This window comes from Muntiacus reevesi, chromosome 2, assembly GCF_963930625.1.
Source record: "Muntiacus reevesi chromosome 2, mMunRee1.1, whole genome shotgun sequence".
In the NCBI taxonomy this organism is placed as follows: Eukaryota; Metazoa; Chordata; class Mammalia; order Artiodactyla; family Cervidae; genus Muntiacus; species Muntiacus reevesi.
The window spans coordinates 189,593,342-189,721,815 of NC_089250.1; the positions used below are offsets into that span (position 1 = coordinate 189,593,342).

The 128,474-nt window shown below is 42.4% G+C and overlaps 3 protein-coding genes, 1 non-coding gene and 1 pseudogene across 6 annotated transcripts in view; 3 read left to right on the forward strand and 2 right to left on the reverse strand.

The window, feature by feature from the left end:
- Positions 1 to 1,725: 1,725 nt before the first annotated feature.
- On the reverse strand, positions 1,726 to 28,403 carry GSPT1 (G1 to S phase transition 1). 2 transcript variants are annotated; one of them, XM_065924347.1, is made up of 15 exons: positions 27,905 to 28,403; positions 16,157 to 16,201; positions 15,997 to 16,038; positions 15,028 to 15,252; positions 14,219 to 14,252; positions 12,488 to 12,565; positions 11,294 to 11,474; positions 10,365 to 10,519; positions 10,117 to 10,257; positions 8,752 to 8,845; positions 7,895 to 7,975; positions 5,065 to 5,238; positions 4,142 to 4,231; positions 3,867 to 4,035; positions 1,726 to 2,217 (listed from the first exon to the last, which is right to left on the reverse strand). In XM_065924347.1, the coding sequence occupies exons 1-15, from the start codon at positions 28,260 to 28,262 to the stop codon at positions 2,165 to 2,167; spliced, it is 1,920 nt and encodes a 639-aa protein (XP_065780419.1). In that variant the 5' UTR covers positions 28,263 to 28,403; the 3' UTR covers positions 1,726 to 2,164. The 2 variants fall into 2 exon arrangements, with proteins under 2 accessions (XP_065780419.1, XP_065780418.1); XM_065924346.1 differs by having other exon boundaries at positions 15,028 to 15,255.
- Positions 28,404 to 38,701: 10,298 nt separating this feature from the next.
- On the forward strand, positions 38,702 to 107,256 carry TNFRSF17 (TNF receptor superfamily member 17). Its single transcript, XM_065919283.1, has 4 exons — positions 38,702 to 38,745; positions 104,315 to 104,394; positions 105,005 to 105,136; positions 106,970 to 107,256. The coding sequence occupies exons 1-4, from the start codon at positions 38,738 to 38,740 to the stop codon at positions 107,254 to 107,256; spliced, it is 507 nt and encodes a 168-aa protein (XP_065775355.1). The 5' UTR covers positions 38,702 to 38,737.
- Positions 72,333 to 75,217, forward strand: LOC136159039 (small ribosomal subunit protein eS1-like; annotated as a pseudogene).
- TRNAR-CCU (transfer RNA arginine (anticodon CCU)) lies at positions 99,301 to 99,373 on the reverse strand. The gene has a single exon. It is a non-coding gene; the product is annotated as a tRNA-Arg (tRNA).
- Positions 107,257 to 111,268: 4,012 nt separating the features above from the next.
- Positions 111,269 to 128,474, forward strand: part of SNX29 (sorting nexin 29) — a 576,513-nt gene continuing 559,307 nt past the window's right edge. For both annotated transcript variants that reach the window (XM_065924349.1, XM_065924350.1), the window contains exon 1: positions 111,269 to 111,356. In XM_065924349.1, coding sequence (XP_065780421.1) covers positions 111,350 to 111,356 — 7 coding nt within the window. In that variant the 5' untranslated portion in view covers positions 111,269 to 111,349. The remainder of the gene's footprint in view (positions 111,357 to 128,474) is intronic.

Consider the following 128,474-nt stretch of genomic DNA (forward strand, 5'->3'; position numbering starts at 1 on the left):
CCTGTCCAAGTAACCAGGCAGTGTAGTGAAGATTTTAAAATGCATCAAGTAAGCATTCTTCCCACAGAACTTCAAAGCCCACAAAAATGTATGGTGTTGGTCAATTTAACAGTGAGGTTTCTTCTAAATAATCTTACTTGCATAAATGTGCAAGAATCCATCAAAAGTTTTATTTCATAATTATATTTATTCTATTTTTTTAGAGGTAGGCCCTTCACAGTTGATATCCAAGTCATTTTGAGTCTTGGCAACATGCACATAATATTCTAAAAGTAACTGTTTTAATAGCAAACATAACTTTTTAAAAAAAATGTGTTCAATTTAAAAATGGAAATATATCTCTGGAAATATTTCAGTGACTCTTGAGCTTTTAAAGATTCATTAAAATCCAAGCAATTGCTAGTATTTTGTTCTTATTAACTTAGTAGTATAAAAAGTTATAATGTACTGATTAAAGCTCCACATACTCCAGAAAACTAAAGCCCAGATTTGCAAACATACTATAACTTAAATTTCATGCAACTTTAATAGCCATGAGTATAGTTATAGGAAACTGCAGGACAGTAACTGTGCTCTGTCCATAAGATGTAGCCTCATTCATGAAATGAATGGGAATTTTACAGTTAAGAAAACATGATTAGATTTAATTTTTATGTTTTGTGGCTGGAAATAGAGGAGGCTTTTCTTTTCTGAGGCAGGAATATTACAGGGAAGGGACATATCATTAGATACACAATTACAACATATCTTATTTAGAGATTAAGCCAATCTAAAAAAGGCTAAGTCTTCCATAAACGGCAACACTCAAAATCAAGGTGGGGCTTCCAATAAACCCAGAAAGAATCCCTGAAAGTATCCCTTCCATTTCCCATTTACTCTCATTAAAAATTTCAAAATCATGGCAGTTGTAGCAGAAGGTCAGGATTCAACCTAAAAACCACCACAATGCTGCACTCTGGGCCATCCAAATCATAATTTAGCAAATTTCAGCATATACTTAAGAAAACAATTTTGAGTAATTGAGAAAAACATACTGTGCTTGATTCTACTTGTCACTGTTAACTTTAGTCTGTGCAGGTTCTGATGGCTCTAAATATGTGTTCATCTAGTTACTGGGTGAGACTTAGCTTTAGCCAGCAAGGGTCATCCAGTCTTTAAAATTACTGATAGAAACAATAAATAAGCTGAGTAATTTGTAGAACCGGCACTTGCAATTGATACGGTTTTCATACTAGTTGCATGCAGCTCTTATAAATACTAAAGGAGGCATTTTTGCCAGGTCTCAACATGCTGTCTTTATTGTAAATTCCACTAATTTAACAAGTTAATGGAATTTTTTGTAGGGGTAAAATTTCATTATGCTTTATACTTCTAAAAACTACAATATGCTGTTCCTGTTTTAAAACCACTTACTTTAAGAAACCATGTTAAAATATCAATTGGCAGAAAATAACTGAGTGACCTAATAAAGCAGTGTCATAGTTGCATAAAGATATTATATGTATGCATTAACCATCAAAAGAAGGGGTCCATCTAATTCTTTCTTTTAATACAAACTTGAACATGGTTTGTAAGTGCCTCATTTAAGTAGTGGAGAGGGAGTTTAGAAAAGTCCAAGTAATAAAATGTACTGGATTACTTGGTAAAGTTAAAAAGCTAATAATGCAACAATGTTACATCCAGATAAAAAACAGTATTCAAAAGCAATTCAAATACCAAAAAGGGTTTCAAATTGAATATTTTATTAACATGGTAGTTGTCTTTGTAACATGTGCACACACACTCGCACACTCAGAATGATCTGCCTGGGGGGAAAAAAGACTAGGTATGCCTAAGGGGAAATGAAAAATAAAAAAATTCCTGGTAGGTTTTTCATTATTGTAGGCGATTATGTCCACATCACTTACAAAGCTATTGCCAAATCTGTCCAAGGAAGCAGAGTTTGAGAGGGGAAGAAAAAAAATCTTGGGAAAAATTCAACAGTGGCATAGCAGAGCTCTCAATATGAGAAAGCTGACATAATGTGGACTTTTGCTGTGAATTTTGTCTTTGCAAAATATGGGGAGAGGTTTGTCAATGGGCAGAAAATAAGAGAAGGCGGTGTGAAGTAGGCTTTTGCAGTCAATTTTCCTCACAGTATTGTGCAGGGTCATCAAGAAAATGCTTAGTCTTTCTCTGGAACCAGTTTCAGAACTTTTCCAATTGCAATGGTCTTACCTAGAAATGAAATTTTTAAGAAACCTTTTCAGTAGTTAACAGCAAGGCTATGTTAGATATTAAAACTTTATCATTATTTTACAATGTAAATTACTAATTAATACCTATGCTGAAAAGTAAAGTGTGGACATATTCATACAGTGGAATTATTATTTGGCAATAAAAAGGAATGAATTATATACATATCACAGCATGGTTGAACCTCAAAAACATGCTGAAATAAACTACACACTAAAGGCCACAAACTATGATTCTATTTATAAGTCATGTCCAAAAAAGGCAGGCAGAGAAAAAGTAGACATATGGTTGCCTACAATGGCCAGAGGTATGTAGAATAATAGAATAATAGATGGTAACTTTGTAAACAGGTATTTGGGTTCCTTTTTCAGATGTTATAAATGTTACAAAATTAGGATTTAGTGATGACTATACAACTCTGAACATACTAATTCACTGAACTATATACTCTAAACAGGTCAATTTCATGGTATATAGATTATCTCAATAAAAGCTGTTAAAAAGGGCTCTCAGACCCTATTATTAGAAATACAAAATCCATTTGGTCTTGTGAAAAACCTAAAAGCCAAGCTATTCTTTGGGGGAAAAAAAAATTCTTTAGTTAAAAATTCTTGCTACATTAATTTCTAATTGGTAAATAAAATTCTAATTTTGTTATATTAATAGGAAAGCCCCAATAGCCAGTTTCACCATCATCAAGAAGACTTTTAAGATAATGATTTTACATGTATACCATCTTTATATAGCTTCCTCTGAAATAAAGCTCAGGGACCATATCCATTATTTTCCCGGTGCTTGGCACAACTCCTGACATTCAGCAGATATACAGTAAAGTTTTTGCTGAATCAAATTGGAACTAGTATGTGAACTGACTATTCCGTATTTCAAGTGAACCATAAAGTGTTATGTAAAGTCTTCCACAGTCTTAAAATAGTAACCTAAATTAATAATCTATAAGAGAAATGTTCTATTAAACACAAAGTCATTTTGTTTCTGATACCAAAGTTTCATAGCTGTTTGAAATAGCAAAATTACAGCTATTCCAATTCACTCAGGCAGAAGTGGACATAAACACAAAAGAACATGAATATTAAACCTTGGAATAAATAAATAATAAATATTTAAAAATATAATAAAAATATTTTATTTTTACTTATAAAAATATAATAAATATTAAACCTTGAAAATATTAGGCATTAAGACTATTAATCTATGTACTCCTTTATCTCCCCCCATTTCAGTGCAGTTAAAGTTTATCATATTGTATTTTAAAATTATTTTTTTCTGAAAAATAAGATGTCTACCTCAGAGGTTTGCTTATTAGCAAAAATTTGCTCTACTGAATAAAGTCCTTCAAGATGAGTTTCACAGAAATGTCTTATTTAGCAATAAATAAAAGGACTCTTAAAACCCACTGCCTGCAAAATATCAAGATTAAGGTTCTTCATCTAGGGCATTACTACTAAATGTATGGTCAAGTCTGTTTAATTCATTCAACTCATAAAACATGACATATATTATAAACAGGTATCAAAGTTTCCTATGAACTTCTAATCTGCACTGTACTCAGATGAAAACTACCAAAGCTAAGCACCTTAGATAGACCTCTGGACATCAATTTAAAGGCTTACCCTCATCTCTTAAAGTAAAGCGACCCATCTGAGGGAAGTCTTTAAAGGTCTCAAGGCAGATGGTTCCTGCTGTCCTCAAGCGGGCAATGCACACTTGATCCTGTTTCACGAAACGGGGTCGAGTCTTACTCTTTTCTCCTGATTTCTTGTCTACCAAGCAGATTAAGGCCTATCCAAAAAAAAAGGATGAGATTAGAATATTGCCTAATAAAAGAATCTTTAAGACCAGGAGTGTGAATAATGGTCTTAAAAACCCCAATTATCTTAAAACTCACTGTTATTTCGACTTCTTCAATACAGGTATGGATATGCAGCACCGCATTATAACCTGGGCAGATGATGGACTTGTGCTCTATAATCACTATCTGTCAAACAGAAAAAAATTATCATCTTTATCCCTAGGTAAAAAAAGAACTGAATGTGTAACTCACAATTTCAGTAGGGCACCAACTTATTTTTGTGTTAGAAGTGATAGGTCAGATTGGGTTACCTCAAAGCATGAATTTTTAATATCCTTATCCTACTGATCTTGGCAAGTGCCCAAACTTTAAAAACATAGGCATACAAGATTTCTTCTCTGGGAAGCCTTTGCTCTATGCTCCCCCACCAAAGCATTCACTGCTGCTCACATGCTAGAATTTTCCCTCCTGATACAAACTTAGTTTTATCCATTTCCCAGTATCCAAGCTCCAAAGTTAACAACCTTGTATCTGACAGAAAAATCTAACTTGATTAATCATCATATAACAACTCAAAAAATTCTGTGAGTTGTACCAATTACTTACTCTGTCATCCTCCTGGGGAAGTCAGGTTGCTAACAATGTAGAGAAATTAATTGTGTTTTCCTATCTGGAAATTTGCTTGCTTTCAATGAGCAGACAAACCATGACTTCCAAGGCAACTATGCTCTACTTAAAGTGAAAGACACTTTGAGCAAAATATTAAGTATCAATATATATTATCAACAGAAAATAAAAACTAAAAATGCATACTCTCTACACATGACTTGTACCATCAAAGACCGTATGGGTGTGAGATGTACATCACAGCTGTTGTGATCTCTATATATGGTTTATCCTATTTTAGTTCCCCTTCTGCACACAAAGGCATATCGCCAATAATCTGGACAAATGGCATTTAAATCCTAGTCTCATTGTGACAGTGAAGGTCATCATGATAACTACAATATCTGGTTTACCTGGGCATCAAACGTGCGACCAGAATGACAAAGATTATTAGGATCACAAAGTATGAATCCTGGAAGAATCTCCTCCTCTTCAATTCCCTTCAGCCTGATTTTGAGGTTTTCGCCTGGGGCTACAGAATCGGTTTCCACATCATCGGAAAGGATTCCAAGGACTTCCACATTGTGCTTAAAGAAACCAAGATGGGAAAACTGGTTACGTTCACTACATCATAGATGGAAAAACGATCTGTTTGCTGAAGACCTGCAAGCCACATTTTTCTGTGGTTGTTGATTAGCCAAAATAATTCTTTTGAGTTTATTAAAACTTTGTAACATTTGTATAACACGAACTTAATGAAAATCATATTGTAGAATTACAAACTGCCAATTAAAAGATTTATCTGTCATCTTTTTAATATCACATCCTAATAATTTCCAAACAGAACATCTGCCTTTTTTATTTTTAAAATAAAACATAAATCATTTTAGTTTTATAGATATAACTTTTATTATTCTTAAATTTCAGGAGTTAAGAGACATAGCTTCTATTATCTATCAATCCCCAAACATCTGAAGAATGTTATTTTTCTAAGGTTATTTGAACAACTAAGCTTTAAAAGCACACTGACTGTTTAATAGGTGGAGGGTTTCCTTCTAGGGTGATGAAAATGTTTTGGAACTAGACGTGGTGATGGTTGCACAATACTGTGAATGTACAAAATGTCAATAGTGTAAAATTTGTCTTTTACTACAATAATTTTTTTTTTAAGCATATAGATGGGGACATATAGAGACATTACTTTGCCAACAAAGGTCCGTCTAGTCAAGGCTATGGTTTTTCCAGTGGTCATGTATGGATGTGAGAGTTGGACTATAAAGAAAGCTGAGCGCTGAAGAATTGATGCTTTTGAACTGTGGTGTTGGAGAGACTCTTGAGAGTCCCTTGAACTGCAAGGAGATCCAACCAGTCCATCCTAAAGGAGCTCAGTCCTGGGTGTTCATTGGAGGGACTGATGTTGAAGCTGAAACTCCAATACTTTGGCCACCTGATGCAAAGAGCTGACTCACTGGAAAAGACCTTGATGCTGGGAAAGATTGAGGGCAGGAGGAGAAGGGGATGACAGAGGATGAGATGACTGGATGGCATCACTGACTCAATGGACATGGGGTTGGGAGGACATGGGTGGACCCCGGGAGTTGGTGATGGACAGGGAGGCCTGGGGTGTTGCGGTTCATGGGGTTGCAAAGAGTCGGACACAACTGAGTGACTGAACTGATACTGATAGACGGGGGAAAATGTTAAAACAATACCCACAAAGTAGTCCCTTATTTTACTCCATTTCCTCCCTTGGAGATAATTCATATTTTTAAAACACATGCCAGAAAACAAAACAACAACCTTCCAGACAAAATTAACTTTCTCATTGGATGGTAGATAAACAGTAGAGAATCCAGAATCATTGTATTCCATACCAGAATTCTACAAACTGTCATTTGCTAAACTCCAGTAGTTTCTCACCCATACACATACACAAATAATGGCTTTCTTTCCCAAAAGGTAGCTTATACCTTACTGATACCTGTCTTGAAATTCATTTCCAAAACTGGTAGTACAGCCATATTTGCTAGCAAATTCTTTAGAGTAATGGAATAAAGAGGTAGAAACTGGCAATTCCATCATATATAACCAAACAAGTATGTTTACTACTTTTTGCCCAAATAATCCAGTGTAACAATTCCTTTCCCTAAATGAAGACTTTTATAACTAAACAAAATGGAGTAAGTCAAATCTATGATCCATACTTATAAAAAATTAAGATTAATTTTTTAATTACTTTCTGAGTGGTAGTAAAGATTTTACCTACTCAAAGTACTTCACAATAATGGAGAGTCACACATGACTTCTGTATGTCTGACTGGCTGGCTTGTTTCACTTAGTAAAATGCCCCCAGGCCCACCCATGCTGCAGCCCGCGTTGGAACACCCTCCTTTCTAAGCTGAGTGACGTGCCCTTTTATGTACACACCCTGTTTGTCTGCTCCTGCTTCCACGTGTCGGGTGTAAGTTTTCCACAGCAGCTGCACAGTTTTACGTTCCTACCAACAATGCAGAAACAGTTCCAAATCTCTACATCCTCACCAGCATTTGTTATTTTCTGTTTTTTTCTTTTTTTAAAACAGCCATCCGGATGGCTGTGAAGTATTATCTCACTGTAACTTTGATTTGCATTTCCCTAATGATTAGTGATGTTGAGCTTCTTTTCATGTGTTTGTTGGCCATTTGTTCATCTTTGGAGAAATGCCTGCTTTAAGTTCTTTGCTAATTTTTTAGTCAGGTTCTTTCTGTTTATTGTTGAGTTGTAGGAGTTCTTGATATATTATGGATAATAACCCCTTTATCAGATTTATGATATACAATTTCTTACCCCCAATCTGTAGGTTGCCTACCTATAGTTTTTTAATGTAAAATAGTCTTACATCTGGGCTTCCCTGGTTGCTCAGACAGTAAAGAATCAGCCTGCAATGCAGGAGACCTGGGTTCGATCCCTGGGTTGGCAAGATACCGTGGAGAAGGAAATGGCAACCCACTCCAGTATTCTTGCCTGGAGAATCCCACGGAGAGAGGAGCCCGGCGGGCTACAGTCCACAGGGTCACAAGAGTAGGACACAACTTAGCGACTAAACCACCACAACCACCAGTGCTGGATTTAAAAAGTGGTTTCAAAAACAACAACAACAAAGTGGTTTCTTTTAGTGACATCCCTAAGACTGAAAAGTTCTGATTCCTTACTAATACTTTTCAAGAGAAAATTTAAATGAACAAGAGCATTGTGAATTCTTACCTTGTTTGGCATCATCACAAGCTGCTGGCCTTTACAAATAGATCCTGATTCCAGCTTTCCCAGGACCACAGTGCCCATATCCTATTTAAATTGAAAGTAAAAAACCAAATGTCAGACTTCTGTTACTACTATATAGGAGTTCAACAACCCAAAGTGAAATCTTGCAAGGCTTATTCAGAAAAGAAAATCTTTAGCTCAAGTGGTAGAATGCTTAGGATTAATCTTAAGACACAAACAATAAATACTCTGTGTCAAAAGCACACACACATATATAATACTAATAAGTAAGTATGCCTAGGATTTAAAAAGAAAACACACTGCAGGAGACAGAATTTTATATCTGAAGATCTAAATTTCTTGTTCAAATTGAGGTTCTCTCAAAACTGTCTGAGATGTTCCCTATTTAAAAACTACATGTTCAAGAACTTTAGCGTGAAGCTAATGAAATAATGATGTATTTGAAAAAAAGCAAAATACTACATATTGATAGTGCAGTACTTAAAAAAGTGAAGCTGAAAACATAGTTAAAAATAGTGAAGCTTATTATTTTTTTCTTTATTTGAAGCTTAGTTTTTAAAGACTAATATCCAGTGTTGGTTAGGCTATGGTAAACACGTTCATATATTTCTGGTGGTCATGTCAATTAGCACTGTATTTTGGAAGGGTATTTGTCAGTATCTATCAACTTTAATGTACAAACTCTTTCAGCAGTTTTATGTATAAGAATCTCTCACCAAAAAATGATCACTGGCTCAGAGAAAAACAGCCAAAATAAACTGATTTATTTCAGTTTGAAACAGAACACAAAATAATTTGTCACCTCCCATAAAACCCAATTTCTTGAACACTTTGGGTACCTTGTACTTATCCACAATTGGCAGCCTGATTGGTCCATCAACTGATCTATTGAAGTTTGGCAAATTATCCAGATATGGAATAAATGGTAATCCACTGAGAATATAATAAAATTAAAGAATCAGTATAAATGTTAAAATTTTAAGAAATTACACGGCTCTAACTTTATCTAGTTCATCTCACTTATTCCTCAGAAACGTTTTCTAAAAAAATAAAATAGATCAATATAATGAAAAAGCTTCCCTATAAAGTTATAAAAATATTTAATGGCAGATAACCCAAATGTTGTAATAAACTGAAACCACTCTATATAACTTAATTTTTTATGGACTTTTTCCAGCTCTGAAATCAAGATTCTATAATTTCCCCTTTAAAACTACAGTATGTGAATTGGGAGGTTTAATATTGCCAAGATCGCAATGTTCCCCCCAAACTGATCTACAAATTCAGTGCAGTTCTTATTAAAGTCCCACTGCCTTTCTGCAGAAATTTGACCAGTTGATCCTAATGTTCATATGGAAATTCAAGGGACCCAAAAAGGCAAAATATTCTTGGGGGGCAGGGAGGGGGAATAAAAGTCAAAGACTCACATTTCCCAATTTAAAGACTCACAAAGCTGAAGTATTCAAGACTTTACCTTATAAAAAATTAATCCAAAAATGAAACACACACCTAAGAGCTTCAATAGGCTTAAATGAAAATAATAGGTCTAACTCTTTCTGACTGGATTGGGCAACAATTCCCTAGGCATGACACCAAAAGCACAATTATGAGAAAAAATAAACAAGACTTCATCAAAATTAAGACCTTTTTGTACTTCAAAGGATACTATGAAGAAGGTAAAAGGACAGCCCACAGAATGGGAGAAAATGCTTCCAAATCATGTCTCTGATAAAACTGTACCCAGTGCATAAAGTACCCTAACAACTCAGTAACAAAAAGAAAACCCAGTTAAAAGACAAAGGTCATGGCATTTTTAAAGCCAAGGTTACACTCAATATTTTCTTAAATTACTGGGCTTCCTGGGTAGCTCAGCCCATGAAGAATCTGCCTGCAATGCGAGACCCTGGTTTGGTCCCTGGGTGGGGAAGATCCCCTGAAGAAGGGAAAGGTTACCCGCTCCAGTACTCTTGCCTGGAGAATCCCATGGACAGAGGAGCCTGGTGGGCTATGGTCCACGGGGTCGTAAAGAGTCAGACATGACTGAGCGACTAACACACATAAACACACTGGGCCTTCCCTCGAGATCCAGAGGGCGTGGATTCGATCCCTAGGCAGGGAAATAAGATCCCGCGTGCTGTGTGGCCAAAAACTTAATTAAAGAAAAGTTACTTAAAAAGACACAAAATTTTAAAAAGGTTACTTACATGTACCAAGGGCAGAAATCTGATTGCTCCTTAAGATTTGCTCCTGTCAGCCCTGAGCATGGCATGAAGTGGATGTCCTTTCTGGGATTAAAGCCAACTTTTTTCAAAAACGGCACCAGTTTCTCTTTACATTCTTCATATCTATTAATATTTATAAATAACTCAATTATAATGTAAAGCAACTGAACTCTATAGTTTCAACATTAAACAAAGTATCTACGAAAAAGCAGTAAGACATCCAAACTTACCTCTCATTGCTCCAATTTACTGTTGGATCATCCATCTTATTAATAAGCACAATTAAGTGTTTTACACCTGCTGTCTTTGCCAACATTGCATGTTCTCTTGTCTGTCCTCCTTTTTCAAATCCAGTTTCAAACTCTCCTTTCCTGGCAGAGATTACCTGTTCCGAGAAATCAATAGTTTATTCTTACACATTCAAGTACACTCTTCTAGCAATACAACATTTTTCTTTTCAGTTTTATCAGAAGCATCTTGCAAGAAAATAGAAGTGAGTGAGTCAGTCATTCAGTATGTCCAACTCTTTGTGACCCCATAGCCTGACAGGCTCCTCTGTCCATGGGAATCTGTAGGCAAAAATACTGGAGTGGGCTGCCTTCTCCAGGGGATCTTCCTGACCCAGGGATTGAACCTGCAGGTAGATTCTTTTATCGTCTGAGCATTTATATACTTTTGAATGTCACAATGTCTAAATACTTTAAAATTTTGGTATATGTTTCTTCTCATTCCCAATTCTCCAAAATCTAGTATGCCTTTATATTTAACATTTCAAACATATATGTGATTTAGTGCTAGTACAATAACTACCCCCAAGTTGCAAAATGACTGAAGATCTTAAGCAGATAATTTCTTACTCTTTTTTGTACTCACAGGATTGAGTACAAAATGGATTAGGTTTAGCAGTCAGTGGACACTAATTTCTGACACAGTAACAGACAATAGCAATGGTAGAGAAAAGCAGAAACATTTTCATAAGTAAATCAAATTATGAAGATTTCTTGGGTAGATTATTGAAACAAAGTGAAAATTGTGACTTTGTATATCTTACAGTTCACTATAATCTAAATTCTAGCTTTTAGAAGGTAAATCCAAGTGTTTGCATTTCAAGTTGGGCTGCTAACAAATACAGGGATGAATTGGAAACATCTTTCCTTACCAGTACAGCCAAATCAGCTTGAGAAGCACCACCAATCATATTTGGGACAAAACTCTTGTGGCCAGGGGCATCTAGAATTGTAAAATGCTTCTTATCCGTTTCAAAATAGGCACGACCCACTTCTACTGTTTTACCCTTGTCTCTTTCTTCCTGATTTGTGTCTAACGCCCAAGATAAGTACCTGAAATAATTTTAAAATAACAATACTGGTAAGAACATGAGTTTTAAAAATATTCTTCTACCATTAAATGTGTAATTAATGGTAGAAGAATTTTATGTTCAACATACATTTAAATCATGAACAGGACTGGGTAGAAATAAAAGTTAAATGACTAAAACTTATATTCTTCTGATTCAAACACTCAAGAGCTTTTATATATATCCAGTGTCAATTATACATTCTGTAAGCAAATATTATGTATAATAACAAGATGACAACATACAAAGAAAGACTGTTTAGTACCAGTGCCAATATCACTATGAGTTAAGTAATGAATTCCTTTATATTTCATTTTAAAAATCATCTAGCACAAAGTATAATACAAATAAGGCTGTCTAAGGGTACCTTTCAAAAGTGAAGGCCACTAACCCACCATTTGGGAACAATGGTTACTTGCTAAAAATTATTTTGCTATTTCTTTGCCATATAAAAATTACATATATAAATTCGAACCATCCTTAACAGTGTTTGCTGTTTACCTACCTCATCACATCATCTGTATTTCATAGTAAGTAATCTATTTTTTAGTATTATATTGATTAGAAACTTTTCCCCTTAACACAGAAATACAATTAAAAGAAAAAAAAAAGAAAAAGACCACCAATGTCCTATTGAGATAAAGCTTGTTAACTTAAGGAAAGATAAGGTTAGAAAGAAGAAAAGAGCTGACCCTCTCTCCATGCAAAGGCAACCACTGTCAATATATTATTCCATCTATTCTTTTTTTCTTTCAAGTGTTTACTCACATAATGATCATACCCTTAAGTACTATTATGTTATCTGCTTTCTCCCCAAATTCCACTGTAACAGCTGTTCCTGATTATTATAAATTCTGTGAATGAAATTGTGTGGCCAGGTAATGTCTTAATTAAATAGATGCTTTATAATTTATCCCACAAGTCTCCTCTCATGAATTTACAAAGAGCATTAAATAAGTAGTTTCCTGAAAAGTAACTAGTGTCATAAAAGTTTACCAAGTTTCTCTGTTTTTTTCTTTAGCTTCTCTTTCATATTTCTCAAGTGTCCTTTTGTCAACCATTCCAGTCAAATACCTGGAAACGTTGAAAGAAAAGAGAAACAAACATTTAATTACTCATGAATTGCTCAGTTGTGAAGTTAGGAAATCTTTAAAGCTCTCAAAGGGAATCTGAACTCCATAAAAAAGCTACTTTAAAGTACAAGTGCCACTGGGGTAGATGCTGAAATCATGGAAAATTTCAGTGGAAAAGACATTTACAGTCTCAGATTACCTCCCCCAAGATAATGGGAAAAAAAATAACTTTACAGTGCTGAATTCTGGCAGCAGACACCTTAACCAAGTAATCATGGCTATTATCACCAGTAATAGATAAAACATACTGAATATTGCGATCATCTGCGTTCTCATAAGAGCACAACATACCTTCTGAGATAGTCTTTTCCAAAACGCATACCCTCAATCTAATTATTAACATCGTCAAACCCAAATTGAAGAACATCCGATAAAATAACCAAACAGCACTCTTCAAATTATGAAGGTCATGAAAGACAAGACTGAGGAAATGTCACACCTTGGAGGAGACTAAAGAGACATAACAACTAAGTGTAATGTGAAATTCTAGAACAGAAAAAATGATACTGGTTGAAAAACTGGTGAAATTCAAATGAGATCTGTAGTTTAGTTAGTTTGTACCAGTGATAACTCACTAGTTGGGATGATTATACAATGGTTATTTATTATGTTAACATTAAGGTAGGCTGCATAAATTGTCTAACAATTCCACTACTGTTTTTGGAACCTTTCCATAAGTCTAAAATTATTTCAAAATAAATGTTTTTTTAAAAAAGCAAATGTAAATACTAACATAAAAGAAAGGAATTCTAAGTGCTATCCAAGAAGTCTTACTATTTAATATTTAAAACATACTAGTCAAAATGAGATTGTAATTTTAAAATAATTCCTTAGTAATACCTAACTGCTTCCCTTGACTCTATCCAAATTAAATCCTGTTCTAAGTTTCTGTCTTTGGATGTTCTCAATAGTCATTTATAGTGCATGTTTCTAACCATTCTGATATAGAATCTTTGTGAAACGTCAATGAAAATTCCAGCCCATAATAAAAAAACATACACTCTCCTAAAACACATCATCAAATGGGCCTGCCACTTCTTTCCATAGAGTCTTAGGTAGGAATTCCTGTATAATAGCCTGCTTTAGGGTCTGTTGTAGAAATTTTCAGCAGTAACTGGCAAATTTACTGATTAAGATTACTTAACAAAGCAAGACAATGAAGATATGCCCTCTAGACCCTCTGTTATCCTTTAAGATAACAGCTTAAAGAAATGAGTCTACTTTAGGAGAGATTTAAAAGATGTTTTAATTAAAATATTTTTCAATTCTAGAACACATCACTAAACATCAACCATGGCATTTTCATTCCTAGATATATTCTATATATGATGAAAAAAAAAATCATGTTAACCAGACACTCTGATTAAATCCACATATATTCAAGGAGTTGATGAATGAGGAAACACCAGTTCCCCCTGATTCATTATTCCCAAGAAAATTATATTTAAAACAAAGTAAAATTTCTTATAATCTAGGATTCTTTATTACTTTTTATTAACAAATCTAAAAGACAGTTTTTAGAAATACATTTAATTAAGGTTTCATGAGAGTCTTATAGTGATAACAAAAGGTATTTAACAAAAAATATACTTACATTATTTGTCCTCCGATGGTTGACTTGCCAGCATCTAAAAATAACAACATGATTAACAACAGGCAAACCACAGGTGTAATCAAACCAAAACACAAGGCCTATATAGGAACACAACCAAAAGCCCATTTAACATACCTAATTACAGCTTGCAAAAGTGACTGCAAAGAATAGAATCTGGGTTCGAAGTTCTTGTTAGTTACCTCTGTCCTTGAATCTAAGAACCCCCTGCAGCTTTATAGAGACTTAGGACTATTTTACTGATAATATGAATTACCCAAGGGGAGCCTCAGAAGAACAAAAGTAGCCAAGACCCCTGAACTACATTTAGGCAGTCTGCTTTGCACTTTTAGCCAATATAGGTGTTCCTTTACACATTTCAAAGGAGTTCTTGCTACTAAAAAAAGCAGAATGGTATATCATCAAATTCAAGAGAAGGCAGAGATAAGAGAAAGGAAAGACAAAGGGGCACATAATTCTTATTATTTTCTTCTCACACAAAAAAATAGACTTTAAAAAAAAAATTAACAGATGTTATAACATGCTGAGCCATCATCAATGGCCTACAGACCAATTATGTATCACATACAAATATACTTATTTTCTTCCAGCTACCATGCCACCACAACTTCCAAGAATACACTGCTGGCAATGTTCTGCCAGCTAAAAAAATCTACTGAGTTAAAAATCAAGACATTTTAGATAAATTTAGTTCAGTTTCACTAAATACTTCAAGTAGCTAAATAAGATGTTCTCTGTCTGATGGATTCAATAACTGGTCATTTCTTATCAGTGCTACAAGTACCACTTACCTACATGTCCAATGAATACTACATTTACGTGTTCTTTCTTAGGAGCACCTGGCGGTGCAACCACAGATTTAGGTTTTGGTATTTCCTCTTCCTCCTCCATCATTTCCTGGGCACTTTCCTCTGTGGGCCTTCCATCTCCCAAGGAACCACCATCTGGCTCTACTTCACTTATTTCTTCTTTGTGCTCCCATGATTCTTCTGGGGACATCTCTGTCTCTCCATTTTCTACTGAAATAAAACATTTTAGTTTAGTACTCTGAAAAAGGTTTATCATCTGTCTATACATTAAAACACAGATGCTTCTAAACAACAAACAGAACTTAACATATTCAGTTCCCTATCCCAATATCTAGTGGCACACTAGCAAGAAAGTCTCCTTCAACAGAAACAGACAAGCTGGCCTCACAGGCGACATCAGAGCTCTGACTCAGATTAGGAGAGACTATTTTAATGGAGCTTCATCTTCATAAGGACGAACAAAATACGAACAGGACATCTAACACTCCTAGCAGCCCGATTATTCTGGCATCAAGATGTCCTAACAGTAGAAAAGGGGAAGTTCAAAATCAGAATACAGAAAAGTGCGAAAAGATTTAGATTTCTGTTTTTCCTTTGAAAGTAGTAGAACTTCACTATCAATGTTATTAAACACCTTGGGAAAATGAAACCCTTAAGAAAGTTACAAAAAGGAAGACAATTTTCACAAATGTAAATTAAGTACACCTATTCAAACTGATTTAGCATTTCCTCCATTTGATTCTTTTATATTTGCCATCACTAAATTTATCATGGCAGTGTTAATGCCCCATTAGCTCTGTTTGCTAAATCCTAATGGCAAAGACTCAGTTTTCAATGTAGTTTTTAAAAATGCAGGCATTATAATAATCATAACACTTACATTTGTACCTTAAATCTTGAGACTGAAAGAGTTTCATATTACTGTATTAATATGGTCAGAAATTTTCTTACCAATAGGTTCTGAAAGTTCCATGCTAACAGCTGAATTTGAACCTAGACAAGAAATTGAGATATAATATATATTTACAAAACACTATCTAGATTTACACACCATAGACAATTTAATGCTTTCTCAATTAGTTGTTCAAAGAGTCACATCATAGAAAATTACCTTCACACAACAATGACTGTTCCTCTTGAGAAGACTCCACAGGTGCTGTTTAACAGAAATAAGGTCTATTAAAAATTGAGACCTATACATCCATTTTACTTATCTTTTAAGAAACGGGATAACAAAAAAAAAAAAAGAAAGAAAGAAACAGGAAAAACAGAAGTTCAATAACAAAGCAAAAACTTCAATAATTCAGAACAATGACAACTAACACAAGCTTTCAAATTACAAATCTGTTTAATCTAAAAAAAAATCTACCAATTACAGCTAATTTTAAAACATTTTCAGTAATTGAAATGTATTCACAAAAGCATGTTTATTCTGACTCTACTTCCTAAACTTTTCCTTTACAGATACTGTAAAAGTAACCTGCAGCCCAGCACAGATCAAGTTAGATTTTACTCAACAAATACACATTACTACTCTAGATTCTCTAGCCCAAGAAGCAATGATTAGTCCTTGTTAAGATTCTATAATACATGTTATCATCAAGATCCTTAAATAAATTCTACTCAATGCCAATAAAATGAAAAGGATATTCATGTATAGTGTCTGGAATGCATCCGGGCCCCTTACATCATCTCAGAAAAAGTGGTTGTAATGATGCTAGTTTTGTCCTAGAATTAGAATTCTAAGGTCAAGCAATAACCCAGTTTCCACAGCTATCACATTACAAACTTTATGACACCACTGGAAGAGGTGTATGTGGAATATACACTAATACCCCAATCCATACGTTTACTTTTTATACTAAATACTCCATCCAGTACCTAAGTACTCTTGCTTTAAAGAATCTACAAGAGGCAAAAAGACATCAGAGAATTTGAAGTCACATGAATCCTGCACGCCAATAAAGAACAGTGAATTCTTAACCTGCAAGACTCACATTTAAAATCAGTGTCCAATCTGCCTCCTTAGCACAGTAGGCAGCACATCAGTCTCATAAAATCAGTGCCCAGGAAGTATTAACACCCATAAGTCAACAAAAAGCTTGGGGCCCGCACTCCAGTAACATGAAGTGCTGAAGAAAGCAATTCCTGAGAGTTCCCTGGTGGCCTATTAGGATTCCAGGCTTTCACTGACACAGCCCTGGGTTCAGTCTCTGCTCAGGGAACTGAGACTACATAAGCCACATGGCATGGCCAAAAAAAGAAAAGAAGGAAAGAAAGAAAGTCCTGTCCCTGAAAGGTCACAGGCAACCGAATTTTTCTGAGGAAGGAAGTGACATGCCAAGTGTGACTCAGGGAGATCATTCTATGGTAGTATACAGATGAACCAGAGAGGTAAAGACACTACAGGTCAGAAGGACCCACACCACCACTTACAGAAGGCATGCCGTCAGGACACACGAGCGGTGCAAGCAGAGGAGCTCAGTGCGAAGGTGAAGGAGGCAGAGATCTGACAAGCAGGGAAGAGGAATGGCAAGTCTAAGGTGACCCCGCCCTATGTGCTTAGCAGGGTATTTTCACAGGAACTGGGGGGGGGATCCTTTGAACTCAGTCCCCAAAGTAAAAGGAATTGTACTTGAGGTACAATATAGATTAATTTTTTTGTTTGTTTTCCTATTAAGAAAAGTTTATAGGTAAGATAAGGAAAAATCACTCAATTTTCAGAAAAAGTCAAGTTCATACACCGCCCTAGGGATGGAAGAGGCGGCAGAGGGTAGTAGCAAAAGGACAGAACTGAGCTGATTCCTGGCTTGAAATCCTGGCTTGTCATTTGTTAGTTTTCAGATACAATTATTTCACTGGAGTCATGAAGATGACATGCCATCTGCCAGACAGGATTAAAGAATAATTTGTTTAGTTATCAAATAACTTGTGGCGCCTCGATATTCAACAAACGAGTCTCCACCTCCTAACATGGACCAGTATCAATAACATGTACTGAGTGTCTATTATGGTCTAGACAGGGATTAAGAAGCACTCCCCAATCCATACAGTGCTGGAGGTAGGGAGGGAGTTGGTGGCAAATTACCCTAATTCCAATTAACCTTTATTGAGCCCTTATGTGCTAACTGCTGTCTCCTCTAATTCCCCTGAAAACCCTATGAAATAGACAACCACCATCTAACATTCAGATGGTATCAGACTCAAGTAGGCTCTTTCAAGTTATAGAAGTACCATCCTGCCCTTCCTCAGATGGCCCCTGTTGAAAATCACTCAGAAAAAGTGAACTGAGTAAATGATGATGTACGTTATGTTCTAAGGCAGAAAAAGACTAAGATAACTGGTATAGTAGACTCTCCTGCCACTTAGTAAAATAACCCAAACTGCAACTGAGCTTTATAAAATGAAATAGTACATACACCCGACCACCTAGTTCTAGAACCAACTGTTAAACTTACAAATAAACAACATATGCATTAGGCTGTAAGGCACTTCTCCTGACAGTGACATCAGTCATGAGTTCACCCCCATGGGTGCATAATGCAAAATCTGTTCATGGTTTTATTTTTTAAGGTATCTTACTTTTACTGAATGTTTGTCTTAAGTTTATAAAGCTTAGACTTTATAAGTTTATAAAGTACCAAAAGCAATCAAGTGCTTAATATACACCTAATGATATGCATTCAGACCACAGAAGACGTTATAAACTTATTGGTAATGCTAGTGACATTTGCAAACTGATGTTTTTGGAATTAACGAAGCAGAAAAATCACATATAACAAGATATTCCTTAAACTTAAGCTTCTCAATATTGTTGTACCCAGGCTTTACACATTCATGCAAGCCCTTCTTGTTCATTTTACTCTGGTCTGATTCACAATGCACATCACATCAGATTTTACTGCTACTATTAATCCTGGGCTTAGAATTCTAGTAGACCTAAAGTCATTTGTTCATGGTTAGCAAACAGGATTATTAGCACTTGATTTCTCAAGTCTTGCACAGTTCATACCTATCAGTGAAAGAAGAAAAACCTCCCAAGGAATGAAATTATGGTTTCATATATTCCAATGGTATCTCCATGTTCAGACACACATTCTTATCGAGTATTCGAAGGGATAATTCTAGCAAAGTAGGAAAGTTATCAGAGTGTACAAGTGATTAAAACTGCCACACCCTAAGTTAAAAGGAGAAACTAATAATTGTGGTGAAATTATTACAGTTTTTAAAACAAGCTTTTACCAAAAGGCAGCCAGGCAACAATACTGCCTATTGTTTTAACACAGATGATAATCTGGGTCTTAAAAAACTGCTAGTTAAATATGATCATGGTGAAATAAGCCAATCATGAAAGGTTACATGTTATACCATTCCACTTCCATGAAATATTCACAATAGGTAAATCTAGAGAGGCAGAAAGCAGATTGGTGGTTACCAGAAGCTGGAAGGAAAGGGGAATGACTGGAAGCGGGGGCGAAAATGCTTTGGAACTAGGCAGAAGTGACAGTTTTTATAACAATGAGAATGTTTTAAATTGGTCACTCTAAAATGGTTAATTTTATGTTATACAGATTTTTTTTTAATATAAAAAAGATTTAAAGATACAATCATGGATCAAAGGACTTCAACATGGCAACTCCTATTTTGCCAGCTGATAGTAAGGACAGTACAAGTTAGTCAAGACCATACATGTGGCAGGTAATGAAAGCCATGTTTTAATTTAAGCTACATATTTTAAACATAAACGATGACCAATTCTTGAAAAGAGCTTAATCCATCTATTTCATAAGTCAGTAAGTTAAATTTGCACTGCTTTAACTATAAAACCAGTCTCTAATCCCCTTGACAAACTAAAACAGCTATTTATAATGCCATCTTAACTAAAATATCTTATTCCTGTTAGCTAAATGGTGTGTTCATTAAAGAAAAATAAAAACAACTTCAGTGCTGTCACAGAAGTAACAAGTGTCCTACACTGCATGGATCTGAGAAATAGTGTGACGATTCTGTCTGAATTTCTACAATGATAGAAATATCTGTGCTGTGATGATAGTCACTAGCCACATGTGGCTATTAAGCACTTGAGGGTAGCTACTGTGACTGAGGAACTGGATTTTGGATTTTAGTTTTAAAATGAAACACCGCCATGTGCACGGTTCTGGCTCCGCTGAAGGAGTCACCTCAGGTGCCCTATGGACTTGCCGTATCTGGTTTTCTACTTTGCCCTACTCTCCAACCACTCTCCACCTGAAGGGCTAAAGAGCTGGCTTCTTGATTCCTCTCAGATATGACCCTCTTTCAATTATAGATCCACCCACACACACAGCTCAGTTCTTGTTCCTTAGGAGATTATGGACTTCTAGAATGACTGGTTTTCTGAAACATGGAGACTTTTTTCTCTACTTTGTCTCCACAGGTTGGCACAGTGTACTGTGTAGAATAAATACACACTTAATTTTTACTGAATTAACTTCAGCAGTAGGGTTCAGAACAATTTTATATGTGCCAATTTTCTAAGGGAGTTAGAGAAACAATATCCAAGAGATGTTAAAGAACAGTTTGAGAAAGGAACTAAAATTCTCTGGCACACAGGTGACCACATAGTCTCACAAAAGCTGAGGCATTTTCTCCCAGACGACACTGGAAAATAGTAAAGGCAGACATCAGAAAGAAAAGCCTGCAGAACATGTACAAAGGTCCATGGCTTTGCCTTAACTACCTGACTCTCTAAAAATAAAAAGGCACAATGTTACAGATAGTGGTGATCACAGCTGTTTATTTTACATCATTTCCTAAAATGTACTAAGAAATAATTTCAAATGTTACTTTAAATTAGAGCACTGCAGGGCTTCACTGGTGGCTCAGTGGTAAAGAATTCGCCTGTCAATGCAGGAGACACAGGTTTGCTCGCTGGTCTTGGGAACTAAGCCCACGCACTCCACAACTACTGAGCCTCTTTGCTGCAGCTGCTGAAGCTCGTGAGCCGGGAGAAGCCACTGCAATCAGAAGCCTGAACCGCAACTAGGGAGTAGCCTCCACTCACAACTAGACAAAAGCCTGCACAGCAACAAAGCCAGCACAGCCAAAAAATAAACTAATAAAATTTTTAAAATTAGAGCACTGCCTACTTAGGACATGTACCCAGCTACTGCCGAGGAAGAACAGGGAGACAGTGCCGTGGTGCACAAACTCACAAGCCCGGTTTTTGAAAAAGGGTCTCGGCCAAGACTGTTTAACTTCCAATTACAAGAACAACTAATGGAGCTACTATTACTAGAATAAGCTTTGAAATCAGATCTAGGTTCTAACTCCTCCATTTATTCATGGATGTCACGTTCCCTATTTATTTAGCTTCTCTGAAACTTAATTTTCTTATCTGTAAAAATAGGTCATCAGTATCTATACCTCAAGAGATTGTTGTGAAGGGCATTTTAACCAAGTGGTAACTGCTCAATAAATTTATTATCACAATAAGCGTTTCAATGTCCCATAATGATCATAAAAACTTTTAGGAATGAAATATAAGAAAGGCAAATTCCAGGGCCACTCTCTCAGAAGATCCATGCTGGTTGTAGTAATTAGCTCTGGGCATGCTCTTTTTTTTTTTTTTGCCATTATTAAACAGCATGGCAAGAGCACTAAATTAGCAACTGGCAAATTTGGATTCGAGACTCAACTGTGTCCTTAAATCTGTGAGTGACCTTAGGCATTCACTCAGCATCTCTTATTAGTACTGCCAGGTCATCTCTGGTCGTAACATTCTAAAGAACCTATTTACTCAGTCACTAAAGCAATATCAACCTGATCAGGCTTTTCCATAGAGTAAAGTTCTACTCTATTTTTCAAACAATGCTAAAAGATAAGTCTTTATAATTTATATACTATCTGCTGCAAAACCAATGAGATATTTAATTTCAGATAACATGCATGAGAAACCAAACACCACAAAGGAGATGGGCACAGACTGCTTAGTAGTACTGTAAGAACTCCTACTGGAGTTCTACAGAAACAGTCAACCTGACGACATTCTAAGGTATGTACTATTTTAAATAAATTGAGGGACAGCTGATACACAATATTGTATAAGTTGTGGATGTACAACACAGTGATTCACAATTTTTTTTTAAAAATTTATCTTTTTGTGATTCCAATTTTTAAAGGTTATACTCTATAATTATTATAAAACACTGGCTGAATTCTCTATGCTACACAATATATCCTTGTAGTTTATTTTATACATAGTAGTTTGCTAAGGTATGCTTTTTTTATTTCAAGTGAAGAGAAATACAATTACTTAGAATGTGGTCTGGAATTTGGTTTGACCACTCTCAGACAAGGCTAGCTCAAAAAATCCTTGCTAAGTGTTCTTCTCACCTAGGAAAGAGAGTATGATGGGGATTGGTTTAACTTGGAGGAGTAATATAACAACTACCTTTCCTTAGAACAAAGTCATTTATGAAAAAACCAACAACACATCTGTGGCCCAGCCACACTTTGTTAAAATCTACAGAAAGCAGGAATAAAATTCTTAAGAAGCTTCAGTATAAACCATCAACTGACAGCTAAAAAGGAGCCTGAGGACCTCAGAACAACCAAGTAGCCAAAGTCTGCCTTCTCTCAAAATTTTAAGAACTGAATTGAATGATGAAATTCTAAATAAGGAGCCAGAATCAAAGTAACTCACCGATGTTTAATATGAAATAAACAAATCTTTACTTACAAGTGGGCTTCCCTGGTAAAGCGTCTGCCTGCAACACAGGAAACCCAGGTCTGATCCCTGGGTCTGGAAGATCCCCTGGAGAAGGAACTGGCAACCCACTCCAGTATTCTTGCCTGGAAAATCCCAGGGATGGAAGAGCCTGGCAGGCTACGGTCAATGGAGTCGAAAAGAGTCGGACATGACTGAGTGACTAACACTTACAAGTAAAGATGACTGGTATTCTGGCAAATTCCTAGGAAACTTCAAGTTCAGAAACACAAAAAAGGTGAATTTTATGTTAATTATACCTCGGATATTCACAGAGAACACTCAGTAGAAAACAGATCTGTGGTTTTATGATTAGGGTGACACAAGTGAAATTATTTACACAAGGGGACCTGTGAACAGTGCTTCTCAGCTTTGAAAGCCCTCTCTCTGTACTCTGTGTATGGCCCTCTAACCATGAAGGGTCTTCCATTAGAGTAGACTGGGTCTCTGATCCCTTTCTGGACTCCTTGAGAATCAGTTATCCATCTTGGTGGTATCACTTTGAGTGCCTAGCACAGCATCCTGCCTTCTGCAGGCAGGCAATGTCTGTTCATTAACTGCCATTCACATACCTGAGCAAAACCAGAGATTCACATCTCCAAAAATTCCATTCCAATACAGCTAACTCACCAGGAAAGATAATAAAATCTTTTTTTCATTCCTTCCTCTCTAATCAGAAAGACAACACTATTTTAACACTTTAAGACATTTCCTCCCCAGCAAACAAAACAAGGCTTAAAATGTTCTCTACAATATTTCCCAACACTCCATGATATGTTTTCATCATCTTTTCATGCAGTACAATTCCAGAAAAAAAACAAAAAATAAACAAAAAAGAAAGCAGCGAATAAAACCTGCTCTAAAATTCCCATGGGAATTCCCTAGCAGTGCAGTAGTCAGGACTCCATGCTTCCACTGCAGGGAGAACTAAGATCCCACATGCGGCAACGTGGCCAAATAAACACAAAATCAAATTTATTCCCAAAGTTTCTAACAGTTGAAACAGCTGCTCAACATGGTGCAGCCCTAGTGGATGCCCTCACTTGTTCCCTGAACCCCCACATCTGAGCCACTCCACATGTAAAATCATGAAACAAGAGCCAAAATGGAATGATCTCTAATAATCAGTATGACAAGGTAGGAAAAGAAATTACTCCAGGAACAATACTTTCCCTGATCTCCTCAGCCCACTTCTCCCATTCACTGTCTCATCTGAAAAGTCTTTTCTATTAGAATTGTTACTGCAGGCATTCAGTCAGAAGAAAAACAAATGCCTCGGGGCAACCATATCTACCATCTCTTTAAACTTAACTATCAGTCAACTGGTATTCTTTAACATAAAAAAGTGTAAGAGCCCATCAGGACAAAACGACTATTACTTTGAGTCTGTATCTTCTCTACTCTGGTGGCCCAGAAGAGGTCAGTCACCTTTGGGAAAATTCAGCGAATAGCAGCATCCACCAAGCGACTTAATCCCCTTCTAAGGACTGACTAGCTTCCCTGGTGGATCAGCGGTAAAGAATCCGCCTGCCAATGCAGGAGACATGGATTTGATATTGGATTCCCTGCAGAAGGAAATGGTAACCCACTCCAGTATTCTTGCCTGGGAAATCCCATGGATAGAGGAGCCTGGCAGATTATACAGTCCACAGGGTCGCAGAGTTGGACATGACTTAGTGACTAAACAACAAGGATTTACTGAGGACTGCTGGTTTTATTCCATATCCATTTCACAATGGCAGTTTTGAGAGACAATGAGGGAGGGATGATAGAACTCTATACCATTACTTTAGAAGCTCTGGCCAAGTTCTATGGCCTAGTTTGTGTTCCTCCCCAAATTCCTATGTTGAAATCCTAATGCCCAAAGTAATGGTATCAGGTGGGGTCTTTGGGTGGCCTTAGACCATGAGGGCAGAGCCTTCATGAATGGGATTAGTGCCTTTATGAAAGAGGCCCCCAGAGAACTCCCTTGCCTCTTCAGCCCTGGGAGGACACAGAAAGCAGTCAGTCAGCAGTCTGTTACCCAGAAGAGGAAAGAGAGTCCTCACCCAACCAGGCTGGCACCCTGATCTCAGACTTCCAGGCTCCAAACTGTGGGCAATAAACTTCTGTTGTTTACAAGCTACCACGTCTACAGTATTTTGTTATAGCAGCCCAAACAGACCAAGACACCAAGCAATCCTGATGAACACTGCTGAACTTGCTTCTCATTTAACAATAAAAAAGCCTGAACTTGGTGCAAAGTGGAACTGAAAATAAGTACATTCGATTATAGAAAATGTTTGTTCTGGCACATACAACACTTGTCTACATTTTCATTCATCTGAAGGACTCTAAATGACCATTACTTAGCCATTTTACTTGGATATGGAGAGAACTGTACTTAAACGAATTACATGTAATTACACTTACATGGGTTCTACTTAATCATTTCTTTGGAAACTTATGTTAAAAACTTTCAGAGATCCAAGGTCAACACTGAATCCCAAGCTGTGACTCAGGATATCCTATAGCTGGATATAAGGATTAACCAGCAGCCTACCAGTGAAAGTGGATGACTTTTTGTGATCTCCCCTTACCAGTTGCTCCAAGTACCACTGGGGGAAAAAAAAAAAAGGAAGAGAGAAAAAGAGAAAACTAGCCTTCTTTCAGGAGAATGACAGATATTCATCCTACACACATTTTAAAAGCTGTTAATTCTAGGGCTTCCCTGGTGGTCCTGTGCTTAAGAATCTGCCTGCCAATGCAGATGACCTGGGTTCAATCCCTGGTCCAGGAAGACCCCACAAGGGGTGGAGCAAGTAAGCCCCTGCATCAGAACTACTGAGCCTGAGGGCCTAGAGGCCCTGCTCCACAAAAAGAGAAGGCCCGTATGCAGGAGAAAAGACCCAGCGCAGCCATAAATAACGAAATACAGTCGTTCCTGACAATGCTCTGTCGCTAGACTCCTTCAAGAGCTCTCCTGCTATCCAGTTTAAAAACACATCCACCACCAGTTTTAGCTATGACTTAATAACAGAAGAAAACATGCTAGCCCTACAGTTGATTTCCTCACTAAAAAATACCTGCAAAAAAAAAAAAAAAAAAAAAACCTGCACACTTTATGCGCTTCCCCTTCACAAATTTCAACCTAAGTGCCATTTTAGTGTTCTCCCTGCTTCTTCCAAACACAGTTCTTTGCTCTTATGCTGGTATAATCTATGGGCCTGAATATATGCTGGAACATGCAATCCAACAGTGCCACATTAACTCTGGACCATCCATTCTTTCCCAAATAGACATCCTACAGAGGATGGACGAGTTGTTGTTCTTTTAATATTAACTGGCATTTTGTAGAAACAGCTAGTAAGAGTCAATAACACCAAAATAGGTTTCTGATTTAAAAAAAAGGAAAGAAAAAACTGACCATAATGTAAGGATCCCTAAGGTAGGGACAACTACTTCCCTACACATTCTACATCCCAACTTCTGTCAGTGTCACAGAGGAAAGGATTAAGAGTAAAACTTCAAACCAGCAAATAAATATCAGGAAGAGAAAAGACAGTCCTTCATAAGAGGCAATGCCTACTCATTCAAGAATGACCACCCTTCCAGACCACTGCTCTAAGGATTGTCATCCCTTGATGACTGGCTGATGGCTACATAGGCTGGAATTGGAGTCTGAGGTCTAGTCACAGTGATACTAGTAACTCCTGATTTACAAGGGAGGGTCAAAAAAGAAACTGGCCGGATAAGAGCAAACTGCATGAGAAGGTTTGGGAAACAGGCACTTTTAGGAGTTGGTAAGTGAACGAGGTTATGTAGACCAAAGGAGTAAGCGAAGTTAAGCTTCTGTTTAAAGGGAAAACATCTGTTTAAAGGGAAAACATCAATGGCTTCACACAAGTAAAAGAAATACCAGTCAATAAAATAACTAAGTCCAACTGTGTGCCCAAAAGCATTTTCCCAAACTCTCTTTTTGCCTTGAGAGAGAAAACTGCAGTCCTAGAGCACTTTTACAATGTCTACCTATCCAAGAAATAGGACAACAAAGAACTTCAGACAGGAATCAAGTTCACCCACTTGACATTCCTACAAAATCAGTATCTGAAAGCGTGCTATCACTTAAGCATCCCCTAAGTACAGGGAGATTTTTGAAGACTTAACTTGAAGTCACAGAAAGTCACTCGACTAGCCATGGTCAAAACTGCATATGACTCCTAAGAAGTTTTAACAAATGCTCAGGTGTCTGAACAGACTAACTCCTGACACAAGAACACAGAGAATGAGTTACACCAAGCAACCTGAATGAGACAAACGATTTTTAACGCAATAAAAATTCTAAACGTGTCTCATCAACTAAGGGGAAGAATCCAAGGCCCACTTTAAAAAGGGCACACAGATCAACGTCATTTCCTACACAATTGAATGTTAAGTGAAGTGCTCTAACTTTGGGACACTCTGGTAACTTCAGAACCTTACAAAATGCTAAGGATCTATTGACAGCCAACAGTTTCGGCCCGGTGTCAGGGCTGCAATGCATCCTGGGATTCCTTCGGGACTGTTCGGGTCCGTGGACATTTAAAACGTAATTACACTTTCGATAACAGGCATTGCAGCGGGGGAAGCTCTCTCGCCTAGGCCCAAGGTGAAGGGAAAACGCGAGCTTTCGTCCGCCCCAACTCCTCAGCGCTCTCAACGCCCATCCGGCCGACTCCTGGCTCCATCTGTCCTGGCTTCTAGGCCTCGTGGCACTGACCCCCTCTCCGTCCCATACGGTTCCCACTTCCCAGCGGGGAACTGCGCCCCTGCGGGGGGCGGTGAGAGGCGAACCCCAGGCCCCACCGGTGCGCCCCGCACCCTGCTCCCCCCCCACCCCCCCCCCGCCACGGTCGCCCCACGCAGGCCGCCTCCCCGGCCCCGGGTGGCCCCACCCAGGACAGCCGGCGCCGCTGTCAGCGCCCCACGTGCTTCCCGGCCCCACGGCCACGCGTCCCCCGCCGGGTGAGGCGCGCCCCCGGCCCCACCCCGGGCCCCGTCCCAGGTGGGTTCCGGCCCCCAGGCCAGCTGCCCCAGCCCTCGCAGCACGGCTTCCTCCCGTCCCGGGGGCTGATCCGCGTCCCGGCCCTTTACCCGAAGGGCCTCCCGCGCCGCTGCCGGCTCCGTGGTTGTTGGCGGCGGCGCCAGCTGGGGATGCCGGCGACTGAGCCGGGCCCCGCAGGAAGGACGGCACGAACTCGGCGGCGTGGACGTTGGGCACGAAGGGCTTGGCGTTGACGTTGAGTTGCCGGCTGAAGGCCGCGCTGAGGTGCTCACGCTGGGCCTCGGCCGCCGCCGCCGCCGCCAAGGGGCCGCCGGCGCCGCCGCACGGGCCTGGCCCGGGGGCTTCCATGTCCGCCTGGTCCCAGCAGTCGGGCGCCGAGTCGCTGCTGCTGCTGCTCCCGCCGCCGCCGCCGCCGCCGCCACCACCGCCACCACTGCCGGGATCCATGATCGGGGGGGCCGTGTGTGTGGTGAAGAGAGGGCGGGAAATGGAGGCGGGGGCGACGGGTTGGGGAGGAGCAGGCCTCGCTGACCCAGGAAAGCGGCAAGGCAGAAGAGTCGGGGGCTAGCGGCACAATTCCCGGCGTCGTCGCGGGGGCAGCTCAAGTCCCGACTCCGCACTCGCGACGACGACGACAGCAGCGGCGGCGGCGGCGGCGACTCAACCCTCCTCGTGTGTGCGCGCTGATCTCCCAGCCAGCCCCAACCACCTCCGACCGTCTCAGCGCCAACCCCACGCCCGGCGCTGATTGACCCCTCGCCGCCACCCGTACCTTCGCCTCGGTAGTTCTCCGCCCCGGGCGACCCCGTTTCCGCTTATGAAGCGCGGCAGAAGGCGGAACTACGAGTTCCGGCAGCGCCCGCGCGACCCCGCTGCGGTTTTCCCGGGGGCCGACGGGAGTCGGAGTTCGGGGCCGAGAGCAACCGGAAGCGGCGCCGGCTCCCGGCAGGCAGCGCGAGGAGGCGGCGGTCTGATTGCCGCACGGCTGCCCCACCTGTCACCGAGTGGGGGCGGGGCTGGGAGCGAGCCCTGGCGCGACTGGGGTGGCGGACCGCGAGCCTCTCAGGTCGCGGGGGTGGCCAGTTCCGTCCTGTTCTGCACAGAACGCAGGAAAATGAACAGCAGTTCCAAGGTGGAGAGAAAAGCCATCAACTCCTGAAAATCGTTCCCTTCTCGTTTCACCAGCCATCTGCGTTCCCTGCCTCACAGATAATCCTACCTCGTTCTCTTTCTTTCCACCCTCCTCCTCCCTGCCCCCAGTCAGAATTTGCCCTACATTTCAAAGACGACTCAGGGCGTCTTTCATTTTCTGTATTCATTTGGTAGAAGATACCATAAAACTGTGAGCCATTACCACTTAAACTGCTTTGTGGCTCATAAAGCCCAGCCCGGCAGAGGGGATTATTAACTGGAAACTTACAGTGACTCACTGTCTGTATGACTAGTCATTTAAAGCCTTCACTCAAACTTTTCCAACCCTTCCTCCTCTCGGCCAAGGGCTTTGTAAATTAAATAGAGGATTACCATATTGCATGATGTAACCAGCTAGTCCCACCTAACAGGATTATTTTTGTGCTTCATTATACACCTTCCGGTGAAGTGGTTTTATTTTGAATGGCCGAAGTTTTTTTTCCCGAAGTACTTTATTGACTGCTGCCAGTTGCCGTTTGGTAAACATGGGAAAAGGCAGAAAAAGCAAAAGATAAATATATAGATCCAACTGCTTGAAGTAGGAAGGTACCTGTTAAGTTTTCCTGTAATTCACCCTTGCGGAGCCCAAGACCGAGAAAAACATATTGTTGATGTTTTTCTCCAAGAAGTCTAGACAGAGTGCAACTAACCAGCTCAATACAAATTACCGTGTACAAGCGGGAACACAGAATGTTTCTTAAGAACCTTATGTGAAGATCCCAAATCTAGATTTTAATTTTAACTTTAAATGTCTGTTTTAAAGATAAAAGAGAACCCAGCCTAATGAGACAAACCAAAAGCAAAGCTGTCAGTTACCTTTGAGAAGGAATCCTACTCTAAAGTGGTTTGAAATTGTGTTTAATATGAAATTAGCAAATTTGCTGGTTGCTTTGTTTCTTTAACATATAACACTTGGGAAATTGAGCCCTCTAAATGTAAAGAAACCAGAAACCTCAATTATCAAGAGGCTGGATTTAAACTTCTGGACAGGTCTGTGGTTCATGTTCCCTGAAATTTTCTGAACCTTAATTCCCTACCCCCCTCCCCCCATAACAGAGGATTTATTCCTCTCATTAATACAAAGTTCTGGTTACAGCCTATTAATATAGTTCTCTGAAGACCCCACTGAATCTTATATGTTCCGCTTTACTCTTGGTGTTAAGTGGGTTGTCCTCAGGTTTACAGAGAATTTATCAATGATTGATATAAAAACCAGACCTTCTTTTATATATAGGAGGCCACCTTTGCTGTTGAATCAGAGTCACAAGAAGAAGAAAATACAATGTATGTATCCAAAATAAAGTGCCTGAAGTGCCCTCATAGTCAAGATTTGCTCTCCCCAACCTGCTCCTAAGAAAATGTCAACACAAGCAGCTGACTAAAATAGTGAACCACAGTGTGCTTCTCCAACCCCATGTCAGCGGATAGCGCACTTCAAGAAGAATCACCCTGAGGGCACTGGGTGATCACTCTGATAGGTTAGTTCTTCACATCTAATTAAGTCAGCAGTTTCTTTGGTGTATTTTTCCTGGGGATGGAGAAACTACTAAGACTGCAGCTTAGAAAAGTTAATGTCATTAACTGTCCCTGAATAGGATAATTATTCAGGAAAGAATCCACTCTATTGGTTTTCAAAAGCCTTAACCTGCCTGGGTAGAGATACTGCTCCAAGCAGAAAAGGGAGAAGCTTTTTTTTTTTATTTTCCTTTTTTTAAATTGAGGAATAATTGATTTACAATGTCTTGATAATTATCGTTGTGCTAAGACTGAGCAACTTGAGGTTAGACTCTTTTGTTCATCTTCTTTATATTTATAATGCTGAGTATAATGCCTGGCATAGAAAATGTGCTTAATAAATGTTAGATGAATGAATAGGGAAATTAGTAGGCAATCTGGGACAATACTGCCCTTTTACACTCATTGGGGCTATTGAGGCACAGAATTCTCAACTCTAAGAGTTGGTTTTCCAAGGACATCCTGGCAGTCCCTGAGACGCACACACAAAGTTAGTTGACAACAAGAGGAATCACCCTGAGGGCCCTGGAATTGGAATATAGAGTATGTTGTGGAATAACAACAGCTCCAAACTGGAGACAACCTAAATGTCCATGAAGAGAGAAATGGTTAAGTAAGTGATGTATGTAGCACGTACTAAGTCACCTCACTCATGTCCGACTCTTTGCAACCCTATGGACTGTAGCCCACCAGGCTCTTCTGCCTATGGGATTCTCCAGACAAGAATACTAGAGTGGAGCTGCCATTTCCTTCTCTAGGGGATCTTCCTGACCCAGGGATCGAACCCAGATCTCCTGTGTCTCCTGCATTGGCAGGCAGGTTCTTTACCACCAGCGCCACTTGGGAAGCCCATAAGTGATGGTGTCTCAATATTATGAGATAACATTTAGCTATGAGGCCAACTTGGAAATACATGTGTAATAAATGGTAAAGAAGGGGGAAAGCAAGATTTCTAATATGTGTATAAATATGTAATGGATCACCGTTCTTAGTATACAGTCTTATTTATGTAAAGATATCTAGCTTCTTAAAATATTTATTTTTATTTATTTATTTGGTTGTGCCAGGTCTGAGTTGCAACATTTGGAATCTTTAGTTGTGTCATGTGAACTCTACGCTGCAGCATGTGGGATCCAGTTCCCTTACCAGGGATAGAACCTAGGCCCTCTGCATTGGGAGGGTGGAGCCTTAGCCATTGGATCGCCAGAGAAATCCCAAGTTATCTAGCTTTATTTCCTCTGTCTTGAATTCTCTTTCCCTAGATCTTCACCTCCCTAGCTGTTGTCATTCACTTCAGAGACCTCTCCTAGACACCTTGGCCCTCCACCAACCCACATCACTCTCTACCATCTTACCTACTTTTATTTTTTCACAGCGTTTACCACAACTGAAAATCGCATTCATTCCCAAGCTTACTGCCCATCCCTTACTAGAAAATTAATTCCTCCAGCCTGTCTTATTCACCATTGAGTTTCCCATCACCTAACCATTGGCTCACGTGCGTATAAAGTCCTCAGTAAACCTCCAGGCGAGAAGGAAACATAGATATCTCTCTGGGTGCTATAAAGCTTTTTAGTTTGGAGAGTTTATATATATATATATATAAAGAGAGTTATATAAACAGTTAAGGGAGGGTTTCCTTGGTGGCTCAGTATAAAGAATCCACCTGTTGTTGCAGGAAACATGGGTTCGATCCCTGATCCAGAAAGATCCCACATACTCCGAAGCAACTAAGCCTATGTGCTCCAACTACTGAGCCTGTGCTCGAGAGCACCTGAGAACTGCAGCTAATGAGCCCATATGCCACAATTACGAAGCCTGTGCGCTCCAAAGCCCGTGTTCCACAACAAGAGAAATCACTGCAATGAGAAGCCTGGGCGCAGCAACTAGAGAGTAGCCCAAGTCTCTGCTGCTAGAGAAAGTATAAGTGCAGGAGCGAAGACCCAGGACACCCAAAAATAAATAAAATGCAATTATAAAAAAATAAAAATAAAAGACCTCCTCCCTATAAGACATCCCTCGTTAACTTAAAAAAAAAATTAAAAAAATAAACAGTTAAGGGAAGGTATATTTGTGGGATGGGATTGGACATGGAGACGAGCAGCTGGGAAAAGAAATTATAATTTTGTACTTATACCTTTATGTTTAGATTTTCCTACAACAAGCAAATTGCTTTAAAAAAATTTTTTTTAGTAAGATGAAATTCACGTAGCATAAAATTGACCATTTAAAATAAGTAAGCAATTCAGCGGTAATTAGTGAGCTTACAGTGTTGTGCAACCATCACCTCTATCTAGTTCCAAAACATTTTCATCATGGCATAAGGAAACCCATAACTGTTGTGGGAACAATCCCCATTCCCATAGGATCCTGCTCCTCATCTCCTCTCCCCACTGCCCCTGAAACTCACCAATCTCCTTTCTACCTCTAGGATTTGCCTTGTCTGGTCATTTCATATAAATGGAATCATACAATATATAACCTTTTGTGTCCGACTTCTTTCACTTAGCAAACTATTTTCAAAAATTCATCCATGTTGTAGTATGTTGTTTAGTCCCTCAGTTGTGTCTGACTTTTTGGGACTGTGTAGACTGCAGCATACCAGGCTTGTCTGTCCTTCACTGTCTCCCAGAGTTTGCTCAGATTCAGGTCTGTTGAGTTGGTGATGCTACCTAACGATCTCATCCTCTGCTTTTGCCTTTAATCTTTCCCAGAGTCGGTGCCTTTTCTGATGAGTCAGCTCTTCACATCAGGTAGCCGAAGTATTGGAGCTCCAGCTTCAGCATAAGTCCTTCCTTGAGTATTCAGGGTTGTTTTCCTTTAGGGTTGACTGGTTTGATCTCCTTGTTGTAGTATGTATTGGTGTTTTATCCCTTTTTATGATGGAGTACTATTCAATTACATGGATGTGCCACTTCTTGTTTATCCATTAATTTGTCAATGAGCAAATTACTTTTGTAACTTAAAGACATTAAAAATAAAAGAAAGGTTAAACAGCGGACGTCCCAGTAAGGTGTCAAGGCTGCTTAATTGTACTGTGGCCATGACAAGTTTCCTGGTTTTGATAGTGTGTTATAGTTATGTTAAGGGGTTGCCATGGTGGAGAACTGGGTAATGGGTACATTGGACCTTTTGTGATGTTTTTGCAAATTCTTATGAGCGTATGGTTACTTCAAAATAAAAAGTTAAAAGGTGAACGACTAACATACTGGGACATCCCTGACATTCCAGTGGCTGAGACTCCACGCTCGACGTGCAGGGGCCACAGGTTCCATCCCTGGTTGGGGAACTAAGATTCTGAATGCTGTGTGGCACCACCAAAAACCAATGAAAAACCTCTTATATAACAAACAAGCAAACAAAAAACATTTTCTGAACTCAAGCTAATACAGACATTAGTTTAAGTTCCGTAGTCTTTACCAAAAGATTTTTTTTTCTGTCCTTAATTAATTTTGTTTGGGCCAGGGGTAGCATTAGGGAAGCATTTTTTTTTTTCTTTTTGAGAATTTTGTAAGTATAGAATAGTACAAAGAATCGTAAGCACTCACGTACCTACGTACAATCCCAGTATTGTCAATTTTTAGCATATCATCTTGTTTCATGTTTTAAAATCAGAAGTAGAACAATTCCAGTGCACGCACCACCTATTTACTCCCACCTCTGTCCCATTCTATCCCCTCCAAAAAGGCAACCACTATTATATATTTGAAAGTGAAAGTCGCTCAGTCGTGTCCAACTCTTTGTGACATATACATATACATGTGACTGTATAGTCCATGGAATTCTCCAGGCCAGCATACTTGAGTGGATAGCCTTTCCCTTCTCCAGGGCATCTTCCCAACCCAGGGATCGAACCCAGGTCTCCCACATTGCAGGTGGATTCTTTACCAGCTGAGCCACAAGGGAAGCCCAAGAACTCTGGAGTGGGTAGCCTATCCCTTCTCCAGTGGATCTTCCCAACCTAGGAATCAAACCGGGGTCTCTTGCTTTGCAGGCAGATTCTTTACCTACTGAGCTATCAGGGAACCCCTATGAGATCCATCTATTTAAAGACATATATACATATAAGTCAATGAAAAATACACTGTATTTAAATTTTACATATAATATGCAAAATCTGTCTTTTACTTCATGTGTTTATCTTTTAACTACTATGTAATAACTCCATCTATGTTTATACATCTTTTTTTAATTCACCCATTCCCTAAACTTTTAGGTTATTTCCAATTTCTTGTTATACCAACAATAATTATACAAGTGTTGGATCCTTTCAGAACCAAGTTATAGAAATTTCAACTCAAAGTATATTTAACTTTAAGAAATGTATTTTCTTACTTAACTGTAGACCCTAAGATAGGACTGACTTCTTAGTCCATTGGTTTGGGAGCTTGATGACATCACCAGTGGCCTACATCTTTCCATCTGTCTGCTGCCTTGGGTGTTGACTTCATTCTCAGGCCGGCCCCAAGATGGCTGCAGGGTTCCAGATAAGAGCAAGTTCCAGATGTCACTCCCAGAGAAGTAAGAGAGAGCATCTTGCCCTTCAGCCCTCTTCTAGGAATGAGGAAACTTTTTTCAGAAGCTGTCTATGAGATATCTCCTCCCATGTCACTGGCCAGAACTTGGATCACCTTCCCATTCTTGAAAAGGAGATCTCTCTCTTTTTATTGTAAAATAGAGATAACATAAAAAATGTACCACTTCAGCCATTTGTAAGTGTACATTTCAGTGCCATTAAGTACGTTCATACTGTTGTGCAGTCAACACCACCATCCATCTTCAGAACTTTTTCGTCTTTCCAATCTGAGACTCTGTATTCATTAAACAGTAAGTCCCCATCCTCCCCTCCCCCAGCCCTTGGCAACCACCATTCTGCTTTCTGGGTCTATGATTTTGAACACTCTAGATGTCTCATAGGTCTTCCCTGGTGGCTCAGAAGGGAAAGAATCTGCGTGTAATGCAGGAGACCCCGGTCCTATTCCTGGGTCGGGGAGATCCCCTACAGAAGGAAATGGCAACCCACTCCAGTATTCTTGTCTGGAGAATTCCATGGACAGAGGAGCCTGGAGGGCTATAGTGCATTGGGTCGCAAAGAGTCAGACTTGGCTGAGCAACTAACACACATGCATACACACACACACACAGATGCCTCATAGAAACCTATAGTGACAAATACTGTACTTAAGTTAACATAATGTCTTCCAGTTTCATTCATGTTTATATTAAAATTTATTTCCTTTTTTCCTTTCAGAATTTCCTCTTTAAGGTAGAATAATATTTCATTGTCTCCATATACTACATTTTGTTTATCCATCAGTCAGTAGGTACTGGGTTGCTTCCATCTGTGGGCTATTGTGAATAATGCTGTTTTGGATATGAGTGTGCAAATATCTGCTCAAGTTCCTGCTTTCAGTTCTTTTATGTATATACGTAGAGGTAGAATTGCAGAATCATATGGTAATTCTATGTTTAATTTTTTGAACTGCTATGCTTTTTTTCCGCAGTGGCTGTACCATTTTACATTTTCACCAGTAATGCACAAGGGCTCCTGTTTTTCCATAGCCTCACCAACACTTGTAGTTTTCTGTTTTTGCTTTGTTATTTCCTTTTTATTTATTGGCTGTGCTGGGTTTTCGTTTCTGCTTGTGGGGCTGTCTCTAGTTGCAGAGAGTGGAGGCTACTCTCTAGTTGCGGTGTGTGGGCTTCTCATTGTGGTGACTTCTCCTGCTGCAGAATGTGGGCTCTTAGGCACATAGGCTTCAGTAGTTGCAGCTTTGGGGCTCTAGAGCACAGACTCAATAGTTGTGGGACACAGACTTAGCTGCTCCTGAGCCTGTGGAATCTTCCTGGATCAGGAATCAAACCCGTTTCTCCTGCATTGACAGGTGGATTCTTTACCACTGAATCACCAGGGAAGCCCTGGTTTTGTTATTTTAAATAATACTTATCCTCATGAGTGTGAAGTGGTATCTCACTGTGGAAAGTGGATCTCTTAAACTAGTGGTTTGCATTGTTGGTTGCATATGAAAATTACCTGGGGAAACTTTAAACCCAACCCATATCTAGATTCTCATATACTTGGTCTGGGGTAGGACCATGGACACTGATGCATTTTAAGTACATTCCGCGCAAGGCTTCCTTGTGAGGCCAGGCTTGAGAACCACTGGTCTAGTTGTTTTCGTTCTTTAAAAAAAAATTTATTTTTTGGCGGCACCTGGCGGCATGTGGGATCTTAGGTCTCCAACCAGGGATTGAACTCATGCCACCTGCAGTGGAACCTCGGAGTCCTGACCACTGGAAGGCCAGGGAATTCTCCTCCTAAAAAGTTTTTTTAAATTGAAGTATAGTTGATTTACAAATAAGTGTCAGTTTCAAGTGTGTGAGTGTGTATATCTATATCTACATATATATATATATATATTTGTATTATTTTCCCTTTGGGTTATTACAAAATACTGAGTATAGTTAGTTCCCTGTGCAGTAGATCCTTTATTATCTATTTTATATATAGTAGTGTGTATATGTTAATCCCCAACTCCTAATTTATCCCTGCCTCCACCCCCACCAGCATTTTGGTTTTGCTAAGTACAGTCAACTCTGACTTATTGATAGAAATTTGGAACCAGATAGCAATAATGAACAGAAACTACATGGCTTGTTTTAATTTCCTCACCCAGCAAACATTTTGTCAAAACTGGCAACAAACACTGTGATAAATTTACTGGTTCTGCACTCTGGCTAGACTTTCTCATTTTATGTGTTGTGTTTGTTGTTAAGAGCTTATTGAGATTTAATTCACATGCCATACCGTTTGCCCATTTAAAGGGTCCTGTTCAAAAAATAAAATTAAGGGTCCTGTTCAGTGGTTTTTAGTCTGTTCTCAGTTGTGACATACTGTCACCAAATTTAATAGTATTTCTGTTTTTTAAAGTCTAGATTAATGAAAATGCCCCTTGGAATGAAATTACCTAAGAGTTGACATCAAGCAGAAAAGAAGCAGAGAAAAGGGGTCTCAATGAGTCACAGATACATAAACAAAGACTGCACTGTGCACAATATAAAGGTAAGGAAAGACAGAATTACTACAAATGATGATGATGGTGGTGACATTATTACCTGAAAAACTAGGTTCACCTCTGGGTAGGTGTCAAGTCAAAAGATTTATTACCTGCCACAAGTAAAGAAGACACCGGGGATCTTTCCCTAAGCAATGTCTCCCTGAACAACAAAATTGGGAAAGTTTTATGGTAAGGGTTTATGCATATTCATTAAGGGTTTGAGCAGAGGAGGATTCAGGATGGAATTGGAGCCACGGTCGACAGAGTCCAAGCTTTAGTTGATCAAAGTCACAAGGGTCCACATCACCATTCTGTTCTCCACCCAAATTACTGCAGAACTCAGTTTGTTATCAGAGTGTTCCTCCCTTGAGGAAGAACTAGGACTCTGTCTTATCGCTGAACTATGGTTTCCTGACTGCTTATCCTTTATTCCTGTGCTCCCCCATTTCCGAGAGCCCTGTTCAAAGGCAAGCCTGGTGGCCAGGCTTACTTCACAACACGGCTTAGGCCAAAAATGTCTTCATGTCAAGAAACTGTGAAATGTCTTCTGCTCTGTGCTCTACTGGTAAACAAGCAACTGGGATGTGAACAATCAAGAAAGCAACTTTGGCCCCAGATAGCTAGATGCATATGGAGGAAATGATTTCAGCAAGACTGGACGCTTTCATATTCCTATACTAATTAGAAGATCACTAATTCTCTTCAGTTTTGTTAATCTTTTGATATTCAGATTTCCTGCCCCTTACTGCAAACTTGTATGTAGTCTGGCTCCTACCCCACCTCCTCAGAGTCAGCTCTCTCAGGGGTCACCTGAGACTCTCACAGACTCGAGTCCTTAACATTCCCACCAAAGAAATTAACTCTCTATTTAGTCACAGGTTATGACTAATTTTTTTTTTTTTTTTTTTTTTAGTCTACAAAAGCCATGCCTGGTCCTCTTTCTCCAGGGTCTCCCTGCCCTACCTGCTTACAATATTGTTAAAACTTGGTGATGCCAAGGAGATTACGACTTTGAGCCTGAGAACTCCGTCTTAATCAATCAACCTGAAATCGGTTCTTGTCGTGAAACTGGCTTCCTCTCTGCTCCTGTGTATTATCCGCCTTTCCGATGAATTGCTACAAAAACCTGTTGCTCTGGTTTCTCCAGAATTCAGAGAGATGCTTCTGTGAGTAAACCTTGTATGTCACTTTTCCCATTCATCTGAAGCAAATGCTTGTTTTCAGAGCTCTTAGTTAAATCCTGGTGCCTACCATATCCAATCCAGGAAGTTTAATGATTGCTGAACGCCTGGGGTCCCTTTAAATGGGTTTGTCTCCCTGAAGTAGAATGAAGCCCCCAGGACCACCCTAGAAGCTCTTGCCTGTTTCCTCAGCCGGCAGAGCCCAACTGTCCCTGTGTTACCAGAGTGGGGCCATTAAAAGGTATCTCCATAACAGCAGTCCCCAGGTTCCACTGGCTTATTGATTTACATTTGAAATAGCTGTCTCAGTGCTAATGATTATCTCATCACATCCCCTTTGTGAATGTAAAAGACTTGTGTTGCAGAGCTGAGAGAAAGTCTGATAGTAATCCGCTGACTCAGGTGAAAAGTTGATTCATTCTGCAGAAATAAGGGTTCATGATTCCTGAGGTATGAACGTAGTGCTGGTGAGGTCTGACACCGAAGAGCCCCGAACCTTTCATTCCAGGGTCCCCACTCCCCCGCCCCCTCCCAACATTTCTACAGACCTCTTGCTGGGAAAGGTATGTTGTAGGTGGAAAGAGGAAAACTCCACTTGGTTCAGTAGTTTTTTGTTTTGTTTTTTTTTGGTTCAGTAGTTTTAAGCTGCACAGCTAGCCTATGAAATCATGTATATACTATACAAATATGTAATAATAGCAATGATATTTTATTAACAAAAATAACTAGCTTTATATGTCTATTTTTTAAAGAATTGGGGTAAAATATATGTAACACAATTTACCATTTTAGTCACTTTAATATTTATTTATTTGGCTGTTCCAGGCCTTGGTTGTGGCACTCAGGATTTTTAGCTGCAGCATGAGAACTCTTAGTTGCAGCATGTGGGATCTAGTTCCCTGGCCAGAGTTTAAACCCGCAACCCCTGATTGGGAGCTCAGAATCTTAGTCACTGGACCACCAGAGAAATCCCTTAGTCACTTTTAGTTCCATGGCATTAAGTATATCTACATTTTTCTGCAACCATCACCACCATCCATCCCTATAACTTTTCCATCATCCCTGACAGAAACTTTGTAAACAATAACTCCCTTCTCCTAGCCCCTGGTAACCTCTATTTTATTTTCTATCTCTATTAATTTGCCTGTACTAAGTACCTCATGTGTGGAATCATACAGCAATTGTCCTTTTGTTTCTGGCTAATTTTTCACTTAGCACATTTTCAAGGTTTATCCATGTTGTATCAGAATCTGATTCCTTTGTGAGTCTGAATAATATTCCGTCATAGGTTTATACCATATTATGTTTATCCATTTATCCATTGATGGCCTCTTGGTGGTTTCCACTTTTTGGCTGTTGTGAATAATGCTGCTATGAACATTGGAATACAAGAATTTTTTAGTCCTGGCTTTCAGTTCTTTTGGGTATATACCCATAAGTGAAATTGCTGGATCTTATGATTATTATTAATGCAAGAAACATGCTCACTGGCCTCAACTCAAAGAATGGACTTGGAGAAACAAGCTGCAGCCAGAAGCGATTCTTTAGTATTGGTCTTGCAAGATCAGGTGTCTGGTGGACAGGCACACCCAGAGTTGTTACACTGAGCACCTTATCCCTAGCACACAGGTCCCTCTCCCAGTTCCTCATTGGCTGAGCACTATGGGTGAACAATCTTCCTGGATATTGCCTAGGTCTGTTCCCTCCCTTTTTATGGGCTGGCCCCTGCCTTATATCTTGTTTTCTCCTTTCCTGTACACCTACTCCTGTTCTTACATTTTGAACTCACCAATAGAATGAACCCGCACAAAACCCTAATCCCATTCTTAATGTTTTGAATTCACCAATAGAATGAACCCGCGTGAAAATCCTAGGCATCCCACCCTCCCTTTGTTTGCCCGGACTTTCTAGTTTTCTTAGGACTATCAGCTATTATTACATCAGCCAGCTGTCACCCAGAGTTAGCTTTTCTTGAAAATGGACCACTTTAAGTTTTTTTATTTCTTATATTGATGTCTTTAACGTAACTTAAAAATTTACTTTAGTGTCAAAACGGCCACAAAGAGCCATGTGTTTTTGTTGTTGTTGTTGTTGTTTTAGAGCCATGTGTTTTATCTCCTTTGTCAAAAGGAGAAAATTCAAGTTCAGAGAAATTAAATGACTTGAACTCGGATCTGTCAGACTGCAAGGCTGGGGCTCATCCTCTACCTCTTCACACATAATCCTAATGTCACTGATATGTCTTGCATAGAAACTCAATCAGAAACTGCACAGCAGCTTCCCTGGTGCTCCAGTGCCCAAGACTCCGTGCTCCCAATGCAGAGGGGCTGGGGTTCGATCCCTGGTCAGGGAACTGGATCCCACATGCCACAACTAAAAGATCCTGCATGCTGCAACATAAATCTGAGATCCCGCGTGCCACAACTGAGAACCTTGTCAACTTCCAGAGAAGATTGTATAATAAAACTGTAAGGACAGTAATATCAAAAAGCATGAAAAAGAGGAAAATCAGAAGCTAAAATATAAAAATAGGAGAAGAAGGGAGAAAGTTTATCAAGATTTATTGATTGAGGATGGGTACATGGACTTAGCTCCAGTTCCTCAGCAGAGGGTAAAGAGAGACAGTGAGCGACGTCCTTCTCTTTGGTAGTTGAGTACACAACAGTTCATTCACTCATTCATTGGTTCATTTTTTTAAAAAAAAATATATATATTTTTGGCTGCTCTGTGTCTTCGTTGCTACATGCAGGCTTTCTCTGGTTGCAGCATGCAGGCTTCTCATTGCAGTGGCTTCTTGTGTTTTAGAGCATGGCCTCTAGAGTGTGCAGGGCATTTAGTTCATTTTATTTCAGTTCATTGTGAGTCTACTGAGAGCCAACAAACTTCCTTCTGATCCTGGTGTCATCCCCTGGAAACTGACATTAGCACAACCTACAATGTTGGGTTCTCCTTTTCTTCCTGTGTGCATGTGGGCTAAGTTGCTTCAGTCATCCGACTTTTTGTGATCCTATGGACCATAGCCTGGCAGACTCCTCTGTCCATGGGATTCTCCAGGCAAGAATACTGAAGTGGGTTGCCATTTCCTCCTCCAGAGGATCTTCCCCACCCAAGGATCAAGCCTGCATCTCCAACACCTCTTGCATTGCTGAAGAATTTTTTACCGCTGAGCCACCAGAGAAGCCCCCTTCCCTTCCCAATGTCTAACATTCCTAAATTTGATTGGCTTTGATTATTTCCACTTTGTTGAGGCCATGACAAGCATGTTCAAAAAGGTAGATTAGACATTTACCAGTGTATAATTCAACATGAGCTTAATATGTAGCTTTCAGAACATGAGAAACTTCAAAGACCATCTCTACCCTCAGGTCTTCAAAGATGGTCCCTACCGTCAGTCACTGTCATTATTCTTGCCTCGTTGATTCATCAGCAGTCATCTAGTTCTCTGACACCTTTTGTAATGGGGTTTCTTCCTCTAGATGGCATCAGGATTCTGAGAACTAGCAAAAGATGCACCAAGAAATGCTGATTGCTTTTCTGAGCTTGATTCAACCTTGTTTTTTTCTTATTCTTTACTCTCAAAGAGGGAGGGAAAGAAATGGAGTGAGGACATAGTTTTAGCCATATTTGTAACTAGATAGTTAGTTGTTTCAAAAAGATATCTGATACAAATATTGCAAAATGTTTTTATTTAACTCTAAATGATGGGTATGCAGGTGTCTGCGAAGTTATTTCTCTGTAACTTTTTGTGTTTGAAACACTTTGTAATTTTTAAACATCTAATTTGTACAACAATAGAAATCTATGCAGCCCTTCCCTGGTGGCACAGAATAAAGAATCTACCTGCAATGCAGGAGACATAGGAGAAGCAGGTTCGATTCCTGAGTGGGGAAGTTCCCCTAGAGAAGGGCATGGTAACCCATTCCAGTATTCTTGCCTGGAGAATCCCAAGGACAGAGGAGCTTGGCAGACTACAATCCATGGGGTGGCAAACTGTGGGACACGGCTGGAGTGACTGAGCAACAGCAGCAGCAGAGATCTCTGCAAAGTGATTTTCTAGCTGTTTATCGGGATTTTATTTTTTTCATCTGTATTGAAATATAATTGACAAATAAAACTGGAATATATTTAAAGTAACAATATGATGATTTGATATGCATTGTGAAATGATCGCCACAAGCAATTTAACATTTATTACCTCATATGGTTAGTTTTGTTTTAATGAACAGGTTCTCCACAAGGTTTAAGGGGAAGGCAGAGCAGGGAATAAGTACCTTCATTAGGAGAATACCCAGAAGGCTTCTGTGAGAAGGTGACCCCTTAGCTGAGTTCTGACAGGTAGATAGGAGTTCACCAGAGGAAATGATCCTCAACATAAACTCAGCATGACATGCATAATTCAGTTACAAGAGGCTTTGGGAAGGGAAGTATATGGTCCAATAATAAGCAGAATAAGTTTCTATTTATTTAGAGTGATCTAATTATTGACGGGTAGCAGAATACGTCCACCCAACATCGATACAGCATGACAAACACAGGTTATGGCTACCGCCTGACAAATGCCAGGACATTTGTCCCCTCAGTCAAACTAACAGAATGTGATCCTTCCTGGCTAACCATTCATTTAGCAAATGTTATTTCACACCTACAACTTTCAAATTTTAAATATTATTAATGTGTCATTGATTGCACACTGAACCTACTCTTGCTGACTGCAGATTTTGCAAATAAGAATAAGCCATAGAAAGACCTTCCTGGGGGTCCAGGGGCTAAGACTAGGAGCTCCCAATGCAGGGAGCTCAGATTTGATCCCTGGTCAGGGAACTAGATCCTGCATGCCACAAATAAGAGTTCTCTTGCTACAACTAAAAAAGATCCCACATGCCACAATGAAGACTAAAGATCCTACATGCCATAACTAAGACCTGGCACAGCCAAACAAATAAGTAAATATTAAATTCAAGGTTGAAATTAAAAAAAAACAAAACAAGAAGCCATAGAGACTGACTCATTTATTTCTGTTGAAATATAGTTGATTTACAATGTGTTAATTTCAGATACACAGCGAAGTGGTTTAGTTATTTAAAAAAAAGTGAAAGTGATAGTATTCAGTCGTGTTTGACTCTCTGCAACCCAATGGACTGTAGCCCACCAGGCTCCTCTTGTCCATGAAATTCTACAGGCAAGATTAGTGGGGTAGGTTGCCATTTCCTTCTCCAGGAGATCTTCCTGACCCAGGGATCAAACCCAGGTCTCCTGCATTGCAGGCAGATTCTTTACCATCCGAGAAGCCCTGATTTAGTTTATATATATTCTTCTTTTAAATATTCTCTTCCATTATCAGTTATTACAAGATATTGAGTATAGTCCCTTGTGCTATACAGTGGGTCCTGATTGATTATTTATTTAATATACAGTAGCGTGTATAGAGACTGACTCTCGATTCACTCTGTACAGGGCAAGGTGTGTCCCCATACCTTGATAAATCAACTAGTCATTTATATAGAGATGAATCGGGTTATTTGTGACCATCCATTAAGAGAAGTGTTGAGAGTCTGTATGTTTGAGAAGAGCTGGGGGAAGAAAATAGAACATAATAAAGAGTCCAGCTTGGAGTTAGACAGGTCTGAGTCTGAGTCTTCCCACCACATTTAACTGTTTGACTTTGGACAAGTCTTAACCTTTCTGAGCCTTTTCCCTTAAAGCTCTTAGCATATTGCTTGTGCTCTGAAAGTGGTCATTGTAATATGTTAAGGATTGTGATGGTAACTCCCCCGAGCGATTACTTAAGACAACAGAAAATGAATTTGAGTTGTTGCAGAACTTATTTAGATTACACATGAGGAAGAACTTTCTACTTGTTAACATGCCCAAGTTAGAGAGCAGGGCCTCAGCTGCAGGATGAAGAGTAGAAAGGGACCAGCAGAGCTTCTTGGGAAGACCCATCTCAGGGCTGAGGGTAGGACCATGGAGGTGCCCAGAAAGAAGCCCCTTGTCTCGAGGAAGATCTGAGTTTTATAAAGGTGATGGGCCAGGATCTATGTGGACTTTGGGACCAACCTACCCTCAGCCTCACTTCTCCAACTGTGTCTCCGGCCTCTCTCCATCACAGGCTTCTCTGTACACTTCACCTGCTCCTTTCGGATTCCCCGGCTCACCAAGCTTGCGTCTTCCTCACATCCTGTACTCTTGTTGCTCCTTCTGCCTGGCACGCCGTGTCCCCTGAACCTCACATGACTGGCTACTGCTCAACATTCAAGTTTCAGCTGAGAGGTTACCTCCTCCTCAGAGAGATTTCTCTCTTAAAGTTGAAATCCCCCTCCTCCTCACTCTCTATCACATCACACTGATTTACCAGTCAATCCTTGTTACTTGCAGGTTTGATATTTGCGGATCTGTCTCCTTGACAAATTCTAGAATTTATTTGTAACCCCCAACTCAATACTCCAAACACTTTCTTGGTCATTCTCAGACATGTGTAGAGTGGGAAAAAAAATAACATCATCTGACATACACTTTCCCTGCTGAGTTGGAGAAAGGCCATCTTCTGCCTGGGTTCTGCTGTCACATTATAAGCAAGAGTCCTCAGGAGGAGATCAGGACACAGACTGCCTGAACTTGTCCCGTGTCTGTGTCTTGCTGATCACTGCTCATCTGTGGGCCTCGGCAGGGGAGGAGCTCTGAGAGCTGCGACCTCAGTTTCCACGTCAGGACTGTCACCCCTGTGCCTAGGAGGCACTCAGCGTGTCCCGTTAATGAAGAAACAAATGAAAAGATCAGCCTGTCGGCACTCAGAAGAGGTGGTCAGGAGCTGGAAGAGCCCACGGATGGATGACCATGGAAGAGATGAAGACAGAGAACAGCCAGGTATGCCAGGCCAGTGTGGGACTCATCCAAAAATAGCCTTTTCTGTGTTGCTTACGTGGCCAGGAATGGACCCTGTGGGGTCAGACTTCTGAGTGTTTACCAGACACCAAGAATGTGGCCCAAAGGTAGGCAGATCAATTGTCATAAAAATAGCATCCACTGTTGTTGTTCAGTCGCTCAGTCGTGTCTGACTCTTTGTGACCCCACGGACTGCAGCTCTCCAGGCTTTCCTCTTCTTCACCATCTCCTAGAGTTTGCTCAAACTCATGTCCATTGAATTGATGATGCCATCCAACCATCGCACCCTCTGTTGCCCCTTCTCCTCTTGCCTTCTATCTTTCTCAGCATCAACGTCTTTTCTAAGGAGTCCGCTCTTCCCATCGGGTGGCCAAAGTGTTGGAGCTTCAACTTCAGCATCAGTCCTTTCAATGAATATGCAGGGTTGATTTCCTGTAGGATTGATTGGTTTGATTTCTTTGCTGTCCAGGGGACTCTCAAGAATCTTCTGTAGCACCACAGTTCAAAGGCATCAATTCTTTGGTGCTCAGCCTTCTTTATGGTCCAGTTCTCATATCCATACGTGACTACTGGAAAAACCATGGCTTTGACTATACAGCGTCCATTGAGTGGGCTGTTTTTATGAGTCAGATGCCTTGTTTGGTGTGGTGCTTACATGTTTAATCCCCGTGACCATTCTGTGGGCTTGGTTATCCCATCAAACAAGTGAAATAACTGACCCAGAATCCCAGAGCTAACCCTGATACACTGACCATTGGCAATGTACTGTTGGTGTTTTTTTTACATTTCTGAGCTACAAATGCATTCTGTTTTCAACTATCTGCAAAAGTATAAAATGACACCTAGCTAGATCTCTGTCTGAATAAATGCCTGTATATGATATATTTGTAACTGTTGCAGTACTCCTTTTCTTCACCCTGACAGTTCTGTAGAGATATACTGTATTGTTTTATAGAATTTAAAACATGTTCAACACTTTGTGCTAAGGCATTGCTGCTTCAAAAATGTTTACAATTTGAGAGGGATGGGGCATCGAGAGAAGCTGGAAAGGCTATAGGATTCCTCGTGGAGTCTTAAGTTACAGAGCCTGATGGGAGTGGTGATATCAGAGGATAAAATGTGCTTGCTGTAATTCATATGAGATAGCCGGGGGAGTTTAAATCAAGGGTGATGTTGTGGTATCTCAGAACTGACAGATGGCTTGGGTGGTTGGGGGGAGAGGTTACTGGAAAGGCTTTGGGGAGAGAAGAAAGGTGTGCTTGTCTTCTATTTCTCTCTCTCTTGTATTCCTCACCCTTAATCGTTTTATGATGACTGTGCCTGAGATGAGGAGATCCAAGGCATTTCTAAGTTCCATTATAATGTTTCAAGCCACTTTTTAAACTTAGTAAAGGTTTTATTGATTTATTCTTTGACCTCATGGCACGTGGAACTTCCCCAACCCGGGGTCAAACCCATGCCCCCTGCATTGGAAGCGCAGAATCTTAACAACTGGACCACCAGGGAAGTCCCCTCTCTATATGCATTTTAAATTACTTAGTTGGATTTACTTGCAACATTTCATCTCAACATTATTTATGGATAAGCAAGGTGCTGTGGCACTTGTGCTGAGACCTGTTTGCCTTTTTCATATCACACCTTTTGTTGAATTCCAGGGGTGCCCCCTCAGAGAATGAGCCTCGGAGGGTAGCTATGCCTTCATATGGTCCTGATGATCCAGAGTCTAGTGAGTTGGCTTTGTGTGTTTTGTTCAAATCATTCAGAGGTTATCAGACTCAAAAACTGATTCATAAGTATGAAAATCTTAAGAACCTAGTATAGAAAGAAAAATGTCAGTTTACTTATGTACCTAGAAAAATGTCACTGCTGAGATGACTGGAATTCTGTGCTGGTTTGATAAGCAGATCTCTGCTATACAGGAAAATGAACATGGGACTTATAAAATATTTATCTTTTTTATGTTTGGCTTATTTCACTTAGCAGAATGTCCTCTGGATTCATCCATGTTGTAGCAAGTGTCAGTATGTCCTTCCTTTTCGAGGCTGAACAATATTCCACTCTATGTGTTTCCGTGTTTGGTTTATCCATTTATCCATCAGTGGACCTTTGGGTTGTCTCTACCTTTGTCTATTGTGAGTGAACATTTGGCTTTTGCTATTAACATTGGTGTACAAATATCTGTTCAAGTCCCTGCTTTCAGTTCTTTTGTATATATACCCAGAAGTGTAATTGCTGAATCACATAGTTGTTGTGTTCAGTCGTGTCTGACTCTTTCTGGCCCCACAGACTGTAGCCCGCCAGGCTCCTCTGTCTCTGAGAGTTTTCCTAGCAAAAATATTGGAGTGGGTTGCCATTTCCTCCTTCAGGGGATCTTCCCAACCCAAAGATGGAACCCACATCTCCTGCGCTGGAGGCAGATTCTTTACTACTGAGCCACCAAAGAATCTCATAATACTTCTAAGTTAATTTTTTTGAGCAGTCACCATACTGTTTTCCACAGTGGCTGCACCATGTTATATACTGCAGAAGAATTCCAGTTTCTCCACTCCACATCCTCATCAACATTTGTTATTTTCTGTTTTTGTTTTTTTTTTTTTATAGTAGTCATCCTAATGGGTGTGGAGTGGTATCTCAATGCAGTTTTGATTTGCATTTCTCTACTGTTTAGTGATGTTGAGCATTTTTAAAGTGTTTTTTTTTTTTTTTGCCATTTGCATATGTTCTTTGGAATAAAGTCTCTTCTTTATGCATCAGGGTATCCAGTTCTGTAGCATCTTTTTCAGAGCTGCATAGTACTCCATCATGTAGATACTCTCGTTTGTTGGTGTTTGTTCACTAAGTTGTGTCTGACTCTTTGCAACCCCATGGATGCAGCACCCCAGGCTCCCCTGTCCTTCTATCTCTCAGAGTTTGTTCAGGTTCATATCTATTGAGCTGGTGATGCCATCCAACCATTTCATCCTCTACTGCCCCCTTCTCCTCCTGCCTTCAATCTTTCCCAGCATCAGGGTCTTTTCCAGTGAGTTGGCTCTCTGCTTCAGGTGGCCGAAGTATTTGAGCTTCAGCTTCAGTATCAGTCCTTCCAATGAATAGTCAGGGTAGATACCCTAAACCAATTTCTCACAGTTTTAAGCAATGTGATGATGAACATTCTTGTAACCAAATTTTTGAAAGTTTTTTTTAAAGTTATAATTCTATAAAGTAAATTCCTGGGTGTGGACTTCTGGATCAAAGGATGTATATATTTTCAGATCTTTCAGCGGACATTCCCTAACGCCTCTTGAAGCAGGAGCACTGCCTTCATTCCCGCCCACTTTGTAAGAGAGAGAGACGCTGCAGTAGTTAGTGTTCAGAAACACGTTTTAAGCCTTTCTCCCTCATAAGTTATAATTATGTCCTGTTTCTTTGGGGTTTCAATTGCCTTTGTCAGATTAGCCCGGCTGGTGGGTGCTAATCCTCACGGCTCTTACTAAACTCTATTAATGTCACTAAGCTAATAACAGCAGCAGTGCATTAGACTCAGCAAGCTTGCGTCTCACTTCCAGCCAAGCGATTAGAGTCTGTTTATAATTGCTTGGTGGAAAGACTGGCTGATTTCCAATTAGCAAACCAGACAAATAGTGTTCATTTGCAATGTTTGTGTATAATAAACCAAATGTTTCCATAATTCACTTTCTAATTAAATATAAAATCAGAGAATGATAATTTGACTGATATTTTCTGATACTTCTTGGATAAATATTTGCACCCTTGTTGTTGAATATTTGTTTCTGAAGATACATTTGGTTTTTGTTTCCACTTGCCCATAGCTTTTCAGTGTTAGATGTAGGAAGGACACAAAAGACTTGTGCAGATCTGCTCAATGATATTCAAATGAAAATGGCTTTGTCTTTGTCAGAGTGAACCAGCTCTCACTTGTTTTATGTCTACCTGACATTTATGCTCTTCTCTTGCATGACCTGCCATGAATGGGTGGTCCATTTCTAAGAAGATAGCATAAAAACTAGGGGGTTACAGTCAATTAAGATTCTGGTTGAGGACTTCCCTGGTGGTCCAGTAGTTAAGAGTCTGCCTACCAATGCAGGGGATACCGGTTCAGTCTCTGGTCCTGGAAGATTCCATGTGCTTCAGGGCAACTAGGCCCATGCACCACAACTAGTGAGCCTACACGCCCTGTGCTCTACAAGAGAAGCCTTCACAGTGAGAAGCCCGAGCCCTACAAGTAGAGAAAGCGATTGTGCACAGCAACGAAGGTCCCAGGCAACCAAGAATAAATAAACAAACAAAACCTTAGACACAAACAAAAAGATTCTGGTTAAATCCTGAGGTTGAACCCAAACTTCAGTGTGTGCCTAATATTTATTTATTTGTTTATTATGTAACATATTCTATGGCACTAATATATATATTTTAAAACACACACACACAAAATTTAAATTAAACCTTAAGATAGAAAAGAAATAATGGCCTAAAGCCCTAGACTCAGAGAAATTTGGTTCTACTATGTACCAGCCTGGGTAAGTAATCAAATCTCTGTGTGTCTCAGGTTCATCTATAAAGAGGCACCATGATAATCATGATCATAGCCTCCCTTTAAATGATAAAACAATTGTAAAAATGTCTAGCATGCACCAGAAATGTAAAACTCTTCCCTTTGTAAATATTAGGTATTATTATTGTTGTTCAGTGGCTAAGTCATATCAGACTCTTTGCGACCCCATGGACTTCAGCATGTCAGGCTCTCCTGTCCTTCACTGTCTCCTGGAGTTTACTCAAACTCATGTCCATTGAGTCGGTGACACCATGTCATCCTCTGTCACCCCCTTCTCCTGCCCTCAATCTTTCCTCACATCAGGGTTTTTCCAGTGAGTCTGCTCTTCACATCAGGTGGCCAAAGTATTGGATCTTCAGCTTCAGCATCAGTCCTTCCAATGAATATTCAGGACTGATTTCCTTTAGGATTGACTGGTTTGATCTCCTTGCATTCCAAGGGACTCTCAAGAGTCTTCTCCAGCATCAAAATTTGAAGGGATCAATTCTTTGGCACTCAGCTTTCTTTATGGTCCAACTCTCACATCCGTACATGACTACTGGAAAAATCATAGCTCTGACTATACAGACCTTTGTCAGCAAAATGATGTCTCTGCTTTTTAATATGCTCTCTAGGTTTGTTACAGCTTTTCTTCCAAGGAGAAAGCATCTTTTAATTTCCTGTCTACAGTCACTGCCCACAATGATTTTGGGGGCCAAGAATATGAAGTCTGACACTATTTCCATTTTTCCCCCAGCTATTTGCCATGAAGTGATGGGACTAGATACCATTATTAGCATCATTGTTATAATGCCTTCCAGATCTTCTTGCAGAAATTTGCAGTAGAACATTTGAGAAGAAAGTGGTGCAACAAGAGCTGTACTTCTGGTGATAAAATGTTTTTCAGGTCTGCTAATGCTATTTTGGGTGCTAGCTTCCCTGGGTTGGGAAGATCCACTGGAGAAGGGATAGGCTGTCCACTCCAGTATTCTTGGGCTTCCCTTGTGGCTCAGCTGGTAAAGAATCCACCTGCAATGTGGGAGACCAGGGTTTGATCCCTGGGTTGGGAAGATCCCCTGGAGAAGGGAAAGGCTACCCACTCCAATATTCTGGTGAATTCCATGGACTATATAGTCTATAGGGTCACAAAGAGTCGGACATGACTGAATGACTTTCACTTTCCCTGGGCCAGAGACATTTGAACTTGTTTTGAACATAATCAGGGCTCTTAATTCCTGTGAGGGATGTGCCTTATCAACTCATAGTCTTTATGTGGGTTAAGCAGAATAGTTGAGCCATTGGCACTGAGTTTAAACTCTGGTGCATTCATAGAGTAGGTGCTCGATAAATGCCTGTTGACTGTAGTCCAGGGATTTAGTCAAAGGTGTTTTGGGGCACACCATCACCATTTCCTCTCTCTTCCTCCATGTTTTAAGTGACTTCCTTCTTCTTTGAAAGTACCTGCAATGTGCTTTCTGTAGACGGTTGTGTTTGTTCTAGTTTATTCCACTTACTTGCCATGGATGGTTGGACTAAGGTGGCTACCCGCTTCAGAAACTGCCATTCTGGTGCTGAACGCCCAGCTTCTCTGTACGCCGAATTGAATCTCAGAGCCAGAGTTTCGGGTAAAATAGAAAAGGATAGCTTTATTACTTTGCCAGGCAATGGGGGCCACAGTGGGCTAATGCCCTCAAAACCACGAGTCCCAACTTGGAAAAGATAGAAGTTCTGTAGTAATTGTTCAAAAAGGGTGTGATTGGCTCGTGGACATTCTTCTGATGGATCAGTGGTGAGCTAAGTAGGAGTCAGCATCTTCAAACTTCAGGTTCAACTGGTCTGAGGTCTCTGTGCTTGTGGGCAGCATGCCATAGTTAACTTCTCCACCTGGAGGGGGTTCCAGTATCTGCAAAGATATTGTCGTGTGCATCCTTCGATGGGGATACAAGGCCTTGCCCTGAGGTTGCCTTTGACTGTTTCTCATTGGTCTCTCATCCCCTCCCTTCACTAATTAACAACTACTTAAAACTGCCCATTGGGACTCAGGGAAGGCTATAGAGGTTGAATGAAGGCTGCTTCCTGTAACCAAAGAAATGGACACAGAGAGGCCTTGTGCCCAGGATCCCCACAGGGCCCTGCATGCTATCAATTCTTCTAAGGAAGACTCCTTCCTTGCCTCTGCTAGCTCCTGGGGATAGCCGGCAACTCTTGGCCTTACTTGGCTTGTAGAAATATCACTTCAATCCCTGCCTCTGTCTTCACATGGCTTGCTCCATGTGTGACTGTCCTAGTTTCCCTCTTTAAAAAAATTTTTTTAAATTAATTAATTTACTTTTTGGCTGCACTGGGTCTTCATTGCTGCGTGCTTGGACTTTCTCTAGTTGCGGTGAGTAGGGGCTATTCTCTAGTTGCGGTGCATGGTCTTCTCACTGCAGTGGCTTCTCTTGTTGTGGAACACAGGGTCTCTAGAACATGGACTCAGCAGTTGTGGTGCAGATTTAGTTGCCCCTCGGCATGTGGAATCTTTCTGGACCAAGGGTGAAACCCTGCATTGGCAGGCAGATATGTCACCCCCAGACCACCATGGAAGTCCTCCTCCTCTTGTAAGGACAGCAGTCCTGGATTGGGGGCACCCTAATGACCTTATGTTAACCTGGTTACCTTATGTAACCTGGTTACATCAGTAAAGATCCCGGTTCCAGGTAAGGTTCCATCACAGACACTGAGGGTTAGGGCTTCTTAGTACCTTATTCTAGGGTGGCACAATTCAACCCATCATGAGGGGGGCACACGCTGCTCTTTTGGGTTGACAGCATAGACCGGGGAAGGAGGACTCCAAGAGCAGAGTGAAGACAGGACAGGACCTCCACCTTCGGTGGGAAGGTCCTAGGTGTGTCTGAACAAAAGCCAAGAGGACAGTGTGGCTGGAACAGAGTTCAAGAAGAAACTGAGGCCAAAAAGGTTGAGGGGTCAGGGACCCAGGTAGTGAGTGCAGACCCTTCCCCTTATACCCCTTCCCCTTCTTGCCACAGGGCAGTGCTGGCCCATGATGACCAAAGTGACCACATTTTTAACAGAGACTAGAAATTTAGATTTTTAAAATGTGAAACCTCTTAATTTTTGAGCATTAATAACAAAATTCGTTTGATGCTATCAGTTTGCAGGATGGCATTGGAGGAGGGGAGGGAGTCCAGAAAGGCATCATGGAGAAAGTTCAAGATAGTGAATAGGAATGAAAAAAAAAAAAAAAGGACTCAATTCCCAGAATCCAGAGAAAGGAGCTGTAGATGTGGGACAGGTCTTCCTGGCAAGAGTTGTGGCCAGTAGTGGAGAAATGCAACCAACATGCTGTATCTTGGCAGGGAGGGAGCAGAGGGTATTAATACCTCAGCCTCTTTCCTCCTGTGTCCTATTCTTCTGCAAGTGTCTTCAATTGGCTGAACCCAGCTATGAGCTAGAGGGAAGGGATTAACTACCATTGATGTGGTCCACACTACTCAGCCTCCTGGGGCAGAAAGCAGGGTAGAGGAGGTAGAGGGTGGGTCTGGATGAGTACGTGGAAACCATTCTGCACAGGATGCAACACCATGTGTCCTTGGCAACAAGGTAGAACTTTCCAACAGTCCAAAAGGTAGAGTGGGCCACCTGATGGATGAGAATGGTGTTATAGACAACCTAGTCAGATCAGACATCAGCTGAGAGATCAGGCTACATGGCAAAGTCTTTATCAAGGACTTTAAGAGATTAAATGATTCTGTGACAGCTATTGTCACCAGCTGTCCTCCCCCTTTATCCTTAGATGGGACAACAATAGTAATAACAACAATAGTAATAGTAATAACAATAACTGCTGACATGTAATTAACTTGTACTGGACACATGGTGTTTGAGGTACTGTGCTAAGCCATTTGCTTGCACCACCATTTTTATGCCTCACAATAACCCTATTAGGTAGCTACTTTTACTGATTCCATTTTACGGATGAGTCAACTGTAAACTACACCAAAGCTTTCGACTGTGTGGATCACAATAAACTGGAAAATTCTGAAAGAGATGGGAATACCAGACCACCTGACCTGCTTCTTGAGAAACCTGTATGCAGGTCAGGAAGCAACAGTTAGAACTGGACATGGAACAACAGACTGGTTCCAAATAGTAAAAGGAGTACGTCAAGGCTGTATATTGTCACCCTGCTTATTTAACTTATATGCAGAGTGCATCATGAGAAACGCTGGGCTGGAAGAAGCACGAGCTGGAATCAAGATTGCTGGGAGAAATATCAATAACCTCAGATATGCAGATGACACCACCCTCATGGCAGAAAGTGAAGAGGAACTAAAAAGGCTCTTGATGAAAGTGAAAGAGGAGAGTGAAAAAGTTGGTTTAAAGCTTAACATTCATAAAACTAAGATCATGGCATCTGGTCCCATCACCTCATGGGAAATAGATGGGGAGACAGTGGAAACAGTGTCAGACTTTATTTTTTGGGGCTCCAAAATCACTACAAATGGTGACTGCAGCCATGAAATTAAAAGATGCTTACTCCTTGGAAGGAAAGTTATGACCAACCTAGATAGCATATTAAAAAGCAGAGACATTACTTTGCCAACAAAGGTCCATCTGGTCAAGGCTATGGTTTTTCCAGTGGTCATGTATGGATGTGAGAGTTGGACTGTGAAGAAAGCTGAGCGCTGAAAAATTGATGCTTTTGAACTATGGTGTTGGAGAAGACTCTTGAGAGTCCCTTGGACTGCAAGGAGATCAAACCAGTTGATCCTAAAGGAAATCAACGCTGAATATCCATTGGAAGGACTGATGCTGAAGTTGAAGCTCCAATACTTTGGCCACCTGATTCGAAGAGCTGACGCATTAGAAAAGACCCTGATGCTGGTAAAGATTGAAGGCAAAAGAAGGGGGTGGCAGAGGATAAGATAATTAGATAGTATCATTGACTCAATGGACATGAATCTGAGTAAACTCCAGGTGATAGTGGAGGATGAGGAGCCTGGCAGGAGTTCTGCAATCCCTGTCCGTGGGGTTATAGAGTCAGACATGACTTAGCAACTGAACAACAGCAACAAACTGAAGCTTAGAAAGAAGATCAGTAACTTGCTGGAGGTAACACAACTGTAACTGTCAGAGTTGAGACTTGAACCCAGGTTTTTGCAATGGATAGATGTAGCCTGAAAGCCAGGAAAACAGTAGTGGTCTTGCAGTGAGAATGAGGAGGATGTTTGGAGTTCCTCTGGGAAGAATGAACCTCCCAGGCGTAGGCATCTCTAAAAGTGGGACCCAGGGTTTGTTGTAGTCTCTCTCCAGTGTCTGGAGGCAGGGGCTTTACTGGCTTCTAGAGCAGCTGAGGTCACCAGTTTCAGTTCTTCCTGACAGTTCACTAGGGCTCCGTCAGCTTTTCAGTCTCTGGCTGAGTCATCCATCAGCCAAGTACATAAACAGAGCTCCCTCTCCAGCTGGGAAAAAGGAGAGCTATAAATAATAAAGTTGGGGTTCTGCCTGGAACCAGATTCTCAAGGGAGAGGACACTGGTGGCAGTCAAAGTCTGTCAGTCTTCCTCTTTGCTCACTTCCAGGCCTGGTTTCTGCTGATCCATGTGTCTTGGCAAACTGAATGGGAATGATGCCCTCCAGAGGCCTCTATCATAGATTAGCAGACTCTTTGTGCCTGTGACCCAGGGCAGAATTGAGGGTCCTGTTTTTCAGAGAGAAAGATAATAGTTTCAGGGCCACATGGCTCACTGTGGGGAAGCATACTTTACATCTGGCTTGTGCTGAGTCATGTTTGACTCTCTGATCCCATGAACTGTAGCCCGCTAGGGTCCTCTGTCCATGAAATTATTTTAGGTAAGAATACTGTAGTGGGTTGCCATTCCCTCTTCCAGGGGATCTTCTCAACCTAGGGACTGAACCCACATCTCCTGTGTCTCCTGCATTGACAAGCAGATTCTTTACCACTAAGCCACCTTGGAATCCCATACTTTACAGTATGCAACTATAAAATGGGATCATCATCAAATCCACTGCCTGAAGCTGTAATGAAAACTAGAGGGTACCACATAAGAAGTATGTGTAAATGGTGCCTGATACTAGTAGTCCCTTACCTAGTAAGCGCTGAATGAAAATGCCTCATGATATAATTCTAGAAGGAGCACTTCTCTGTTAATTTTGCCCCATTGTGTGTAACATTCTTGGTTGAATTACATTAAATGCTTTCTCTACATGAATTGTGATAATCATATGATTTATTCCTTTTAGACTACCAATGTGATAAATTACAATGGTAGATTTTCTTATGTTGAGCCATCCTTGCATTCTTGAAATATACCCTACTTAAGAAATACTATTTTCTGAATATACTGTTGGATTTTGTTGGCTAATTTTCTGTGTAGAATTTTCTTTCCCTTTTCCAGCGTTATTGCATGTAATTGACAATTAGAAATCTGTATACTTAAGGTATACAACTCGATAATTTGATAAACATTCACATCATAAAATAATCACTGCAATCAAACTAATTAATAGGTGAATCACCTCACATATTTACCACCTTCTTCTGACTTTTTTTTAATGTGGTGAATACACTTAAGATACACCCTGTTAGCAAACTTGAAGTGTGCGGCATAGTAAGTAAATGTTGTACATTAGATCTCCAGAACTTATTCACTTTGCATAACTGAAACTTCGTACCTCTTGACCAACATCTTATTTCTCCCTCCCCATAGTCCTTGCCAGTCCCCGTTCTACTCTTTGCTTCTATGACTTTTTATTTTTTATTTTGACTTTTATTTTTTAAACGTTTATTTGTCTTCTTATTTATTTACTTACTTTTGACTCCGCTGGGTCTTTGTTGCTGCATGCAGGCTTTGCGGTGAGTGGGGGCTACCCTTCTTTGCCCTGCATGGGCTGTGGGTACACAGGCTTCAGCAGTTGCTGCACATGGGCTTCAGTAGTTATGGTGCATGGGCTTAGTTGTGCCATGGCATGTGGGATCTTCCCAGACTAGGGACTGAACCTGTGTCCCTTGCGTTGGCAGGCAGATTCTTAACCACTGGACCATCAGGGAAGCCTGAGTTTGACTATTTTAGATTCCGCAAGTGAGATAATGTAGCATTTGCCTTTCTGCATCTGCCTTCTTCCTTTAGCCTAATGTCCTTCAGGTTTATACACATCATTGCAACTAGCAGAATTTCCTCCTTTATAAAGGCTTAATAATAGTCCGTTATTTAGATATATACCATATTTTCTGAATCAAGAAGCAGAAAGCCTTAACAGACCAATAAGAAGATTGATTCAGGAATTCAGTTAAAAACTTCACAACAAAGAAAAGCCCAGACTGCAGGAGTGAACACTACCAAACATTCGAAGAAGAATTACTATTGATCCTTCTTAAATTCTTAAAAAAAAAAAAAAGAAGAAGAGACAATACCTCCAAACACATTTTGTGAAGCTAGAATCACCCTGAGACCCAAACCAAAAATACTACCAGAAAAGTACAGACCAATATCCCTGATGAATATTGGTGTAAAAATCCTCCATAGGATATTAGCAAACTAAATTCAACAGTGCACTAAAAGGATCATATGCTATGACCAAGTGAAATTTGTCCCTTGGGTGCAAGAATGTTTCAATACTATGTAGGATTTTGGCATCCACATTCATAAATAAAATGGGCCTATAATTTTCTTATATTGATCTTCTCTGGTTTTAGAATCAAGATTATACCAGTCTTGAGCTTCCCTGGTGGTCCAGTGGTTAAGAATCCACTTCCCATTGCAGAGGACACAGGTTCAATCCGTGGTCTGGGAAGATCTCACATACCGTGAGGTAACTAAGCCCGTGTGCCACAACTATGGAACCCACATGCAGCAGCTACTGAAGCCTGCAGGCCTAGAGCCCGTGCTCCGCAGCAAGAGAAGCCTCTGCAATAAGAAGCTGGCACACCACAACTAGAGAGTAGCCCTCACTCACCGCAGCTAGACAAAGCTCACGCACAGCAACAAAGACCCACCACAGCCAAAAAAAGGAGAAGATTATGCCAGTCTCATGTTTTCTGGGCAGCTTTCTCGCTTTCCCTGTCTCAGATAGTTTCTTGAAAGTATCTATTTATAAAGTCATCTGGACATGAAATTTTGGGAAGATGGAAGCCTTTGGTGATTTTTCATTTTCTTTAACACTCATCAGTTTATTTTAGCTTTCTATTCGTTTTTCATGCCGGTTCCTAGGAATTCATCTATCTCTCAAGCCATTTGATTGTAATGGCTGAATAAGAGATCATCTAGTCTAGGTATGTGCATGTTTAGGGGCTTCCCAGGTGGCACTAGTGGTAAAGAACACGCCTGCCAATGCAGCAGATGCAAGAGCCATGGGTTCGATTCCTGGGTTGGGAACATCCCCTGGAGGAGTACATGATGACCCACTCCAGCATTCTTGCCTCGAGATTCCCACGAACAGAGGAGCCTGGCAGGCTACAGTCCATAGAGTCACGAAAGTCAGACATGACTGAAGTGATTTAGCATGCACACATGCACACACGTGGTAGCTCATAGACCAGCTGGGGACCTGCCTACTACAAGAGGGCTAGATGACATTTGAAATTGTCTTAGAAGCACCTATCATCTCACACCTCAGGGTGTGTGGAAACTCACAGTCCTCCTGTTATCTTCTGTTTCTTTCCAGGAAGTTTACGTTTTCCTGGCGTTTCCTGCCTCTTGGGGTTCTGGTTTGTCTATGTGCCCTCTCTTTCCCACACCATGTCGCACCTGATGTGAATTCAACTTCTTCAGTTTCCACAACAGCCAATAAAGCAGAGATTTTAGGGGAAATTATGGAGAGTGGTCCTGCCATATAGTGCATAGCTTTCTACCATCTTACTGACTTATCATCTCCTCTCCTCTTCCTGTCTCTGCCCCATCCTCTCCTTCTAAGATTCACCCCCAGCATCTTCTCTTTTTCTTTTTTTAAGTAGCTTCTGCTTCTTCCAAAGCCTTAGTACCCTAAGGCCTGAGAAAGAAGTAGAGACTCACTTTCTTACCCATGCACTTATTTAGTCACCTTTACCAATGAAAGGAATTAAGTGAAGAGGAATTAAAGAGCCTCTTGATGAAGCTGAAAGAGGAGAGTGAAAAAACTGACTTGAAACTCAACATTCAAAAGATGAAGATCATGGCATCTCATCCCATCACTTCATGGCAAATAGATGGGAAAACAATGGAAACAGTGACAGACTTTATCTTCTTGGGCTCCAAAATCACTGTGGATGATGACTGTAGCCATGAAATTAAAAGACACTTGCTTCTTGGAAGAAAAGCAACGGCAAACTTATACAGCATATTAAAAAACAAAGACATTACTTTGCCTACAAAGGTCCGTATAGTCAAAGCTATGGTTTTTCCAGTAGTCATGTATGGATGTGGGAGTGGACAATAAAAAAGGCTGAGTGTTGAAGAATTGATACTTTTGAACTGTGGTGTTGGAGAAGGCTCTTGAGTGTCCTTTGGACAGGAAGGAGATCAAACCAGTACATCCTAAAAGAAATCTGTCTGAATATTCATTGGAAGGACTGATGCTCCAGTACTTTGGCCACCTGATGCGAAGAGCTGACTCATTGGACAAGACCCTGATGCTGGGAAAGATTGAAGGCAGGAGAAGGGGACAACAGAGGATGAAATGGTTGGATGGCAGAACTTGAGCAAACTCCAGAAATTGGTGAAGGACAGAGAAGCCTGGCATGCTGCAGTCCATGGGGTCAGACACAATGGAGCAATTGAACAACAACAACCACCAATAAGACTGTTCTCTTTCCTTAGAAGGGATTCTTATTTTGCTGTTAAAGATATATAATTTTCTCAATTTTTTTAATCTATCCAGCTTTGGGTATTAATTATCCAATGTCTAGCCAGCATTTGGACTATTGGGACTTCGTTAAGAAGAGAAAAGGATAAATAGAGAATGACTGAAGCCTATACTCTGGAATGAAAACTCTACTTTAATAACTTAAATAGAAAGGCACACAATGGATTAAATGTTCTATACAATGGGTTTCATTCTGATACTAATTTATTGTACTTTCTCATGAAGAAACTTTACACTCTTAGCTTGGGCTAAAATAATATTTTGGTTGTGGTTCAGTTGAGTGTTCTTTTATCCCCACTATTCTCTGTACCTTCCTTTTAAAAAAATTTTACTTATGAATACTTTTAAAAATTATTTATTTATTTGGCTGTGCCAGGTATTAGTTATAGCATGAGGGGTCTATCTTTGTTGCAGCATGCAGGATCTCATTAGTTGCGGCATTCGAACTCTTAGTTGTAGCATGTGGGATGTAGTTCTCTGACCAGGGATTGAACCCAGGCCCCCTGCATTGGGAGTGTGAAGTCTTTTTTGTGTGTGTGTGTGTAATAAAGTTTTATTAAAGTATAAAGGAGATAGAGAAAGCTTCTGACATAGGCATCAGAAGGGGGCAAAAGAGTACCCCCTTTGCTAGTGTTAGCAATGGAGTTATATACTCGTCAATGAATCCAAAGAATGTCTGGAGGTTGTAAAGACCTCACCAGACCCACTCCCATAATTTACATTTTAAGATAACAGAATTAGCCAGAAGGTTTAATCCAGAGACTGTCCTCAGGCAGGATACATTATTGCTATAGAATCCTAAGGAATGTAGAGGAAACAAAGTAAAAAAGTTTGTCCTTTCTTCCTCCTTGAATATTCCAGACCTCTCTCTCCTTGGGGACCCCTAGACTTCTTATCAACCTGCCTAGTAAATGACTCTCTCATTCCCCCCTTTTCTTTTAGGAGAATTATGTTGCCTAGGGAAAAGGGGCGTCGTTCTCATTCCATAACTGCTTCCGAGCTGACAAGGGGCGTTGTCCCTAAATTGGTGAGGCAACATATTCTCCTAATCCTCATAGTGAGGATGTCTGATCCAGGGGCTCCAAGTAATAGTTGGAGGAGTCTATGGCACTCATAGGAGCTCGGACAACTATTTGTAAATTAAAAGCTTTTAAACGGTTAGAAAACTCCATTATACAGTTACAGATGTAAGGCAAAATAGTCATTAAACCAAGTTAAAATCAAAATGAAAAGTCACATTATGTCCATAGTTACATCAGTCCATCTTAAGGTTGTTAAATGTCATCAGTTTAAGAAGAGGCATCACATGCGATTGTTGAAGGTATTTGCAGACTTGGAGAAAGTCCTTTCCTTGAAGTGGAGATGTCCACCATGGGACGCCTTTCACTGATGAAGAGGGGAGTGCTCCGCAGACCCAGCAGTTAGACCGATTGTGGAATAGGAGTGAGCCCAGGACAGGAAGGCATTGTCTTGAGGATCAAACGGCAGACTCAGGATTTCTGGAGTCAGCAAAAGTAGGCTCACATAGATTATCAGGCCCATCTTGTCCTGAAGGATCCCGGACGAGCCCCCAAGATGAAAAGTTGTTGCTGAACGATAAGACGCGGGATTCTTGGCCTCCAGAGGAGACGAATTCAATCCGGGGCCAGAGACGAGGCTGGATTGCTCAGAGCTTTTGTGTAATAAAGTTTTTTTTTTTTTTTTAATTTTTATTTTTTCAGTGGGTTTTGTCATACATTGATATGAATCAGCCTGTAATAAAGTTTTATTAAAGTATAAAGGAGATAGAGAAAGCTTCTGACATAGGCATCAGATGGGGGCAAAAGAGTACCCCTGGGAGTGTGAAGTCTTAGCCACTGGACCACAGAGAAGTCCCTCTGTACCTTCCTTTGTTCTTATTCCTTGATGTCTCTTCTGGAGGCAGTTCCTTCCCTGTTTCAAGTCCTTTGTGTTCTTTGGATTGAATTCTTAGTCTTCACCTCAGCAAGCATGCAAAGCTGCCTCCAAATACCCCGTCTTTGCCTCAGAATTGATAAGGGAATGTGCCCTTCTCTACTCTGTTCAATAAACTGCAACTCAAGCTGGCTTAAACAATGGGAAGGATTTCTTGGCTTCTGTGATGGAATAAGTCTGGAGGTTAGATGGACTTGGAGTACTGTTGCATCAGTGTTCTGAAGCTGTTCCTCTGAATCACTTTGTCCTAGACTAATGGGAAGGTCCTGGACCTCACATCTGTTTAGAATAAACAAGACTCCTGTTTCTTCACGTCTTGCTTTTAGAACGAGGAAATGTTTCATGAAAAGATGCTAAACAATAATCCTTGTGGCAGAAATGCAAATTAAAACCACAATGAGGTATTTTCCTGGCAGTCTAGCAGTTAAGACTCCAAGCGTCCACTGCCGGGGGCGTAGGTTTGATCCCTGGTCAGGGAACTAAAATTCTGAATGCCATGCGGTGGGACCAAAAACACCCCCCAAAAAAACCACAATGTGATACCACTTCATTTCTATCAGGGCAGCTATGATAAAAAAGACAGAATAACAAATGGTGAGGATTTGGGGAAATAGGAACCCTTATATGTTTAGGGGTTGTAAGAATCAGACACAACTTAGTGACTAAACCACCACTGCTACAAACATTTGTGGTAGGAATATAAAATGGGGTAGTCACTTCAGAAAATAGTTTTTGGCAGTTTATTAAAAATGTAAACCTAAATTTACCATCTGATCCATCAGTTGCCAAAGTATTTTACAAGTGAAAGGAAAGAAAACATATGTCCCCATAAAGACCTATACAAGAATGTTCACAGCAGCATTACTCATAATAGCCAGAAAGTCAGAACAAGTCAGATGTCCATCAACTGATGGACAAATAAACAAAATGTGGTATATCCTCGTGATGAAATGTTTTTTGGTGATAAAAAGGAGTGAAGTACTGATATCTACTACAGTGCAGGTGAACCTTGAAAACATGCTAAGTAAAAGAAATCAGTCACAAAAGACCATGCATTGTATGATTGTATCTGTATGAAATGTTCAGGAGAGGCAAATCCACAGAGACAGAGAGCAGATTAGTGTTTGCCTGGGGCTTGGAGTGGGACTAAAGTTGTCTATAAGTGAGCTTAAAGGCCCTTATTGAGGTGATGAAAATGTTCTAAAACTATGGTGGTGATGGTTGTACAGTTAAGTAAATTTACTAAAAGTCATTCAGTCGTGTACCTGAAATGGTTCATAGTATGTTAGAAAAAAGAGAGAGAGAGAAGAAAATAAAAGAGAGAGAATGTTTTCCCAAATGCCTCTAGCAAACCACTTCTTCGATTCATTGGCCCAAGCTGTGACTTAGGGAATGGGATGCACTGACTGGGCCTTGATTCTGGAAAGAGAAAGCGCATGCCTGGAGCTGGGACTGTGGTCAGCTCACCTGAAGCATGTGGGCTGTGGGGAGAGATCACCACCTAAACAAAAATCAGAGTATTGCAAGGAAGGTAGGAATGAAAGCTGAGTGGGCAGCCACTAAGGTGTCAACCACAACCAAGACTGACTCCTTAATAAGGTGGCCCTACCCCTGCGTTCTCTGATCTGTTACCACATTTGGTCTCTGAGTTCTCTGCCTGGTATGGCAAAGGGAAGGAGAGGTTATGGGAAGAATCACTTCTTGAGAACATGGAACCTCAACTAGGGTGACCAACTGACCTGGTTTCCCTGGGATGGGGTGGTTTCCTGGGATGCAGGACTTAAGGTACCAACACTGGGGAAATCACAAGCAAACAGAGAGGCTGGCCACCTGATGACCTCACCAAATACAATATTGAAGCACTTCTAATGAACTGATGAATCTCGGCATCCATGGCTACATGCCACAGAAAGTCAATCATTGTGTGCCTCTGATGAACACACACCCAATACCACTTCTGAAACGGTGTTTTTTTTTGGGGGGGGGCACAAAATCTGAACCTAAATATAAAGAAATCTGTAGATATAATCAGTTAATAGGAAATACAGAGGACCATGGATGATGTGAAATGACTGCACATAGGCACTATAGGACAAATGACAGATGACCTAAATTCTTCAATGAATAAATTGGAAGGGGAAAAAACAGGGATGGAGGGAAGATCTGTAGGTGAAAAGACACTTAAGAAGCATATCAACTGATTGCCTTATGCAGATCTTATTTTTTTTTTAATATTTTATTTATTTACTTGGCTGCACTGGGTCTTAGTTGAGTCATGTGGTATCTTTAATCTTCATTGTGGCATGTGAACTCTCAGTTGTGGCATGTAGGATATAGTTCCCTGGCCAGGGATTGAACCCAAGCCTACTACATTGGGAGTTTGGAGTCTTAGCCACTGGACCACCAGAGAAGTCCCTATATCCTTTTTTCCCCTAAATATTTATTTATTTGGTTGCACTGGGTCTTAATTGCTACATGTGGGATCTTGGTTCCCTGACCAGGGATCAAACCCAGGTCCCCTGCATGGGGAGCAATGAATCCTAGCCACTGGGCCACCAGGGAAGTCCCACCCAGTTCTTATTTGGATCCTGATTTGAAGAAATTAAGAGAGTGTCTGTGTGTCATGAGATGTCTAACAGGATATTTGATGATATTAAGAAATTATTGGTATAAAAAAAATAGATAAATAACAAGGATTTACTATAAAGCACAACAAACTATATTCAACATCTTGCAATAATCTGCATTAGAGAAGAACTGGGAAAACTTTATATGTGTAACTGAATCATTTTGCTGTACACCTGAAACTAACACAATATTGTAAATTAAATACACTTCAGTTTTTAAAATTATTGGTATAATACTGTATTGCAGTTAAACTTTCTCAAAAAAAGTCCTTACATGTTAGATATACGTACTGAAATATTTGCAGTCAAAATGGTTTGATGTCCGGAGATTGCGTCAAAATAATCTGGGAGGAAGTGAGTGGGGGGTCACACTAAAGACACGTTGGCCTGTAGTTGATAATTTTGGAAGCCATGTGATGGTATATGAGGGTTGTTATACTGTTCTCTTTACTTTTTGAAGGGTTGACATGTTCCTTATCAAAACAATTAAAAGCAGCAGCATGGTGTTCTTCTCTCGTCTATGTAACCCTCCCTGCTCGGGGGCTACTTTTAGTCACAAGTAGGTCAGGGTCTCACCAGAATTTAACATTTCACAAAATTCTGTGAATTTTCCAACAATTTGGGTGAAGGACAAGGCCAGCTTTTCCGTATGCCAAATTAAAACAAAAGAAAACCAGGAACTTCCCTGGTGGTCCAGTGGCCAGGACTCTGCAGTCCCCAATGCAGGGGTTTAGAGTTCGATCCCAGGTCAGGGAACTAGATCCCACATGCCACAACTTAGACCCAGCGCAGCCAAATAAGTAAATAGAGTGGGTGGCCATTCCCTTCTCCAGGGCATCTTCCCAACCCAGGGATTGAACCAGGGTCTCCCACATTGCAGACAGATTCTGTACCATCTGAGCCATTCGGGAAGCCCAAATAAAAAATGTTAGAAAAAAGAAAAGAAAACCAAACAACAATTTAAAACTCCCATCTACTTTCAGCATCGTTTCATTAAAGGAAGAGCATACACACACCAATAGCATAATTTCAGAAGAGTCCAGCCTTTCAGCTGGGCACAGTGAGCCTCATGGACAGACTTGTTCTGTGCCCACCTTGTGTCAGTTCACCCTGAGACTGGCTGTATCAACACCCTGGGGACAGAAAGGGAGCCTGGAGGGCCGGCTGCTCTCACTTCTTTCCTGCTAATGAGGGAAGGACTTGGAGGCTGCTGTCATTACCAGGTGTAGGGCTCTCAAACCTTCAGCCTCTCCAGGGGTTCAGGTGAGGGTCCCCCCCGCCAAACTGTGTCCCCTGGAACTCATGAACGCACTTCCCTTTCTATTGAATCCTAGTAGTGTGCCTGTGGGAGGAAAGGGAGTTGTAAACTCAGGGAGGGCTTTTCTGCTTGATGAAATGCTTTGTACTTGAATGGAAAATAACAGCTGGGCTCAAGGCCGCAAGGGCCCTCTGTGCTCAGCTGTGGTGAGGGCTCCTCTGAGACCTCAGGAGAGTGGAGCTGGCCTTGTTGTTTGCATCCATTGGCTGCCTGGCTGTGCCCCTGAAACCTAAGCTACCATCTCATACACTGTGACTTGCTCCTTTTTCCATCTCTTCCTCATCTCTCTAGCATCCCACCTAACAAGGGATTTTGACTTTTTTCTGAAGGCAATAAATTTCAGGATCAGAGCCCCCTTTCCCTTGAAACTCAGGTGCATGGAAGACAGATATTTTTTGGGGTGAAGAAATGTTTTAAAACTATATAGTACTCCACATTGGTTTTATTTCTGTTTTACTCTCCCCATCTGTAACAATCATCCTGAATTCACTGTTTAGCTTTCCTTTATGTGTTTTTATACTTAGCACATACATGTACCAATAAATAGATATATTTATATAGCTTTGTTTTACATGTTTTGAATCTATGTGTAAATTGTATCATACTGTATTTTTCTCTCATCATATGTGTTTGAGATTTATCCTTGTTGCTATTTGTAGCTCTAGTTTACTCATTTGAACTGCTCCATTGTATTCTATTTTGCAAATATTCCAAAACGTATTTATTTTCTCTCTGGTTGACTATTTGGGTTATTTCCATTTTTTTCCCCCAATAAAAAATACTGCACTGATCATTCCTTAAAAAAAAAAAAAAAACTATATAGTAGTGATAATTGCAGCACAATGTTATAAATGCATGACATGCCACTAATGGTAGATTATATGTTATGTGTTTATTCACCATTCATTCAGTTGTTCAGTCATGTCTGAATCTTTTGCAACCCCATGGACTGCAGCCTTCCAGGTTCCTCTCTCCATGGAATATCCTGGACAAGAATATGAGAGTGGGTTGCATTTTCCTTCTCCATGTCTCCTGCATTGGTGGGCAAATTGTTTACCACCATGCCACCTGGGAAGCCCATGTTATATGTATTTTACTACAATTAAAATAAGAAACAAACAAAAAGAAACAGACTGTCCCTCCTGTTCCCTTTGGGGCAGAGTCTTAAAGGAGGTCCATTATTAGAATATCAGAAATGGAAGAGATCTTAGAGGACATTTGGTCTACCATGTCATTTCATAGATTAAGGGTCCTGAGGTTCATCCTGGAGAAGTGATGGACCTCAGGACCCTCAAGACTACACAGCAATTTAGACAGAAGAATTTCACCCTCTACCAATGGCTCTTGGTCCTGATGAGGGAGAGGCACTGGTCTTGTGTCTTTTCACAGTAATGATCTCTTGGACCTGGGCACCCTCAGCTTATATGCAGCCACCAGATAAGTTTTGTTTGGCTGCATTGTGCTTAACATTCAAAATTAATTGATAGCATTTAAAATCAGGCAAATTCTGAGATTTCCCCAGCAGTTCAGTGGTTGAGACAGGATTTCATATGCAGGGTGTGAGTTTGATCCCTGGTTGGGGAATTAAGGTCCCACATGCTGTGGTGTGTGCAACCAAAAAAAAAAAAATTAAATAAAATCAAGTAAATTCACATAAAAATCCAGATTTCCAGTATCTTCTAACAGAAATCTCTGGCAGCGTTGGGCCCATATTCCCACATGGTGGTGATGGGAGCTGATAAGGACTGTGTTCTTCCCAGGTCTCCATAGTCCCCACTGCTCCCCACTGTCTCCCACTTATCCTCAGGCCTCTGTTGTTTCTCTGATGTTCAGCCTGCTTTTGTCATCTCTCCTGTGTACCTTCCTTGGGGAGGCAGAAAGATTAGCAGCCCTGCTTCAGCCTGGACTGGAGGACTGTGGGTCTCTGAACATTTTTCCTAGGTGCGTTTCAGCTGCTGGATGGAGTACAGTTGGCCCTTTGTATCTGCAGTTTATCCGCATCTGTGGGTTCAACCAATCATGGATCAAAACTGTTACAGGAAGGGGGACCCCTTCCAGGGCCTGAGAGCAAGCTCTTGTCTAACACTCAGAAGTGAATTGTCCAAGGAGACTCACATGCTGACAAGGCATGGGAGGTTACTGGGAAGGGGCGCCCGGGCGGAGAGCAGGAGGGGAAGGGGACTCAGGAGGACAGCTCTGCCGGGGCTCACAGTCTCAGGTTTTATGGTGATGGGATTAGTTTCCAGGTTGTCTTTAGCCAATCATTCTGACTCAGGGTCCTTCCTGGTGGTGCACGCCTTGTTCAGCCAAGATGAATGCCAGCAAGAAGGATTCTGGGAGGGGGTAGGACATGTGGCGTCTTCTTTTGACTTTCCCCAAATTCTCCTGGTTGGTGGTAGCTTATTAGTTCTGTGTTCCTTACCATGACTTCCTGTCGTAAAACAAATGGTTCCTATGGTGCCTGGCCAGGGTGGGTGGTTTCAGTCAGTGTGCTTCCCCTAACAAAACTATTTGGGGTGGGACTCCCCTGGTGGTCCACACTTCCAGTACAGGGGGCGTTGATTTCATCCCTGGTTGGGGAACTAAGCTCCCACATGCCTCTCTGTGTGGCCAAAAGCAAGACAAAACAAAAAACTATTTTGGGGGAAAAAATAAGTCCAGATAGTTCCAAAAAACAAATACAAAACTTGAATTTGCCATGTGCTTTGGCAACCATTTACATAGCATTCATGTTGTATTAGGTTTTATAAGTAATCGAGAGATCATTTAAAGTATATGGGAGGATGTACATTGGTTAGATGCAAATACTACACCATTTTACATAAGGACCTGAGTATCCATAGATTTTGGTATCTGAGGGGCAGCGCCCTTTGGTCCTGGAAGCAGTCTCCCTTGGATAACAAGGGATGACTATACACCTGGAGTTCCATTTATCTCATCCATTTCAGCTCCACCTACACTGTGGTCCCAAGATATGGTGGACTAGCTTTGGCTGAAGAACTTGCTTCTTTGTGGTGCCTTGCCTTTAAGAAATGTTCCCATTTTTCAGATGGGGAAGCTATAAGAGAAACGAACAGGGATGTGTCCAAAGAAGAAAGTCACCTGAAGGCCTGGTACTGTGTTTGAATGGTTGCAGGCTTGGAGTGGTACCTCCACACGATGGAATATTATTCAGCCTTAGAAAGGAATAAAGTTCTGATACATGCCACAGTATGGATGCACCTTGAAAACACAATGCTAACAAAAAGACACATTTAGTATGACTTGACTTATATGAGGTACTTAGAAGAGGCAAATTCACAGAGACAGAAAGTAGAACAGAGGCTACCAGGGACTGGGGGAAAGGGGGGATGAGTAGGTATTATTAAATGAGTATAGAGTTTCTGTTAGAGGTGGTGAACAATTTTGGAAAAAGAAAGTGATTATGGTTGTAGGACATGCTGAATATAATTAATGCCACAGAATGGTTCACTTAAAAGTGGTTAAAATTGTACCTTTCATGTTATATACATTTTATCACAATAAACACAGTAAGGAAATAACATAAAAATGTTATCATCTGCAAGAAGTTGCATGTGGTATTGCTGCATCTTTCTCTAAATACAGAGACAGAGAATGTATTTCTCTAAATACAGAGAATGGTACTAAATACAGAGAAACAGGAATAAGCATTTTTTAAAGTTTTTTTTATCATCTGGGACACCACTGAGAAGTGAGTGGCCATTCCCTTCCTACTCTCGACAACAACAACAATTCATTTCTCACACAGCAGTTCACCTGTGGCTCCCCTGTCCTTTGCACTCCCAGAATTTTGCATTCACAGCATTTAGTAAGTTGCAGTGTATCATCTTTCAGGGTGATGATCTGATAAATGTGTTTTCTCACTTGGTTATAAGCATCACAGCATCATGAGGGCAGGAATCGTGCCTGGTTTTTGGTTCAGCATTATATCCCCAGTGCTTAGCCCAGGGCCTGGCGTATAGTTAGGATCTCAACAGATATTTCATGAATGAAAAGACTAGAAGTTCATAAAGAAGGTGTCCTGAAGGTCCAAGTGTCACCAGGGAAGACACATGTTCTGTAGCTGCCATGTTGCCCAGAGGGTACTTCCGCTATGATTCATGTGGCTTGGGGTTATTCTCCATTTTTGCTAGCTAGAGTTTCTTTCTACTGTTTAGAACCAAAAAACAAAACAAAACAAAAAAACACCTTCCATTATATAATCTCCCTGAGCCTGAGTTTCTTTACCTGTAAAATAGAGTTAATAGTAGCTTGCCACTGTTAGGGCAATTATGCTTAGTTGTGTCTGACTGTTTGCAACCCCATGGACTGTAGCCCGCCAGACTCCTCAGTTCATGGGATTGTCCTGGAAAGAATACTGGAGTGGGTTGCCATTTCCTCCTCAAGGGGCTCTTCCCCCCCAAGGGATTGAACCTGTGTTTCCTGCATTGCAGGCAGATTCTTTACCACTGAGCCACCTAGGAAGTCAAGTAATGGAAGGTACTAATAGTAGCTTCCATGTATCCATTTTAATAAGGATTACATCAATGAACTCAGTGTTCACCAAGATGATGAGAGAAAAGGAGGAGAAAGACGGTGCCAGGTGTATTTCCTACCCTGCTGTAGCAAATTACCACATACTGAGTGGCTTAAAACAACCACATTTATTCTCGTATAGCTCTGGAGTTCGAAAGTCCGAACTGGGTCAGCAGGGCTGCCTTCCTTCCGGAGGTTCTAGAGAAGAATCCGTTGCCTTGCCTTTTCTAGGGTTGCCCTTTCTTTCTAAAGATCACCTGCATTCCTTGGCCCATGATCCCCCATCATTCCAACTTCTGTTCCTATTGGGATCACTCCTTCTTTGACTCTTACCCTCTTGTCTGTCTTGTATAAGGACCCTTATGACTGCACTGAGCCCATCTGAAGAGTCTATGATGATCTCTCCATCACAAGATGCTTAACTCAATCTGCAGACTCATTTTGCCAAGTGCCTTTTGTCATGTAAGGTATCACTTTTCTTTGGAGGGCCCTTATGCAGCCTACCACTCCATGTGTCTGAAGTTTTTATTTGTAACTGTTTATGTGGTTATAACTATTCCAAGATTCCAAGAAAAATAAGTTATCTTCCATGCCTTCAATGCTTACAATACTGTTGGGGAAATGAACCATTTACCAGTCCGTGAAGCCCCAGGCAGTGGTCAATGCTGCCCTGAGAGGTGAAGGTGATGTTTTGAGAATATGAAGATGAATGTAAGGATCCTTTGTTTCGCTGGGTATCTCCTCTGCTCAGACCTGCAGCGTACAGCGTACAACGTCATAGGCTGTGCCTGCTCAGATTCTGGGGGCCACCTTCCCAGGAAAGACGATGGGAATGTTGTTTCCTGAAAGTATGTGACAGAGCATTCCTACCTTCTCCTCACAGGAAGTGGGAGCTTTGGGAAAGGCAAGGTGGAATCTCTTCACTACATCAGCAGACATCTTTGCTTTCTACTTTTGTAGATTCCTGTGGTCTGCATGTCTGTGTTTTCCCCAAATTCACATGTTGAAATCCTAACCCTAAATGTGACAGCATCAGATGTAGGGTGTTTGGGAGGTGCTTAAGTCACGAGGGCAGAGCCCTTCTGAATGAGATTAGTGCTCTTATAAAAGAGCGCCACAGTGGATAATAACCTGCCTGCCAATGCAGGGGACACAAGTTCAGTCCCTGGTATAGGAAGATTCCATGTGCTGCAGAGCAACTAAGCCCGTGGACCACAATTACTGAGCCCTCACACCCACAGTCCGTGGTCCCCAGCAAGAGAAACCACCACAATGAGAAGCCCGTGCTCTGCAATGCATAGTAGCCTCTGCTTGCCGCAACTAGAGAAAGCCCATGTGCAGCAACGAAGACCCAGGGCAAACATAAATAAATAAAAATTTAAAAAATTAAAATTAAAAAAAAGTAGAAGAGAGGAGCCAGAGAGCTCCTTTCTCCTCTTGGGCCTTGTGAGGACACAGCAGCAAGCAACTCTGTACCACTTACCTGCTCACGCTGGTCCTCTGATCTTGGGCTTCTAGCCTCTAGAACTGTGAGTACTGCATTTCTGCTATTTATAGTGCACCCAGTCTGTGGTATTTTTGTTATAGCAGCCCTGATGGACTAAGACTCTGATGATTTGGTACATTTCATGTGTACCCTATGACCCTTAGCATTAATTTTGGCTTAGGGTCTGAGAGGTAAATTGATGGTTAAAAAGGGGTAAGTGGCAAGGGGGAAGGCATGTCCCCCTCCTCCAACTTCCCAGAGCCCTGGAGAAATTGTGTCAGTTAGAAATAGGACAGGATGGCTCAAAGAGCAAGAAATCGGCTGCTAGATCATCCACCGTGATAGAGTGTGCGCTCTTCCTGGAAAGCAGGAAGCCATGCCCTTCTCTCATCAAGATAGTAACGCACCACTGCCAACAGTGATAAAGACAGCCTGTGAGCAGTTTAACTGGGGTCCTTGCAAGGGAGTTACCACCATGTGTCCGGATAGACGTTACTCAACTTCCAAGCCCTCAGGTAACTGACTCTGGGTCTGGCATGTGGCCAGAATGAGTTGGGTCATTCACTGATGAGTTCTTAGTTTTTCAACGGTCATCTGTCCTGGGACCTGGTCCATGAACTCTGCTTTCTTAGAATAAAAATTGTGATGTGTGTCTCAGTAAGGATTACTAGATATGTGTGAGCTAATGTGCCAAATACAAAGGTCTTAAAACTACTTATATGTCAAATTAAAAAAATGTTTATTATGTGTTTATTCATTTGACCTTGTTGGGTCTTCATTGCTGCATGCAGACTTTTTTCCCTAGTTGCAGCAAGCAGGATCTTTTCTCTAGTTGCAGAGCACAGGCTTCTCATTGTGGTGGCTTCTCTTGTTGCAGAGCTCAGCCTCTTGGACACTTGAGCTTCAGTCATTGTGGCCCACAGGCTTAGTTGCTCCACATCAGGTGGGATCTTCCTGGAGCAGGGATCGAACCCATGTCTCCTGCACGGACAGGTGGATTCTTTACCATTGAGCCACCAGGGAAGCCCTTATTGTGGTTTCTATTTGCAGTTCCTTGACGGTTAATGATGTTGGGCATCTTTTCTTGTGCTTATTGGCTGTTTGTATATCTTCCTTGGGGAAATATCTGTTCAGATCCTTTGCCCATTTTGTAATGAGTATATTCAATCTTGAAGGGTCTCCTAAATGATTGCATACAGCAGCCACTATAGAATAGTGATTTATTGTGGGCACTCTGCTATTGGTGGCCTCGATTTGAATCTCACTTTGGCCACGTATTAGTACATGATTTGACCATTCTCTCCAGACCTCAGTTTTTCCTGTCCTATTGGGATAGAAATATTAGCAACTTCTTAAGGTTGTTGTAAGGATTAAAAAGGCAGTGCGTATCAAAGGCTTAGTAAGAATTAATAAAGACTCAGTAAATATTATTAATACCCACAATGGAAATAATATTAACACTTACCAAGCATACGACATCTCATTTCATCTACACAGCAATCTTGCAAAATAGGTTTAATCATCTCCATTTTACAAGCAAGGAAACTGAAGCTCAGGGAGATGAGGGAGTGTGTCCCTGGCTACACAGCTGGTAAGAGACTGAGCAGATTCCTACCTGGATCTGAATGACTGCAGTGCTGTGTGCTTAGTCACTCAGTCATGTCAGACTCTTTGCGACCCCCTGGACTGTAGCCCGCCAGGCTCCTCTGTCCACGGAGACTCTCCAGGCAAGAATAGTAGAGTGGGTGGCCATTTCCTCCTCCAGGGGATCTTTCCAACCCAGGGATTGAACCCAGGTCTCCCAAATTGCCGGTGGATTCTTTACCATCTGAACCACCAGGGAAACCCATATATATGTATTTATATGGTGGCTTCTGATTTTCCACCTTTAATATAAGAGAGGTTGCTCCAGTTTATGGAGGGAAATGCCTCCACCATAGTGGCCCTGATTGGAGCAGGACTCTGTGAGGTCCAACACAGTAACTGACTGAAGGGCCCTCCTCAAATGTTAGTCTCCAGAAAGGTTTTAGGTTCCTGCTATTCAAGTGCAATTGTCATTAAGCAAATACTGTCATAAAAGAATCAGTCTTGGCTCTCTGAGCAGCACCGTGGCAGTCGACAAGAACAAGAGCCTTATGAAAGGTGGTAAAAAGGGAACCAAGATAAAAGTGGCCGACCCATTTTTAAGAAAGATTGGTATGATGTGAAAGCACCAGCTGTGTTCAATGTAAGAAATATTGGGGAAACATTTGTCACAAGACCTCAAGGAACCAAAATCATATCTGATGGCCTCAAGGGTTGTGTTTTTGAAGTGACCCTTGTTGATCTGTAGGAGGATGAAGTTGCATTGAGAAAATTCAAGCTCATTACTGAGGATGTTCGGGGCAAAAACTGCCTAATTTCCATGGCCTGGATTTCATCAGTGACAAAATATGCTCCATGGTTAAAAAAATGGCAGATCATGATTGAAGCTCATGTTGATGTCAAGACTGTTGATGGTTATTTGCATCTTCTGTTCTGTGTGGGCTTTACTAAAAAACACGTCAATCAGATTTGGAAGTCTCTTATGCCCAGCACCAACAGATCCACCAGACCTGCAAGAGGCTGATGGAAATCACGGCCCGAGTGGTGTAGATAAAAGACTTGAAAAAGGTGGTCAATAAATTGATTCCAGGGCTTCCTTGGTGGTGCAGTGGATAAGAATCTGCCTGCCAATGCAGGGGCACCAGTTCGATCCCTGGTCAGGGAAGATCCCATGTGCCGCAGGGCAAGTAAGCTCATGTCCCACAACTACTGAGCCTGTACTCTGGAGTCCCATAAGCCACAACTACTGACGCCCACGTTCTGCAACTCCTGAAGCCTGTGCACCTAGAGCCTCTGCTCCGCAACGAGAAGCCGCCACAATGAGAAACTCCACATGCTGCAATGAAGGGTAGTCCCCACTCGCTGCAACTAGAGAAAGCCTGAGTGTAGCAATGAAGACCCAGTACAGCCAAAACTACATACATAAATAAATAATTTAAAAAATACATTGATTCCAGACAGCACTGGAAAAAGCATAGAAAATTCGTGCCAACCTTTCCATTCCATGATGTATCTGTTGGAAAAGTAAAATTGCGGAAGAAGCCCAAATTTGAGTTAGAAAAACTCATGGAGCTACACGGTGAAGGTAGCAGTTCTGGAAAAGCTACTGGGCATGAGACAGGTACTAAAGCTGAACAAACTGGTGGATATGAGCCACCTCTCCAAGAATTTTTTTAAAGTTCAAACATTTAATGGTGACAAATAAAAGGTCTTATTTGTGACATTTTTTGTGGTCATTCTTTTTAGATAATCTGACAGCTTGTTGAATTCTGTGTTCTATTTGATAGTAATGTGAATTTTTCTGAAAAAAAAAAAAAGGAATCAGAGAAGAATGTAGTCATGAAATCATCACCAGCTTATTTGGACAGAGAAAAACTATAGCACCCTGTGGCCAAGGATGTGTTCATTTCACTTCGGGCGGGTTTTTGAGTCAGAGGATCTTTTCGTACAACCCTGGCAAGCTCTCCCTGTTTAGCATGTCTTCTCCTTTGAGAACCTCACAGAGCTAACTAGAAAAGGATGAAAGTCAAGGATCCAGGGAGGCTCCCTCTCTTCCCGGAAACACTATTTAGGATTCCTGTGTAGTTCCCCATAGTGACTTTAGGTGTCACCTTTGAGTCATCTGAGGCCAGTCTCTCAGCAACTGACAAAATGCCTCATTTCCCAAGAATTTCTCGCTCTCTAAAATCCAGTTTGGAGGCATTCATTACCAGCACCCGGGCCCCAAAGCAGTTTGGATAATCTGGTTCTCATTTACGGAACCAAGCTTGCCCCTAAAGAAGAGGTTCCCAGCAGCTGGATAAGCTAAAACGGGCTCTGTGCCTGTGACTTTACAACTAATTTCTCTGTTATTGAAAGTGTGGTGATGGGTGAAGCTTCCCTGATGGCTCAGCGGGTAAAGAATCTGCTTGCAATGCAGGATACATAGGAGGTGTGGGTTCCATCCCTGGGTAGGGAAGATCCCCTGGAGGAAGGCATGGCAGCCCACCCCAGTATTCTTGCCTGGAGAATCTTCATGGACAGCGGAGTCTGGAGGGCTCCAGTCCATGGGGTTGCAAAGAGTCAGACACGACTGAAGTGACTATTCTCGCATGCATGATATATGGATAAGAGACAGTTTATGCAAAGGCCCTACCAGCTCAGAGCCCTATTCTCCCAGAGTTCTCTGCTCTGCCCCGTCTCATCGGCTCACACCTGTGTGTACACTAGGCTGTGAGCAACTGTGGGCAATGGGGGAGTTGGGACTCTTTCCTTTCCTCCCTTCTTCCCTCCCTTCCTTCTTCCCTCCTTTCTTTTCTTCCCTCCCATCTTTCCTCCCTCTCTCTCTTGCTTCCTTCCATCCCATGCATATTAAGTGCCAGACACTAGAGCTAAAACAAAGAACAGAACAGTCAATCTCTCTTCCTTCGTGGAATTGACATTCTGATTCCCTATTTGTCTGTAAGTTCTCAGCACTTAGCACGTGGTAGGCACTTAACTGCTTTCATGGCTTGGTGTAGCCTCTTCCAGTTTTTTCCTATGTGTATACTAACGCGATACATGATATTTAAATTTTAGATGGAAATGAGATCATGCATTAATACTATGTATGTATGTATATATATATTCTGTAATTTACCCCCCCCCCCCACTCCAGCTTAATAGTGTCTCGTGGCCATCTTTCCAGGTTAGAATATAAAAATCGACTTCAGGATTTGCATGTCCCCAAGATGCTATTTGGGCTTCCCAGGTGGTGCTAGTGGTAACATCCCCGCCTGCCAATGCAGGAGATATAAGAGTTGCGGGTTCGATCCCTGGGTTAGGAAGATCCCCTGGAGAAGGGCATGGCAACCCACTCCAGTATTCTTGCCTAGAGAAATCCCATGGACAGAGGGGCCTGCTATGCTACAGTTCATAGGGTCATACACAGTCGAGCACAACTGAAGTGACTTAGCAAGCAAGCAAGCAAGATGCTATTTGGAGTCCCTCTGCCCCTTGGAGTCTGGAAAAGACTGGCTTCAACCCAAAGTCATTCCCTGTGGAATCTCAGGGTCAGGTTAGGATTCTGAATGGGCCAGGTGTTCATGTTCTCCTGGTCACTTTTGGTCCCTGTTTATGCTTCTTCTGTTAATTTCATTCAATATATTTACTTAATCTCCTACTATTAGACATTTAGGTTATTTCCAGTCTTTTCCTATCACAAACAGTGCTGTAGTAAAAAAGCTTGCTCATCCTTTGTTTTATGTATGTTGAATAAATTGCTGTAACTGGCATTGCTGGGTCGATTTAGCAATATATATTGCTATAGATACAAATATTATAATATATATGAATACTGTTCAATTTCCTTCATGGAAGCTATATTTAGATATGTTGCAAATTGTGATCTTTGCTTAACTGTGCAAATACACACACACACACTTTTTTTATATTATTTTCCTTTTTTTTTTTTTTGAATTGTTGATCTGCAGGGGTTTTTTACATGTCAGAGAAACTATCTTTCTGTAACTTAAAGTACAGATATTTTTTCTTAGTTTATTATTTATTTTCTTATCATCCTTTTTAAAAAGACAGCTGCTTAGTATCCCATAAATAACTTTAAGCAGTCTCTTTTTGCTCGACATCTTGGTTGTTTTCGGCTGTTATAAATGACATAAATCTTTCTACTAATCTGCAGTGCATCTCTTTATGTTAAATTCCTAAAAGTGGAACTGCTTGGTGAAAGAAAGTGCTGTGCTGTGCTTAGTCACTCAGTCATGTCCAATTCTTTGTGACTGCATGGACTGTAGTCTGCCAGGCTCCTCTGTCCATGGGGATTCTCCAGGCACGAATACTGGAGTGGGTTGCTATGCCCTTCTCTAGGGGATCTTCCCAACCCAGGGATCGGACCCAGGTCTCCCACATTGCAGGCAAATTCTTTACCATCTGAGCCACCAGGGAAGGCCAGGAATACTGGAGAGGGTAGCCTATTCCCTTTACCATGGGATCTTTCCGACCCAGGAATTGAACCGGGATTTCCTGCATTACAGGCAGATTCTTAGTCAACTGAGCTACCAGGGAAGCTCTGGTGAAAGAATATGGACCATAAAAAGCCTTTTGATACATATTGGGCCTGGGATAGTATATTTTTAAAATCTTGCATTTATTTATTTTATTTAACATTTTGTTGTTGTTGTTGCACTGGGTCTTAGGTGCAGTATGCGGGGCCTTTAGTTGTGGCATGTGGCCTTTAGTTGTGGCATGTGGCCTTTAGTTGTGGCATGTGGCCTTTAGTTGTGGCATGTGGGATCTAGTTCCCTGACCAGGGATTGAACCCAAGCCCCTTGCATTGGGAGTGTGCAGACTTAGCCACTGGACCACCAGGGAAGTTCTTCTTTTTATTATTTAAAAACAACAATTGTTTAGTAGCTTTAAAAAAAAAATGCCCTGTGTCCCAATGGCCCATCCACTCAGAGTGGTGAGTCTAATCTATCCTCCTACCCCTTTTCAGTTGCTCTGTATTATTTTGAAGCAAATCATTTCATTTATAAAGATTAAAGGATATAGAGAGATGCTATCTTTGGATGAGAAATTCACCATCTCTCCCCCCAGTTCTTCTAGACAGTGGCAATGGAACGCTACCACGATGCTGTTTAGAGTCTTCCTCCTGGAGCCTGCTGCGGGGCGAACATTGAATCCCATTGGCGTGCCCCTTCTCTAGAGCTCTGCTCTTGTTTTGCAGACAGGACAAAATGTTCACCCACATGGATGACTCAGCTAGCCTCAAGCCTCTTTAGTTCACTGCAGAATCCCCACAGACCCAAAAGCTTTGCTTCAACCATACGTTTTCATTTATTTTTTATTCACTCCAGGGGCAGGCAGGAAATTGCCATTGGTCTGTGAATCATGCAGGAATCTTTCCTCTGCCCTTTCCCATCTGGATGTGGCTTCCTTGAAAAACACCCAGGTGAATGGACGCTTCGTCCATGCAGTCTTGACTTCATGGGTGCTGACACCTGGCTGGTGGAGGGCCCTGTCTGTTCCACGGCTGAGCCCCAGAGCCTTGGGGCGTTGCCCAGAGCCTACCCAGGACCCTCCAGGCCATGTTCTGAAAACTCTGCCTGCTTCTGACAGAAAGAGTTGTTATGCCCCATGTCCCAGTGGCCCCATGTTATGCCCCATGTCCATCCTGAGTTGGCTTCACCCAGGGGGTACTGGGCATTGAAGGGGTTGGGGTGGACACTGTCAGCCAGGCCTGCCTGCTCATTTGTACAGCACCAGTTATTGCCGAGACAGCTGCTAACACTCAGAATTTGGGAAGCAGGGAATCAATAGGGGTGCAGCAGTATCATAACAGCCGCTGGCTGCCTGGCTGTCTGCACGAATGACCTGACCCAGTGCTGGCCACCGTGGTGCTGGGGCCTTCCTACCTAGCTCACGAAAGCCTCCAGTGCCCTGCAGCCGGGCATTTCATTATTCCGACTTTACCCAAGAGGTTCTCAGAGAGACCAGGGGACTCAATGAAAGCTATATAGCTTGAGCAGGTCCTGGTACCAGAGTTTTGAATCCAGGTCCTTAAGCTGGAATTTTGCCCCTAAGGACCTCAACTTTTTGATTCATTTTTAAAATTCATGTTATTTTTATTTGTTTGTTTGGCTGTGTCAGGTATTAGTTGTGGCACTTTGGGGCACTTAGCTGCGGCTCAAGGGCTTGATTCCCCCTGGCATGTGGGGTTTTAGTTTCTAGACCAAGGATCAAACCTACGTCCCCTGCATTGGAAGGCAGATTCTGAACCACTGGACCACCAGAGAAGTCTTTTGATTCATTTTTTAAAAACAAAGCAGGTAGAGGTCATAGTGGAGAGGCTGCCCAATCAAATCCCCCTCTGAGGCCCAACCTGGAGAAACCAAGGGCAGTAAGGTCAGGTTGGGGGTGGCATGAACATTCACTAATGACACTTTTCTGGGTGTAAGTGATTGCCAGATGGAGGCTTCCAGAGGGAAAGTTTGCTTGTAAATAACGGCTTCTGGCCTCTTTGGGCTACTGTCTGTGTTACTGAGTGCAAGCTCCTATTGCTTGCCCCGTGACAGGACAGTAAATCGAGAGATGAGTTGTTGGGGCAAGGAATAGCAGCTTATTCAGAAAGCCAGAAAACTGAAAGACGGTGGACTAGTGTCACAGAGAGTTGGGCATGACTTAATGATGGAACAACAACAAGTGTCCCAAAGAACCATCTTTCCTGAGTTAGAATTCAGGCTTCCTTTATACAAAAGGGGAGGAGGTAAAGTCCTGATTCTGGTCAGATTCTGGAAGAGATGTCTTAATTTCGTCCTTCTTACAGTTGTTCACAGGTGGGCCTGGTCAGGAGGTTTTCTATAAAGTAACAAAGGTATTTTAGCTTAACATTCATTATATGGGAGCCAGGTTTCTCAGAGATAGGCCATTGCGTATGATTTAATTTTATGGGCAATATCCCTTTGGTGATTAACTTGCAGCAAAAGCAATGGAAGACAAAGGGTAAAGTAAAAGAAACAGATCCAATACGGAGTCAGAATTATAGCTAGAGATGAGTGGTGGACCTCTCAGTTCTGCAATGTACTGCAAAGGGGGCTTTGGAATGTTCTCTTGTCACTGAATGGATAGCCCTGTACATCCCTGCAGATTGGAGTACTTTGCCCAAGTGGGGATGCTGGGGCTGTGGTCTTCTCTTCCCATCTCATCAGGACTCTGAGCCACCAGGGGAACGGTGGAATGTCAACATGGTGGAAATTTGCCCTTCTTATAAGGAGAGGGAAATTTGTACATGGACGGACACCTGGAAGAATACATCTGAGGCTTCTGATAGAGGCAAATATTGGAGCTAAGGAATGCCAAGGATTGCAGGCAGTGTTCAGAAGCTGGAAGGAGTGAGGAAGGTTCTAGAGCCTCCAGAAGAACCAACCCTACCAACACCTTGATTTCAGACTGCTGACCTTGGGAACCAGGAGATAATACATTTCTGTTGTTTTAAGCCATCCAGTTGTGAAAGTTGTTACCTAGGAAACAAATACAGTTGGTTAATTATTTTGTTTGCTTACTTGCTTATGGTTTTTCTTCCGATTGACAAGACTCTTATTTGTTTATTCTCTCTTGTATCCCTAGTGCCCAGCTGTGGGTCGAACATAGAAAGAACTCGCCACATACTTTTAGATGAATCAAATCCCTCACATAATCAGCCATAACATCTTGTCAACTGTAGCTTGTCTTGTGTTCATTGCCTTGTATCATGTCCTTCACTCTCACTTTAGGTCATCATCTCCCTCTGAGTTTTTTTTGGGCAGCTGGGTTTATCTTCCTTGCTGTGCCTGGGCTTTCTCTAGCTGTAGCAAGTGGGCTTCTCATTGCAGTTGCTTCCCTTTTTGGGGAGCACAAGCTCTAGGGAGCTCAGGATTTAGTAGTTTCAGCTCTTGGGCTCAGCAGTTGTGGCTCAAGGGCTTTGTTGTTCCAGGGCATGTGGGATCCTCCCCAAAGAGGGACTGACCCCTTGTCTCCTGCATTGCAAGGAGGATTCTTTACTGCACCATCAGAGAAACCCTCTCCCTCTGAATTTTTGCAGGAGCCTTCCATCTTGTCTCCTTGCAGTTTAACTTTTTCTCTCTTTTTTTTTTTAACACAAATCCGATCTTCTCACTTCCCCATTTTAAACCCTTTATTCTTTCCCTGCTGTCTATCTTAGCTGTTGGACCTTGTGTGTGTGGGTATGTGTGAGCATGTGTGTGTTCAGTTGTGTCCAACTCTTTGTGACCCCATGGACTGTAGCCCACCAGGTTCTTCTGTCCATGGAATTTTCCAGGCAAGAATACTGGAGTGCATTGCCATGTCCTTCTCCAGGGGATCTTCCTGACCCAGGGATTGAACCTGCATCTCTTGCGTTGGACCTGGGGCATGCGCCATAAAGTCTCAGCCTCAGCCTCAGTTTCCTCATCTGTGGAATGGGAGTAATAATTGTACCTACCTTCCACCAAGTTGATGTGAAGATTAGCTGAGAATCAATTGATTCTCACAGAACACAGTGCCCAGCACATCACAGGGGCCCTGTGAATGCTGGCTTTCACCAGTGGGTCAGCATTTGTGTGGGATTGAGGCTAGAGACCTGAGGCTATATAAAATAAGTCCTTTGTTAAGATGGTGAAAAGCATTTTAAAAATCAGGCATTCAAAATTGGCTTGCCCAACAAAGTGATTAAAAAGCAGAGTGTGTCTAGCCTTTTGGCCTGTTAAAGTTTGGAGAAGACATCTATTTTGAAAGCATGAGTTTGCATATCATTAAACACACAGTGAAAACACATTAAGTGAAAAACTTAAAAGTAGGCTCACATTTATATTAAAATTATATCATTTGTACCATAGACATAATCTTAAATGTGGGAATAAAGGAATTGATTTTAATCATGGCTCAGAACTGATGCTCTCTATTTCTAAAAACCTCTTAATCAGGAAATTTTCCAAGAGAAATTGTTTAAAATACAGGGTAACACATGTGAGAGCAATTCCAAAATTTAATGTGTGCAAATTATTCATATATTCATAATTTTATTATAGCATATCGGGTTTGGGGAACCAAGCCCAGGTGAAGAGAAGCTTAAAAGAGGCCCATAAGTGAAATGAATTTAAATATTACAACTACCTTCCTGTCAACTCAGAATGTTCACTAAAGCACTAGCAATTTTAATAAGATTGGAAGTTCTTGTTGATTTGAAAGGCTAAATTGGTGAGAACCTCTCTTTTTTTTTTAAAAGCTTTCTTTCAAAAAGTCAGACTTTCTGTAGACTTGAACAGTTCTGTAATATGGTCAGATGCTCTTTTCAAGCTGCTTTGTTTGATTTGGCAAGTTTTAAAAATGGTGCCAGCAGGGAAGATAGTAAATGATTGAAAACAGAAATATGAACCTGGCTTGCTAGTATTATTATTTACTACTTTTTATTAAAATTAGAAATTATCTTAAAAGTTAATAGGTGAGGGACTTCCCTGATGGTCCAGTGGTAGAGACTTCACCTTCCATTGAAGGAGGTATAGGTTTCGATTTCGGGTCAGGGAGTTAAGATCCCACATGCCTTGTGGCCCCCCAGATCCAAACATAAAACAGAAGTAATATTGTAACGAATTCAATTAAGACTTTATGAAATGGTCCACATCAAAAGAAAAAAATCTTTAAAAAATTAATAGGCGAGACAGAGAGGCTTTTGGCCAAAGTACAGTAGACTGGGAGGGTACTCTCGTGTGTGTGTGTGTGTGTGTGTGTGTGTGTGGTGTGTTTAATGACCTTTCTGCTTTGTGATGCATCTATTTTTGGACCCATCTCAGTCATTGCGGATCCTTGGTTTCCTAGAATCACTGAGAGAGATAAAGACTGTTTGACAAGAAGACCGGAGATTTAACTGTCTTCTGGGAGTATACCAGGCCATGGAAAATTGAACCATGACTTGGGCCTGTGCCCAGTAGAAAAGGAGAACTCTCTCCACTGTCTTATTTTATTCAGTTCAGTTCAGTTCAGTCGCTCAGTCGTGTCTGACTCTTTGCAAACCCATGGACTGTAGCACTCCAGGCTTCCCTGTTCATCACCAACTCCCAGAGCCTACTCAATCTCATGTTCATTGCATTGGTGATGCCATCCAACCATCTTATCCTCTGTCATCCCCTTCTCCTCCCACCTTCAATTTTTCCCATCATCAGGGTCTTTTCCAGTGAGTCGGTTCTTCACATCAGGTGGCCAAAGGATTGGAGTTTCAGCTTCAGCATCAGTCCTTCCAATGAACATTCAGGGCTGATTTCCTTTAGGATTGACTGGTTGGATCTCCTTGCAGTCCAAGGGACTCTCAGGAGTCTCCAACACCACAGTTCAAAAGCATCAATTCTTCGATGCTCAGCTTTCTTTATAGTCCAACTCTCACATCCATACATGACTACTGGAAAAACCATAGTTTTGACTAGACGGGCCTTTGTCTTATTTTAGAAAAGTAAAATCTCCTAAAATGGTCTTTTCTTAAACACATATAGCTTCACATTGTATACAATGAAAATAATACAGACAGGAACTTTCCTGGTGGTCCAGTGGGTAAGACCCTGTGCACCCAATGCAGGGGGCCCAGGTTCAAGCCCTGGTCAGGAAACTAGATCCCACATCCTGCAGCTAAAAGATCCCACATACCACAACTAAACATCCCGTATGCCAAAACGAAGCTTGAAGATCACACGTGCTATAAGCAAGACCCGAGCAGCCAAACAAAGAAGGAAAGAAAGAAAATAGTACAGATAAAGTGATAGTGTCCCTTGACCCTCTTACTCTCCCCTCCCCCTCTCCACTTGGGACCCTGGTTCCTCATTCCAAGTTCAACAGCCATCGCTGTTACCATTTCCGTGCATTGCCTTCCAGGTATTTTCTGTGCATTTGTAAACACGTATGCATAGAGAAACCGAGTTTGTATATGGTTTCTAATTCACATTTTAAAAAAATTCTAAGCTATACGTGCTCCTAGTTGAAGGCTCCAATCATTAAACAAGTTCTGCAGGAGGAACAGCAGGCCCAGCCGGCCCAGTTTCTAGCTCCCTATTCACACTGCCCTGAATTGAACACTTTGAACTTGTTCCTGATCCCTCTCTAACTCTCTATAACGTGCTTAGATGTCTACTTCAGATGTTTGCAGCTTCAGGCATTGTCTTTTGACTTCCTAGGGTGGGAGAGGCTTTAGGCTTCTGTTTTAGGCTATCGCCAGCAATTGCTTAAACCCCTTCTGTGCTCCTCTCATCGTGGTACCAAAATCTTGGTTAGATTAGTATCTGCATTATTATAAACATGGATGTGCCTGTCACAGCTGAGCCATGTTGAATACCATGGAGTTCAGGGGTCTGTTTTTTATTTGCTTTCTTGACATTAGTAATTGTTAAGTTTCCCCATGTGTGTCACATTCTATATTCTCACCACTAATTAAGCTGTAAGCTGTCTCTCCAGATCGTCCCCACTGCTATATGCATTAGGTTTTCCATCAGCCTCATCCCGGAGTGACTCTCCAGGAGTCTTTTGACCTGGTCCATTTGGGACTATCTTTTCTCTAAGCTCCATGTACAGATGTTACCCTGGGAACTTTCTTTCCATCACCCTGGGATTGCTTCTCCTTTCTCTTGAGCTGGGTTTCCTCTTGCCTGGAGATCTTCCTCTTTCTTGGTGTGTTTATTTATTACCCCATCCAGTAGATTTCTGAGGAAAGATACATGGGTATTATCTGTAGTTTTTCTGTAAGAGAGGTCTTATTAGACTGTTGTTCTATATTATTCCTTTTTTCCACTTAGCCTTGTGTTTTGATAATATCTCCCCATTGGTGTGAATAATTTCCCTCTTATTTTAATGGTTGAGTAGATCATAGAAACCCTCTTAACTGAAACAGTTGGCATTCTCTGTTGGATACTTGGCTTCCCATGTGGCACTAATGGTAAAGAATCCGTCTGCCAATGCAGGAGACTCCAGTTGGAATCCTGAGTGGGAAATTCCATAGACAGAGGAGCCTGGCAGGTTAAAGTCTATGGGGTTGCAAACAGTTGGACACGACTGAACACGCACGATACTTCATTGAAAATTAGAATCATAAGAAAGACATACAGTGGCAAAGAGTGGCTCAAAGCTCACCAATTCTATTCTATTCTATTTCCTCCCAAGAAGGCTCCCCTGCAGTTAGGGTGGGGGCCGTGTACCAGGGATTGACCAAAGATAAGTGAAATATGTAAATGTATGTATTAGGGTTCTCCAGAGGAACAGGACCAATAGGGTATATTTAGAGAGATTTTATTATAAGGAATTGATCACGGAGGCTGAGAAGTCTCAAGATTTGTAGTCAGCCAGCTGGACACCCAGAAAGCCAGTGCTTTGGTTCTAGTCCAAGTCTGAAGGCTGATATCCCAGTTCCAAAACAGTTGGGCACAGAGGGTGGAGTTTTGAGCCTTTTTGTTCTATTTAGGTCTTCAATGAATTAGATGAGGCCCACCCACACTGGCGAGGGCCATCTGCTTTCCCTAGTCTACGAACTCGATGCTCACCTCATTCAGAAACATCTTTATAGACAGAGGCAGAATAATATTTGACCAATATCTCTGCACCCTGTGGCCCAGTCAAGTTGACACATACTGTGTATTATTGCAATGTGATAGGTCACTTGCTGACCTTGCCCTAATGCCCCTGGTGGATTCCTCTATATAGTCTTTCTTTCCCCTCTGTGGTGCTTTTGGAGGCCACATATTAGAGGTGATGGAGTCAGAGGGAAAGTGCCTGGACCCCTGCTTCACCATCTGTCCATAATGATACTAACAAATGAATGAATGAATAACTGGGGAAGAAGGAAAAGCCCTTCCTTACAGAACAATGCCAACTGTACAAGGAACGATGGAATTAGAAAGTCACCATCTGGCAGCCACCGCAGTGAGAAGTGTTTCGGGCAAAAATCTTCAATGGATGCTAAAATTAGTAGATGAAAGATTGATGAGAAACTGGATATTTGCATAGTTTCAAAATAAATCCGAGTACGATATTTATAAATCAGGAAGGTTAAAAAGTAATAATTTAGAATGGAGAAACCTGGCTGAGACCATCTTAACCAGTAATCCAAATGGATATCACCAGCAATGTGTCAAATAGACATCCTGTGCCTTTGACACAAAGCACTGAGAGGAACCGATATCACGTCTGTGGTGTTCTGACCACGTGTGCATCAGGGGGAAAATGCAATGAACTCCAATCAAGGGACATTCTAAAAAAAAGAATAGACCTGTGCTCTTTTAAAAATTACTTATTTGTTTCTTTATGGCTGTGCTGGGTCTTCTTTGCCGCTTGGACTTTTCTCTGTTTGTGGCAAGCCGGGGCCACTCTCTAGTGGTGGTTCACGGGCTTCTCATTGCAATGGCTTCTCTTGTTGCAGAGCACAGACTTAGTAGTTGTGGAGCATGGACTTAGTTGCCCCCAGGCATGTGGGATCTTCCCAGCCCAGGGATCAAACCCATGTCTCTTGCATTGACAGGTGAATTCTTTACCACTGAGCCACCAGGAAATCCCTGGGCCTGTGCACTTTTTTTTTTTTTTTTTTTTTAAATTTATCTTTTGGCCATGCAGCTTGTGGTATCTTAGTTCTCCCAGCAAGAATTGAACCCAGGCCCTCAGCAGTGAGCGGCTTCCCTGGTGGCTCAAATGGTAAAGAGTCAGCCTGCAATGCAGGAGACCTGAGTTCAATCCCTGGGTCAGGAAGATTCCCCGGAGAAGGCAATGGCTGTCCACTCCAGTATTCTTGCCTGGAGAATTCCATGAACACAAGAGCCTGGTGGGCTACAGTCCATGAGGTCTCAAGGAGTCAGATACTCATTCATTCAGACAGACATTCGCTCAGTCAGACTGAGTGAATAACACTCAGCAGTGAAAGCGAGGAATCCTAGCCAAGGAATTCCCAAGAATAATCTTTTTAAAATTTATTTTTATTAGTTTTTTCTATTTTGGGGGCACACCGCCCTGCATATGGGTTATTAGTTCCCTGACCACAGGTCAAACCCGGGTCCCCTGCATTGGAAGCATGGTGTCTTAACCACTGGACCACCAGGGGTGCCCTAAGGGCCTGTGCTCTTTGAGAAATGCCCAGACAGTGAAAGGCAAAGGCAGAGGAAGAGTTCTAGAGTCAAGGAGAGCTGCTCTGTTCCTGGGTTGGACTCTAGACCAGGAAAAATGCTGTTTTCTTTTGCTATTCGTGGGAAATTGGTGACACCTGAATAAGGTCTTAGATGATAGTATCCATGTTCATTATCATCAATATTAATTTTCTGATTTTAACAATCATACTGTACCTGTGTGATAGAATGTCCTTGTTTTTTAGGGAATACACACTGACATATTTAAGGGTGAAGATATATCATGTCTGCAAGTTGATTCCTAGATCATTCATAAAAATGACAAAGTTATGTATACATAAAGAGAGACCCTGATGCTGGGAAAGATTGAAGGCAAAAAGAGAAGAGGGCGACAGAGGAGATGGTTAGACAGCATCACTGACTCATTGGACATGAATTTGAGCAAACTCCCAGAGATAGTGAAGGCCAGGGAAGCTTGGTGTTCTGCAGTCTATGGGGTCTCAAAGAGTCAGACAAAGCTTAGTGACTGAACAACAAAGAGAGCATGCTCTAGAGAGAGGTAGAATTACGGAGCAAGTATAAAATGTCAGCATTTCTGTAAGTATGAAATTTTGTCAAAACAAAGTTCAGGGAATTTCCTAGTGGTCCAGTAGCTAGGATTTGGCTCTTTCATTGCCAAGGACCTGGGTTCAATCCCTGGTCAGGGAACCAAGATCCTGCAAGCTGCACAGTGTAACCAAAACAAACAAACAAACAAACAAATAAATAAAAACAAAAACAAAATGAAAATTAAAAAGTTTAAAGCATTTCAGCATAATAGGGAAACCTTTGTCATCATATATCTCAATGTTGATTTCACTACAATGAATTTTCTGAAAAGTAATTTTCAGGTAGGATGTACTTTTTGTTACATAGTGACAATTATCATTGTAATTTTCTTTATTCTATGAAGGAACCCATTAATTAAACATTACATGTGTTTAATGTTTAATTAATGTGACGTTAAATGTGTCAAAGAAAATATATAGCAAGCTGCTCTTTAAAAACGTCTAATGCTTTTAGGCATTTTTGTGGATAGTTTGTATGGTATACTTATTCCACTCAACCTGAGAGGTTTGGGTTCATGGGGCTTACAAAATATCTCACAATATTGACAGAAATAAAAATGTATAAAAATAGAAAAACTCAAGAATGTATTTCTACCAAGAGACATTATTTACCTAAGTAAAAATTGATGGGCTTTGGGACTTCCTCGGTGATCCAGTGGTTAAGACTCTGTGTTCCCAATGCAGAGGGCCCAAGTTCAATCCCTATATAGGGAGCGAGATCCCTCATGCTGCAACTAAGACCTGGTACAGTTGAAAACAAGCAAACAAAAAACCATGCTTATTTAAAAAAAAAAAAAATTGATGTGCTATTATCAAGTCTTTCCAGAGTGTTCAAATTAGTTTTCAGATACACACTAACTCTTTTTATTTTTCACATTTTTAGTGGTTTATGTGATATTTATGCAAACAATGATGAGAACAAGTACAAATAAATAGGTCTGGAAACCCAGACAATTAACTTTTGGAATAAACATGCAGTTCAACAAATGGGAACAAACGTTCACCTCTGAGTGATAGCTCAGTATCTCCTCATACTGTTGCTGTGGGCCCCACATGGTTGATCTTATAGACTGGTGAGTATTGATTAGTCCAGTTGGTTGGGTCCTTGGAGATCATTAAAAGAAATTCGGTCTTCCCTGGTGGCTCAGTGGTAAAGAATCTGCCTGCTGATGCAGGAGATGCAGGTTCAGTCCTTGGGCTAGGAAGATCCCCGAGAGAAGGAAATGGCAACGCACGTCAGTATTCTTGCCTGGGAAATCCCATGGACAGAGGAATCTGGTGGGCTACAGTCCATGGGGTCTCAGGGTTGGACATGACTTAGACACTAAACACCACCACCACCACCAGAGGAAATTCACATTTTATTAACTAGTATGCATTTACTGTTTGGCTTCCCTGGTGGCTCAGTGGTAAAGAATCTGCCCGCTGATTCAGGATATGTGGGTTCGATCTGTGGGTTAGGAAGATCCCCTGGAGATCTTATTTGGCTTAATCATTCCCCTAGTAATCGACATTTCAGGAAGATATTCTAAGACCTGATAATACAGTGTGTTCTAGTTATGACCCATCTCTATGGCAAAACAGATAACAAGAGAGGAAAGGGAAGCCGTGCCTGATACTGTCTTGTTCAGGGGTTTTCAATGTTTCACAGTTGGCAACACCACTTCTCATTTTTAAAGAGCCTGATAAGGGTCTTTCTTGATGGTCCAGCTGTAAAGAATCCACCTTCCAGTGTAGGGGACATTGGTTTGATCCCTGGTCGGGGAAACTACATGCCTCAGAGCAACCAGAGAAAGCTTGCATACCGAAGCAAAGAGCCCAGATGCTGCAACAAAGACCCAATGCAGTCTAAAATAAAATAAAAAAGAGCCTTGTTGCTAACATTTTCACGTTGATGGGATTGAGTGTCTATTAGAGAAAGCCAGAAGTAGCTCATTGTATTGGTCAGGACTCTTTAAAATGCAAGACAGGGACTTCCCTGGCGGTCCAGTGGTTAAAGACTCTGTGCTTATAATGCAGTTGGCTTGGGTTCGATCCCTGGTCAGGGAAATAACATCCTACGTTCCGTGTGGCCAAAAAAATAAATTAAAAAATACATAAAAAAAACACAAGAGACAGAAAAGAAACTCATAAGTGTTCAAAGGAAAGGAATTTATTGGCATGTATATCTGAAAAATCCCTAACTTTTGGCACTGCTGCCTTCAGAAGTTCAACTAGGTAAACATTTCCATTAAATTTATCTCTTTCTCCCAAATATTGAGATTCATTAAAGGGAGTGAATCATTTATTGGCTGGAGAAATATATCAATTAGTCACATTTGCCTGTACATTTTAGTCTATGATGTGTGTATCTGTAATAGCATTTTCTGAAATGAATTCCTTAGGACATCAATTCTGTTAATAGATGTTCTGTGAAAAAGGGTCCATGGTCGGATATGTTTGGGAAACACTGAACTCTGTGCTATACAATAGAACCTCGCTGTTTGCCCATCCTGAGAGAACCCCCTCCCGAAACCCCTCCCGTGACAAGGTCTGGGTTCAAGGAGCTGGCACGCAAAGGCGTCCGGACCTCCGGGGATTTCTCTGGACTGCTCCACCATCCACTCCCAGGCCTTCGTCCTTTCATCTTCTGATGTTTGGCATTCTTCTATGTTCCCTAAAAACTAGTCTGACTCTTACCTAAAATCCCTCCTTGAAACCTTTGCATGGCAGCAACACAGTCCCTAGGGGCACATGGGTCCCAATAAACAGGCCTATCTATCCCATAAGCAAAAGTAGATAGAGTCCATTATGAGATTGAGGAGATTCCTTAGGGTGTTATCAGGAGGGAATTCATGAGACCTCTGACCCTTAGGATTACATACCAGAGCTAAGTCCGCCTGGGGCTGAGCTTTCCAAGATAAGGTTTGTAGATGGCTTTTCACAGTTGACTAGCGGCTGCCATTGAATTGTTTAAAAGTTATGTGTAGGTATTGACTGTTATTTATGATGTAACCCATGATTATGCACCTGGTACAATCTTATCATTCCCCCCTCCTTAAACCTCTTTAAAGGATTATTGGTTTTAGGGTATATAAGCACTGATGTAAAAGAATAAAGTAGTCTTGATCCTGCACTCAACCAAGACTGACTGGCTTTCTTTTCTTCGCCGCCGCCACTCATCCGAAGAGAACCCCTGGACTCCGCCAGGGCTGGACCCCGGCACCATCCTATGTAAAAGCTTACATTCTGTATAAAAGTTTACATCTGCTAACTCCAACTTCTCATTCCACCCTTCCTCTAATCCCTTCTTTGGCAACCACCTGTCTGTTCTCTATTTCCATGATTCTATTTCTGGTTCACTTTTGTCATATTTTGGATCCCAAATATAAGTGATATCATATGGTATTTGTCTTTCTTTTTCTGACTTACTTCACTCAGAATGATAATCTCTAGGTCCACTCGTGTTGTGGCACATGTCATTCTTTTTTATGGCTGAGTAGTATTCCGTTGTATATATGTATCACACTTTCTTTGACTTCTCAGGTGGCCCAGTGGTAAAGAATCCACCTGCCAGTGCTGGAGATGCAGGAGACATGGGTTCGATCTCTGGGTCAGGAAGATCCCCTGGAGTAGGAAACAGCTACTGACTCCAGCATTCTTGCCTGGAGAATTCCATGGACAGAGGAAACTGGTGGGCTACCGTTCATAAGGTCACAAAGAATCGGACGTGGCTGAGTGACTGAACGCACACCATGTCTTTATGCATTTATCTGTCGATAGGCATTTAGGTTGCTTCCATGTCTTGGCGATTGTGAGTAATGCTTCTATGAACATGTATCTTTTTGAATCATAGCTTTGTTTGATATATTCCCAGGAGTAGGATTGGTGGATCATTTTTTGTTGAACTTGACATCCTAATGGATGTTAAATAATTAGAGAAAGGCAGGAGTTCAAAGAGGCTGGTCTTCAAAGGGAATCTTCTTGGAAAACTAGCAGATGACCTTGAGACTTGGCCCCAAATCAAATTAGCCTTTTTGTGTTCACGAGCAAACAGGTGTCTGAGGGATGCAGAGGTCTGAGTATGAGGGAGAGCGGGAGGAAGAAGGCCTTGGCATGGGACTCTGCCATCCCAGGATTTGCCCGGCAGAGATGCTGTTGCTTCATCAGGTTCTGGCTCTGAGCTGTTCCATCTCCTCCACCTCCTCTTAGCACAAGCCCAGCCTCCCCCAGGCTCTGTTTCAAGTTGAAGAAGAAACCAGATCGTCTGCAATTTATGGGTATGTGCCAGAGGGCCAGAATTTCTGGCTTAACGTTTGCTGTTCTTTTCTGTTCTTGTTAGTTTTGTGTGCTTTTGAAGTTTCTTTCGTTTTGGACTGCAGTACACTAGCAAAGAGCTTCCCAGGTGGCTCAATGGTAAAGAATTCACCTGCCGATGTAGGAGACACGGGAGATGCGGTGTTAGAAATGGCAACCCATTCCAGTATTCTTGTTTGGGAAATTCAATGGACAGAGGAGCCTGGTGGGCTACATAGTCCATGGGGCAAAAGATTGGACATGACTTAGTGACCACACAACCACCACAACAACACTAACAAAAGCTTGTTTGGAGCTCTTTAGTGCTCATAAAGAAGTTTTCAGTGGTAGTGAAGAGGCAGTGCAGCCCAATGGTTAACACCATGGCTTTGGACGCTGTATCAGTCAGGGTAGATGAGGCCGTGCTGCCGTAACAAACATCACCCAGGTCTCATTCATCCACATGTCTCAGGATGCATGCATTGCCATCACAAAATATCATAGGCTGGGTGGATTAAGCAATAGACATTTGTTTCTATTGTTTAGAAATAAATTCCAAGTCTGGGGAGTCTGAGATCAACATGTCAGCAGGTGTGGTGTCTGGTGAGAGCTCCCTTCCCGGCTCACAGCCGGGTGCCTTCTCCCTGTGTTCTCCCGTGGCACTTGAGCTCTCAAGTTCTCTGACGGGAACTCTGCTCAGCGTCATGTGGCAGTCTGGATGGGAGAGGAGTTTGGGGGAGAATGGATACGTGTATACGTTTGACTGGGTTGCTTTGCTGTGCACTTGAACCTATCACAACATTTTTCTTTTTAAATTTATTTTGGCTGCCCTGAGTCTTTGCTGCTGCGTGCGGGCTTTTGTCTAGTTGTGGCCAGCAGAGGCTACTCTCTAGTTGTGACGTGGTTGTTGTGGAGCACGGGCTCTAGGGCACGAGGACTTCAGTACTTGTGGCTTGCATGGGCTTCCATTGTCCCATGATATGTGGAACCTTCCTGGACCAGGGATTGAACCTGTGACCCCTGCATTGGCAGGTTTTTAACCACTGGACTGCCAGGGAAGTCCTATCACAATATCGTTCATTGCTGTATTCCAATATAAAATAAAAAGCTTAGAGCTTTTTTTTTTTTAAGAAGAAAGTTCCCTGGTGTGTCTTCTTGTAAAGGCACTAATCTCATCATAATGACCTTCCCCCTCATGACCTCATCTAAGCTTCATCACCTCCCAAAGGCCTCACCTCCAGATACCATCACAATGGGAATTAGGGCTTCAACAGATGAATCTGGGGTACAAACATTCAGCTCATGCCAGTCATCTGGGGCTGTGTTTCTGTCATCCTCCCATTGGAATCCAGGTTCATGAAGCTGTCAACATCTGGGGCATTGCTATTCAGCATGGCAGAGGGAAAGAGAACATGGTTGAATTAAGCCCTGGCCCCGTCTTCAAGTGACATGTGTCTCTTCTGCCCGCATTCAAAAGCAAGTTATTCATCTATGTGTGACTTCAAAGAGGGGCATAAAAAGTACAATCCTGACTTGAGCTCAGTTGAGAACTGTATTACTGATAACAGCTCCAGCGATCGCCAGAGTCACACAGTCTAGACATTGCCATGAAGATATTTTCTAGATGTGACTAACATTCAAATCAGTGGACTTTCAATAAAGTAGATTACCTTCCATAATGGGGGTGAGCCTCATCTAATCAGTTGAAGGCCTTAAGAGCAAAGATTGAAGTTTGCTCTTCCCCCCAAAAATTTGGCCTCAAGCCTGCAACTTGGAAACCCTAGAATTTCCAGACTGCCTGGTTTGCTTTCTGGATTTTGGACTCAATACGGTAACAGCAGCTCTTCCCTGCAGTTTTAGACTGTTAGGCTGCCCTATGATTTTGGACTTGCAGCCCCCACAACTGCATGAGCTAATTCCTTAAAATACCCATCTGTCTATCTATCTCCATTTGAAATTTCTGTATTTATTGGCTATGCTGGGTCTTTGTTGCTGCAAGAGGACTTTCTCTAGTTGAGGAGAGGGGGAGCCACTCTCTAATTGTGATGGGTGGGCTTCTCTTGCTTCAGAGCACAGGCTCTAGGGCACTCGCGCTTCCCTAGTTGTGGCTCGTGGACTCAATAGTTGCAGCTCTCAGGAGTTAGAACACAGGGTCAGGAGTTGTGGTGCACGGGTGCAGCTGCCTCGAGGCACCTTCCTGATCCAGGGATCGAACTCATGTCCCCTGCATTGGCAGACAGATTCTTACCCACTGGACCACAAGGGTAGCCCTATCTATCTCCTTTTGGTTCTGTCTTTCTGGAATAACTTGACTAATTAACCCCTCAACCTGTCAACATCCAGTCCAGAGCTAAGCCTTGTTTTCTTGAACCTACTCCCAAATCACCTAATACAAATGCAAGTCCTGTAGTGAGGACTGTCTAACCTTCTCTAATAAAAAGGATGCACTAAGTAATAATTATCAAAATAATGTGTCATAATAAATACCATGTACATCTACTGAAGTAAATGACATTAAAAGCATCTAGCCATTGATAATATCACAATGATATTTGAAATTCTGGAAGCTGCTTTCCTACTTTGAGAAAAAGTAAGGGTTTTGGACTGAACGTGTGGATTTCCTGTGGTCTATTGTGCTAGCTCTGTGCTAGCAGAGTCATCAGTCATCCTATAAAAAGAGGATTCTTGGGACTTCCCTTGTGGTCCAGTAGCTAAAACTCTGTGCTCCCAATGCAGCAAGCCTGAGTTTGATCCCTGGTCAGGGAATTAGCTTACACATGCTGCAACTAAAGATTCCACATGCTGTAAGGAAAATTAAAGATCCCATGCGCTATAGCTAAGACCTGGAACAGTCAAATAAATAAATAAATATTTAAAAAGAAACAAAGAACTCTTGCTTTTGCTTGCTACTCATTACTTTAGTACTAACCCCTTGCTTTAACCCATCTCTCAAACTCAAGTACATTCTTTCCTCCACCCTTGCAGTGCCTCTTTGCTTCATCAGCCTTTGAATTTCTAGAATTTATTATTTTTTAATAAATTGATTTATTTGAAATTTCAGCAATTCATGAATGATATTGTTTTCCTGGCTTTAGTTTGGGGAATCCCATTGGATAGCAAGGAGATCAAACCAGTCGATCCTAGAAGAAATCAACCCTGAATATTCATTGGAAGGACTGATGCTGAAGCTTAAGCTGAAATACTTTGGTCACCTGATACGAAGAGCCGACTCATTGGAAAAGATCCTGATGCTGGGAAAGATTGAGGGCAAGAAGAGAAGGGGGAAACTGAGGATGAGATGGCTGGATGGGATCACTGACTCAATGGACATGAGTTTGAGCAAACTCTGGGAGATAGTGAGGGACAGGGAAGCCTGGTGTGCTGCAGTCCATGGGGTCTCAAAGAGTTGGACACGACTTAGCGACTTGAGCAACAGCAACATTTATGTGGGGTCTCCTCCTGGTTATATTGCTCTAGCCAGCCTTGGGCAAACAACCTTCCCAGAAGTTGATTAGCTCTGGGCTTCTTTTTAATAATAACAAAATCACTAAAACTTGCTGAGCACTCTGGGCTTGAAACTGTGCTCATAAATTATTTGCACATAAACTTAAGTGTTCTAGAAACCATCTTACTTAATCCTGGCAGCAGTTCCACAAAGTTGATATATTATCAAGGACATTTTTATAGATAAGGAATTTGAGGCTCAGAGAGGTTAAGTTACTTGCCCAAGGTCACACATTGTGGTGGAGCTGGGCTTTAGATTTTTCTGGCTCCAAAGCTTGTGCCTTAATCATAATGTTGTGCCACTATGCAGACAGGATTCTGGACAGTTCTGAGAGAATCTCTCTTTCTTTTAAAGCATTTATTCACTTATTTGGCTGTGTCAGGTCGTAGATGCAGCATGTAGAGTCTTTCACTGCAGCATGTGAGCTCCAGAGCACTCAGACTGAGTCGTTGCGGTGTGAGGCTTTGTTGACCCTGCAGCACATGGAATCTGAGTTCCCTGATCAAGGATCCAACCCGCATGTCCCACACTGGTAGGTGGATTCTTAACCACTGAACCACCAGGGAAGTCCCTGGGTAGATATCTCAACAGCAAGAATAAAGAGGTATATCAATCAGGGGTGGTCATGAGAGCTGAGCCACCGTGAGTGGTAGAGCATCTGGGACATGTTATAGAAATCAGACCTTCCATAGTTGTGGAGGGAGCTGGGGAGCTGAAGACCAGAGGAATTACTGACCAGTTGATCTGAGGAGTCAGGAACGTCCAGTTGCTAAGATGGCGTTGTAAAGCTTGTGAGATTCGTCTAGGTTGCCTCTGTGTGGCCCCCTCCTCCATGAATCAGCAGGTAAGCTGATGGCAAAATGGTGTGGCTAGGGCCACTGTTGGTCAGCATGGCATCAGGTGCGAAGAAGAGCTAAATGCAGAGCAAAGGAGAATGAGGATGTGCCTGAACCCATGTGATCTTTGTGACCATGCATGTGACAATGATGTCCTTTGGAGAATAGGAAGCTGCCACTTCCTATGCTCTTTCCCAGTCTCATGCATGTTCCTCTGTGGGTCAACTCTGCCCTGGAACCATGTGGGGATGCTGGGAGATGCAGCTCCCAGAGAAACCTAGGGGACATAGGACGACAGAGCACAGAGGTTACTCAAGGTGGTCAATAAAAGGCAAGGACTGGGTGTGCAGTTAAGGTGTTGCAGGAAGGGGGACCCCTTCCAGGACCTGAGAGCGGGTTCTTATCTAACACTTGGAAATGAATTGTCCAAGGAGACATACATGTTGACAAAGCAAGAGACTTTATTGAGAAGGGTCGCCCCAGGTGGAGAGCAGGAGGGTAAGGGAACCCAGGAGAACTCCTGGGCCACGTGGCTTGCAGTCTGGGCTTTTATGGTGATGGGATTAGTTTCTGGGTTGTCTCTGGCCAATCACTGTGACTCAGGGTCTTTCCTGGTGGCGTACGCCTTGCTTAGCCAAGATGGGTTCCAGCAAAAAGGATTCTGAGAGGGGGTAAGACATATGGCATCTCCTTTTGTGCTTTTCTGAACTCATCTGGTTGGTGGTGGCTTATTAGTTCCATGTTCCTTATCGGGACCTCCTGTCATAAAATAACTCATGGAAATGGATACTATGGTGCCTGGTCAGAGTGGGCGGTTTCAGTCACTGTGTTTTCCCTAACAAAAGGCCTTGATTTTTGTTTTTTTAAATATTTATTATTTATTTTGGCTGTGCCAGGTCTTAGTTGCAGCATTCAGGGTCTTTTAGTTGCAGCATGTGGGGTCTAGTTGTCTGACCAGGGGGTGAACCCTGGGCCCCCTGAATTGGGTGCATGGAGTCTTAGCCACTGGACCACCAAGCAAGTCCCTTCTCCAGGGCCTTGTGATGGTGAATTTTGTATGTCAGTTTGATGGGCCAAGGGGTGCCCAGATACTTGGTCAAACATTCTGGGTGGGTCTGTGTGGGCGTTTTTGGATTTATTAACATCCAAATGGGGCTTCCCCCGTGGCTCAGATGGTAAAGAATCTGCTTGTAATGCGGGAGACTTGGGTTTGATCCCTGGGTCAGGAAGATACCCTGGAGAAGGGAATGGCTACCCACTCCAGTATTCTTGCCTGAGAAACCCTATGGACAGAGGAGCCTGGCGGCCTATAGTCCATGGGGGTTGCAAAGAGTCGGACACGACTGAAGTAACAGCACGGCACAGCACCTGAATGAGTATACTGAGGAAAGCAGATTGCCCTCGTCCAAAGAGTGGAAGGTCTGCCTGCCTTCTGAGCTGGAACCCCAGTCTTTTCCTGCCTTTGAACTCAAGCTGAAACATCAGCTCTTTTTGGGTCTGGAGCCTGCTGGTTCTTGAGCTGGAACTTTAAACTCAGACTGAAACGACACCATCACTGTTGATTTTCCTGGGTCCCCAACTTGCCAACTACACATCTTAGGACTTTCCAGCCTCCTTAATTTTGCGAACCAATTTCTCATAGTAAATCTCTTTCTCCCTCTATATACACCCTGTTTGTTGTTTCTCTGGAGAACCCTGACAAACATAAGTCTAGACAAATCTACTAAAACCTTGGAAAAACTTGTGTACTGTTGGTTTGGAGTTAAGAGCTAAAGGTCAGCGTGTTCTGCTGTGAAACCTTGCTAGTTGTTTAGTAATTTGGGAAAAAGATCTTTTAATTGAGTGGATTTCCCCTGCAATTGGCAGATGTTATACTAGTCAGTTATACTTACAGAACACGCTAACGGCTTTGGAGGTTTGAGGCAGCGTCTTGTCGCTTCTTTAGAGCGTTGAGTGACTGCTGAAGCTTGAAATCGACTCAGGGATTGGTTTTCCTCCCTGTTTTCTCTGTGTAAAGTGAGGTCAGATCCAGCACTCTTTTGGTGATATCATCACACCTACAAACTTGTTCAGGAAACTTAAAAAAAATTCCTTATTGTTAAAACATGCTATTTACTTCTGTTTTATTATTTTGCTAAATCCTCAAATCACAGTCTTTGTGGACTAGAGAGAATTGTAGAGAGAATCCGGCCTGACTTTTCCCAAATTATGTTCACAAGCATTTATTCCTAAATTTTCATAGGTGATCCTTCAAAAAAGGGATTCAGTGACCATGTAGGTTTGAAAAGGCAGCATACACGCCCTCCCCCTTTTGAAGAATCCAAATGCACTTTAATAAAGTTTGAGATACCTCTTTTAAAAAAAATATTTATTTGTTTGGCTATGCTGGGTCTTAGTTGCAGCGTACTGTGTCTTTAGTTGTTGTTGCGACATGTGGATCTTGTTCCCTGACCAGGGATCAAACCTGGGCCCCCTGCATTAGGAACACAGAGTCTTAGCCACTGGACCACCAGGGAAGTCCACCCAAATTCACTTTAAAGTTTGAGATACTTCTTAAATTTTGAAATGTATGTATCAAGTAGGCAGTTGGTAGATGGGTCTGGATTTCATGGTCTGGGTTGGAGTTGAATATACAGATTTGGAAGGTAAAATATTTAATATCATGGGAACAGAAGAGATGAATAAGGAGAGTTTAGAAGGCATGAGTGTGTGAGGGCTGGAAGTGGTGCAGCTCTCTTGTGACCATGAGGGAAAGATCTAGGAATGGAGCCAAGAGTCAGAAGATGGCATTGATGAGGCAAGTGACAGAGAGAAACTTCAGCTGCTATAACTGATTCTACTATACTTTTCAGCTATAATACTAGTAAATTCTTTTTGAACTTAAGTTTTTATGTTATTTCTATGGGAAGAGTCCTGACTAACATAATATCTCCCAATCCCTTATCTCTGTCTCCTATGTTTCCCCATCTCCTTTGCTGTCATGGAGGAGAATCAGCTAACCCAAAGATGCCAGAATTCACGTGTTGTGCTGTGAAAACTTGCTAGTTGTTTAGTAATTTGGGAAAAGGATCTCTTAATTGAGTGGAATTTTCCTTGCAATTGGGAGATGTTATACTAGTCCCCCTTATCCTGAGAAGCAAAGGGGAAGGCACAGCTTACCTCAGTCATTGTCTGTTGTGGACATTTCAGGCAAGAGTGGAAGAATCAGTTAAGAATGGGTGAATATGGTTAAGAATTTTATGTTTGGATTATTAGCAATCCACCCAAACTGACTCTGGCCAACATAAGCCAAAAAGGAACTTTATTGGAAGGATCACTTTTTTGGAAGGTTTCCCCCACAAAATCAGAGCAAGCTGAACAAGCTGAACAGCAAACCTGGGGAAGGGGAGGGACCAGAGCTGCTCTGGGGAGCCTCAGCAGGCTGGTGTTACCCTCCTCTCTGGGCTGCCCATCCACTGATGGGATACAGTTGCAAGGTCTGCTCTCTCTGGTTCAAGCTTGAAATGACTTGGAGAAAGATGCTTTTGGGGAGAGAGTGTGAGGTAAGATGAAGATCCCCAGCCTGGTTCCTAGGAGTCTACCCAGCACATCTGAGTCGCTTGGCAACAGGTCAGGAGGCGATTGCCATGGCCTCTCTGAGGATGGAGCCATTCTTGGGCTTTTCCAGGATGCTCGAGGCCTACAAGGGATTAAGAACAACCTCTGCAGGGACTTCCCTGGCTGTCCAATGGCAAAGACTCTGTGCTCCCAAGGCAGGGGACACAGGTTCAATCCCTGGTCAGGGAACTAGATCCCACATGCTGCAACTAAGAGTGAGTGGTGCAACTGAAAAAGATCCTGTGTGCTGCAACTAAGACTTGGTGCAGCCAAATAAATAAATTATTGTTGCTGTTCAATTGCCAAACCGTGCCCGACTCTTTGTGAGCCCATGGACTGCAGCACACCAGGCTTCCTTCCCTGTCCTTCAACTATCTCCCAGAGTTTGCTCAAATTCATGTCCATTGAGTCAGTGATAAACAAATACTTAAAAAAAGAAAAAGAACAACCCCTGGGGGCCTTCACTGCTTGTGAGTCCCAGGGAGGGTGCTTTGGTCCTCACACTATCTCAGATTCTGCTCATCCTGGTCTGACATCTTTAATCTTTATTCTTTCCCCTTTAGACTATGATCTTCATCTTTGAGTAACTTTCCTTTTACTCTACTCTTTTCCCTCCTCCAAGCTCCCCAGCTACTATAGACAGAATTAGTGAGAAGACAGCTCACTGTGTGTGGGCTCTCATGAGACACCAAATCTGCTGACACCTTTATCTTGGAGTGCCCAGCCTTCAGAGCTGGGAGAAGTATAGTTTTGTTGTTCATAAGCCATCTAGTCTATGGAATTTTGTATAGTAGCCTGAATGGACTAATACAGCACCCTTTAAAAAAATGATTCTATTGAAAAAATAATCATTAGTATTAAAAATAACTATTCACACAGTACCAAAATTTTTCAATGAAAAGTAAATTGTTTTTCCACCCTGGACTTTCTGTCTCTTGCCAGAGGCAATGATTACTATCAGTCTCCTGAGCATCTTTTCAGATGTAGTATATGTTTATATCTCTATATAGACCCTACATATTTTATTTCTTTGTCTTTTTTAATTTTACTTTTTAAAATACTACATATTTTATTTATAAACACAACAAAGAAGATTGAAAACACACTCTTCAGTACTTTGCATTTTCACTTAGTGATGTCCTGTTCTCGTCAGAGGGCGTTGGTCTCATTCTTTTACGTGGTTGCATAGTATTCTACTGTGAGGTTCCCGGTGATGGACAGGCTCGTGTGACCACACATGATGCTGCAGTGAACGTCTTTCCACGTGGTGCTTCAGGCACCGGAGCCAGTACATCTGTCAGAAACAGCAGTGCTTTCTACCAGACTTCCCCGGCATGGCCTAGTTTGGCCACTTCCTCTTTCTCTCCTCTCAAGTACCCGCAATATACCGACTGACAGACTCAAAGGCCACCAGTGACCCCTTCCCCAGTGCATCAACTCTGACTTCTCCACAGAATTTGATCCCGCTTCCTACCCTTCTCTGAAACTGTCCTTGCTTGGCTGATAGGAGAGATACCCTTTGTCCCGGCCTATCTCTAATCCTGCTTTTCCTGCGTCCTTTCCTGTCTCCCGGGGTCACCTTTGGCAGGAGCCTGAGGGCGAGGGACCTCCAGGGCCGGCCCTTTCAGCTCTTGGTTGTCCCACCCGGCTGTCACACCCATTGACCTCACCTCTGGAGGAATGTGATTTTCATCAATCGGAGTTCAAACTTTCCTCTAGGCTCAAGCTTTTCATAAAAAAAAAAAAAAAGTGTGTTCTTTTTAATTCTTGCATTTATCATTGTTTTCATATCAACAAGTGTAAAGAATAACCAAAAATAAAACAAGAGAATAACACAGGAAGTGCCAATTTGTCCACCATTCAGCTTAATGAAATGTGACCAATATAGGTGAAGCCTCTTTTGCCCCCTTTTTGCCCCCTGAGAGATATGCACTGTCTTTAATCTGAGATTTTTCCCATCCTTGCATTTTACTTGAGTCCTGTATTTCTGATTGACTTCTTTGGGCATTACCATACAGGTATCTCTCAGTATGGTTAAAGGCAAACACATGTGATTCCATTTATGTAAAAGGAAAAATGTGCTACATGAATCACTTTGTATAATACAACATCATAAATCAACTATACTCCAATATAAAGAGAAAAAAACAAACCAGCAAAGAACGCATTGGTAGGCCTATTTGCAAATTCTGTTTTATACACCCCAATATTAATGGTGATTGTTTCTGTATGCTACGACTATGGATAATTTTGCTATATGCCCAACTGTTTTTTCAAAGTTTTCAACAGTGGAACAGAGACATTGGAACATTCAATAGACATTGAATAGATGTTCAACAGTGGAACATAGACATAACATAGACATATGTTATAATATTATATTAATTTATTGTTGTTGTTCAGTCACTAAGTCATGTCCGACTCTTTTTGATCCCATGGACTGTAGCACACCAGGCTTCCCTGTCCTTCACTATCTCCCAGAGTTTGCTCAAATTTATCTCCATTGAGTTGGTGATGCCATCCAACCATCTCATCTTTTGCTGCCCCCTTCTCCTGCCCTCAGTCTTTTCCAGCATCAGGGTCTTTTCCAATGAGTCGACTTTTTACATCAGATGGCCAAAGTACTGGAGCTTCGGCTTCAGCATCAGTCCTTCCAATGAATATTCAGTGTTGATTTCTTTCAGGATTGACTGGTTTGATTTCCTTGTTGTCCAAGGAACTCTCGAGAGTCTTCTCCAGCACCACAATTCGAAAGTCTTATATTAATAGTCATATATTATTATTATGTCCCAAATATGTCTTCCCCAGCCCTCTTTTACCTATCTCTCTCTTTTTTAAACCTCTTTTACCCTAGAAGTAAAAATAGAAGTTGCCTCTTTTATCCTATAAGTCTCTATTTGTCAGAATTCTGGGATTCTTCCTAGGTTTAAAACCTGGTAGTCATGCTTCATACTCCTTTCTTCTCACATTCTTCTATCTTAAAAAAAATAATTGTTCACTTGGCTTCACCGGTTTTAGTTTAGGCATGCAGAATCTTTAGTTGCAGCAAGTGAATGCTCAGTTGCAGCAGGTGGGATCCAGTTCCTTGACCAGAGGTCAAACCGGGCCCCCTGCTTTGGGCACATGGAGTCTTAGTCACAGGATTACCAGGGAAGTCTCCCCCTCTCACATTCTATCTTCCCACTATACTTCGTGGTTATTTGAGTGCATTTCTATCTCCTCTAAGAAATGGCAACCCACTCCAGTATTCTTGCCTGAAAAATTAGAGGAGCCTGGTGGGCTCCAGTCCAAAGGGTCACAAAGAATTTGGCACGACTGAGTAGATGCACGCATGCACAGTCTCCTCTGTTAGATTTCAAGTTCTTCAGTGGCTCAGACCTTGTCTTCTCTCTCTCCCTGGGGCCCATCACACAGCACAGATCACAGAACAGATGCTCCAGAAATGGTCACTGAACCTCCTGCTTGACGTCTGGGGCTTGTTGACGATCCTGCAATTGTCACCTGCTTGAGAAATCTCCTCTATAAATAAGCAGTTTCTGTTTCAAGTATGGTTTGCTCTTGCTGCATATGCCCCCTCTCCTACCCAACGCAAGCCTCAAACTTAGAAACTGGAATTAGTGTTGGTATTCAAATCCTTAGCCACAGTACAAAGAGTCAGCCCCCTTAAGAACCAAGTCATCAATGTGACGTTCTGGTTTTTTTTTCCTTGACATTCTGGCTGCCGTCACTACATTTGCTGGGGAATTCTCAACAAGAGTTTAGGTGTCCTTCCATGCCGTCCTTTCTGTGGTTTCCTTGTTTCATTTTGTGATCCAGTTCCAGATGGCTCAGCGGTGCTCCCCAAATGAATATTTTGACAGATTGCTGAATACTTGCAAATCGTGTCAACTTCGATGTCCTAATACCCCTCCTGTAAGATGTCAGCATTACTGTAACACAAGTAAGTAATCCTGTTTGAACGATTACTCATTGGTATGAAGTATTTGCTGTGTGTGTGTGTGTGTGTGTGTGTGTGTGTGTGTGTGTATGTGTGTGCGCGCGCTTAGTTGCTTAGCTGTGTCCGACCCTTTGTGATCCCATGGACTGTAGCCCACCAGGCTCCTCTGTCCATGGGGATTCTCCAGGCAAGAATACTGGAGTGGGTTGCCATGCCCTCCTCCATGGGAATCTCCCCAACCCAGGTCTCCCACGTTGCAGGCAGATTCTTTACTATCTGAGCAACCAGGGGAGCCCAAGAATACTGGAGTTGACTGTTTATTCAAAGAAGAAACATTATGGGGAAGGTGGTGAGATTTTCTGAATCAAAAAGAGAAAGAAAATAAGGCAATCATTTAAATGTCAATAGGAATGGATACTTTTTCAGAACTCAACTCTATTGTATTCTGTGATCTTAGCAACATAGATTTTTATCATCTCTCCTAATTAAGTGTTAACTTAGAATTTAAATGTCAAAGCTGAGGAATTAGGGGAACAGGATGGCAAATAATTTTGACCTGATGTGAATATTATGTTATCAAGTTCATTCTCTCTCTGATGTTCTTTTGATTTAGTGAAAGGAACAAATACATTTCTCTGGACCTGTTTGGGCCTGAGCTTGATAGTTTCCTTGACAGTTTTCGTATTGATGTTCTTGCTAAGGAAGATGAGCTCCGAACCATTAAAGGACAAACTTAAAAACACAGGTTGGTTTGATGGTTGATCTTTGAAATCTCTTTCCAAGAGGTGGCTATTGTGAATTTCAATTCCTTTTCTTCTTTCATGTTGTGTATCTCATCCGGTAAGTGCCCTTTTGAGTATGTTAGAAGACAGTTGGGTTAAATAAACTCTTGGGAGAAGTGAGTTTCCTTTCCGATGTTTACACCTTCTTTGTTGATGTCATACTATATCAGCCTTCCTCAACATTCTTCCTTTGGTATTTACTCTTTTGAAGTACTGAGGCCTCCTTGGGAAACATCCATCTCTTTGACCAAAGTCAGCACATTGATTAAACATCACAGTATCAGAAATAGCTAGCCGGGTCTGGTACTACCCGAAATAAGTGTATTTGACAAGATTGGTGGCTGTATTTTCATACAGACACAAGTGTTGTTGGCTCAGATGAACATTCTACTGCAGAAAAAAGCTAGAAATGAATACCAATTGCTCCTGGATTATTTAAACAATCATCTCAAAGATCTTTATCTTTATTAAGCAGTAGAGAATCAGTCTCAGGGAAGTGAATATTCTGTTGAAGAGTTTCTTAAGAGAAAAATATTTCAGCACCTTTGCCCATGATCTAATTTCTAAATGCTTTGCAGTCATTGCCCTATTTCTTTATGCGTGTATTTTCCGTGCATAATCTATAAGGCAACATTTCGTCTGCTTTCTAGTGCAGAAAGGGGAGGTAGATGGCTGTTCCACATCATTTACTCATTTCTCTTTTTTTGCCTGGGGCCTGAGAGACAGGTGGGGAGTGACTTTAACTGTGATATTTTGGAAGATGGAGGTATACTGTGGAATGTTGAGAAAGTATTAAAATGCGCCTGCACAGGTGTGTAATGAGGACACAACAGACTCCTTCCTTATGGGATCATGAAAGATGCATTAAAAAAAAAAAGTAATCTGCCCAATGCTCTGTAAGAGCAACATCTTTACTTTGAATTGTAAAGTGTCACCCCAGACTCACTTTGGTATGCTGTAACACATGCTGATCTGTCATTTCACAGTTATAAAAAGGGTCGGTATTTAATGCATCCAAGGGCCAAGTGGGTCAGAAACGAATGCAGTGGGTCAGTGGAGGTTCCATGATAGGGGAGCCTGTGCCCAGCTTGAAGGAGACAAAAGCTATTGATTGACTCCCAAGTGTTTTCCTGTAGGAATGTCAGTTCCCACTGGCCATATTTTGTTGTCTTTAAAAAAAATAAAGTAAAAGAGGGACTTCCAGTGTGGTCCACTGGTTAAGACTCTGCAGTTCCACTGCAGGGGGTATGACTTTGATCCCTGGTGGGGGAAGTTCTGCGACCTTTTGGACTTTGTGACCCTATGGACAGTAGCCCACCAGGCTCCTCTGTCCGTGGGATTCTCCAGGCAAGAATACTGGAGTGGGTTGCCATTTCCTTCTCCAGTGGATCTTCCTGACCCAGGGATTGAAACTGCGTCTCTGTGTCTCCGGCAGTGCAGGCGGATTCTTTACCGCTAAACCACCTGGGAAGCACCCCCACGCCATGAGGTGTGGCCACAAAAAAGAGAGACCAGTTGTCTAGATTTGTATGTAAAATCTCTTGAATTTCAAACATGGGCCAACATAAAACAGATAAGCAAACACTTTAAAAATACTGTGTGCCCTAAAGTGAGCATGTCTTTGAACCCAGCGTGGCCCATGGTCTTTCAGCTTATGACTTGGGGTGTAAGGCCCGCTTCTTCTGGGGAAAGACTTTTGTCTCCTGTTGCTTTGATCCCTGATGCATGCTGCTAAGTGCGGCACAACCAAGCACCCTGAAAGATTTAGGATAACGCTTCTGTTTTTGTGCATTCAGGAGCGGTTCTCCAGAAGAATGCTAACGCAGACCTGGATGTTAGCAATAACAGCAGTATCGTGGCTGAACCTCTTCTTTCGAGAGGCCTGGGGTACACAGTAGAAGAATGTATGTGTGAAGACTGTGTCAGGAGCAAACTGAAGGTCGATTCTGACCATTTCTTCCCCCTCCCAGCCATGGAGGAAGGCGCGACCATTCTTGTCACCACGAAAACAAACGACTACTGCGACAGTCTGCTAGTCACCACCAGTGTCATGGGGATGGAGAAATCAATTCCTACCAGATAATTAACCATGTCAATAGTATAGAGCTACTTGGAAAATCTTTGTCCTAAGGGAAGGATGGTGTGTCAGATCTCTTTAAGATGATTGTACTTGTCAGCGGATGATATGGCTTCCCATCCTCTAATTCTGGAAAATGTTTATGCTAGCAATGTTTTTCTACCTTATTGTTGGGAGCTTAACTCTGGAAATTTTCTTGATTTTATGATTAAACTGACTCACTGAAAAAAATAAAAAAAGCACTGCAATGTGTAGATCCCATAGTCACATATTTCTATGGTTAGGTGGCTTCTCTCCTATACATGCACACGTACATTTCAGGACAGACTGGATTTCTCTCTTTATTGTTGGAGGAGAGCAAGGTGATCTGATGTACTCTCTGTATATAGAAGCCTGGAGTCAGCCACCCTGATTCAGTGTGCAGAGCGTGACTGGTGCCTGACCTTGGGAGCTTCCAGCTTCATGGAGTCATACAGGCATTATTATAATTGTATAAATGAACGTGTAGCTGCCAACTCTGATAAAGGTGTACTCAGTGTCATTTTTGCAGTTAATGCAGGAAGTAATAATGACAGATAGCATTTATATAGCCTTTCTAATGTGCCAGGAGTTGTTCCAAGTGCTTTAACTGTACTAAGGCATTTAATGTACACAACAAATCACAAGGTAGGTGGACCATAACGATCTCCCTGTTACACCCGATGACAGAAAGGGAGTCAGAGCAAGGGTCACATAGATGGTAAATGCAGAGCCAAAGTGAAATCTGGACATTCTGATCTATCCCTTTTTCTTCTTCTCATATTAATTTAATTCCATTTCTGAGTTTCTCATCTCGTTGGGTTACCCATTATTGGGAGAGGGTTGCCTTCCTTGGGTTGTGCAAAGGTCCTGGGGTGTTATGGAAACAGGCAATGCCCTCTGGTGTCTGTTGACTTTGATCGTTGTTAAGATAATGCCCCATTAGCATCACATCAGAGAACCTCGAGGTCTTGGGGCTTTGTGGCTTTTGTGTTGGGTTTGGGATATGGAGAAACTTGGTGAGACATTTTTACCTACTTGGGGCCCATCATGGCTTCATTCCAGGGTCTTGAGGGCCATAGATGATACAACATAGCAATGAAGACACTGGCTCTTCGAGTCTGAATCCTGACTCTGTTACTAGGAAGTTATAGACACTGAGTGACTGAGAAAGTTAACCAGTCCATGTTTCAGTTTCCCCATCTGTAAAATGGGGATAATAACAGTATCTACTTATAACATTGTTTTGAAGATTAAATGAAAATATACACACATGTACATTTATTATTTATTTTTTCCCATGATACGTTTCTGGTTCATGATAAGTATTTTGTGTTAGTTCCATTGCCATCATGGTTTTTATTAGTGCTTTGAGGTCTAGTTTCTCCGAGTGCAGGCGGACACTCCTTGTCTGTTATATGGCCTGGGAATATTCCTCCTAGCTTCTCGCAGCCCTTCTTCTTCTCTCCTTACTGCTCCATTCCCCTCAATGAGTTTAGATTTTTCCAAAAGTCCAGAAGTGCTATTGACCTTAGGCTTTTGATTCTTGGTTCTCCAGTACCGGGCTACGTCTCAGGAGGAAGGAATTACCGTACTTAAAGGGAGTAGCTGGTGGTGGAGGATGTGAAGTACACGCTACAAGTTCAATAACATATCCCATTTCAAGTGCCAAGAAGACAAGGTACAGGGCTCTGTAAGAAGGTGTATCACTTCCTGACAACTCCATCAATCAGGTATGTGATGTCTCAGCAAAGTTACAGAGGAGGCAGACAGACCTAACCTAGACTTTCTGGGGGGGGGAAGAGAAGGGATTCAGACACATTGATGCTTTAACTAGAATAACAAATTAACAACTATAAAGTACAATTTTGAACATGGTAAAAAAACCACCTTAACAAGAAAAGAATTTTCAAGAATTCCCCAACACAAGAATTTTCATTTCTACATTCTATCACAGTCCCTACACAACTGTATTTTGACACAACTGTACGGCTTTTTAAAATTACTGTATTATCTTTGGCCTTTCCTTGTGTTTCCATTACCTTTATAATTAGCATTTTTAAATACTGAGAGGTGGGCCATGATTTGCTTAGCTGTTCTCTAACCTGGCTTTGGTGCTTTCCACTTTCTATTATAAACAGTGCTGCAGAGAGCGCATCCTTCTAAAGATCTCTCAACCTCTGCTGAGTCCACAAGGTAAATTCCCAGGGGCCAGAGATGACGTGTATAGAAGCAAGGTAATGGCAGAAGACCACGGGGCTGTAGGTCACACACAGCTGGGCTGGCCTTCTGGCTCCATGTCCCCATGGGGCCTCAATTCAGTGTTTTGTGGATCAAGTCTTGGGAGTGGATCAATCATTCTCAGGCAACACTGGGAAAAAAAAAAATCAAAGAGAATACATTACCTGCAGAATTTTGTTAAATAGCTTCTTAAATGTATGCATTTGTGTGACAGGTTGTAGTGTAAAATGTTGTTTTACTCTGGGTGGAGGGCTATAGTCCACTGGATCACAAAGAGTCCCACACGACTAAGCGATTTAACACTTTCACTTTCTTTTTCTTGGGACAAACAAGTTGGGAAAATGCTTCTTTACCCTTTCTGAGCCCTCTTTCTCTTATCTGTAAAACGGGGCAGTAACAACTTTTCAAACACATTCATGCCACTGCCACTACCCTAACCTCAGGCACTCACACTTCTTGCTGAACAACTGCAGTGCCCCCCTAACCAGCAGCCCCTTCTTCCACCCTGACCCATCCACTACCATTCATTCTCAACCAGGAAGAGGAATCATCCTAAAACCTCCTTAAGCTTGTGTCACTCCTCTGCTTCAGTTCAGTTCACTCACTCAGGCCTGTCTGGCTCTGTGACCCCATGGACTGCAGCACCCCAGGCCCCCGTGTCCATCACCAACTAGAGGAGCCTACTCAAACTCATGTCCATCGCATCAGTGATGCCATCCAACCATCTCATCCTCTGTCGTCCCTTTCTCCTCCCACCTTCAATATTTCCCAGCATCACGGTCTTTCCCAATGAGTCAGTTCTTCGCATCAGGTGGGCAAAGTATTGGAGTTTCAGCTTCAACATCAGTCCTTTCAATGAATATTCAGGACTGATTTCTTTTAAGATGGGCTGGTTGGATCTCCTTGCAGTCCAAGTCCTCTGCTTAAACTCCTGTAACGATTTCCCACTCCCTATTTCCCTTCCCTAGTGGCTCAGACCGTAAAGAATTCGCCTGCATTGCGGGAGAGCTGGGTTTGATCCCTGGGCTAGGACGATCCCCTGCAGAAGTGAACAGTTAGTTACCCACTCCAGTATTCTTCCCTGGATAATCCCCATGGACAGAGGAGCTGGCGTTAAAGTCCATGGGCACCCAAAGAGTCAGACACGACTGAGTGGCTTTCACTTTCACCTCCTTACAGTGAGGCAGAAAAGCCCAACCCCTTCACCCACATCTTCCTTCTCCTCTCTCAAAGCCCTTTTCTTGCTCACCCTTTGGCTCCAGGCAACCCCTCCAGGCAGGAGGTTCCTTCCGGAACACCCTTCCTGCCAATCTTCCCGGGCCGCCTTCCTCTTAACGTCCAGGACTCTAAAGTCATCTGCATAGAGAGCCCCTCCGGGACTTCCCGCCTCCCTTGTCCCCACGCTTTGGCCCATTCCTCTAAATTTCCCCGTTCCGCTCCTAGGGCTCTCTGGGACCGTGTTGTTTCATGTCTCGTGGCCACCTTCCCGCCTGGCTCCCCCACAGAGGTGTGAACTCAGGCTGGCGGGGAGGCGTCCCAGCCGGTCTCCACCGCACCCGGGGACTACCGAACCACGAGGCGCCCCAGCCGGCGTGGCTACGACTGCCCGGTGCGCCCGGCAGACTCCGCACAGCAAAGCCGCGCCTCAGTCTGGCCGCCTCGCGCGGGTGCCCGTGTTTACCTTCCGGGTCGGGGGCGGGCCCGCGGCGGCTGCGCTCCACTTCCGGGGCGGGGCGGCAGGCGGGGCGGGGCGCGCCGTCTCCCGGCCTGTCTAGAGCGCGGCAGCGGCAGTGGCGGCAGTGGTGGCGGCGCGGCAGGCACCGGCCCGGGGAGCAGCACCATGAGCGGTGAGTGGCGGCCTGGCCGCTGTCACCCGCCCCGGCCGCTCCGGCTCCCGCCGCTCCAGCTGCACACTCCAGCCCCCGAGTCCCTGCGTCCCGCTTGCTCGCGGACCCCGTCCCGTCGCTCGCAGTTTCCGGACCCCTGTACGCCCGGGTCCTGGCCCCTGGTCACCTGCACTTTTCTGGAGTGCCGGGTCCAGGCACTCCTAGTCCCTTGACTCCTGTCCATCACTTACACAGCCTGCTGCTGGCCACCTGTGCCCCGGATCCCTCAGTCCCTCCCCATCCTCCGACCCCCTTGTGCAGTTACCAGACCCCCAGTTCTCAGACATCCTGTGTCTCAGTCCCTCCTAACTCCTCGACCCTCTGAATCTCGGTTGCACTCCTGGGTCCCCCTGCTCCCCAGCCACTCCCGAGGCCTCTGTGCCCAGCCATTCCAGCCTCCGCAGGGGCAAAGAGTGTTGCTGACCATTCTCTTGCTGGTCATTCTTAGTTTGCTGACCCCTGTGCCCCGCGTTCCCCCAGCTCTCGACTCCCAGAGGACTCTGAGTTCTTCAGCCTCTTTGTCTTCCCCGATCCTGCGGTTGCCTCCTCCCCTTCTCCCCCCAGTTCTTTGCTCTTCCAGTCCCCAGTTGTTCCCAGTTTCTCATTTTCCCTCTCTGAGCCTTGCTTCTTGCATTTTGGTTATTTGTTCATTCTTCAGCTCCTTCCATTTCTTATCCCTCTCATTTGAGGTCTCACTAGACCTGCCCTGCAGCCTGCTGTCCAGTATTGAGCCCATCTGGGGGTCTCCGCCCTTCCCATCCGTTCCTCTCCCTTCCACTGGAGTACTGGGTGGTTTTGGTGGGAAGCTGGGAGGGGTGTGTGTACAGCCTGTCCTCAGCGTTTCTGAAGTTGAGTCCCTAGGCTTGGATGGGTGTTCTCAGCCCTTTCCACTCACGAGATCTGTTGTGTTTTGGTGCTAAGTCATCCCTGGGTGTAGTATGTGGAGACGGGAGTGACTCAGGGAAGCCTCCCAGCTCCCCTAACTGGGATCTGGATTTACTTAGGAGGACCCGCCTACCCTCCTTCTGCCTGTTTTCCCCTCACTGTGGAATTGCCTCTACAGAATCCTTGCAACCAGTGCTGCTGGCCCTGACCTTAGACCCAGGCTTTTCTGGAGGTTGGGGCAGGGCAAAGTGAAGGCCCTGTGTGTCTCTTCATCTTTAACTTTTAAGTTAACTCTGTGGATCATTTCCAACAACTTAGGTGCCTTTTGTTTTGCTCTTCATGAGTAAAGTTTGTGAAATTGATGATGCTGTTGCGGGAACTGGGGAGGGACTTTTTCCTTGGAGGTAGTCCAGCTTCTGTTGTCAGATGATTTTTGGTCTACTTAAGGGTTTCTGGTCCTTGAACATTAGTGATACCACAACAAAGATGTGATGAGTTCATCCAGGAGGTAATGTAGCCTGGAATAAGTGCAGACCCTGGGGGCAGACAGCTTGGGTTCAAATCCCAGCTTTGCCACAGAAAGCCATGTGATTTAGAGCAAGGTGCTCAAACATTCTGAAGTCTCAGCAAAATGAGGATAAATAACAGCACCTGACTCTTAGGCTTGTTGCAGTGACTAAATAACATTACTCAGGTAAAGTGATTGGTACTGTGCTTCTCACATGGTAAGGAGCTTGGAGCTGCTATTATTGTTTCTGTAAAGACCCTGTGGGGTTCAGTTCCGGTTGTTTTCTGGCTTCCCTTCTGGGACAAGGGCTGGGGCTAAGTAGCCCTGGAAATCTCTTCCTTTTTATGTGAGCATGGTGTCTCCACCTTAGACTCTCAATCCTGTACCCTTCTCTCTGCTGCCTACATTGTGAGAGCCAGTGAAATTGACAAGTGAAGGGAAACTGACCAGTGTAGCCTTCAAGGAGCAACTTAGTATCAAAACTAAAGAAATTTTAAAATTCAGTTGAAAAACCCCATTAGGTTTAAGGTTAAACAAATTATTGAAGGAAACTAACACATGATTTTTTTTCAGGAAAAAGCATTAAGGATGAAAGTCTTCTTTTGGAAAGATTGTAACTGAGATAGCAAAAGTGGTTGCTGATGATTGGAAGGGAAAGTCCAAGGTGTTTTTCACCTATGGGATTAATTGGCACATAAAAAAATGTGGCCTGGAACTGTTTCCTGTCTTTTTTTAATTTAAGAAAATTTCAAGGCCAAAAAAAAAAAAAAAGTGATGAGAATAGTCTAATGAACCGTTACCAACTCATGACCATTTCACCCATATACCTATCTACTTCCTGCCTTCTTCCCCAGTTTATTTTGAAGCAAGTCCCAGATACTGTATCATTTCATCTGTAAGTTGTTTTAAAATATGTATCTCTAAGCTATAGGGATCCTTTTTAAAAAACATAACTCAATTCCATTATCATACCTCTGAGAAATAAGCAGTGATTCATTAATATCAGATATTCAGTTTTCAAATTTCCATGATTGCCTTACAATTTTATTTTATAGTGTATTTTTTGGGGGGGAAGTGGGGGCCAAGCTGCGCTACTTGCAGGAACTTAGATCCCCGACCAGGGATTGAATCCACCCCAGCAGTGAAAGTGCTGAGACCTAGCTACTGGACTACCAGGGAATTTCCTATAGTGTATTTTTAAATTCTCTCTTATTTAAATGTTTAAATAAAGTTTAAACAATGCAGATTGGTTTGTCTTTTACTTTTTTTTAGATCTCTCTCTCTCTTTATTTCTTTAAATTTTTGCCATATTCACAGAATTGTGCAAAACATCACCATAATAAATTTTAGGACATTTTTATTACTCCAAAAAGAAACTTCATACTCATTAACAGCTGTTCTTCATTTTCCTTTTCCTCAGCCCCAGGCAACCTCTGATCTACTTTTTCTCTCAATGGATTTGCCTATTCTGGATTTTTTGTGTAAATCAAAATCATACAATAGGTGGCCTTTTGTGTCCGACTCTTTTCACTAAGTTTCATGTTTTGAAGCTTCATCATGTTGTAGCATGTATTTGTACTTCATTCCTTTTAGTGACTAAATAATATTCTGTTGTGTGGGTATTCCATATTTTGTTTGTCCATTCATCATTTTATGGACATTGACTTGTTTCCACTTTTGAGGTATTATGAATAATGCCGCTGTGAACACTTACATTTAAGTTTTTGTGTGGATAGTATGTTTTCATGTCTCTTGGGTAGATATCTAAGAATATAATTGCTGAGTGCCTTTTTAAAAGTAATTAGTTAATTGAGCTGGGTCTTTGTTGCTTTGTGTGGGCTTTGTCTCTCCTTGCGGCGAGTGGGGGTTACTCTTCGTTGCGGTGTGCAGGCTTCTCGTTTGGTGGCTTGTTGCAGAGCACAGACTCTAGGCACGTGGGCTCAGTAGTTCTGGCTCACAGGCTTAATTGTTCCAAGGCATGTGGAATCTTCCTGGACTAGAGATCAAGTCTGTGTCCCCTGCATTGGCAGGCAGATTCTTATCCACTGAGGCACTGGGGAAGTCTTGCTGAGTGCATTTGAAGAACTGTCAGACTATTTTCCAAAGTAGCTGCACCATTTTCCATTCATCCAGCACTGTAAGAAAGTTCTGGTTTCTTCATGTCCTCACCAGTGCTCTTTTTGAAAATAGCCATTCCAGTGAGTGTGAAGTGATACCTCTTTGTGGTTTTGATTTGCATTTCCCTGATGAGATCCAACCAGTCAATCCTAAAGGAAATCAGTCCTGAATATTCATTGGAAGGACTGATGCTGAAGCGCCAATACTTTTGGCCACCTGATGCCAAGAACCAACTCATTAGAAAAGACCCTGATGCTGGGAAAGATTGAAGGCAGGAGGAGAAGGGGCGATAGAGGATGAGATGGTTGGATGGCATCACTGACGCGATGGACGTGAGTTTGAGTAGGCTCCGGGAGTTGGTGATGGACAGGGAAGCCTGGCATGCTGCAGTCCATGGGGTCGCAAAGGGCTGGACACAACTGAGCAACTGAGCTGACTGATGAGTGTGGATACTGAGCATCTTTTCAGGTCCTTGTTGGCCATTTGCGTATTTTCTCTGGAGAAATGTCTGTTCAGATTCTTTCTCCATTTTTCTTTTTTTTAAACTGGGTTTTTCTTTATTGCTGAGCTGTAAGAATTCTGTATAATTTCTGGCTGCAAGTCCCTTATTATATCTTTACAATTTTTTTTTCTTCTGTCTGTAGGTTGTTTTTTCACATTCTTGATGGTATCCTTTGAAGCACAAAGTCTGGTTTTAAACTGTGGATTCCTCTTTCATCTCTCTCTTTTTGCCCCCCGTGACATTTTTATTGAAGGAAACACTTTGGTGGGATTTTGCTGATGGCATCCTTTTGCTGTGGTTCATTGACATGTATCTTAGTCTCTCACATAGCATGTAAATTGGCAATTAGAGTTTGCTGTGTTTTTGTAGTTGAAAATGTTCCAGTAGAGGCAGAGGTCAGATGGCTACAAGGCCCAATACATTAAGTGCAAATAACCAGGAAGTGGAATCGTTAGGTAATGCATGCACAAGATAAATGGGCATCATGGGGCCAGAAACAACTAAGATGACCACTGATAGGGGAGTGGACACGTGTATGTGGTATGGTCACATGGTGGGAAACCTCAAAGATGTTAAAGGAATAAAACAGATTTATACACATTAGCATGACTATATCTTAACGCTGCTGCTAAGTCGCTTCAGTCGTGTCTGACTCTGTGCGGCCCCATAGACGGCAGCCCACTAGGCTCCCCCGTCCCTGGGATTCTCCAGGCAAGAATACTGGAGTGGGTTGCCATTTCCTTCTCCAACGCATGAAAGTGAAAGTGAAGTCGCTCAGTCGTGTCTGACTCTTCACGACCCCATGGACTGCAGCCCACCAGGCTCCTCTGTCCATGGGATTTTCCAGGCAAGAGTACTGGAGTGGGGTGCCATTGCCTTCTTCAATATCTTAACGCTAGTGTTCTCTGAAAAGACGCAGGGTGCAGAATTATACCTAAGGTATGTACCTTGATGTGCATTAAGATGTGCTTGTAAAGTAGTGTGTATGGATTCGTGTATGTGTGTAGAAGGAGACAGGTTGCCAGGATGATGGCTACCTGCCAGATGTGAATGGTTGTCTCAGCACAATAGTGTCATGATTTGCTTATTTCTCGTTAAAGAATCTGGTAGGTAGGAATACTTGATCACCAGCCTCTATCAGCTAAGGCATTCTGATTTTCAGATAATGCTTTTGCTCTTACTGGGAAAAGTAGAACTTGTAGGGGCAGAAAGTCATTATTCTGGTTCTCAGACACTGTCTTTGGTAAGACTTTATGTTTGAAGCTCCTTCGGACTCATTTCAATCAGTAATTATTTTGTCATGAATCCTTCTTACATTAGAAAGACCCTGAAATCCTGGCTTCAAGGTCTGGGGAAAGCCAGACCCAGAGAGGTCAAATAATGAGTGAAACAGACACGCTCTAAGGGGCTGAAATACCAGAGTTTGGGGGCTTAGTGGGTAGTTTACTGCTGCGTCTTGCCTGATGTTTAGGTACATTCTGGCAGCTTTTTCTTATTTTTCTGGAATGTTGAAGGTCATGATTTTCTCTCTGGCATTGACTACCTCATCTCCAGCAGTGGCTTGTATTTGGAATAAAGGATTGGCTGATGGCAGAGTTGGGGGGAGACAAATTAGGAGTTTAGGATTAGTAGCTAGATACTACTATATATAAAATAGTTAACAATAAGGACCTACTGTATAGCACAGGGAACTATATTCAGTATCTTTTAATCAACTGTAAGGAGCCTATAATGGAAAAGAATATGAAAAAGAACGTGTGTGTGTGTGTGTGTGTGTGCATATAAAATATATAATATATGGGTTTCCCTGGTGGCTCAGATGGTTATATATATCTGAATCACTTTGTTATATACCTGAAACTAACAGAACATTGTAAATTGCCTATACTTAATTTAAAAAAGTGGTTTTAAAAAAAAGAATGAGCTGAAATGAGCGAATGGAAAAGAGAACAGCTGTGATTTTCATTCAAGGCAGGAAAGGTGACGATATCACACGCATAGCTCCCCCCACCCCCAAATGAAGGCCCTGGGCTGACCTGTTACAGCAGATTGTGAGAAGAAAGTGTCCTGCTGTCAGCAGACATTTGACAGCCTCCCTTGTAAGCAAGTGGCAATGGGCTCAGTTCCCTGGACCTCCGCTCCCACTTCCCTGTTGCATATCTGTGCCTGGGTGACCAACAGGAAGTCAAATACTCAGAGGACTTGATTTTGAAACTGAATTCTCTGAATTCTGGCAACGTGGCATTTGTTGTTGTTGTTCCATCGCTAAGTCATGTCCGACTCTTTGCAACCCTACGGACTGCAGCATGCCAGGCTTCTTTGTCCTTTGCGTCTCTGGGAGTTTGCTCAGATCCATGTTCACTGAGTCGGTGATGCCATCCAGCTGTCTCATCCTCTGTTACCCTTTTGCCTTCTGTCTTTGCCAGCATCAGGAGTTTTCCAGTGAGTTGGCTCTTCGCATCAGGTGGCCAAAGTATTGTAGCTTCAGCTTCAGCATCAGTCCTTCTAGTGAATATTCAGGGTTGATTTCCTTGAGGATTGACTGGTTGGGTCTCCTTGCAGTCCAAGGGACTCTCAGGAGTCTTCTCCAACACCACAAAATCCCAGATAAAGCAGCTCCTGTCCTGCCTGCACATCAGCTGTGAGTTTTCAGTGGGTGATATCACCCCCTGTGGAGGTGAAACATCTGCTCTTATGTCTAAGGCACAGATCTGTGTGATGTACAGATTATCTGTGGTATTGAGATTTCATGGCGGGAGTGATGAAGAAAAAAGTGTCTAGGAAGGATCCTAGGAGGGAAAGAGAAAAAGCTTGAGAAACACTGACATAGGCTGAAGTAATTTTAGCACTATCACATAAATTCGCATTTTGCTTTTACCCTTAACATTTCTAAATAAAACTTTATCATATTACTATGTGGTCTTCATATCGATTGCTTTTTTGGACTTTACAATCCATCAGTAATCCATCATTATGCATGTGACATAATTTTTAACCCACTGACTTGTGGAACGTTATCCACCCCCTCTATCTTTTCTTTTCCCTTTTTCTGGCTGTGCTGGGTCTTTGCGGCGCACACGCGTCACTAACTGCGGCATGCGGGCTTCTCTGGCTGTGGCGCGGGCTCAGCTGCTCCATGGCATGTGGGGTCTTGATTCCCTGTCTAGGGATTGAACCGTGTCCCCTGCACTGGAAGGCAAATTCTTTACCACTGGACCACCAAGAAAGTCCCTTTTTCTTTTTCCCTCTAAGTAATGATGCAGTGAACATTTTTGTTCAAGGTAGTCTTCCTTCCTTTCAATGATGGCTTCAGGATAAGTTCCCTGAAATAGCTTTAACGTGAAAGTATTGATGATTCTTGATTTCTGTTTCTGCCAAAGCCTTGTTTAAAATGCTACCAGTGAGAGTGAGGTGCTAGTTGCAGCAAAGTCCGGCCGGAAATTCAGGGTTCAGCATTCAGCAGCCTTTTATTGGGTGACAGTTTGACGCATCTCCTGTCACGTAGCAAAAGGCTGTACTGTCAGTGTTTGTTGAAGGGACTCGAATGAATGTACCCAAAGTGTTAGAGTAGTGCATGTGTTAACCAGGACTCTTTAATTGCATGTGGCGGAAGCTGATTCCGGACACTGGGAATTTGTTTTTAACTGGACATAATTCTGTGTATTTAATTATTTGTGGCTGTACCAGGTCTTTGTTGCAGTGCTCGTGCTTTCTCTAGTTGTGACAAGCAGGGGCTACTCTAGTTGCGAGCACCGGCCCAGTAATCGCGGTTGGCGGGCTTCAGTAGTTGTGGCACATGAGCTTAGTTGCCCTGTGGCATGTGGAGTCTTCCTGGACCTGGGATCGAACCCCTGTCCTCTGCACTGGCAGGAGGATTCTTAACCACTGGACCGCCAGGGGAGTCCTCAATGGGAGTTTAAAGCATCTTGTGCTGGGAAGGTCTAGCGTAGGCATCTTCAGGCTCAGCTGGCGCTTAGAGAGTCATCAGGACTACCTTTCTGTCCAGCTGGCTACTACCTTCGTCTCTGTTGGCTTCACCCTCAGGCAGCCTCCCCACCGTGGAGGCAAGAGGGCCACCAGCAGCTCTTGGGTCACATCCTACAATGTAGCAACACCCGAGCAGGGCAGGCCTTTCCCAATTGCTCCAGCAGATATCCTGGGGCTCACTCATAGCTGTCTGGCTTGTCGTGCAGCCATCCTGGAACCAACCCGTTACCGTGGCCCTAGCTGCCCAGGCCTGGGTCCTCTGCCCAGTCCAGAGCCCAAGGGTGGCGTCCGTCCCACCTGTCATCTGAAGGATGAGGGCTGAACTGAAGGGGGAGGGCTCTTGCAATTGGGAGTGGGGTGCTCAAGGAAGGCCTCTCCGGAAGGTTCTGTTTCAGCAGAGACCTGAGGGAGGGGAGAGGCTCCTGAGCTGCTGGACGGGTCAGAATTCCTTTTGCAGAGGTGGGAAGGGGTGTGGGAGAAGCAGCTGAGGCCCCCAGGGGGAGGGAGGACCCTTCCTCTCCCTGACTTCAGCTTGTCCATCTGTCCATCTCAGAGCCTTCTGCTCCCTGCCCCGCCACCCTTCGCCTGCTTCCCACGGTGGGGGGAAACTTGTCCTCAGCATGTCATTTCTCCTTACCTGCAATGGCATATTTTGGAGTCTGCCGTTTCCTCCTTCTCCTTAAAAAAATTAAGCAAAACTCCAAAATGACACCAAAGACTATTATGAAAACATAATAGGCCTATAAATATATTTACCTTTCTAGCGTATTAACTGTTTATATTTTTAGGCATTCACTTCTCTCTGTGCATTGCAGGCAAATTCTTTACCATCCAAGCCACCAGGGAAGGCCTGACTGTGTTCAGAGCACACGCACTTTACCCAACTGCATTGAATCTACACTTGAATTAGTGTTTCCACTTATTATAGCATTTTCCCGTGTTCTTTCTCCTCACAGTTCTATAAAATTGCATAACATTCCACTAAGTTGATGTGCCGCAGTTACTTAACCTTTCTCCTAGTGCAGGAAAAGATAGTAAATTCAGTTTTTGATGTTCTGGGACGGAGCTGGCAAATGTTTTCTGTGAAGGGCCAGATAGTAAATATTTTGTGCTTTGCGGGCCATCTGGTCTCCGTCCCAGCTACGCATCGCTGTTGTGCAAAAGCAGCATAGGCAATACGTAAGTGGAAGGACGTGGCAGTGTTCCAATAAAACTTTATTTAGAAGAACTGCAGTGGTTCCGACTGGCTTGGGGGCTGTCATTTGTTGACCCCTGTGCCAGACCACTGCTGGAAAAATCTGCGCCTGTGACCCTGGGTTTAGACAGGGGTCATGTTGCAGTGGAAAGTGATGTGAGCTCAAGCAGTCCTGCATTTAACTCCCTACTTGAAGAACCTGGGCAGGTTGTTGAACTCTGACTCTTTATTGGTTTATGTTATTTTGTTTTTTGGCTTCATTGCCTCACTCGGGCTTTTTCTGGTCGTGGAGAGCGAGGGCTGTTCTCGCGATGTGGTGTGCGAGCCCCTCATTGCTGGGGCTTCTCTTGTGGAGCTCAGGCTCCAGGCACAGGGGCTTCAGTCGCTGCGACCTGCAGGCTCTAAGGCGCGCAGGCTTCAGTGGTTGAGGCACAGCGACTCATTCGTTGTGGCTTGTGGGCTCACTGGTTGCATCATGAGGGCTTTGGCGCACATGCTCAGTAGCTGTGGCCCACGGGCTCCGTTGCTCCGAGGCATGTGGGATCTTCCCGGACCTTTCTTATCTACTGTGCCACCAGGAAAGTCCATGAACTTCTCTGACTCTTAATTCCCTCATCAGAAGATGGAAATGAAAGTGAGTGATGGGGGCTTGCTTCCCTGGTGGTCCAGTGGTTAAGAATCCAACTTGCAATGCAGGGGATGTGGGTTCTCTCCCAGGTCAGGGAAGTGAGATCCCAGAGTGAGATTCCGCAGAGCAACTAAGCCTGTGTTAGTTGGAATCTGCTGGGGTCCTGCATGCTGAAACTAAGATGCCACGTAGCCAAATAAATAAATAAATATTAAAAAAAAAGAGAGTGAGCGATGAATGTGAGTGTTGTTACTTTCCTCATCGCCTGCGCTGCACCCCACCCCCTTCCACCCCCTCCACCCTTTTCCACCTTAGTTTAGGTTCCCAGGGGTCAGGAAGGTGCTTTGATATTCTTGTAGCTTTTGGTGTTTGCTATACCTTGCTTTCTGGGACTCTGAACCACTCTTCGTTACCAGTAGCTCATTCCTGTTTCCCTGAAGCTTTACCTGCAGTGGGGAATTCCGTTTTTTTTTTTTTTTTTTTTTTTCAAATAGATTGAAATATAATTGATTTATGATGTTCTAGTTTCAGATGTATACCAAAATGATTCAGTTATATGTATATTCTTTTTTCCATTATAGTTCATAAGATATTGAATATAGTTCCCCATGCTATATAGTAGGACCTTGTTGTTTATCTACTTTATATATAATAGTGTGTATCTTAATCCCAAACTCCTAATTTATCCCCCCCTCAAACTATTGCACAACTGCACTCATCTCACATGCTAGCAAAGTAATGCTCAAAATTCTCAAGTCAGTCTCCAACAGTCTGTGAACCAAGAACTTCCAGATGTTCAAATTGGATTTAGAAAAGGCAGAGGAACCAGAAATCAAATTGCCAACATCTGTTGGATCATAGAAAAAGCCAGAGAGTTCCAGAAAAACATGTACTTCTGCTTTATTGACTATACCAAAGCCTTTGACTGTGTGGATCACAACAAACTGTGGAAAATTCTTTAAGAGATGGGAATACCAGACCGCCTTACCTGCCTCCTGAGAAATCTGTATGCAGGTCAAGAACCAAAAGTTAGAACCGGACATGGAACAATGGACTGATTCCAAATTGGGAAAGGAGCATGTCAAGGCTGTATATTGTCACCCTGCTTATTTAACTTCTATGCAGAGTACATTGTGTGAAATGCCAGGCTGGATGAAGCACAAGCTGGAATAAGTTGCTGGGAGAAATATCAATAACCTCAGATATGCAGATGACACCACCCTTATGGCAGAAAGCAAAGAAGAACTGAAGAGCCTCTTGATGAAAGTGAAAGAGAAGAGTGAAAAAGCTGGCTTAAAACTCAACATTCAAAAAACGAAGATCATGGCATCCAGTCCCATCACTTCGTGACAAATAGATGGGAAAACAATGGAAATGGTGACAAACTTGATTTTCTTGGGCTCCAAAATCAATGCGGATGGTGACTGCAGCCATGAAATTAAAAGACACTTGCTTCCTAGAAGAAAAGTTATGACAAACCTAGACAGCATATTAAAAAGCAGAGGCATTAGTTTGCTGACAAATGTCCATCTAGTCAAAGCTATGGTTTTTCCAGTAGTCAGGTACTGGAAAATACACGTGTGAGAGTTGGACCAGACTGCCTTGCCTGCCTCCTGTAAGCAGGTCAAGAAGCAACAGTTCTTGACCTGAATACAAGCAAATGTACATGTGAGATGTGAGAGTTGGACCATAAAGAAAACTGAGCACTGAAGAATTGATGCTTTTGAACTGTGGTGTTGGAGAAGGCTCTTGAGAGTCCCTTGAACTGCATCGAGATCAAACCAGTCCATCCTAAAGGAAATCGATCGTGAATATTCATTGGAAGAACTGATGTCGAAGCTGAAACGCCAATACTTTGGCTACCTGATGCGAAGAACTGACTCATTGGAAAAGACCTTGATGCTGGGAAAGATTGAAGGCAGGAGGAGAAGGGGGTGACAGAGGGTGAGATGGTTGGGTGGCATCACTGACTTGATGGACATGAGTTTGAGCAAGCTCCGGGAGTTGGTGATGGACAGGAAGGCCTGGCGTGCTGCAGTCCATGGGGTCACAAGGAGTCGGACACGACTGAGCGACTGAACGGAATTGAACCGAACCCCCTGCCTTTCCCCTTTGGTTGCCCTAAGTTTGTTTTCTGTCTGTGAGTCTGTTTCTGTTTTGTAAATAAGTTCATTTGCATCATTTTTTAAGATTCCAAATATAAGTGGTATCGTAGGATATTTGTCTTTCTCTGTCTTGAGTTCACTTAGTATGATAATCTCTGGGTCTATTCATATTGCTGCAAATGCCAATATTTCATTCTTCTTTATGGTTGAGTAGTATTTCATTGTATATATGTACCACATCTTCTTTTTTAAATTAATTAATTTGGCTGCGGCGGATGTTTGCAGCTCATGGAATCATCAGTCTTCGTTGCAGCGTGTTGGATCTTCAGTTGTGGCATGTAGGATCTAGTTCCTTGACCAGGGATTGACCCCCTGCCTCCTGCATTGAGAGTGCAGAGTCTTGGCCACTGGACCACCAGGGAAGTCAGTACCAAATCTTTATCCATTTATCTATCGATGAACATTTATGTTGCTTGCATATTCCTGACTGTTGTAAATAGTGCCTTTGTGAACATAGAGGTGCAGGTATCTTTTTGAATTAAGTTTTTCCCAGATATATGCCTAGGAGTAGGATTGATGCACTCTCTGTATATAATAGTTTCCATCTGCTAATCCCACAGGCCCAGTCTTTCCCTCGCCCACCCCCACCTGCTTGGCAACCACGTGTCTGTTCTCTTTGTGAATCTGTTCCTATTCTGTAGATATAGTTAAATAGATATTTTTATTTTTGTCTGGGTCTTCGTTGCTTTGCGTGGGCTTTCTCCAGTTGTGGCAAGCAGGGACTGCTCTGCAGGGTGTGGGCTTCTCATTGTGGAGGCTTCTCTTGTGGAGCACAAGCTCTAGGCACACGGACTCAGTAGTTGAGGCTCGCAGGCTCTGGATAATGTGCTCAGTAGTTGTGGCTCATGGGCTTTAATTGCTGCATGGCATGTGGAATCTTCCTGGATCAGGGATCAAGCCTGTGTACCCTGCATTGGCAGGTGAATCTCATCTACTGCACCAGCAGGGGAGTCCTTTGCCAGATTTTAGATTCCACATAATTGATATCATATGGTATTTCTCTTTCTGACTTACTTCACTTAGTATGATAGTCTCTAATTCCATCCATGTTGCTGCAGATGGCATTATTTCATTCTTTTCTATGGCTGAGTAGTATTCCATTGTATATATGCACCACATCTTTACCCATTCATCTGTGGATGGAGATTTAGGTTGTTTCCTTGTGTTGGCAGTTGTGAATAGTTCACCCTATGTGAACATAGGGGTGCACGTATCTTTTGGAATTAGAGTTTTGTCCAGGTATATGCCCAGGAGTAGGATTGTTGGTTCATAATGATATTTCTATTTTGAGTTTTCTGAGGAATCTCCACACTGTACCAATTTACATTCCCATCAACAGTGTAGGAGGCTTCCCTTTTCTCCACACCCTCTCTGGCATCTGTTACTTGTAGACTTTCTGATGATGGCCATTCTGATCATTGTGTTTCCCTGGAGCTTCCCTTGTGGCTCAGCTGGTAAAGAATCTGCCTGCAATGCAGGAGACCTGGGTTCAGTCCCTGGGTTGGGAAGATCCCCCGAAGAAGGGAAAGGCTACCCACTCCAGTATTCTGGCCTGGAGAATTCCATGAACTGTATAGTCCATGGGGTCGCAGACAATTGGACACGACTGAGTGACTTTCACTTCACTTGCCAGCAAATGGGGAATTTCATTGTAAACGTTTCTTGGTGAATTTAGTAGGTGTACAGTGGTAACACGTGGTGGCTGACGTGGAAAACTTACAGTTTGCATTTCTCCGACCACGAGGGAAGATACAGTTTCTCTTCATAGTGTTTGCAGCTGCACTTTTCCTACGGCAAAGATTGGCAAACTGGGCTGACAGCCTGTTTTGTAAATAAAGCTTTATTGGAACCCAGCCACACCTGTTCTAGCTGTTGCCTCTGGCTGCTTTTGCCCTCTGATGGCAGAATTAAGTAGCTTTAACAGGGACCGTCTGGCTTGAAAAGCCAAAAATATTTACCATTTTGCTCTCTATAGAAAATATGTGCCGACCTCTGCTCTAGAGCAAATTCTTAGCCTGTTTATGAGTCCACTGTTGACCCAGTCTTTGTTTTCAGGCATCACAAGTCCACTTGGCTGGCTGAGCCCATCTGCCTCCCAGCACAGCCTGCCTCTTTCCATTGTGTGGTGGCGGACAGCCTGTCCTTTTGTTCGCGTCCACCTGCGCCGCTTTGCCCAACAGTCCTGGGAATCGGCGCCCCGACTTTGGGGGTGAATGGCTGTCCGTTTTATCTGATCGGTGCTGATGCAGCCAGAGCTGGGTTTCACTCATGCCCTGCGCCTTGCACACTCGAGGCTGCTGCTGTGTCCTGGCTGCTCGGGTCGTCTCCCTTCTTTCCTTGCTTCCCTCCTCTTCCCTTCCTTCTTTCTTCCCGTTTCTGTCTCTCTGTCTTTCTCTCTTTTCCCCTCCCTCCCTCCATTCGTTCCTTCTTCCTTCCTTTTTCTCCTGTCTTTTGCCACGCTGCACGTGGGGGTCTTAGTTCCCTGTCCAGGGATCAGACCTGTGCTGCCTGAAGTGGAAGCTCAGGGTCTTAACCACTGGACCACCAGGGAAGTCCTGAGACCTCTTCATTTTAAAGCAGCCACTTGGGGGACCAGAGAACTGAGCCCCAGTCTTTTAAAAATGATTTCTGTATTTATTGGCTTTGCTGGGTCTTCGTTGCTGCGTGGGCTTTTCTCTAGCGGCGAGCGGGGGCTCCTCTCCAGTTGTATGCACAGGCATCTCTTTGTGGTGGCTTCTCTTTTTGCAGAGCATGGGCTCAGGGGCGCTTGGACTTTGGTAGTTACAGCTCCTGGGCTCTAGAGCACAGGCTCGGGCTTAGTGCTCTCAGGAATGTGGGCTCTTCCCGGATCAGGAACTGAACCTGTGGCTCCTGCATTGGCGGGCAGATTCGTTACTACTGAGCCACCAGGGAAGCCTCAACCCTGGAGTCTTGATCCAGCAGTTGTTGAGTTCCTTCTGTGAGAAGGGGAACCAGAAACACAAGTCACCCAAGATAACGTCCCCCACATACGGGGCTCCATAGCCTTGCCATGTGCATAGCAGTTTGGCAGGGTACGTTGACCAAATCCTATAATAGCATTGCAGGTAACTTGTGTTTGTTGTATAATATCAGTGAGTCATCTGTGATGTTTTCGTCTGTGCTTTCAAATGTCACGGCCCCAGTGTAGATAATTTGGGCAGGAGGAGGTGGGAACAAAGGAGCTTTGGGCCAGAGCGGGGAACAGCCGTCGTGGAAGCGGAGGCCCTTGCTGAGGGCCTGGCCAGTGTCTTGAGGGTAGAGCTGTGCTGCCCTGTCAGCGGAGGAGTGGGGCTGTGGCTGGAACGACATGAGGGAGCCAGGCATGGTTTTTTATTAAACTGTGGGGAGAGCTTATGACATCCCCGTGTGCTGCAAGAATTGCACACGTGAGAAGAGGGAATTGAAGATGCAGGAGAAAGAGGACCCGTTGCTGCAGTATGTCTTGGAGCAGGTTTGAGGAGGTGGGGTTCAGAGCACAAGTGGAGGTTTATGTGTTTTCGCCACTCGGACCCTCAGTTTCATTATCTGTGCAATGGGATGATTAAACTTCCGTGAGGGCAGAATTTCCCAGTTTCGGCCCTCTTGACACTGGGCTGGATGATTGTGTCCGGCTGTCCTGTACGTGTGGTGAACACCAGCAGCAGCCCCCTGCTTGTGTCAGAAGTGTCCCTAGATGTTGCCAAGTGTCCTCTTAAGGGGAGGAATCCTGGTTGAGAGTCGCTTCTCCCTACCCCTCCTCTGTTGTTATTGTTGTCTAGCTGCTAAGTTGCGCCTGACTCTCTGCAGCCCCATGAACTCGAGCAGCCCGCCAGGCTCCTCTGTTCATGGGCTTCTCCAGGCAAGAATACTAGAGTGGGTTGCCACATCCTTCTGCAGGGGATCTTCCCAACCCAGGGATCGAACCCGCATCTTCTGCACTGCAGGCGGATTCCTTACCACTGAGCCACCTGGGATCCCTTGTATTAAGTAAACTGCCTTGAATTCCCCTCACTTGAGAGTGCCTGGCACTTCCTGTTAGGAGCCTGACTGATACATCAGGCAGACACTGCCTCCCCTCAGTGTAATCAGAGCCTTGAAAGAGGGGTGAGCTTGACTTTTCCACCCTGTGTTTCCGTGGGGGCTGGGCGCTGTCTGGAGTCCTGTCCCACCCCTAGGGGACGCCTGATGTGGTGGCTCCTTTGGCTTCGAATGGGCTTTGTCTACTGTCCTTCCCACAAAATATTTTCTTATTGAGGTGAAATTCAGATACCCTAATGTCAGGGAAGCTTTTCTTTGGACTTTCCTGTTGGCTCAGTTGGTACAGAATCTGCCTGTAATGCAGGAGCCCTGGGTGGGGAAGGTCCCCTGGAGAAGGGAACAGCACCCCACTCCGGTATTCTTGCCTGGGAGATCCCGTGGACAGAAGAGCCTGGCGGGCTGCAATCCATGGGGGTCACAAAGAGTCAGATACAACTTAGTGACTAAACCACCATCACAGTGTGAAACCCTGTATGCTTTTAATACAATTAAAACAACGAACAGTTGTGAAATTAGAAATTTAAGCATTATAAAAATAGTTAGCCAGTTAACAATTTTGAACTGTTTAAAAACAAACAGTTCGGGGGCAGTTTAGCACATGGGAAATGTCATGCGCTTACCACGTCCATCTAGTTCCTAAACACCTTCCTCACTCCCAGAGGACACCCTGTACCCATTAAGCAGTTGTGTTGTCTCAGTGTGGATTTTCGTCTTCTAGCCTTTCCTGTTTTTTTAAATTATTTATTTGTTTGTTTTTGGCTGCGCTGAGTCTTAGTTGCTGCATGTGGCCTTTTCTCTCATTGTGGAGCATGGGCTCCAGGGTGCACGGGCTTCACTCGTTGTGGTGCTTGGATTATTAGTAGTCCTGAGACATGTGGAGTCTTTCTGGACCAGGGATCAAACCCATGTCCCTCGTATGGGCAGATGAATCCCTAACAAGTGAATCACCAAAGAAGTTGTCCTCCTATTTTTTTTTTAAAGCACAGCTCAAGTTCCCGCCTTCCCTGGTAGCTCAGTTGGTAATGAATCTGCCTGTAATCCAGCAGACCACTT

What these genes read in the sequence shown, in the direction of transcription:
- TNFRSF17 (XM_065919283.1), top strand. An exon ending in TCAGCATTACTGTAACACAA is followed by an intron (nt 104,395 to 105,004) that starts GTAAGTAATCCT and finishes CTTTTGATTTAG; the next exon opens with TGAAAGGAACAAATACATTT. An exon ending in GGACAAACTTAAAAACACAG is followed by an intron (nt 105,137 to 106,969) that starts GTTGGTTTGATG and finishes TTGTGCATTCAG; the next exon opens with GAGCGGTTCTCCAGAAGAAT.
- GSPT1 (XM_065924346.1), bottom strand. Translation starts at nt 28,262, where the DNA reads ATGGATCCCGGCAGTGGTGGCGGTGGTGGCGGCGGCGGCGGCGGCGGC. An exon ending in CGGCGCGGGAGGCCCTTCGG is followed by an intron (nt 16,202 to 27,904) that starts GTAAAGGGCCGG and finishes TCTGTTAAACAG; the next exon opens with CACCTGTGGAGTCTTCTCAA. An exon ending in CAATTGTGGATAAGTACAAG is followed by an intron (nt 7,976 to 8,751) that starts GTACCCAAAGTG and finishes CAATTTAAATAG; the next exon opens with GATATGGGCACTGTGGTCCT.